Source organism: Lonchura striata, chromosome 19, assembly GCF_050655825.1.
Source record: "Lonchura striata isolate lonStrDom1 chromosome 19, ASM5065582v1, whole genome shotgun sequence".
NCBI classification, from domain to species: Eukaryota; Metazoa; Chordata; class Aves; order Passeriformes; family Estrildidae; genus Lonchura; species Lonchura striata.
This window is the reverse complement of record NC_140721.1, coordinates 5,444,940-5,548,628: the sequence shown is the minus strand read 5'-3', so window position 1 is coordinate 5,548,628 and position 103,689 is coordinate 5,444,940. Positions and strand designations below refer to the sequence as shown.

At 47.7% G+C, this 103,689-nt stretch overlaps 2 protein-coding genes and 2 non-coding genes across 9 annotated transcripts; 1 reads left to right on the top strand and 3 right to left on the bottom strand.

Moving 5' to 3' along the window:
* Positions 1 to 13,221: 13,221 nt before the first annotated feature.
* LRRC75A (leucine rich repeat containing 75A) lies at positions 13,222 to 74,332 on the top strand. 3 transcript variants are annotated; one of them, XM_085557410.1, is made up of 4 exons: positions 13,222 to 13,651; positions 36,179 to 36,307; positions 54,140 to 54,252; positions 56,062 to 65,414. In XM_085557410.1, exons 1-4 carry the CDS (start codon positions 13,388 to 13,390, stop codon positions 56,786 to 56,788), a joined length of 1,233 nt encoding a protein of 410 aa, XP_085413536.1. In that variant the 5' UTR covers positions 13,222 to 13,387; the 3' UTR covers positions 56,789 to 65,414. The 3 variants fall into 3 exon arrangements, with proteins under 3 accessions (XP_085413536.1, XP_031362304.2, XP_085413537.1); XM_031506444.3 differs by lacking the exon at positions 56,062 to 65,414 and adding an exon at positions 71,969 to 74,332 and having other exon boundaries at positions 13,244 to 13,651; XM_085557411.1 differs by lacking the exon at positions 13,222 to 13,651 and adding an exon at positions 14,664 to 23,813.
* Positions 74,333 to 83,139: 8,807 nt separating this feature from the next.
* On the bottom strand, positions 83,140 to 102,936 carry NCBP3 (nuclear cap binding subunit 3). Of its 4 annotated transcripts, none has more exons than XM_085557412.1 (17): positions 102,769 to 102,936; positions 101,131 to 101,196; positions 100,308 to 100,413; positions 99,287 to 99,412; positions 97,227 to 97,355; positions 94,934 to 95,007; positions 93,951 to 94,059; positions 93,139 to 93,238; positions 92,726 to 92,832; positions 91,409 to 91,694; positions 90,586 to 90,743; positions 89,258 to 89,422; positions 85,100 to 88,760; positions 84,476 to 84,499; positions 83,972 to 84,041; positions 83,693 to 83,810; positions 83,140 to 83,293 (listed from the first exon to the last, which is right to left on the bottom strand). In XM_085557412.1, the coding sequence occupies exons 1-13, from the start codon at positions 102,919 to 102,921 to the stop codon at positions 88,525 to 88,527; spliced, it is 1,815 nt and encodes a 604-aa protein (XP_085413538.1). In that variant the 5' UTR covers positions 102,922 to 102,936; the 3' UTR covers positions 83,140 to 83,293; positions 83,693 to 83,810; positions 83,972 to 84,041; positions 84,476 to 84,499; positions 85,100 to 88,524. The 4 variants fall into 4 exon arrangements, with proteins under 4 accessions (XP_085413538.1, XP_085413540.1, XP_085413539.1 ...); XM_085557414.1 differs by having other exon boundaries at positions 83,972 to 84,152; positions 85,399 to 88,760; XM_085557413.1 differs by having other exon boundaries at positions 85,399 to 88,760.
* On the bottom strand, positions 83,365 to 83,438 carry LOC116184321 (small nucleolar RNA SNORD65). The gene has a single exon (XR_004149082.1). It is a non-coding gene; the product is annotated as a small nucleolar RNA SNORD65 (small nucleolar RNA).
* On the bottom strand, positions 84,158 to 84,231 carry LOC116184327 (small nucleolar RNA SNORD49). Its single transcript, XR_004149089.1, has one exon. It is a non-coding gene; the product is annotated as a small nucleolar RNA SNORD49 (small nucleolar RNA).
* Positions 102,937 to 103,689: the final 753 nt, after the last annotated feature.

The window sequence follows — 103,689 nt, the reverse complement described above, 5'->3', positions numbered from 1 at the left end:
AGGCAGGATCCTTTGGGAAGCGCTTCCACCTGGCTGAGAGCCGGGATCCGGGCAGGATCCTTTGGGATTCACTTCCACCTGGCTGAGAGCCGGGATCCGGGCAGATCTGTGCTCAGAGTGCATCAGTGACACCGCCTGGGGTGGATGCGCTGCTGCTGCTGCTGCTACACCAACCTCGAGTCTTTTGCGGCGCTGCAGCTGCAAATTGAGCGAAATTGGAGCTCAGCTTTAGGGCTGCCCCAAAATGAAGCCCAGACTCTCATTCCTGGTGGGGTGGGGTGGGATGGGCAGGGCAGGACACGGCCCTGCTGCCTGCAGGTGTGCAGGGTGGTGGCAGCGCTGTCACTGAGGGGCTGCTCCCCTGCCCTGCCACCTCCCCTGAGCTCTCCCGAGTCCTGATGGAGCCGGGCAGATCTGGGAATATTTCAGCCACCAGATCCGAGCTCCCAGGTGTGGGGAGCATTATTCTTTGGGGGCTGAAAGGGATGGGGACAGGCTGAGTGAGGCTCTGCTGAGTGGGGTGAGCTGCTGCCTTTGAACAGGATAGGGGTTTGAGATCAAAAACTCACTGAAACCAACATTTCTGGGCAGGTTGAATCGCTCTTTTTGTGGTCCATACCCGGCTTTGAGCAGTAGGTGTGGGATGCTCCAAGTGCTCTCCACGGTGTGACCTCAGTGGGGTCAGAAGTTTGTGGCTCTTGAGGACAGCACATCTCTGCCATTTTTTGGCTGGATTTTCCTGAGAGCAACTTGCAGATGTTGATGTTGGGAGCACAGGGCATCCAGAGCTGGCTGGGACAGCCCACAAGAGGCAGAGAGCTCCTGCTGGAGAGATTTCTCTGCTGGGGCCTCATCCTCTGGGGCTTTGAGAAATACTGCCTTCTCCTTCTCCTTCTCCTTCTCCTTCTCCTTCTCCTTCTCCTTCTCCTTCTCCTTCTCCTTCTCCTTCTCCTTCTCCTTCTCCTTCTCCTTCTCCTTCTCCTTCTCCTTCTCCTTCTCCTTCTCCTTCTCCTTCTCCTTTTCTCCTCCCAGCCTCACTCCCTGTGACACAGCCTTGCTGGCAATTTTGCCATCGATTGCAAATCCAGATGTGACCTTGCTGCCAAGAGATTTTGGGAACCATCCCTCCCTGCTGCTCTTTCCCTGCAGGGGGAGGGTGCTCGGGGCCTGGCTCTGCTCATTTCCCAAAATCAGCCACTTCCAGCCTCGAGCCTGGGGCGTTTCAGCTGCTTCAGAGAGCTGCCAGGAAAGCTGCAACCTTCGGCATTCCTGGAAATGGGAAACCCTCCCATGTCCAGCCAGCTCCTCATCCAAAACTCTCCGTGCTCTTAGGAGGGGTTGCTTTTCCTCCTGGAAAGTGGAGGGGTTGGGATTTGTGTGGTTGAACCTCCTGGGAGATGCCAAGAACCTGTTAGAGGGGTTCAATTTAGTTTCTTGGGCTTCCAGAGGTGCTGGGAGCAGAGGGTGACTCATTAATGCATCCCATGTGGGAATGCTGGCATCTGCATCATGCCAGGGTGGAGGCCTGGAAGTGACAGGGGGCTTTTTTGAGGCTGTAAAGTGATTTATTTGTTTTATTTGCAAAGGAAAAAAAAACCCCAAAACTACTTGTTAAAAAGAAAAAAGAAATGTTTATTTGATTTATTTGTAAAGAGATGTAAAGGGAAGGCAAAGTGATTTATTTGCTTCCAAAGCCACAACAGAGAAGAACCCTCTCAGCAAAAACAAAAAGATCATTTAAACCAGGAATCTTCTGTCTCTGGATGGATTTGGGGTCTGTTTGGGGTGTTTGGCTTTGCTTGTCCAGGGATTTGGTATCAGTGGGGTCATCTCCTGTGGCTGGATGGATGGGTGGATGGATGGATGGGGTGGGAATTGCTGCAGCTCAGATGGGACTGGGCAGGCTCACTGGAGTTTTTTTGGGGTGTGTTTTGGGGCTGTCACAGCTTTGACAAATGCTGATATGGAGCACCCAATTCAGGCCACCCTGTTGGAGTGACGACCACACAATTTCCAAGTTTCCATCCTTCCATCCTTTCCAGGCATGGAAGTGGCTCTGTTGGACTTTCCCTCACTGATAAAAACCCCAAAATCATCTCTCACCTTGTGCAAACTTTGTCTGCCTCCATTCTCAGTGCTGAGGGATTTTGGGCTGCTGTGAATTCCTGTTTAAATTCATGAAGCACAACAAAAAAGGGTGGTGAGAGCAACAGCTGCCCATGAAGAATTGCAGCCTCATTTCTGGTCAGGAAATGCTTGGCAGAGTTAGGAATAAAGCAGGCTGGAATCAAGGCATGGCTTGTTTAGGTTTTTCATAAAAACCCCATCAAATCTCCTTTTCTGGCGAAGATTTGAGCTCAGGTGACCGCAGAGAAACCCTGGATTTTGGAGAATACCTCATGCTTCTATCCCAGCCTGCAAAACAGGGATAAAACCTCTCTGTCCTGATGGTTGAGAAGACAGAAAAACCCAGGATGGGATGGGATGGGGTGGGATGGATGTTCCCCCAGGGAAGAGGCTGCAGCAGTTGTGGGTGGCGGCCCCACATCTCTGCATGAGTTTTGTTAAACCAGAGCTGGGGTTTTGGAAGGGTTTCGTGGGGGTGGGAAGCTCTGGGGGCCTCCCTGGGATGGCCAGAGGGGAGGGCAGGGCTCTGCTCCCACCCTGCTGCAATCCCAAATCAGATTCCTGATTCCTGAACCCAAAGCACTCCCGGGTTATTCCAGTGACAGGGAGAACTGCAGGGTTGGATTTGATCTGATTTCTCTTTCTTCTTCTTCTCCTTGGGCCTTTTAAAGCCCCCAGGCCTGGAATTTTCTCTCCCTTCTTGCTCCACCTCTCCAAGTCCATCTGCTCCAGGGATTTCATGGACATGGACACGATTCTGGCAGGGTCCCTGTGCTCCCAGGAGTTTTCCCCTCTGTTTCTGGCCCAGCTGTGCTTGTTGTCCTTCCAGTGCCAGATGTGCAGGGCTGACCAGTCCAAGGACAAATTCTCATTTGATTTCCTGGGATAGGGAAATCCAGATGCAAAATCCCTGCCAGTCATGGAATGTTTTGGGTTGGAAAAGGCCTTAAAGCTCATCTCATCCCACCCCCTGTCACCTTTTCAACTAAACCAGTGTGCTCCAAACCCCATCCAACCCCACCTTGGACCCTTCCAGGGATGGGGAATCCACGGATTCTCTGGGCAGAGTGGGAGGAATCACCCTCAGGGTGATCCAGAGGGACAATTCCCCCATGGAATTCCTCACTCCAGCACTTGGCTCCTGTGTAACCTCACAAACCTGGCTCTGAAATGCCTGGAAATGTGAACACACCTTGGCAAAATTCTTTTGGGGGGGCCACAAAAAACTGAAGTAACTTTGAGGAGAGTTGGCTCTTCTCTTCCAAGGGGTTACGCCAGGTGAGAAGAAGGGGAGAAATTTGGAATATCCAGTGCAATAAATGAACCAGTTGGGCCTTGAGAAGCCTCATCCCTGCCTCAAAATAGCAACACTCCCCCTGCTCTGCACGTTTTAACACCCTCATCTTCTTACTGTGCAAAATAAGCTCTTAGCTGGAGAAGAGAGGGCTTTTATCTAGATTAAGGCTAAGACCAAGCAGGGAAGAGGCCTCTGGGCTGCTCAGGACTGTCACCATCTGCTGCTTGATGAGCTTTCTCTTTGCTGAACTTTTCTGTGGCTTTGGGTTATTTTGTGCTGGAGGAAAAAAAAATAATCCCCGAGAGTCTGGCTGTGCCAGGGAGAGGTTCTCAATGTGGGGAGCTGGTAAAAGAGGCTCTGGGGTGTGGGGAAGCTGTGAAATCATCGTTGTGCTGATGAGAGAGACCCTAAAAATGCTGCTCTGAAAAGGGTTTGGAGCTTCTGCAAAGCCAAAGGTCTGAGCCATGGCTGGATGGTGGCTGAGTTTTTAATGCCAATTTTGCTGAGTGCTGCTGGTTGTTGCCTTTAATTCCCCAAAACTGGAGCCCAGGGACTGCATTTCAGAACGTGGTGCTTCCAATTCCAGGATATTTTCGTGTCCTGAGTACCCCTGGGATGCTGAGCAATGCCACAAAGGGGAAAGGGGAAGTAGATCCACATGTCTCAGCAGTGCTTTTGTATTTTCCTTAAATTTTAGGTCTAAATTTTAGGTCTAAATTTTGGGTTGTGGCTCACCTTCCTAATTCATCTTTTCTTTCTGAATTTTGGATGCTCCAAAGCTCATTTGGATTCTCTCCACCTGCATCCTCTCTCTCCTAATCCCATTATTCTTCTTCCTTAAAATGCTATTTTTTTTCCCTTCTAGTTACCTCCACTGTTTTTTTTTTTTTTTTTTGTGCTGTTATTTTCCTCTTCTACCTCTGCTTGTCACGATGAGAAAAAAACAATCCTGTCTGTGCTGAAAAACTTCAATAATTCAATTGAGAGGAACAGATTTTGCCTTTTGTGGGATCACCTTGTGACGTCCTGTTTCCCTCCCATTCCCCCTGTCTGCATTCCCTCATTTTTTATTCCACCTCTTCTTTTTACAAACACATTTCCCACCTGGGCTGGATTATTTAGGAATGTTTGGAGCTGCCTCCCTCCCCCTCTTGCCAGGAGAGGAGAATTTGCTGCAAAAAGGCTTCGCCCACCCCTCGTTTGGGGCAGGTTCATGAATTTTTCTCCCAGGGAACGTGGAAAAGTCCCACAGGTGGAGCTGAGCAAACTCCAGGGATGGAGAACTCTGGGCTGGAAAAGGGAAAATCCTGGGTTCCATCAACTTTCTGACCAGAGCAGGAAGGGGAGACCTTCAAAGAGGTTAAAATGAGCTCAGATGGATCCTTTGGGGCATTTTGGGAACTGGGGATGTGCTCAGGGATTAGGAGCAGCAGGATGTCAATGCCTGCTGAAATCTTTGATAAAACCCAAAATCAACTTGGCTTTGGGCTGTGCTGGGAGGGGCTGGGCAGCCACTTGGGATTGGGGGCAAATTCCCTGGAAAATTCTCTGCCAGGGAACTCTGAGTGAGCTCACCCCGTCCCTGTGTTTGATTATTCCAGTGGATTCATTAATTTGACACAGGATTTTTGGTTTTTCCTGCTGATTTTACCCCTTGGATGAGGTTTATGGAAAGTTGCCTTGTTGGGTCTGCTTGGAGAGAGGGATCAGCCTGGGACACTCCTGAGAGAGAGGAAAAAGGCAGGAAAAAAAATGAATTATTAAAGAAAAACACAGGGCAATGTTGATTCCAGCTGCCTTCATCCACTCACTGCACCCCAGGAAAATGATAAGGAAGTTTCCCTCTCACAAGCCAATGCAAACATTGATTTATAATGATAATTTTTGAAATACCAACTTTTTTCTTTTTACTCCAGATTGGAAAGAAATGTGATTTAAGCCTCTCTGTGGACAGGAAGTCTTGGATTTTGGTCAGTTTTACCCCATTCTTGAGGGATTTGGACAGAAAACAAGATTTTACTTAAGACTTTATTTAATCTTGGGAAAGGGATCCTGGAAGAGTGACCATGGAAAAGAGATCTTACCAAAGGAATCCTGACAAAGCATTTCCCAGGAGCAGGGCTGGTCCTGGGGGGGTTCCCCTCTCCCAGTGATCCCCTGCTCACATCCCATCATGGATGTGGGGCTGGAGCCTGGCAGGGGAAGCACAAAACTCCAGGAAAAATCCAAGGACACGCTTCCCAAAGCGTTGACTCCCAAATCCTCTCTGCACACTTCCCCACACCAAAGCTCCCTGCCCTAATTCCCTGCCAAAACCTCTCCAGCATCGCTGCTCCCTGCACCCCAAAGGAAATTCCCCAAGGAATTCCCAATCCTGCAAGGGAAGCAAAGGGTGGCGTTTCCAGATGACTCCAGAAAATGCCTGGCAGCTTTAACCTCCTGCTAAACAACTTTAGGTCGGTGTGTAAACAGACTTTGGGTTTTATAAACACGGGATCCAGGCCTTGGAGCAGGGAAAAAGCTGGAGCTGTCCCGCCAGGGGAGGATGGATCGCTTCCGGCAGCCCCAGGGAGTTTTGGTTTCGCTCAGGGTTAAAGGCTCGAGTTTGGCTGGGAATATTTTGCATGGGAAATCGTGGGGGAGAGAGGGGGAGAGCACCTGGATTTGGGAAAAGATGAGGTTGGAGAAGTGTTTCGGGTGGGTTGGATGCCCAAGGGTGGAGAGGCCACGCTGCCCCTGAGGGATCAGCTGGGAAGAACATTTTGGGATCCATCCTCCCACGGGGATCCCTTTTCCAGAATCCCTTTTTCAGGATCCATTTACAGGATTGCTTTTTTCAGGATCCCTTTTCCAGCATCATTTTTCAGAATCGCCTTCCATGATCCCTTTTTTAGGATCCCTTTGCAGGATCCCTTTGCAGGATCCCCTTCCATGATCCTTTTCCATGTTCCCTTTTCCAGGATCCCTTTCCAAGATCCTTTTTCCATGATCTCTTTCCAAGATCCCTTTTCCATGTTCCTTTTTTCATGATCTCTTTTCCATGTTCCCTCTTCCATGATCCCTTTCTATGATCCCTTTCCAAGTTCCTTTTTCCAGGATCCCTTTTCCATGTTCCCTTTTCCATAATCCCTTTTCCATGTTCCCTTTTCCATAATCCCTTTTCCATGATCCCTTTTCCATTATCCCTTTCCAAGATCCCTTTTCCAGGACTACAGGCCAACCCCTCCACAGCCCATCCCTTTGGACTGAGGGAACACTTCTGAAATCTAAAAATATTTTTCTGCTCTTCTGATTGGATTAAACGACTAAACACTCATTAGTGGCAAAATAACCCCAAACAAAGGAACAACCACCACTCCAAAACCTAAACCAAGAAAATCGCCCCATTAACTCTCTGAGAAATTAGCAAAACCTTTGCTGGATTTTCAATTTTTTAAAGTTAAAATCTTCAAGATTGGAGGGACCCTCTTATGCCTGCTGAGGGCAGTGGGGGAGGAGCAGGAGCTGCTGGTGGGGTAAGGGGCTGGTGAAACATTTTAGGAATTAAAGTGGTTTGGCCATGAAAATTCCCGATTTCCATCTGTGGCAGCCAAATTGCTTGGAAGGGGACCTGGGTTTGTTTTGAATGTTAATTCTTTCCTTCTAAAAATGCTTCTACAGGTACAGTCGCTTCAGTGCCATGAAAGGGATGAGGTGCAGCAAATTAATAATTTAGAAGGAAATTTTCCATGTGGTGCTTTGGGGATTTTAGCAGCTCTGTCCCCTCTGTGGTCACTTCTCCTCCCACATGGGGAGCAGTTTATTTTCCTCCTCCCTGGCCCCTCTGTGACCCTGGGCCGTGCTGAAATCAGACGCCAGAGCTCAGGGCAGATTTCAGGACTCTATTGCAGCAATATTTCTCTGGCTGCTTCAGGTTCCCCTTTGCTTTGGGGATATTTTTTCAATTCTTCTTCCTTTTGCAGCTGAGGCCAAAGGCAGGGAATTAATTCAAAGGTGAACACAGGAAGATTTCATCCACTGCCAGGAGGAAACATGAATGCTTCTACTTGAGATTCTTTCATTTCTCCTTCAAAACACCTCTCATGTGATGGTTCTCATCATTTTATTGCCCCCTTTAATCTGGAGTTTAATTCATCTGCAATTTTATCTCACAGCATTTCCACCCTGTCTGTTGTCAGAGCCCAATCAAATCAAGCTTAGCATGAGGATGGCTTTCTGTCCTTTTAAAATCACATTTTTCAATTTGGCCTCCTTCCCCAGAGACTCACTGCTCTGCTCTTCCTGCATTTGCTGGGGTCTTACTGTAGGGTTGATTTTTTAAATTTCTTTTTGGAGGAAGAGATAAAAACCACATTAACTCTGGGATTCCTTTAAATGCCATACTGAAAGTAGTATTTCCCTTAGTCTTTGTCACACAGTGAGCAGCACCAGCCTGGCTCTGATACTGTTAATTAAAATTAATCCCAATTATTCCACCCCAATCAACAGAAATTGGGAATTCCTGGGCTGCCCTTCTAAGCAGGAGGGTTTGGTGAGAAGCAGATTGGCCCCAGCTCAATCTCTGGTTTGAACGAGCTGCCAGAAACTTTCCCCAAACACCTGTGAGGTGAGGAAGAATCCCTGAATTCCAGGGGTTTGTGCTTGGGTTTCTCAGGTGCAGTGTGAGATCTCCCAAACCCAGAACTGATGGTGGGAACCCATAAAATTCCTACTTAGAGAGGGCTCCAAGGGTAGATCCTCTTTGGAATATCCCATACTGGATCATACTCATCTAAAGTGGATTTTCGAGTTCAGGACGGGACTCCTGGGCAAAACCTGGGATCAGGAGGGTGTTTTCTATCTTAGGAAAAGGAAATTAATTCTCCCGTGAGCATCTGGGTGAGCTGCAGGATTTGACAACCCAGGTGGGCTGGCAAGAGATTGGGACCTTCCAGCAAAACCAGGCAGTCCTTCCTGGAAGTGGGAATGAGTTTGATCTGAAAAAAAAACCTGTAATATTTATTACAGGTGTGCCAAGCGGTTTGGTGGGTACCCCCAGCTGGGACTGAAGCAAACCTCTCTGTTTTCAGGGATTTGCTGTCAGAATTCCATCCGGTTATTAGGGATGTTCCCTGGCTCCTGCAAATGCACCAAAAACTTTAATTTCTTTTTGATGTGCAGGTGAGGATGTTCTTAAATCTGAATTTTGTGGCAGAGGGAGAAGCTGTTGGGTCTTGTGATCTCATGAGCTGAAGTTGTTTCCCTTTAAGGATTTCTCTAACTCAATATCGGGTGCCATAAAAAGCATGACAAGGAGTGAATAAAAAACAAGAAACCCCCTTAGACAAACAGCCCTTAATTTGCAGTTGTGGCTCTGGTGGTGAGTTTAGCAGAATATTTCAGTGCTCAGGGACAGAGTGGGACAGCCCTGGCTGCCAGCACGGCAGGATTTCCCAGCACTGCATGGCTTGGAGCACATCTGGAAAATCCTGTGTGTGGCTCTGTGCCTCAGGAGACCCTTGGAAGGTGTAGGAGGGAATAACGCCCTGGGATGGAGATCCTGAGGGATCTGCACATCTCCCACCAGCACTGCTGAGCCTGGGGCTCACCCTGCTGCTGCCCTGGATGCTCCTGCTGCCTCTGCATCCCTCAGGGACAGCAAATCCAGCTCCTCCTGGGGTGTTTGCTCTGCCCTGCTAATGAGCACACACCCCACACTCCTGCCCTTTTCTTTTTTTTTTTTTCCTTTTTTTCCCCCCTGGCTTTGTCCTGCGTGCCATAAACGATCAGGAGCAGTGGGTGAACTCCCTGCCTTGCTGGCAGAAGTGTCAGGAGGGCAAAGGTTGGGCTTTGTTTGTTGACTCAGGGCCGTGGTTGCCATGCAGAACCCCCTCCTTGGCCAGAAGCCTGCCCCTCCTCGGGGGGGGGAGCAGGTTTGTGCCTTCAGGGCGCCCCATTCCGCTGGGGGATGGGGATGGGGGTGCCCCACAAGGGGTGCATGGGGCTGGAGAGGCTCCTGCTGCTGACAGGGCTGAAAATGCACAAAATGCCTTTTTTAAAGCGGTGGAAAGTCGGAGGCGGGCTGGATTTGGTTCTCCATGTGCCTCAGGACCTGAGGGCACTTCTCCCTCCATCCTGGATGGGATGCTCTGGTTTTATGGCCGTGTCCCTCTGGGGGAGCGAGGGGAGCAGGGGACCTCAGGGCTTTCCCTTTCTGCTGCTTCTCCATCCTTGAACCTTTTTGTTGACCTTGCTGGCTTCTTGCTGTACCACAGACTTACAGCTGAGAGGAAAGAACAGGCTCTGGGATGAAACCCGGGGTCAGGCTGAGGAGTTTTAGGGCTGGGAGCTCCTTCCCTGCTGGGGAGGGAGCAGGTGTGTATCAGCAGGACTGCGGCTGTAGCCCCACAAGGATTTTGGGGCACAGTGTCAGGCTCCGGGTCTGAAATGAAGCTCCACCAGTTGGGTTTTTGGACACAGAGCCTTGCAGGGTCCCTTTTTTGCCATCCTGGCTCAGATCCCTGCTGCCAGCAGAGAGGAATGCTCTGTCCAAAGGGAGGGGCAGCTGCAGTGTGCCCGCAGGGCAATGCTGCTGGAGGGTGCCACCACCCCTGCCACTGCTCCTGTTGACTTTGGCTGCCTCTCCCGGCCTCCCCGGGGACATTTACTGCCAGCTGAGGCCTCAGCTGAGCACACACTGAGGTTTCTGCAAACCTGGGATGCCTTGGGAAGGCAGGGATTCATTCAAAGGATCTCCTCCACGGGTCCACCTTGGGCAGCACCAGAGCCCAGCCAGGGCTGCACCCAAGATGAACCAAAATGGTCCCAAAATGCACAACAGCTCCCGGGGGCTCTCACTTTTATAAGTGCTGGTTCATTTGCATATTGGAGTTAATTGTCTAATTGCAGCTTTAGCCCAGGCAGTCCCATTCTGCTTGGTTTTCTCTCTTCAAGCCACCATTTGTTGGAATTCATGAAACAGAAGCCCGAGTCCCTCAGAGAGAGAAAAGAATGCAGGGTTTGAATTAGAACCTCTAGAGAAGCTGAAATACATTAAGCCTCACAGACATGAAGTAGAAGTGCAAGTTTTAGTTTTAAGTAAATAGAAATGTATCTTAAGTGCCTTAAGAGACTGTGTTAGCCAGTAAAAGGCCCTAAAGCCTAGTTTAACTTAGCTCCAGACATAACAAAAACATAGCAGAACATTGCTTGGGTTTCTAGATAGAATAGATAGAACTATTTGTGTAAATAGATAAAATTATATATGCAGATTTTAGGTAAGAAAACAGATGGTATCATTTACAGAAATAGATAATTTTACATTTTGTGTGAGATTTTGTGCGAGAACTGACCCTGCTTTTCGTACATTAGAATTAAGTTTGTATTGGTGTAGAAAGAATGTTTTAGAATCGTGTTTTTAGCTGATTGGATGATTTATTAATAAAACACCCCTGTAATGGGGTGCAGATGATGATGATGAAGGGAAAAAAAAAAAAGAGTGGCTGCTGCTTTTGCTGCTTCTGCTCAAAACATCAGGACTCTATGCCAGAAAGCTTTTAGCACAGACTTTAATAATTACTCTGAACTGATGTATCCATGCAATAAACAACTTTACTGCAACCAACAACTGCTCCTGCCTCTTTGAAAACCCAAGGCCCACAACAACTGTTTATACTTTTTGGGCCTGGAGCTTGGAACAGTTGTCCTTTGTCAAGCTGGAAAAAGAATTATTTTGTCTGCCTACACTGTGCAGGGAACTTGCTAACACCTAATACGAAGCTCAGACCCACACACTAAAGCAGCTCAGAATCTGAAAAATATAAAAGCTAAAACCTGAGGTATCACCCTGTTTCCTCATCTGACTTGACTCGCCATGGCTGAAGTGTGAAATGGAGTTTTTGGCCCCTGGGCTGTGTTTTTGGGGGTAGACACCAGGTTCTGGTGGTGTTTTGGCTCACGTGCAGCGCAACCCTGCAGAGCAGACCAAACCCTGGTGAAGTCACTGGGGCTCTGTGCTGTTCTCGTGGTCTGTGGATCAGAACGAGTCGAGTTTGAGAAACAATTGCAGGGGCCTCCAGCTCTTTGGTGGTGGGTAGAGCTGCCTTTTATCCACCACAGCAACGTGGAATTTGTGTGCTCCTGATGTGCCATTGCACGGGGTGCAGAGAGGCAGAAACTTCTCATGTGGGATTCTTTGTTGAAACAGTTCCAAAGCGTTTCTGTGTTGGAAAACATCCCCTCATTGCTCTGGGATTCTGTTTTAAAAGAGTTGCACAGCGTTTCTGTGCTGGAAAACATCCCCTCACATCAGGAGAGGGTCTGAGGCCACTGCTGGGGCCTCACCACCCCAAAGCTGATCCCTCCCAGGCCCTTCTGGAGCAATCTGTGTCCTGCAGCAGGTGAGCAGAGCCTGGCTGGAGGAGCTGCTCACCAGGAGCTTTATCTGGAAGCTTCAATCCATGCCCTGAGCCCAGACTGGGGAGCTCCTGAGAGATCGGGGTGATGGATCAGGGGTGATGGAACACCAGGAGTGATGGAATAAAGGCTGCGGAGCGGCTGGAAGGAGCAGCAAGGGAGGGGTGGAAGCGCTGGATGGGCATGGGGAGAGGGCACAGGTGGTGATTTCCAGGTGGGCAGCAGGGCTGGAGGCGAGGCAGGGCAGCAGGTGCCCAGGCTCGGCGTGGCAGGACGGAGCGCCAGCATCACCCGCAGGGGACAGGCAGGGGGAACCTCCCCCGCCCTGGGCACATCCCTGCGGGACCGAACGCCATCAGATCCCCTGGGTGATGAGGCTCCGGCGGGAATCCCTCCCCGGGAACCCCGGCGGGGATGCCCCGGGGGGAGGGAGGGACTGCCCCCGCCCCGAGCATCCCCCGCGGGGCGTGCGGAGCCCCCAGCCCGCGGGGAAGGAAGGACGAGCCCCGTCCGGCTGCGGCTTCCTCCGCAAGCCCTGCCTCGGTGCACGGTGCCCGCCCCCGGCCCTCCCCCGGCTCTTCCCCGCTCCGAGCGCCCCGAGCCGAGCCGAGCCGAGCCGCGCCGCCGCCGGGGCAGCCCCCTGAGCGCAACAGTTGCCCCCAAGCCGCGGCCGCCGCCCCTCGCACCCGGGAGACCCCCGGGGGACCCCCCGGCACCGGCAGGAGGCTGCGCGGAGGAGCCGCCGCCGCTTCGCCCAGGCAGCGCCCGGAGCCGCCCGGATCCGGCGGTTCTGCCTCTCCCGGCGATGGAGCGGAGCGGAGGGGCCGAGCCGCGGCTCCTCCCGGCCGGCCGCAGCCGCCCCATCGTCCGCCTGCGGGAGCGGAGCCGCCCCGCCGCCCGGCAGCGAGCCCTCCTCTGCTGAGCCCCTCCCGCATCCCCGACCCTCCGGGCATCCTCGGAGCCTCCCGCGCATCCCAGCCCTCCGTGCATCCCCGGACCCTCCGTGCATCCCCGGACCCCTCCGTGCATCCCCGGACCCTCCGTGCATCCCCGGACCCCTCCGTGCATCCCCGGACCCCTCCGTGCATCCTCGGAGCCTCCCGCGCATCCCAGCCCTCCGTGCATCCCCGGACCCTCCGTGCATCCCCGGACCCCTCCGTGCATCCCCCGGACCCCTCTGCATCCCCGGACCCCTCCGTGCATCCCCGGACCCCTCCGTGCATCCCCGGACCCTCCGTGCATCCCCGGACCCCTCTGCATCCCCGGACCCCTCTGCATCCCCGGACCCCTCCGTGCATCCCCGGACCCCTCTGCACCCCCGGACCCTCCGTGCATCCCCGGACCCCTCCGTGCATCCCCGGACTCTCCGTGCATCCCCGGACCCCTCCGTGCATCCCCGGACCCCTCCGTGCACCCCCGGACCCCTCCGTGCATCCCCGGACCCCTCTGCATCCCCGGACCCCTCCGTGCACCCCCGGACCCCTCTGCATCCCCCACCCCTTTGTGCTGTGCCCCCCCAGCCTCGCCACCCCCTTGCATGCGGCCCCCGGGCTGCGGGAGCCGCTGGCCATGGGCACGAAGCAGACCAAGGGCTGCCAGCCGGGCAGCGCCGGGGAGAGCCCCCCGGGCCACCACCGCAAGAAGGTGTCCCCCAGGGAAAGGGGGGATTTCCTGGCTTCCCTCGTGGCGAAGTCCGGCGAGAAGTTCGGGAAGGGCGCTGGCCCCAGCTTGCCCCCGTACCACCGGCGGATCTGCATGATCCAGGACATGCTGCTGCTGGTCAAGCAGGGCAAGCAGGAGGAGGCCACCGAGCTGCTGAAGAGCCTGCGGCAGGTGAGGATGGGCGGCTTGCTCCGGGGGAAGGGGGCTGCGCTGGGGGAAAAGCTGAAGAGCGACTCGTGCCGCTTTCGGTGGCGAACAGGGGCCACGCTCCGCTTTTGCCTCGCGTGGCGCAATTTTGGGGAAGTGGCCGAGGAGCTGCAGGGTGGTCAGGGTGTGAGAGAGGGGGAAATACCCCCAGGGAGGTGCTTGGCGTTGTCTACACGCTGCCGGGTGTATTTTTCCCCCCTTCCCTTCCTTGCTGGCGCTGGTGGCTCTGGGGTTTGCAGCCTACTCCAAGTGGTTCCCACTCAACTTTCCAAAAGTTTGGCGTTTCAAGCAGCTCCGTAAAAGCGCCGAGGCAATTGGAGTTGGCAGCTTTCGAGAATCAGCTCTTTTCTTGCTGGCTCAGAGATACCCAGAGCTGGCAGCGTTGCTTTTTTATCTTTTTGGCGCACAATCGCCTGGTGGAGTTTTTGCTGGTGTCGACTGGGGCTGGGAGAAACGAGACGCTCTGGGGCAGTGCGGAATTAATCGTAGGGAGCCCGAGACCTTTTGCCTTGAAAAATCTGTTTGAGCTGGGCATTAGCTGGGAAGCAACAGAACGGAAAGTTGCTGTGAGCAAACAGAAAAGCAAATTAGCATTTAATCTTTCCTGCTGATAGGTGCTGATAAAAACACCCGAGTGCTCTGGGCGTTTTCAAGGCTCTGGGGGTGCGCAGGGCTTTGAGGAGCAGCGAGTTTTCCATGCAAACCTAAAGCAGATCCATCTCCCAGCTCGGGTTTTCTCCCTCGGCTGTTCGGTGTAACCAGTTCTGCCAGCCGGGGAAAAGTTGTTCAGATCTCTGCTGGGCATGGGGAGCGGCTCTCTTGCCCTATAGTCTGTCCGTGGGACTGGTCCGGTCCGGTTTTCTTTTGGGATTTTGTGTTTGGGGTTTGTTGCTAACGTGGTTTTTTTTTTTTTTTTTTTTTTTTTTTTTTTTTTTTTTTTGTTGTTGTTGTTGTTGTTGTTGTTGTTTTTTTCTTTTTTTGGTTTTTTTTTTCTTTTCCCTGATAGTATTTCCTTCCCCCCCCATTTTCTTGTCCAGGTAACTTTTCAGTGTTGTTTGGGGCACGTCCCCATTCAGCCCACTTCCATTTCTCCCTCTGCCCTGCAGGTTTAGGGTTATCTTTAGAGCAACCCAGCTGAGAAATCTGAACTGTTCCATGTGATTTGTGGGGTTTTTTTAATAGAAAACTCTCCCCACTTTCCACTTAGGGATAAAATGCTTTTTCTGAGATGAGTGAGCTGCCTCTCTGGGGGTTGGGGGTGGAATTCTTTGGGACAGTGACCTCTCCGTTTGGGATCTGTGGGACGGTGGGGGTTGAGTTGGGCAGCAGATCAGAGCCCAAATGTTGCACCCTCTCAGCCACGCCAAACCTTTATCGTTGTCGCAGCCCATTGGAGCTGGCAGAAGGGCAGGTGCTAATTTTAGAGGGTGTTTATCTCAAACACCTCCCCAAAAAATAAATCTTGGGGCCTGCAAAGTGCCAGGAATCACTCTCACGTTCTCCCTGGCTCCAGACTGGTTTTTCTCAGCGATGCTCAGGTCTGTCCTCACTCTCTGTGCAGAGTGAGGGAGCTGGGATGTATCACCGTGGATGCCCTAATGACAAACCTGACCACGGGGGAACCCCTCATCTGGCTGGAGATTGGGGAGAAAAAGCTACAAATGAATCTTAAACTGCTGGGGGAAGCAAGGAACCTGTTACAGTCAGGTGCATTGCTGGCAGTGAGTGTCTCTGAAGAGCTTGCTCTGATAAAATATATCTTAGAGTGTCAAAATAGAGAACTCTTTGTCCTAGATACTGTAATAGACTCCAAGCAGGTTTTTAATGAGGTGATATTAATCCCTGCCTCCAGGGAGGGAATGTGGGATGCCTCACTGAACAAATCCTGCCTGTTCTGGGGTTTTCCAGCAGCTGGATTTTGGGAGGGGATGTTTTAGGAGGGCACTGGTGGCTCCAAGGGACCACTTGGGTTGTTCCCACTCCAGCAGGAGCCTTCCAGAGCTGAGCTCTTGGAGAGTCTCAGCCTGAAAGGGAGGATTTGGGGAGAAGGATGAGCTTCCCCCTGTGGGAGGGGGTGGATGGATGAGCCTGGTGGGGCAGAGATTTTCCCTGAGCCATTTTTAGGGCGTCCCCTGCAGAGGAACTGTGCTCCATGTAGGGGCTGCTGTAAAACTGGGCATTTTCCAGCAAAACTGGGGTTTTCCCAGCAAACCCAGTGACCTGGTGCCCAGCTCTCAGCAGAGATTTTTTAAATCCCAGGCATTTAGGTCACTGGAGCCTTTCCACTGACTTCAGCAGGCTTTGAAGCCAGCCCAGCGTGCTGCTCAGGGGTGGGTGACAGCATCCCCTGCCTTTGGAGGGGCTCCACAATTTTTTTTTTTTTTTTGGAGCAGGATGAGCACGTGGCCAGAGCACAAAATCTTTTAGGTCAACGTGCCATAACACCCTGTCCTACCCACCCACTGCAGGGCAAGGTTTGGGGGGCTTTTTTTGCTCCAACAAAAAGTGTGTTTGATAATCAGGGCAGGGCTGCAATCCTGTATTTTAAGCCTGCTGGAGTAGGTCCTGCCCTTCCAGTCTCACCACTGGCACCAATGTCCACTGTGGCCTTTGCATTCCACCCATTTATTTAGAGTTTATTTAGAATTTATCCATCCTTCTCCCTCCCCTGAGGTGGGAGCAAGGCTGCTTTCCCTGCAGGCTCCTCTAAGGATTAATTTGTGTTTCTGGGAATGCCTGGAGGTTGCAAACAACTATAAAATACTGAGATACAAACTGATTTTTTTTTTTTTTGCTTGTTTAAAAATACAAGAAGTATGGAGAGCAGACACAGTTTGCTTCCTCAGAGAGGTCAGCAGTGGTCTCTGCTGTGGAGGCAACTTGATCCCACTGCCTGCCCCCAAAATAACACTCCTGTTATTCCTGCTGCCAGCAGCCATTCCAAAGGGTTTGTGCTCCTCTGGCACAGCCAGGCTAATTTAAAATTGAGTTCCTGAGACGTAGAACACTCATTTCTTTTTCCTGCTTTCTGTTCTGGAGCCCAAACCCCACACTGCAAAATTCAAATGCCCCAAATCCCAACAAGTGCTTGCTGCTCTCCTTGGCTGAGGTGTTTTCCCTCATGGTGCTGCAGGGAGGATGCCTTTGGCATAAATCCAGTGGAAAGACACTGAAATAATTAACATTTGATTTAGGCTCGTGTTTGGGGATGCCAAAGGCTTGCTAGTCACCTGGAGGGAGCTGCTGGCCTTCCATGGAAGTCATTCCTGCATGGAATAACTTGGAATTTGCCTGGCATGATGTGAATTCCCAGGTTTACCTGGCAGCATCTTCTGTGCTTTCCAACAAGGAGAGGCTAAAAAATGAATTTATTCAAGGTGTCCAGCACTTGGGAGATGGGAATCCATTCTCAGACCCTCACTCCATCCAGCTGGGAGAATCCCAGCTCCACTATTCCCAGTACCACCAGTTGCAGAGCAGGATAGGTTTGAATGTTACAGAGCGTGGCACTTTTTTAATTTTTACTCTTTTATTTTCTCCCCCATACTCTTGAGTTTCAGTGGTTAAGGCAGCCAGGCGCTGGCCGTATATTAAATTCTGGGAGTGTCTCTCCTGCCGGGGAGAGGATTTGTAAAACAAAGCATGTTTTCCTCCTCCCTGCTGCCAGAGGATCGCTTTTCCCAAGCGACATGGGGAAGCGCTTCCCAGCACATTACGTTGCACTCAAGGAATTTGCCATTGGTTATGGATCGACGTGGAGCTTTGGCTGCTGCTCTGGGCTGGTGGGAGAGGGGAGGAGGAGGAGGAGGAGGAGGAACCCAGCAGATCTGAGCATCATCTGCACAGGGCAGGTGAAGAACAGCTCCAGGAATTAGATGGGGGAAGAAAGCAAAGTGTGGCAGTGAATGCCTGGGTGTGGCCAGAAGCCAAATGCCAAGGTCCAAGGTGTGGCACCACTTGCAAGGTGGATTCTCTGCCGTGCCAGCCTGGGGTGGGCACTGCCAGGGTGTGGAGGGCAGGGGAGAGGGCTCCAGATGGGCAAAAACACCACAAAAAATCCCATGTGAAGGAAGGGCTGGGAGCAAACGTGCTCTGTACCCCCAAACGTGCTCTGTACCCCCAAACCTGCTCTGTGCCCACCAAACATGCTCTGTGCCCACCAAACCTGCTCTGTGCCCACCAAACCTGCTCTGTGCCCACCAAACATGCTCTGTGCCCCCCAAACCTGCTCTGTGCCCACCAAACTTGCTCTGTGCCCACCAAACATGCTCTGTGCCCCCCAAACGTGCTCTGTACCCCCCAAACCTGCTCTGTGCCCACCAAACGTGCTCTGTGCCCACCACATATTGCAAACTGTGGCAGCCCCTCCTGGCTGTGGTCCAGCCTGGGATCCCTGGGGTTTATCCCACAAACATCCCCTGCTGTGGGTGCAGCTGTGCCCCTGCCCCATCCCAGGGGGGATTTTCCAGCCAGAGGTGGTGAGGAATGAGACACGACCTGAGCAGCCTGGGAGCTGTGTGGCACAGGGATTAATTAATTAATTAATTAATATCTTCATTGTAAGAGGGGGCCTGACTGGTGGGAATAGTAAAACACCAAAAAAAAAAAAAAAATTACAAATACTGCTGGAGACAGCTCACTTTGGGCTCCTGTGACTTCCTCCTTGAGACGCGAGAGCAGAGGAAAAAATGAAAATATTTGTGGCTGGACTCTGTGCTTCCTCCTGGCCCTGTGCAGCCCAGCCATGGGGCAGCATTCCCATGGAAGCGTTCCAGGAATGCAGCAGGAGCTCGGCACCGCTGTGCTCGCCCCACAGGTGAACACCTGCTCCCTTCTCCTGCGTGCACCAGAGGTGAGCCAGCCTGGGGTCCCTGGGCTGCTCCCAGCCTGTGGCTGCCAGCAGAGGACAGGGATGAGGAATTTTGCAGGTTTGGGGTGGTTTTTGCTCAAGTGGGAGGTGCTGGGGCTGAGGGAGAGCCCTGCCCTGGCTGCAGCAGGGCCCCCAGGGTGGAAGTTGGGTAACCCTGTTCTGAGTGGGGTGGCTTTGGGATGAACCCGCATTTCCTCTGCCTCAAGCTGCTGCTGAAACCCCACCAGTGCTTCCCACAATGCTTTTTAACCCTGAGGCTGCTGGAGGCATTGACAACAAATATCTCTGATATTCAGGGTGTTTTCTGCCCCAAAAAGAGTTTCTAGTGCTCCCAAACCCTGCCCTGCTGTAAGATTCTCCCTCGCTTTGCCTGTTTCCCGTCCTTCTGCTCCTTTTCCATCCCCTGTGGGATTTGCAGGTGGATGTGTAGGCACAGGATTGGATTTAATGATTTAATGAACCCCCTGGAAGGTGGCTGCTGCTGCTCCTCCTGGGGGAAATGTGGTTTTGGGGGGAGAGGAAGGCTGGGAGAGGTGGGATGTGGTAGAGAGTGAGGGCTGGGCTGGCTTAGGCTGGGCTGGCTTAGGCTGGGCTGGGTTAGGCTGGGCTGGGTTAAGCTGGGCTGGGCTGTGCTGTGGGCACCTGGAACAGGATCAGGTCCTGCCTTTGCCCTCACTGCAGAAGAAACCTCCCAGCTGGCAGAAGTTAATGGTTGTTGTTCCACCTCAGCCCCTGTTCAGCACTTTCTCTGCTTATATAAGAGCAGGAATATGTCTTTTTTTCCCCCCAGGCTCTGCTGTTTTCACACCTGATGTGAAATGCAGCAGCTCAGGGCTGCAGACAGCCTGGCATACACCTTTTTTTCCCCCCCTTTCTTTTCCTTTTTATCTTGCTTCAGACTGTGAAAGCCAGGAGGGTGAGGATGTCTGCTCTCCCTGGCAGCGTGGGTGTGTGGGCACAGCCCTCCCTGCACATCCCAGCGCTGGCAGGGGGCAGGAATGGGGGTAATGCACCTGAAATTCAGTGTATTGGAGCTTCAGTGTTTGATGTGGTGGGGGCTTTGTGGCTGTGGCCTTCTCTTAGCTAAGGGAGGTGGTTATACATTAATAATAATTTCATTCTCCTACAAGCGATGTGGAATTTTTTTAGTATTCAACATCTTCAGGCCCTGGCCAAATGCCTGATATGATTTAATGCCTGATTCTGTTTCTCTTTCTGTGTGTGTGTGTGTGTCTCAGCCTCCTTCTCCTTCAAATTTTGGAGAAAAGATCACTGCATGGTAAATTTAATCTTGCCTGTAAAAGGAAAAGCAAATTGTCCATCCCATTCCTCTCCAGGCCGAAGGTTTTAGCTCCAATTACTCCTGGCTCTGACCTTGCTGCTGGAGAGCAGGAACTGCTTGGAGCTTTCCATCATTCTCAGATCTTTTCAAGACTCTTTATCTTTCAGACTTGGTGTCTTTCAAAGTCAGAGGCGCTTCCTTTGAGCTCTGGAGAGAGCCTGGACACTCAGCAGAGCCCAGGGGAGGGAGCTGCCTTTTCCTCATGCCTTTGGGTATCTCAGTGGATATCTCATTCCTCAGGGCCTCTTTATATCACAATAATCTCCCCAGAGTCCTGGATGTCCTGCTTTGCAGGGCAGGACTCGGGGTTGACATTGGTGGGGGAATTTCTTTACGAGATGTTTCTGCCTTTTCCAGTGGTTCCAAGGTCCTTGCATTTGGAGGAGGTTTCAGCCAGGCCCTGCCTAGGAGCAGTGTTAGCTCCAATTCTAGCAGCAGTTGTGTGGAAATGAAGGTTGGTTAATTAAAGGAGAGGCCAACCAGCCAGCCCAGGGCAGGAGCAGGGATTTTTGGAGGATGGGGATTTGTGTGCTGGGTTTTTCAGCTCCCTGCTTTCTGTTTAGGTACAGAAGGTGAGGAAATGGGTGTTAGGGACAGGAGCTGTGTGGGAATCCAGGGTTCCCTCTGGCTGCCCTGGGACCCTGGCAGGGGTCAGGAACCCCCCTGGACAGAGCCCCCAGAGACACTGGCTGTGATCTCTGCCCATGGAAAAGAGTTTTCAATTTTACAGGATCAATTACCAGCTCTGAGTGCTTGATATAAGCAATAATTAAGTGTGGCACGGGTGCAAATTAAAATTTTAGGATTCTAGATGAGGGGTCCAAAGGGGACAAGATGGAGGAAATTGGGTGTGTCTTGTCCTTTTTTTCCTTCTTCATGCCCTCCATGTCTCACTGTGGTGTTGGCATTTTTCTGTTGGTTCAGGCTGGGGACACACTGTCCAACGTAGGTGACAGATATTGGCACGTTCTTGTAAATCCAGCCCAGGGAGTTTCTGGTATTTAATGTTTGTAACATCCCACTGAGGGCAGAGCCCCACACGCTGCCCTGCAGGACAGAGCTGGGCAGGGCAGCAGAACATGTGAGAGATAAACAGAATAAACAACCTGGAAACCAGCACAGACCAATTATGGCTTCTGCTTTGGCAGCGGGGCTGACAGACAGAGACTTTCTACAATTCAGAATCATCAATAGCTCAGATTCTGACAGAGCTGCAGCTCTGTTTTCTACCCTCCAGCATGCAAAACACACCGAGGTGAGCGAGCTCTGTCTGTCCCTTCTGCCCACCCCAAGGACGAGCTTGGAAAACAAGACTAAAACCTCTTTGAACAGTTCCTGTGCCTTCACTTCTCTTAGTGCAGAGATTCCCTGCGTTTGCCTGGTGGGAGAGCACAGGGCTTTGAGCCAGGAGCCCCAGTCCCATGGCTGGGAAATTCCCAGAGCTTCCCCTTCTCCTGTCCCAGGGGACGAGCCCACTCTGGAGCTGGCAGCAGAATATTCCTGCCTTGTTCTGCAGGGCTGTTCCTTCCCCCCTACCCTTCCCAAGGCCGGGATCTTGGCCCAGCAGTGAAATCCCAGCAGGGGAAAGCAAAGGCTGCTGAGACAGGAGAGCAGACTGTGCTGGGAAAAGGTTGTTTTGGCTGGGGATGTGCTGAGGGATTTTCCTGGGACACCTCTGTCCCCGTTCCCACCCTGCCTGCAGAGCAGTGGTGGGGGCTGCTTTGGGATTTGGGGCATCCCACCCCCAGTGGGAAGTGGGATACAGGAGGTGGGGGGTTTGGACCTCAAAGAACCCCAATTCCCTGCACAAAGATGAACTGAAGCTGCTGCAGCCTCTGCCCCAGGTTTGGTTGGTGTTGAACAAACCCCAGCTCCTGGTTCAGCCCGAGCGCCCTAAAATCAGGGCAGAGGAGCCCAGATATCTGCAGAAACAGGACTCAAACCTTGCCAAACAGCCCCAAAGCCTTGGTTCATCCCAGAACCCCTCCGTTTATTTTATATAGATACAATTCTCCCCTCTCCAGAAAGGATTTGGGGGAAATTTTGCTCCCAAACGTCCCTGTGGGCTTCCTGGGCTTGCAGAGAAACAATTTGGGATGAGAGTATGAATGATCTACACTCATTATTGACATCAAATCATGCAGGATTGGGTTAAATCTTGATTAAGCAGCCTTTTTTTTTTTTTTTTTTTGTGTGTGTGTGGTTAGGATTTTTTTGGGGGGTCATTCTATAAGAAAGAGGATGTTTTCCTGTTTGGTTGTAAAAAGCTGCTTCTGCTTGGTGTAATTGGATACTTCCTTTTCTGAGGAGGGAGCCTGGTGTATCTGGGGACATTTATTTAGGCAGCTGTGTGGCAGGGTGAGGAATTTTGTGTGGTTTTATTCTGGTGGGAAATGGTGAATTTGGGGTTTACAGGATTGATTTGTTGATTGATCCTTTGGTATTTCTGACTCGAGTTACAGGGAAATGAAAGCAAATTTAAAGAGCAGAAAAGTGGTTTTGAATGTTTTTTGATCAGTAAATACACTCAAAATATGCTGGATAAGAAAGCAGACAAAGTAAATGTCTTGAAACAGATTTTGCATTTTAAACTGGTTGATTCATTAAGTGGAGTATTAGTTGTGCATGAATTACACTTCTGGCCACTATAATTACAGATCTTGGTCTCTCAGGTTGAAGTTTTACTTGCAGATTGGAAAATGTGCATTTCTCCTTTGTACTCCTGAGTTTTTCATTGACTTGCTGAAATTCAGTGTTAAACTGGAATAAGTGAATTAAAATCCTTGAAATTGGAACAGATCCTTAAGATCATGGAGTGAAACATTTGAAGTAACTGAAATTAAGATGTTTTCTTTGTCCTTGTGATATAACCAAACTCTCCCCAAAGCTATGTTTGCACTTCACTGTTTTCTGGTTGTTTTTATCACTGACTTCCCTAAAATCATTGGCAGCTGTGTGCTGTCTACCTGGGCTAAGAGGAGCTAAAATTTAAATTTAAAAATTTTAAACATTGTTCAATTTTAAAATTAAAGCCTGACCAGAGGTTGGCATCAAATTGCTGGTTTGAAATCTGGGTGGTTTAAAGTAAACATATTTAATGCTTAAAGCTATTTTATAGAGCAGCATTAATTGAATTTTAATATCACTGAATTGAATCCTTGAGCAGCTCAGTCATTACTTCTTCCTTAGCAAGGTTGGGCATTTCTTGGTGACTTTGATGGGCCCAAATCCTTTATTTTTGGGCTTTCTGGAGAGACTGAGCCAGCTGGGAGGATCCAGTTTGGAGGCACATGCCAAGGTGGATCCTCAAAGGAGCATCCAAATTCCCTGGTGCCAGACAGGGAGGGAAGTTGCTGTGAAAGCCTTCAAGGAATATTTTACCTTCCAACCTTCTTCAAATATCAAATATCACATCCCAGCTCCGCTCTACATCAAAATCTGATGCTGCAAATAGAACCACACAAGCATGGCATAAAACATGGGAAAGGCTTCATGTCTTCATCCCCAAAACTGATTTTGCTTTGTTGATACAAGGCAGGGGTGAGGCTCCCAGCTCCCTGTGGTGCAGAGCACCAGGATGGGAAATGGGAGGATTTTCAGCCACCCTGCAAAAAAATGAGGGTAATTTGCCCGTGCTGATGGTCTCATCCATTCCCTTCCCCATTTTTCTGTGGGTGCTTGAAGAGGGAAGCCTCCTCTGAGCAGTTCCAAAAATTGATGTTCTGTTGTGTGTGTGCCACTCCCAGGCTCTCAGGCTGTTTCACGGGGTCACAGAGTGGTGTCCAGCACAGCTGGGCTGTGTGTGCTGCGTTTGGAGGAGAATTCAGAGCATCAGCAGGACCCTGGTGACTGTTCCTGCTGAGTTTGGGACTCTGCTGTTCATCCCCTGGATTAGAGGTGGAACCCTTCACCAGGTACCCCAAAAACATGGAGTGTCACAGTGTGGGTGATTCAAAGAGGCTGCCAGGGCTTCAGGCTGGCAGAGGGAAGCTTTGGATGGGATGTTGGGAAGGAATTGTTCCCTGTGAGGGTGGGGAGGCCCTGGCACAGGGTACCCAAAGAAGCTGTGGCTGTTCCATCCCTGGAAGTGTCCAAGGCCAGGCTGGAGCTCCCTGGTCTGTGCAAAGTCTTCCTGCCCATGGCAGAGGAGTGGGAATGAGATGAATTTTAACGTCCCCTTCCAACCCAAACTAATCTTTGCACAGATTTGTGGATTTGGGAAGGGGCAACGTGTCTCAGGTGGATGTGCACAACATGTGCTCTCCCACATCTCCTTTTTCAGTATAGAAATCCAGTCTTTTCCATGGCATTCTTCTCTCTTGCCTTGCTGCTTTAGAGCAAAGGTGGCGACAAGCCCAAGAGCTGCCAGGACTCCAGGTTTTCCTGGATTTTAGGATGTGTGCATCCCTGTAAAGGCCCTGGGTGCCTTGTAAACAACAGGGGCCGTGGGTGTGCAGCATCCAGCACGGCCCTGCTCCCACGTGGGGACCAGCTGCTGGTGCTGTACCACTTCCAGGCAGGAATTCCTGGCATTTCTTGGCAGGGGAAAAACGTCCCAAAGCTGACTTTCCAGTCCATGGCACTGGTCATTCAGTGGAAAGGCTGAACTGTAAACCAGGAGCAGTTTTGGTGCTTCTCCTGAGCTCTCCGTGCACAGCTTCATTTTCCCTCTGGTTTCCTTCAGACCCCTTTGGTGTCCAGAGGAGGAGGATGGAGAATCTGGCACGATGCAGTGACAGAGTCAGCCTTACACCAGTTCAAGTTTTGGCTGTGATAAACTTCTCCATCCTTTTTAGATGTAAAGCAGTTTTCGGATGAGATAAACTCCCTGAAACGTGGTGAGGAATCTGCTTGGGGTGCTTTCATCTCTTGTCCATCAGCTGCTGTTCTCCACCAACACAAAAAAAATAAATCAGGCAAACTCCCTTCCTGAAAGAAAATAAATCAGCTAAACTCTTTTGCTGAAATATCTTTTTTGAAAAAAAAAGACCTTTTAGTGTTGCCGCATCGCATAAATCAACTTTATTTTCCACGAGGACTCGTGTTTGCTTGTGTGCCCTCCCTTTGGAAGAGGGCAAAAATATAGGAGCCTGGAATATTCCCAAAGGCAGGAATACAGTGCCATTCCCACAGGCTGAGATCATTCCATTGATTGTAGGAGGATGGGAATGACATTTTGCAAAAATCCTGGTGGGACCCCGTGCTGACCAAGCTCCCACGGATGTTCCAGCTGTGACTGACCCATCTCAGATCCAGCAGGATCTGGCTGTCCCACCAGAGAAATGCTGGAATCATGGTTTGGTGGTGGGTTTGTGGTCAGACTTGAGCTTTTCCACCCTAAATAATTCCAGGATTCTTTACCAGGAAAAAGCTTCTCTGCTCCTCATTTTTCAGAGAAAATGGAGCAGAAGGGCTGAGCATCCCTCTGGCAAAGGGGAAGGGAAGCAGAGAATTCCCAAGAACAGGAGTGAAGTGCACAGAAGTGGCAGGGCCACGAGTGGGGGCTCGGAGCAGCTGCTCCTTATCTCTTCCTGAGCAGGCACATCAGGGAAGATAAAGTAAAAAGGGAAAAGATAACGCAGATTGAGTCAGCCTGGCTCTCAGAGGGAGGTTTTTCCAACCTATTTACTTGTCACTGGTGATTTTAGACAAGCCTGTGGGACTTCAGAGAAAACCAAGGTTTTTTTTCTTCCTGTTTCATGCCTTGCAAAATGGAATCTTTCTTCCAGCCATGAATTTCTGGCATTTCTTGGCATGGGGAAGAAGGTCCCAAGGCGGGTTTGGTGTCACTGTGTGCTAAAAGCCACCCCGTGGCTCACCCACATCTCGTGTGTGTGAGGCTGGAGGTGTCTGATTCACCACCCACCAGTGCCTCCTCCACTTTAGAACCAGCTCAAAGTCTGTATTAGTCATGTTTTAATGATATTGAAATCAGCTGCTCGTGGCTGTTTGAGGAATTCCAGCCCGGGGTTGTGGATGTCTCGCTGGGACTGGAGCAGGGAAGGGGAGGCTCAGCACAATGAGCTCATCCTGGCTTTCCTCTTGCTCAGCTCATCATCCTACATCAGGTTTCAGGGATTATTCAGCCCCGTGGTTGTAGCTGAGAAACGAGATTAAGGATTTGGTGCTGTGTCCTGAAAGTTGCTGGGGCTCTTATTCCCCTGCTAACTTCAGGATGAGCTGCTGGTGTAAAAAATATCTGGCTATTTTGGAGTTGGAAAATCAATGTTCTGTGCTTGCAATGCCAGAATGGGGAGCAGGAGCTGCAAGCCACAGACTTTGTTCTGGCACCTGTGGGAATATCCTGTGGCCACAGCGTTCTGCGGGATCCAGCTGAGTGTTCCCAGGAAGGCTCAGCCATCCCTGGGGAAGCAGGAGGGATTAGCAGGGTGCTCTGTTACCCATGGCATTCCAGGCTTCTCCCTGGGGACACTTGCTGGGCTGGTGTCACATTGTAGGGAATGAAGGGGATATCCCAGGGCGTGCAGACATGGATGCTTTGCTGATATTCCTGCTCTGGAGCTTCTCCCTGCCTTGTTCCTGGCTGTCTTTTGGTCCTCACCCCGACAGTCAGGGCTGGGTAGGAGCCCCAGGTAGAAGGGAGCTCCTGATCCTGCCCTGAGCTCTGCACAGCAGCTGGGACTCAGCTCTGCCATGGATCCTGCAAAGGGAGCTCCAGGCGTGGTTTCCATCACCCAGCTGGTGGCTCCTTCTCCTCCCTGGGGCCACAGATCCATCACAGGCTCCATGTCCCTGGCAGAAGCTCCCTGGGCCAAGGTGTGCTTTGTGTCTCCTGGCATCTCCACTGAGAAATGGATTATCAACAGCAGCAATTTAATGGCCCTGGCTATCAAACAAAGCAGAAGTATTTGGATTTTAACGAGGCGAGGGGGTGGTTGGCACCTTTTATTGCTGAAAACAGGATGTGATGGTGCCTGTCCCAGCAGGAGGGATGTCCCTGCTTCTCCTTGCCTGCTGTGGGGGTCCTGTGGGTTTGGGGGTGCAGTGAGCAGCCCTTTCCCTCACGGGGGACCCAGACCCCACAAACAGGGCACAGCAGAAAAGCTGTTTATTACCTGTGTTTGTTCAGCACCCCCAGTGAAACCTGGGGAGGATTTCCCTTCCCAGCCAAGCTCTCGGGCCAGCTTTGGGTTAATCTGTCACATCTCTGGGGCTCAGGACCAGCAGCCACCACCCTCTGGCCTTTCTGGAGCCTGCTGTGTGGTGAAATAAAGAGAATTTTAGTGGCACTTACTGGAAATGTTTGCTGGCTCTGGAGGGCAGAGCACTCTCCATCAGCCCAGCCTGTGTCCCCTGGGATCTCATTCCCTGATTTTGTGCAAAATGCTTCTCCCACTGCTCACTTGAGCTGCATCTCACTCTGGGGTGTCCCAGTCCTTCCCTGGGAAGGGAACAGGGTGGAGGGAAGAAATTCTGCTTAACAAAAACCTGTACAAAGCACTCTGCTAATCCAGCCCCTCTGGCTCTGTTGGGATTTAAACATGTGCTTGTAGTTAATCAGGTATTTAAGTGGTTTTCTGACTTGGCAAGCCTGAGAGGAGATATCCCAGAGGAGAAGGAGAGCAGAGCCGTGGCCTCCCAGCTGAAAGGCTTTGCCAATGGGGATGCTGAGGGCAGCAGTGCCAGTTTGGGGGTGTGGGTTTAACTTTCTGTGACTCAGTTTCTCCTTTTGTCCAGGGGGACACTCTGCAGGGAGCTGTGAGGCATCCGAGGTGCCCCAAAAGGCAGTGGTTTGGTGAAACAGGACGAGTTGGGGTCTGTGTTTGTCAGTAAATGCACCTGAGCTGGCAGTGCAGGGCACAGGAAAGGTCCTGCCAGGTCCTGCTGAATTCCACAACTGGCACATCCTGGAGAGGAGACACCCAGGGTGAGACCAGAGGGGTTGAAAAAGGATTTTAAGGGAAATCAGCCCCCCTCACTCTTTGAAAAGCTGCCTGGGGAGCTCCCAGCTCTGTGTGGGGCTGCTCAGGAGGGTTTTGAGTGTGAGGAAGATTTTCCCTTGGCTCATGGATTTCACCCCTGAGCAGGAAGGTTTTCCCACCTCAATCTGGTTTTCTTGCTGGGTATTTCTGCTGGGATTGCTCTGGAATTTGTCTCCACATGACCACCCAGCATCACAGCACTGATGATATTATGCAAAGTGTAGATTATTTAACCACACAAGTTTGTTTTTTTTTAAATTTTATTTATTGATTTGACGTTGCTTTAAATCCCATTACAGGAATCTGCTTTATTAATGGACTTTGTCCATGCTTAAGATTAACTGGGGATGCTGGATTTGCAAATGAAAGAATTGCAATTCATGCTACCCATATTAATTACTTGGGTGATGCTGGCTTCCTTGGGGAAACCTTTAATTTTATTCCACTCCTGTTGCTTTGTCTTAATTCAGAAAATGAGGTTGATGCTGTGGGATTGGGTTGGTTTTTTTCCTTTGCTGGAATTCCCTTTTAACAGTTGGGAAGATACTAAGTGGTTTCATGGAATAGGCTGTTCCTGAGGATAAATTTTAATGCAAAAAAGGGTCAGGGAGCTTTTATTTCAATGTTTTGTTCAATCCAACTTCCTCCTCTTTTGCTTTGTGCTAAAATCTCTCTGTATCTTGTCCCTTCTGAATCTTTACTTCACAAAATCTCCTAATTCCTGCAGTGACACTCAGCCAGATTCTTGTGCTGAGTAATTCCACTCTCTTTGCTGGTAAAAACCCAGGGATGTGCCTGGATTTTGGTATGTGCAGGTATTGCTATTGATCCAAACCCATTTTTTTCCTGTGCTCCTCCCACCCAGGCTCCTGCAATGGTGTAAATTAACCCCCAGGAGGAAAAAAAAAAAAAGAAAAAAAAAAAGAAAAAAAAAGGTTTGGCATGATTTTATGGCAGTCAGCTGCAATTTGTTCACTTAAATTATCTTTTTGTCATGCTTGCATTATTCCACAGCAGCCAGTTTGGAGAGTTAATTGAATATTTGTGTCTCTCAAAGATGCCTTCAATTACTTCCATTGAATAACTCTGGGAGAGAGCTGTGATGAGGAATCACTGATGCTTATTTTCTGTATCAGAAATATCTGAGGCTTTATTCCAGCACCTATTAAAGGATGCCAAAACACTCCTAGAGCCTCCCACCCCGAAATTCCACCCTTTTGAAGCAGAGTTTAGCATCCATTGAGCATTAACAATGCATCCCTCCATGGCTAATGCAATAATAATCAGCTCGGGGCTTGGAAGTGGGAGCAGCTTTCAGACAGCAGCTCTTGGGTTGCAGCCTCTCATTGTGTGTGCAGGAGTGGATTGATTTCTGCTGGGTCCAGGAGGCTTCCAGGTGAGGCAGGAACATCATTATTGATGCTGCAGGTTCTGGGGGATGCTGTGGGAGTGTTTCCTAGGGCTGGGATTGAAAACAACACCCCTGGATAGCTGTGGGCAATCCCCACCTCGGGATTTTTGGCTGCATTGATCAATCCCCCAAAAGCATCAGCTTTCTTTCTCTATTGTTGGATTACAGCAGCTCTGCTGGCTGAGGAGGGCAAGGGGGCCATCAACAGCAACATTTTTGGAGTAGATAAAAAAGCAAATGTGTTGTTTCAGCGAGAGTTGCAATTCTTTCTGTTTCTGCCTGCTCCTGGGAACAGCAGGTCAGGATGGGCTCAGAGAGGGTTTTTAATCTGTTGTACATCTGGAGACCCATTCTGGCCTCCTCCTGAAGCCCCTCATGGGGCCACTGCTGGGCCAAGACAATAAATCCTGATTCCTTCCTGAGCAGAGCCTGGTTTCGAATTAATGGCAGAGCCTGGCAGCTCATGCAGGGTTGTGTTAATTGTGCAGGGAGGGTAATTTGGAGAAGGTGCCTGGATTAGAGGAGTGAGAGGTGAGGACTCCCAGTGTCTTATTTGCTCTGGGCCAGGTCAGGCTGAGCTTTCCTGCATCCTCCATCCCATCAGCCAAAGCTCAGCTCTGGCAGGATCCGGTGTCCTGTCCCAGGCAGAATCCCTGGCAGCAGCTGGGGACCATCTGGCCCAGCTGCAGAGCATCTGTTCTGCCATGCAGGGCTTTCCACAGCCAAACCCTGCTCCTTCCCTTGCTGGGATCTGTTCCTTCGAGGGCCTTCACCACCTGTGAGACCCGTGTCCCTTGGTTTAATGGGAGTGGTGACACCAGAGTCACTGGGGAAGGACAGAGGGTGGCAGGATGCACAGGCAACACCAGCCTTGGTGCCTGTTTGATTCATCACCGAGGCTGGGCCATCTGGGTGAGGGTTTTTGGACTCTTTTCCCAGCAGAGATATTTGCAGGGATGTGCAGAGCTGGGGAGTCTGGCTCATGGAATGCTGAGATGAGGAGCAGGCTGCACCAAGTGGGCTCAGTGTTGATCCAACAACTCCCACCAGCTGGAGGGGGTGTGGGGAGCCTGGTCTGTGATTCCAAGCAGGGAATTGTGTGATTGGAATGCTGCTCTTGTCCCAGGAACCGTTCACCTGCTGCAAGCCCAGGCAGCACTGAGAACATCCCTTCTGTGTGAGGGCAAGTGATTCCTCCCCCTCCGACAGTGCCATCCTCTACTTGTGAATCTCTTCCCCTTTCCTGCAAGGATCCCAGTTCTGCTTTTCTCTTTTGTTCCTGTAAATACTTATTTTAGAGTTGTTGGTGGATTTACTGCTTGTGAGGGCAGGGTAGGAGAGCTGCACACACAAATAAAAATCTTTGGTGGCCATCAGGCATCTCCTGTCACCTCCCAAGGACAAGAGTTGTCTGAGCCTCGGGTTACCTCTAAAAAAAAACAAGGGGTGCTGAAGCAAATAATAAAAATCTAACTAATATGGATGGCTGATCAGCTGCAGAACAGATGAGGCTGATTTTGGCTGGGAGATGGGGCAGGAAAACCACGCAGAGCTCCGTGCTCGCTGTGCTGGGAACAAAGGTGAGAGCAGCACGAGGGGGATTTTCCTGCTCCACTTGCCTCAACACTGAATGTCTAGGATCAGCTAATTAGAGGGGCTTTTCTTGGCAGGTAAATGAGAGAGACAAGCTCATCCAGGGACTGAGTCAGCCCAGCTGTCTCCGAGCAGGATGAATCACCATCCTCACATGAACTGACAGCACACTGAGCTTAGGTGGCAGCTCTGGCTCCTTCCCTGACAGGAGATAATAGGTAGCCTGTCCTCCAAGTCCATTTCCCAGCAGAGATCTAGAAGGCTTTTGCAAGTGTAAATAAGTATATTTTTTACAGCTGGGAGCTGGCAGCACAATGTGGTTGAGTTTGAGGCTGATCCTGGGCATCAGCCCCATGCTGGGGCAGGAGTTCTGCAGCCCTGGGAGCTACTGCTCACAGGGCAAAAGGGATGAGAAAACTGATGAAGTTCTGCTCCTGACCTGTGGTTTGGATATTCCAGGCAGCACCTGGGATGCTCCAGGAAGCTCTTTGGGTAGACACAAGAGGATGGAAAAGGCAGATTGGATTAAATTGGTTATATTTTCATTTACTGCTTCACTGCAGAGCTGTGAAGGGGAATCCCAGCAGCCAGACTGGGGTTAACAGGGTGGGTGTTGTGCAGGGTTGATGCATGAACCTTTTTCTTTGGGTTTTAGCCAGGAATGTGTGGGGCTCTGGGTGGAGCTGGCTCCCAGGACCTGAGGGGGTGGGAGAGTGACCCCTCAGTTGTGCTTTGCTCAAATCCTCCTTAGATCTGCAGCTTTTTCTGCCTCTTCCCTTTGCAGGAGGAAAACTTCGTGGTGTCACTCTCCTTGGGAGGGTTCTAAGGAGCCTCTTGTACCTCTGGGCTGTCACCCATCCATCTGGGAGCTGCAGCAATAAGTGACAAGTCCCACCAGGAGCCATCTGCTGCAGGCTCTGCATGGCCAGCAGGATCCTGGCTTGGGGCTGGAGCCCCAGCTGGAGCCCCAACCCCAGGCTTGGGTGGAAAATCAGGATTTGGGCAGCTCCTGCTGCTTTAGGAGGGATGAGTGGATGAGATTTGGTGAGCTCAAGGCAGAGTTGGGTTAAAGGCAGTGGTGGATCAGAATTGTTGGAGTTGTTCAAAGCAAATCCTGGAGTCACCTTACCCAAAGAGAGCTTCCAGGCTTTTCCTGGGATCCCAGTGGATCCATCATCCCAGCCAGATGACATTAAACACCCACAGGCACTCTCCTGAAGAAATCTTAACTGTGATCTGGCCAAATTCCAGTTGGAGTCATTGCCTTTGCCTGGCAGTATGAAATAAAAGAGCATTTTTCTGAAAATCTCTGTTTTCAGTTGTTTATTATCTGGCTGGCAGCATCACATCTCTGCCCATTAATCCATCTCTCCAAGTTCCTCCAATTCCAGCCTCCTGGAGGGAGTTCAAGCTGCCACCATTTATTATTTGAGTCAGTCTGCCAGGGAAATATTGCTCCTTCCCTGAAGCATCGACTCCCTTCTCTCAGTGCCCCCTCCGTGCTTGAATGAGCCATTTGTGGCTCCCAAAATGATATTAACTCTGTGAAACAGAAAATACTCCACATATTTAAATGCTGATTTTACTCCAGGCTGGTGGGTTGGACTTGAAACGTGCAGCAGCAGTTGCTGGTTTCTGTGGAGGTTCCCAGGGCGATTTTTGGGACGCCCCATCCAGGTGTGCTGCCTGCTCTCAAAAGTGCCAATTTGATCATCTCTGTGTGGCTGAGGGCTGATTTGTCCCAATATATGTTGTGACATCATTACCTTTGGGGTGCTTTACTCTTCTCTCAACCACAAATTGATTCCTGCCTTAAAAATCTGGTTTGGGGAAGAGTAGGTTGGATTTTGCTCACAGGACAGGGGTTGAGCAGCAGGATGTGTCCAACATCCAGAGAAGCACGGGGCTGAGTCACATCCCAGCCCTCCCTCCCCACACTAATCCCACCTGCTGGAATCATTTTTCCCAGATAACTTGGAGCAGATGATGGATGGAACACTGAATTAATCCATCCTTCCTTTGTGCCTGACTCTTGTTTACAACGCCAACCTCCCTGCTTGGAAATCCAGGATGCTGCCCTGAATTTAGTGGAGATAAAGGAGTTTTGGAAGAGGTGCTGGCCAAACCAGCATCTCTGGGGATATTTGTGAGCAGCTGTGATGAGTTTTGTTTGTTGTTTTTTTTTTTTTTTGCACAGGAACCTCATTTGGGCAGCAATAATTCCGTGTGTGAGTGAAAACAACAACAGCAGAAGCTGCTTTCTCAATGACTCCTCACAGGGACCTGCTGCATTTTCCCCTAATTACAATTCAATTTGCAGTGATAAATAGTTTAATAAGCAAAAACGGGCTTGGCTGTGGTTGGTTATGGCTCTGTGTGGCTTGGGGGATGCTGGGACTCGTGGAAACACAACTTGGAGCTTCCAAAGGCTGGGAGCTGCAGTTTAGGACAGCAGAAAGGAAGAATTTGTTGTTTTACCTGGCATGAGGGAAAGATAAGTTGGGGATGCAGCTCCCAGATGTTTTGCTTGGGTGATGTTGGCCTGCAGAGTGATGGGTGAGCTCTGAGTTTTGGGGGGAAAAGAGCTGGTTTTGTGGTTTTTGCTGCAAACAACAGGTTGGGCACAGCATCCTTGTGCCTCTCACTGGGCTTGAGGTTTTATTTTCAAAAATAATCGGGTTTTTTTATACCTTTCATGGCTGTGGCTGGGGAATTTCTATTGCTGGCTGCTGGAGGAACACGTTGCATTTTTCTGCTGGGTTTTTGGATATAAATTTCAAATTCACCCCTCAAAGTAGGGTAGGTAGTTGGATTTTTTTTTTGTGTGTGGTTTTTTCTTTTTTAAGACTCATAGCTTTACACTGCTAGATTTGCAGAACACTTCTCCCATGGAGGCTCAGCTGGTTGGTGGAAGGAAGTTTGCCTTCCATTGGAAAAGGATGGATCAATGGTTTGACTTTCAGCTTCCTAAGGCTGGAAACAAATAGGATAAACTGCAGAAAAGTCACAGGTGATTTCTGTTTGAAAATTTCCCCTTTTCCCTGTCACTTCCTGCAGAGATGTTCCCATTTTCCTGTCACACGTGGACACAGCACCCCAGCAGAATTCAGGGGTTTGGATCCACTCCTGAAAACCCCTCAAATCTGTCCTGAGAAAGCCATGCCTGGCTCATAAATCCCATCACTTTAAACCCTTATTTATTTGAAATCTGCACTTGCCATCCAGGTAAAATCCCCTGGGAAAAAGGAACGTGCTGAAAAAAAGTGACTGGAGCCAGATGCTGGGCGTTTTCTGCAAAGCCAGTGATGGGTGATTTGCTGCTGACAGCATGAACTGGTGTTAAGCTATTAAATTGCAGATGAGCTCATCACTTGGCCTGGAACAAGTTTCAGCCTTCAGAGACTTTAAAATATTGTGTGTGGTGGAAAAGAGACAATGCTGGTGTGGCAGAGAGGTCTGGGGAGCAGCTGAGAAAGACATCTGTGCATAAAAAATGTGAGTGCCAGGAGGGAGGAGGGAACGCTCCATGTGGAAAATGTAAAGTTCTCCCAGGAGAGAGGAGGAGAAATTCTCTGATTTATGAGCTGGACATTTTAATTTTAGCTGAAGAGAAAATGGTGAAGAGTTTGGAGATGCTTGAAGGGGCAAGATGCTGAGCCTGGTTTTTATCCTGAGAGGTCCCAGTGAGTTGTCCCAAGTCCCCCAGACTGACTCTCTGGTAGTGCTGGTGTTTGCCATAGATCATGGACCAAATCCAGCTTTTATCTGATGTTTTCTTAATCCTGATGCTGAGCTTCACCAAACTGGGAAGGTGACTTCCACACTGCTGTTTGGTCCTTCTCCCTGGAAGAGTGGGAGTTTCCTTTGAGCACCTCCATCCACAAGTTCTATTTCTTCTTCCTCTTGCAAAGGAGCCCAAGCTCTCTCCATGTTGAGATTCTTTATTTTTTTAAGTACAAAAACAATAATTTGTATAAATTTGTAAATAGTAATTTGTATAATATATATAATTTGCATTATATAATATAATCAGTATGATTTGTAAATAGTAATTAGTCAGAAGGCATGAGACAGACCAGAAATCAGTTTGGCCACTTGATTTTCCCAACTGGGCAGCCTCACACGTGTGTTTTTTAACTGCCTCGGCTCTTTTTTTACTAAATAACCTCTTTGCAGTCAAGGAGTTGGTATTAAGTCAGGCAGTGCTGCAGGGTCGATCCTAAAAATACCAAGGAAACCAGTGGGATAAACACTTGTCACCTCGTTTGTGGCCTGAGCTGTAACTGCTGTTATGTGAGTTCCCTCGGGCTGTTGTGTCTGAAGGCAAAATGAATTTTTTTTTAAGTGTGCATGTTTATTTTCCACCTGTCTGACATCACAGAGCATCCACACCTACAAGCAATGTGCCTTCCCGTGGGGTTTTTGGGGCTGGAGGATCTCTGAGCTCAGGACAATGCTTTAATTTATTGCACGGTGCCAAGGTGTTATTGGCTTGTGTTTGCCAGGAGGAAATTCTTTGTGCTGGGTGCCACCAGCTCCATGGGAAGTAAAAGTTCAAAAGGGAATAAAAAGAGTGTCTGGGTATTATACACACAAATATATTTGAGGTGAAAGGAGTACACTGTGTATAACCCTTCCCCTCCTCACCCCTAGGCACTGATGTATTCCATACAGGGAGTTCTCTGCTAAAATTCCTCAAATTATTCAGTTTAAGAAATACAAACCATAGAAATCAGCCGTGGAGGGGACCTCAGGAGGTCTGGCCCAACCCTGGGGCAGGATCAGCTCCACCTGAGCTGCTCCTGGCACCACCTTGTCCAGCCTTCCACTCCCTCCCAGTCACTCTAATCCAGCATTTTGCTCTTCCCTCTCTCCAATCCATCCTCCTGGTCCCAGTGCTGCAGTTTCAGGCTCGTTCCTCCCTCCCTGTGCACAGCAGCCCCAGAGCTGCTCCAGTGCTGCATGGATTCTCCAGTTGCACTTCTGTGTGAAGTTCCCCGGGGTCATCTTGCATTTCATCCTGCTGCAAGGGTGTCATTAACTCAGTGGGTTTATGAGGCTGATCCTGCAGCCCTAAAGCCTCTTTGCAGAGCAGGGGAAGGCCAGGAGTGCAGCTTCCCTCAGGGTGACACAAGGTGTCCCTTCCTTCCCTTTGTCACCTTTTCACTGCAGGAAAAACAAAAACCCTCCAACAACATTTTTAGTGGGAGCTAAACTGGATCCTTTCATTTTAGGGGGATCATTTCCTCCTTGGCTCCTCCTCCAGTGAGGGCTGACTTTAAGAACCTTTTCTATCCTCCCTAACCTTGCTCCTTTGCCCTGTTTCCTGCAGGATTTGGGGATGGAGTCCACCTCTCTGGATGATGTCCTCTATCGTTACGCCAGCTTCCGAAACCTGGTGGATCCCATCACCCACGACCTCATCATCAGCCTGGCAAGATACATCCACTGCCCCAAACCAGTAGGTGCCACGGTCTCCTCACGCTCTGGGGCTGTGCTGCCTTGGGAAACTGGGAATGTGGAGCTTCTCCCTGAGTGCCAGGGGAAAGTCATCCCAGTTCTGGGTGGCTCTGGACCAAGAGGATCAGGTTTTCCAGCTGAACAAGTGATACTTGGTTAATGTTGGCACTCCTTTTGGGTTGTGTGTGGCAAGGAATCTTCCATGGGTGGATGGAGCTGCAGGCATCACTCTCCTGTATTTGCTGCTAATAACAGGACTTTAATTTCCTGTGCGAGTGTGTGAAGGGATGGAGACATTCACTGCTGCTTCTTGGGGATGTTTTACTCAGTTATTGCCTCCACCACTGTTTGAAAAGGAGGGAAATTGCTTTTTTTTGTTTTCGAAACACAGATTTCTTTCATGTTTTGAGGCAAAGCCACAGAGGTGCTGTTTGGGCTGTGCCTGCCTGTGCTGTGGTGTGAGTCTGACTCTGAAGTTCCATAAAACTCTGCACTCAGTAAAAGGTGTTGGGAAGGGTGGAGGGGACACCAGGGACCCGAATGTCCACCTCCAGAGACCAAGGGTGGCTGTCCCATGTCCTACAGCGTGAGATGGAGATGGAGCTGTACTGTGCAGGGATATCCATGGATCTTTTTGCCTGTGGAGAATAAGATCCTGATCCTTTCCTTCCTCCTCCCCCCCGAGCTGGGAAAGTGGAGGAAGCTGCTCTCGTGCCGGGCGCGTTTCCAGGCGGAGAGGCCCCGTTCCCCTGCTGAGGTTGTCCTTTTCCAGAGCCCTGTGACCAAGCTGGTTTCTCCTCCTGAGGGTGAGCCATGGCAGGAGAGCTCTGTATTCCCCATAAAACCCCCCCGAGGCCACTCCTGAGCCTGGAGCTCCTGCTCTCCCTTGGCCCCTGCAGGTTTCTTTTGGCACCAAAGGCTGTGGAGGAGGCAGTGCCAGGGTAAGCAGGGTAAAGTCCTCACTCCTCTGCTCAGGCCTGTGAAGCACATCTGGACAGCTGTGTCCAGTTCTGTGCTCCTCAGGGCACAGAGAGCTCCTGGAGTGGGGCCAGAGCAGGGGGATGAAGGGGATGAAGGGACTGGAGCATCTCTGACAAGGAAAGGCTGAGAGAGCTGGGGCTGCTCAGCCTGGAGAGGAGATGCTGAGCCCTCATCCCTGGCTGTCCCTGTGTGCAGGGACCCAGCAGTGGGACAAGAGGAACTGGCAGGAACTGATACCCTGGAAGCTCCACCTGAAAATGAGGAAAGATTTCTTCCCAGTGCAGGTGAGAGCTGGAATTGATTGTCCAGAGGGGCTGTGGAGCCTCCCTTCACTGGAGAGATCCCAGAGCTGCCTGGGCACAACCCTGTGCCCTGTGCTGGGATGAAATTTGGGTCTTCCAGCCTGACAGTTCTGAGATTCCGTGGTGGCAAAACCCCAAATGAATCAGCCTGTGCAGCAGTGAGGCTCTTACTCTGCAGGAGATGATTTTTGGATGCCCTTGGTGCTCTGCACATCCTTTGCACAGCTCAAAGCACCACACCAGGGATGGAGGAAGGGATGGATGGATGGATGGATGATGGATGGATGGATGGATGGATGGATGGATGGATGGATGGATGGATGGATGGATGGATGGATGGATGGATGCTGCCTTGGAGAGGGAAGCAGGGGTTGTGCAGGTGACAGAAAACAACTCCAGCAGCAGCAGGGCTGTGCTGCAGCTCCTCGTTGGTGGCTTTGCCTTGCTCAGGTTTGGGTGCCACTGGCTGTGCTTTAAACCCTTTTTCTGTTTTTGCCAGCTGAGTGGAAAGTAACTTCATCCCAGTGTTTCATGGTGGTTTCCTGAGATCCTGATGTTCTGCAAGTCCCCAGAAAGTTGCATGCTTTAGTCACCAGGGTTATTTTCCAGCTCCCAGCCCTCTCTTCCCCCAGACTTACTTCACTTTGACAGAGGCTTGGCACAATGTGTGAGAGCAGAACACTCAGGGCCAGGAGTGCTGCAGTTTTGGCTTTTGCTCTGCATCCTGTGGCATGAATATACATAAATATATAAGCTGAGGCAGCTGGGAGTTTGTCCTTATCCATCCAGAGGTGGATGGAGCTGATCTGGACCCTGGTCCTTGTTAACCTTCTTTTTTAAATATGTCCCTGCTCAGGGTTATGGGGTCCTGCTTCCCTCCTCCCTCCTGGCGAGGCTTTCCCGACTCTGTACATTGCTTTTTTTCACTCAGCTTCTATTTATACCACCCTTAGCTTAAAGGTGAGCCCTTGGTCTCTCCTCTGAGCTAAAATAAAAGTTGAATCATTTTTCCAAGCCCTGGGTAAACACAGCCTGAGTGTGTATGGCCAGGAAAAATTGGCCTGGGCTCCCCAGCATGGCTGTGGAGCTCAGGGGATGCTGATTCCAGCCAGCAAATCCAAACCAAAAGCTGGAACTTGTGCTGGAGGAGGCTGGAGTGCTGTGAAGGAGGAATCTGGGAGGTGGAAATGTTTGGGTGAGTTTTGTGTGGGTGTCCAGGCACTGGTGCATGGCTGGATGGCTGCTCCCAGCCCCTGCTGAGGTCCCAGCCTGGCCTGTGGGTTGGGGTGTGAAAGGAGCCAAGGGAAAACTCCTTTCCAGATCATTTGGAAGTCAAGGGTTTGGTTTTGTCCCATTACAGATGTGTTTAATGCTGTTCAAGGAAACCCAGGTCCTGGAGTGCAGCTCTTGTCACCTTTAGGGTTCCTGAGGCCTCGGAAGGGGCAGATTTGCTGTTCAGGAAAATCAGATTGTGCAGGAAGTTTTCCAGCAAGGAAAGAGGGATCAAAAACATCTGAACAACTCTTGGCCAGTCTTTTATCTCCCTGCCTGGTGGAAAAGGTTCCTTGGAGAGCAGCTCAGCTCCAAAGCCACTTCCCAAAACCCAGCGCCGGGAATCTGTGGGTGCTGCCCTCAGCCTTTGGGGTGATGCCTGCCTGTCCCCTTGCCAGGAAGAGGGGACAGAACACCTCAGCAAAGCCATGTGCTGTGGGATGGAGCCCCAAATCCCCTGCAGCTGCTCCGGCTTGCAGCGAGAAGGAGCTGAAAACACAAACTTTGAGTAAGAAGCGAAGGGCCCCCGTGAAAAATTCACAGCTCTCCGTGCCAGCAGGGATATCTGGCCCTGAACTATTGGAAAATTAAAGCAATTCCTTTTTTTTCCACACACCAAAGCCACGTGTGTGGATGACTGATGGCTGTGATAGGGAGTGAGTCAGGCTTCCCTCCAGCTTGAGGACTTGTTGGATTTGGGATAAGCACTGGGGGAAAGGGGGAAGCGGAGCCTTGGGCAAGGCTGGTCTGGGCTTTGAGCCCTCCTGCTGTTCCACTGCAACCCCTGGGATGTACCTGGAAGCTCCTCCAAGCCCTGAAGGCTGCCCAGAGTGAGATTTTGGCTTTGCTGACCCCTCATCCTGCTGCTTTTTGGCAGAACAGCTCAGCAAAGCCCCATCCCAAAATCCAGCTTTGCCAGGCCATTCTCCTCCTCCCAAGCCTCAGGTGGGAGATGTGATCCTGCTCAAACACAGGGGAGTGGATTTGGGCAAATATCTCAATTTGGGATTGAGATAATCGCCTCTTGCGTGCAACAGGGAACATCATCCTCATCTTCCCCACTAAAATTCAAGATAAATGGGGACAAGGAGAGTTTTTAAAGCTCTTCTAAGCAGCTGGAGAGTGGAAGCAAAGTGGATTTTGCCCTGGGTGGATGGAAGATCTGTTTTCTTGTTATTTGAGCAATTTCTGTGTGGCCACATCCCTGGCTTTGATATATTTTCCTGCCTGAGCTCTAAACTGATCAGGTTTGCAGCATGGGTTTGATTCCATGAATTGTCACCCATGAAAACAAGAAAACATGGAGAGGAAAAGTGGTTGTTGTGACCTGGATGGAATAATTTATTTCTAACCCTCCTTCAGCCTTGTGGGGTAAGGATTTAATTTACAAATGATATTGAGGGTTTTATGCCCTGCATTTTGAAAATGTGTTATTTCTGTCAGGGCTAAAATGAGCATTTTTCTTGTTATTTACCATCCCTCTGTGCTGTGCCACGTGGCTAAAAGAGTATTAATAACCTCAGCTTGTGCAGGATGAAGATAATCAGGGCACCATGACCACCAGCTCAGGGCCTTCACCCCAAATAAATACCCCATATCCAGCTCCTCTGCCACATGTGTTATTATTTGAGCTGGAATTCAAATTATCATTCCAAGTTCCTGACATCAAATTTGGTTTTCAGCCTTCTGAGATGAAATGAGAGGTATGAAGTGGTGACACAGTGAGGGACATTCCAGCTCAGGGTGATCTCATCAAGCCCAGTGAGATTTTTACCTTCCCCTTTTGCTCTGAGGTGTGCAAGGAAAATCCCACGGAGCTCCCAGATTCCAAAGTGCTATGAGAACACTGAGTATTATTTGTTTTCTGCTTTAAGAAACATCATTAAAGGAGCTGATCTGTGAACAAAACCCCTCTAAACCCCCAAAATATTATATAAAAGTGGAGGGGATGATGAGGATTCAGCTTAATTCTGTATTAATGACTCTTTGTGGGGGTTTTTTTTGTTGGTTTTTTTTTTTTTTTTTTTTTTGGCTGGTCTTGCTTCAAGTGTGAAGATCTCTCTTTGTGGGTATTTATGACATCTGCAATACTTGAAGATGTCCTGAAGAAGGAAAAATCTGGAAAGCTCAGACCCCACTGAGGGCAGCTCTGGTTCTTTGCTGACTTGATATCCTGCTATTTGCTCTGCAGAAAGAGAGATGTTCCTCCTTTTGTGTGAGAGCTGAAGCTGAGCTGAGTGCCCGGGAAATGGGAGGAAATTACACTTTGCAGGGGTTTTAAGCATGAAATCTGAAAGGGAATAATGGCAAGGTTTGGATGGGCTGTGATGGTGCCACTCCTGTGAATTTACTGGGTTTTTATGTGAAATAAGACCTGAGCCCTGCCTGATCCTCCTTTTTCCAAGCCCTGTGGGGTGCAAGGAAGTCCCTGGATCCTTGTCCCTCCCAGCCTGAGGAATGTGCTCCCCATTTCCACATGAAACTGGAAATGTGATCAGTTAATCACACTCTGATCATAAAATCATTTAGGCTGGAAGAGATTTCACATCATCAAGTCCAACCATTAACCAGCCCAGCGTGGTCAAGGTGACTTTTATCAAAGTTTTCATCTTTCTGATCCTTTTTTTGGGTTGCTTAAGCCCAAAATCTCAAAGCCAGCTGGCAGAATTGCCAGGCCCCCCTTTTTGCTCAGCTCCCATGATAACAGCACAACCTTTCCCAACCATCTGCAAAGCCCTGGAAATGCCACAGGATGGATTTTTATCATCCTGGAGATGAATTTTTGCAGTGCCTCCCAAATGTCAGGTGCCACATCATGCAGCAAGGGATGTGCTCCTCTTCTCTTTCTTCCCATCTTGGTGACACCAGCTGTGGGTGATGGGCATCATCACAAGGGTTGGATGATTAAAAGGTTAAAAAGAGGATTAAAAAATGAACCAGGAGCTGGGAAAGATATTTCAGTTACCTGTGGGTGAGGCTGTAGTTCTCCAATTTAACTTTCAGTCTTTCCTCAGGACTTCTTCACCCACAGGCTCCCAGAGTGTCCCCAGGGGAAGTGGCAGATGAAGAACCAGCCACCTCATTAAACAGTGACAACACATTTTACACCACGTTTTCTGCTGGTAATTGGCAGGTTTCAGTTCAGCTCATTTGGGTTTTAATCAGAATATCATTTCCCTCAGAGGAAAGGAGGGTATGGATTCCCTGCCCCTGGCAGCAGGGTGATTTGTTCACCTGAGGACAGCAGTGGGGACCTGGCCTGGGGGATGGCTGGAGGGGGGAGCTGGCACTTGGCTGGGGGTTTTGAGATCCATTTCCAGCCCAGCTCACAGCTGTGTGAGTGCCAAGCAGGAAGATGTTCTGCTGGAAATGTGGGTTTGCACAAATGAGTGGTTCAATAAGGAAACTTTGAGGGCTGTCATAAGGAGAGGTTTCCTCTCTGTTGATAAACCTCTGCTGATGGGTGAGGAATTGATTGTGGCCACATCTGAACTGGTTCAGGCATGCTCACCACCTGCCTGGGGGGGGGTGAGAGAAGTTTTAACAAATATTACGACCCAATCTGAGCAGTTTTGGGGCTGCAACCAGCCCGTGTTGCAGCTCTGACCCCTGAAGGCTGGCAGTGCCCGGGGCACAGTGTGATTCTGCTGTTCTCCTGCAGCATCTGGGGCAGGGATGGAGCTGGTGCCATGTCCAGAGGCTCTGCCCCAAATCCTGCCTTTGCCCCGTGCTGCGGGCTTGAAGAAAAATCCAAAAATCCCCCAAATTTCAGCTCCTTTGCTGGGTACCCCAGTCAGGGTTTGCAGGGGGGTTCAGAGGTGCTGGACTTTGCAGGATGAGCTGAAGGCACTGAGGATAAACCTCTGGGACTTCCAGCAGCCCTTTCCTGAATGAGGAATGAAAGCTCACTCAGCATTTCACAGCAGGGAGAAGCAGTGCCTGGATTTGGGAAGGGCTGTGCACTCAAAACACCTCTGGGGCTTGGAAGCACTCCTGTTTCTAGGGCTAATCCTGGAATTTGAGGAGTTCCTGGCATTTTAGCCTGTCTGCAGCATCCCAGCTGCATTGCCAGGTTGTTTTTTGGAGCAAGAAGTTTGTCCCTTTGCTGCTGAGCTCCAAGCTTGCCTTGGCTGCATCCTTTGGTTTGGGTGTTCCACAGGGCAGAGATGCTCCCCAAATCTGGATTTGGGGTGGCTCAGGACATTGTGGGTCTTCTGAACCCCCTGTGGTTCACCCCAGGGGAAGAAGGTGCCCTCCTTTCCCTGGGAAGCACCAGGTGATGGCTCCTTCCAGAGGGGAGGCATCTGTCTCTATTAGAGGGGGAACAAAAATAAAATAAAATAATAAAATAAAATAAAATAAATAAAAGCAAAGGGGTTTTGTAAATAGGGAAGGTGCCAGGAGGCTTCCCAGTGATGGCTCTTCCTCGATGGCAGGGACTGGGAATCCTGGCCAAAGCCCAGCGAGTGATTATCTCCCAGTTTGGGCTATTTGGGATTTCTAAGAGCTTTATCCCACCCTTCCCATCTTCAAAGAGCTTCGCAGTCGTTGGGTCATTTGCTAAATCCTTCTGATTCCTCTATCACTTTCCTTTTTCCCCTTGCCACGCATCCTGCCGGGACAGCCCCAGCACAGCATCCGTGTTCTCACCTCTGCTTGGAGCACTTGGAAGGGACCACGCTGCATCCCGGAGCTGCTGCTGGGAGAGCCTGGATACCCTCGGCTGCTGCTTCCTCACCTCTTTGTCCCTTGAAAAAATTCGGGAAATCCCCAGTTGTGCTGTGCCTGCAGAGCAGAGGTGGTTGTTGAGCCGGAGCTGAGCCCTGAGCCCTTTTCCTGGGATTCCCAGCAGGGATGGGATGTGAGGGGGTCCTGCCACCCCTCCCCAGGCTCCCAGGGCTGAGAACCGCCAGGGAATGACAAAAATATCCCGGGGACACTCCTGCAGCCACGGGCTCTGCTTCCCGTGGGATCCCAGCTGCTCCGGGCTGGGAAAGGCGCTTGTGATGTGCTCAGTTTGGGACAGAAATAACCCAAAAATCCACATCTGCATCCTGGAAGCAGAGCGGGGACAGGGGAGGGTGAGTGGTGCCTGCTGGGATGAGACCTGCGGTTCCAAGGGGGGTTTTCCCTAAGAAATGCCAATTTTCCTCTGAATTTCATCTTTCCTGTGCGTGTTGAGAGGGAAGGCAGTGCCATCTTTCAGGAAAGGGAATGAAATCTTGAAATCAGGACAGAGTGGAACAAACCCCTCTGGAAAGGAGATAGGATCAAGTGAAAATGAAATGGAAAAAACAGAAAAATGTGAAACGGAGTGACTGCAACCAAATACACTGAGAGGAAATGAGGTGCAGTGAAAAGGACCAAAACTTGCTAAAACTATTCCCGTGGAATTCCCTAAAATCAGGGAAAAAAGGTAAACAGAGAGACAGAAGAGAAACAGAAAAAAATGAAATTTCAAAAATAAAACAAACCTGATACAAAGTGAAACAAGAAAAGCAAATGGGATGGCATGAAGCACATAGCAATGCCCAATTAATCCTCATTTAAATCAAGATTTCATTCCCTTTCCTGAGAGTGCCATCATCCCCTGAGCACTCTGCTTCCAGCAGCAGCACCTGGGTGTTCTCCTCTTTTTCTGTTGTGCACCAGCTGCAAGGATTAACCTGTTGTTTGCTGAGGTATTTCCAGAGTAATGAGTAAATCCAGAGTAATCCCTCCTGGATTTTTGGCTGCTCCCTTTGTTTCATGGCAGCTCTATCAGTAGGATACAGATGGATTTAGCATTAAAATTTTGCTGCTCCAGTGACCTTTCCAGTGGCATCCAAGTGGCCTTCCCACCATGGCTCTGTTCGTAGCACTCAAGTGGGTCCAATTTATCAGGAGTGGGGATGCTCCAAGGCCTCCTGGCACACCTCAGGTTTTTAGGCAGGTTTTTAGGGCCTCACAGAGCAGGGAAATGCAGCAAACACCTCCCTGCCATTCCCCACACTGCTCCCATTCCTCCTTTTCTCTGGAAGCTGAGCTGGGTACCCTCCAGCAGCTCTCAGGGAAGAATTTGATTTTTTTTTTTTTTTTTTTTTTCAGTTTTATCTTCCATGTTTCCCTCAGGGCCATCTATCACCTCAGATTTTATTGCCTTCTCTAATTGCTTCTCTGAAGTCCAAGTGCAATATTACTCCAGGATCCTTTGGAACAGCTTCCTGAGCTGCTGCAATCCCCTTCATCTCCTGCTTCTGCCTCTCTTGATAAGCCCTATTGTACATTGCTTTTCATTTTGGTGTGTCAACAGCGAGGCTGAGGCTTTGCACTTTGGCCTTTCAGCAAAGCAGATCGGGGGGGGGGGGGGGGGGGAAATGTGCAAAATTGGGTTCCATTCCTTCCCTTTGTTTCTACAGATTTTGCCTTTCAGTGTCCTGCCACTGCTGCAGCTTCATCAGCGCCTAATTTGGGCTAATTTAGGGTTTAATTGCAGAGTCCTTGGTGCTCTGTGGTTGTCCTAAGGGAGCACCCAGAGTTGGAATTTGAGTTGAACAGGAGCAAATCCTCTCCTGAGAGCTCAGGAATGGCCCTGGCTGGTGCTGGGGGGAGGTGAGCACCCACCCCATCTCTGCAGCCAGGACATGAGTGGGAGCTGTGACAATCCCACTCATCTGGGGTTTCCAGCTCCGGTGGATTTGCCTGGAATCAGAGGATTTTGGGGTGGTTTTTTTTTGCATTATGAAGTTGAAACAAGTGGCACACTCGGTGTTGGGATCATTTGATGAAAGCCAAGGGTTAATGGGACCTCCTGGAGATGGGCCAGGCAGGTCCCCTCAGGTGACAGCCTGGCTGTCCCTGCAAACTCCTCCTGCCCACAACTGGAGCCCAGTCTCATTCTGCACCAGTTGCTGCCTTTCCCCCTCATTGAGTTTTATGCTGCTGTCAAGCAGGACTCCACAAAATATTCATTTTTTTGCCCTGGCACGGAGCCCCTGCCATCTGCTCCAGGACACCTTCAGCTGCCAGAGCATCAGCCTGCTCCAAAAAGGTGGTGAAGGGCCAGAAGTGCTGCTCAGGGTCTGTATTCTCACCCTGCTCTGCAGCTAATTACAACCTTTAATTATTCTTACCATTTTCGGTTCGTTGCGCGGTCCTTACTTGCAGACCTGGGTTTGGAATTTGCTTGGATGTGGTTTTAGGGTTTTCCAGTGGGATGGATGAAGAATCAGCATCTCCAAAATGCTCCTTTGCTGTGCAAAAAGGTTACTGCTGGATGGCAAATTTAGTGGGGTTTCTAACAGGGTGTTATCAAAGTCTAATTTTTGCTTGATAGAAGATTGGTTCTTCTCCTCCTTAAAAAAAAAAAAAAAGAAAAAAAAAGGCCTTTTTCTTTATGCTACTTCAGATTTTACCTCTTTTTCCTCTTTTACCTTCTTTTTTCCTTTTTTACCTTCCCAAAAAGGAAATTTTGGTCAGATTTTAACCACTTTTTCCTCTTTTACCTTCTTTAAGAGGGTATTTTTGGTGGTAAAACCTCTATCCAAGCAAACCAGGAGGAGGAGAGTGAGGTTTCTGCTATGAACAGCATTCCCTATGCAAACAGCATCTGGAGCTGTTTGCTGGGTTTGCATTGTTTCTGTACAGCTTTTATGTCTTTTATTTCTGTTTCTGTGCATCTTTTAACATTCTCTCAGAAGGATTTCCCACAAACTACCAAGATTTCCTGATATTTGGGGTAGTTTGAGATGAAAACCTGAAATAGGTGATGTAGTATCTTGATTCGATGCTGGGCTCTGAATGCATGTAAGCCCTGTGGCTCCACAGTGATCATTGCAAAATATGACCAAAAATAAAAAACCTCATTCTTATTAAAATGGCCTTTATTAAATTGTTTTAGTTCCTCCTCTGATTTGAATTAAACCAGACATAATTTATTTTCAAAAGGTTTTCTGCTGTGAGCTACGGGGTGCTCAAATTGATCAGCCCTAAAGCCACGTTGTCACCTGATTTGGAATTTATTTTTGGGATCTATCACTCCACTATGCCAACATCTGCTTCCCTTTGGAAGCACCTCCCCGGAGAGCTTTCCCAGGGGGATTTTTCATGCCTTGCCCAAGGAACTCGGCCGTGCAGGAGGAAGGATTTGGGATTTAGGATTTGGGATTTGGGGTGGATCCTCCCCTGCACACCTGGATGGGTTGTAGGTAGGAGCAGTCACCAATCCCTGCGTTCACCTCCTGGTTCTTGGGATGTTTTTGGGGGGGAATGGTGGATTTCAATCTTTTCCTGCCTCCTGATCTCACAGGATTTGCTGGAGAAAACTCCATTAGGACTTCCAAAGGGCAATGTGGGACTGGCTGCAGCACAGATGTCTGCAAGCAACAATAGGCTGAGCTCAAGCCCAGGCTCTGAAAGCGGGGAGGGACAAAAAGAAGAAGAAAGGGAAGGGAAAAGGCAAAGCAGAAAATCATTAGATGACTTCAGCCCCTCGTGACAACATCAAAAGGGAAGAGTTGTAAATTCGGATCCCATTAAACGCCGGGGGGGAGCAGGAAAAACCATTTTGGGGCTGCAGCTGCAGGTTTGGGGTGGGCAGAGCTCTGTGCTGGGTTTGTGGGGTTCATCCTCTGTGCACTGGGGGTGCTGGGCACGGTTTTCCCTCCCTGATTCCCTGGGAACAAGGGGTCCCAGGAGTGTTTGGGGGTCTCCATTCCCTCCTCTGGGATCTCCCAGGGTGTGAATCCCTCACACATGGGGCCATTTCCACGTTTCCTCTGTGTTTTGCTCTCATCCTTTCCAAATCCCAACTCCAGTCCCTGGGGATTTGCTCTCTTTGCCTCCTGCTAATTTGGGATAACTGACTGGATACACATTAAAGCCATTGAGGATTTTCTCCCCTGGGGCTTTCCAGGGCATGTCTCACTGTTTTATGCCTTTGTTTAACTGGATAATAATTCCATTTATCATTGTGAACATTTTCTTTTGTCTTTCAACCGCTTGAGGTTTTTTGCTTAATAATCCAAACTATTATCCTGTTGTCCAGCTGATCATCCAAGACAAAAAACCCCAAGGAGGAGGATTTGGAAGGAAATCTCTCATTCTCTTTATTTTTCAGGTGTGAAATAGGTTTTAAGGTTCATTGTCTGCTGAACTGCATGAAAAGCAAAAATCTTGGCTGAGGCATCCCCACAGCAAATATTTCCTGGGCAGGGCATGGGGTTCCCAGGATAAGTGTGGTCTGTGCCTGGGCAGAGCTGCTCATGCCTCACAGCTGCAAATCCTGCAGCATTCAGAAAGGGATGCTGCAAGTGTGAAAAGTCTTCTAAAGGAACTTAAAAAAGGAGTGGGGAAAAAAACCCAATTTTAATGGATTCGGGAAGGCCAGGGAGTTCTCATTTTTAAGATATGCAGGACAGCACTTTTTTTTTTTTCTTTTTTTTTTTTAAAGGTTGATTGTGAGTGACAGAAATGTGGGAACTGTGTAATAACGCCAAAAAAAAAAAAAAAAAAGAAAAAAAAAAAAAGCACACCAATCCTGTTGCTTCCTCACAGCCCCCAGACAATGGCTAATTGTTCTAATTTGGGTCACTCCCCTGCTGTGCTGCAGCAGGAATCCTTCACCAGGGCTCTTTAATCATTCAGGTTGGCCTCTTTTCCACGGTGCAGCCCCCAGGGCTCTGCCCATCCCCAGGGATTCTGCTGCTGGAGGAGGAGCAGGGATTCGTTTTGAAATGAAAACAAATTAATTTGCTGTAACATCTTTATCACCAGGCTTTGTGTCCTCCTCTGAGCTCTCTCCTTTTGGAGCAGCCCTGAAATCCAGTTTGGGGACCCAAATCTTGCCCATGGGGTGATGCAGGGAGGGCAGGCAGTGGCTCCAGGGCTATTTATCTGCATTTTTTTTCTGGTGAAATCCCTCTGCCCTGCAGAAAAGCCAGGGAGGAGCCCAGGGGTGGGGAAAGGTGCTGGGTGATGCCTCAGCCACGGGGTCAGGGCTCCCTGCAGGTTTGGTGGGACACAAATCCCAACTCCCAACCTCTGCCTGCTCCCATTTAGCCCTGATGTGAGAAATGGAACTCGCTTCCAAACGTTTTAAAGGTTTATTAAAACCTTATCAAAAATAATTCAGAAGGCTGAATACAGAAAATATTACAGCACCTGGAGCAGAGGATTTTTCCAGCCATGGAAAATGGAGGTTTCACCTTTTAACCCTTTAGTCCCTCCCAAAGTTTTGCCCATCTCCTCCTTCACTGTCCAGTGGCGGAGATCACTTCATTAAATCTTGATTGGAGTTCAGATGTTGTCACAGTAATGAGTGACCCTCCCAAATGTCCCAAACCCAGGACCCTGATAACAACACAATGGGGGGTAAAAAACAACTATAAATCTATTAAACTTCTCTTAACAATATGTACATGACATTTACCTTTTAATTGTGAGAGTGAACCCTCACATTACTCATCTGTCACACTGGGTTTGACCAATTCCCATTTCTTCACCCAGAGCAGCAGGAGCTGGTGGTCCCCAGCACCCCATCCTTTCTGGGGACACACAGGGCTTGGCTGGTGCCTCCTTTCCTTGTTTTCCTGCTGAAAAATCCCGTTGGAGCAGGGCTGGCTGGGGACTGGGAATCCCATTCCCAGCTGCAATCTCTTAAGGGATCCAATCCCCCCCAAGCTCCAGCTGCTCCCAGCCCTCTCCTTCTGCAGTGGGCTGGAGCAGAGCAGGAATGATGGGGAAGGAGGCCCTTTGCAGGGAAATCCTCTGCTCCCAGCCCTGCCTGCATCCCTCCTGGGCTCCACGACTCATCCAAAGGTCAGGAATTGTGCTGGGGCTCTGCCAGCTTGGAGGGATCCAGTGGAAGCCGAGGCACTGCCCAAATCCTGCTCCCCTGAGCCGAGTCTTGCAAAGCTGGGCTTTGTGAGCTCCCCGAGAGTCATCCTGGAATTGCTCAGCTTCTCCTCGGAGCTTTCCAGCAAGGATGGGAGAGGAAGAGGGAGCTGTGCAGCATTCCTGCTCCTTCCAGGGCCAGGCAGAATTAAGGCAATTAAAAGCAGTTTATTTATATTTATGGAAAGACCTTCAGGTACACTTAGGGCAGATGTAGTCCCCCAGAGGCTACCCAAAATGGATGTGGGGGTCATGGCTTTTCACACTTTTATAATTTTGGTCCATTTGTATATTGGGGGTTAATCTTCCAATTCCAGCTTCAGGTAATGAAGTCATTTACCCCAAGTTTGCTCCCCCCAAATCACTTTTGTTTCCATTTCTCAGGGCCTGAGGCAGTGAGGTGTCCTTGATTCCCAGGCCTGGAAAGGAATTTTTGTGTCTGACCAAAATGGGAGAACAGCAGCTGACACTGAATATGGCATTTAGAGCCATGCACTAAAGAACTGCAGGGATACAAATATATAAAACCATAACAGCTAAAATCCTGAGGGACCCATTTAGGTGCTGCCCACAGCATTTTTGCTGTGTGTCACCCAGAATTCTCTCCCTGCAGGAGCTGTAGAGGTGTAAGATCGTGGCAGCGGGAACAACTTCATGGATATTCCCATCTGGGTGGCTGATGGATCTGTAGGAGCTCAGCTGAGGGCTCCTCACCAGCATTTATCAGCTCAGTGCTCAGGAAAAGCTTTTTTCCTGTCAGCAGCATCAGCTGGAAAGGCTGGACTCTGTATGTGTGTGGTCTGTCCCATCTCCCCAGCTCTGTGATGCAGTTTTCCTCACAGAGTTTGAAAACCAGATAAAAAAAATGCACATTCCCACCCCCTGTGTGCTGTTAGAGGAGCCGCATCTTGTGTGATGCTTTTCCTGTGTGTTATTTCAGGAGAATTTGCTGCTGGGATTGGGCTCTGGTGGTGAGAAAATGCAATTTTTGGGCTCGGCTGTTGTCCTTTCCATGGAAAGGGCACTCGAGGTTTCTCAAAACCCAACCCTGTGGGATTCAGGCCCTGCAGGTTGAGGCTCCCCTGCCCTCTGACCACAAAAAATCAGCTTTATATTGACCTTCCATGAGTGATGCGAGGGAGATGTGACAGAAAGAGCTTTTGGCCTGGATTTTGATGCTGTGGGAAGTGTTTCACCCCTGGCAGCAGCAGGATCTGCCCAGAGGGGTTTGTGGCTTTTTTTCCATCATTCCTGAGGGTGCTGATGGTGCAGGGCAGAGATGTTATCCCCAGGCAGAGGGAGCATCCCACAGGAATTCTCGGCACCATCCCTCCCCCAGGCTAATCCCTGGGGGTCTCCCCATTCCCCAGCGAGGTTCAAACCTTGTCAGCACCAGCTGGGCTGGTTTTTAAGGTGATTTTTAAGGTGATTTTTAAGCTGATTCATTTTCCAAACAAGGGTATGCATCAGCTCCAATTATTTCCTGATAGACTCAGATCAGGAAAAGCTTTTGTTTGGAGCCCTTGGCACAGCACCAGCAGAGTCCCTTCTCCTGCACACGAGTTTTGGGCCTGCTCTGGGGAGGAATTGCAGAGGTTTGGGTAAAAACCTAAAAAATTGAGGTTGCTGAAGCACAGAGTTTGTGTCTCACCCATGGGAATGGGATGTGCAGAAGGAAGGAGCCCATCCTGTGCCCTTGGGGGGGCTCTGAAATGAGAATTTTTTTTTTTTTTTAATCTACAGAGTTGATGTGTGCAGGAATTATGTGCTCTAAATCATTTCTTAAACCCCCCCAAAATAGAAATATCCCAGGACCTGCAGGTCTTGGGAGTTGACCTGCAAGAAAAAGGGCTGAAGGGGTCGGGATGGCCGTGGAAGGATGAACTGGATGTGGAGAAAAGATTAAAATATTCCTTGTCCTGCTCCTGTACCAGCACGGATGGGCTGGGTTTGCTTGAGCTGAACTCCTTTGGGCTGAATTATTCCAGAATTGGTTTGATGGGAAGTTCAGGCCTGAGCTTCCCTTGGCCATCTGGAGGTCTGGGAGCTGCTAGAGGGAAAAAAAAACTCATCAAAAAACCTCAAAGAAAAACCTCATTGGAGAGGCAAGATGGCCATGACACACCTGAACCAGCAAAAATTTGTGGTTTTTTTTTTTTTGGGGGGGGGGGGGGGGTTGGTGTTTTGGTTTTTTTTTACTTTCTCAGCTTTTTCTCCACGTTCCTCTTGTGAATCATTTCACTTCCCCAACAGTTCAGCTGGGATAACGCTGGAGACAGCCTGAATTGTCTTTTTCCAGGCTTATTTTGGAGGAAATTTGCAGCACAAAATGCCAGCACCGTGTCCTTCCCCCTCAGGATTTTAGCACTTTGTTTCCTTTTCAACTCCAATTTTTTTCCAGGGAGGCCTTGGAGCTGGAAATCCCCACTCATCCCTGAGGGTGGACTCTGCTATTTCAGAGGCTGCTGCAATGCTTAAAAATTAAAAAAAAAAAAAAAAAAAAACAAAAAAAACCCAGAAAAACACCATTAATTGAAAGCTGCTGGCACCTGGCAGGTTAAAAATAAATAAATAAATAAATAAAAAATATATATAGGGAGGTGTCAAAATCTGTGGTGTTTTCTTCTCATGTTGGGGCGGGTGCTTCCACAGCCAGGAAGGCGTTGCTGGCAGTGTTGCCTTCCCCAAATGTTTTGAGGCTCTATTTAAGGAACTGCCTGCTTTCCCAGCCTTTCCAGTGGGAAACATGAGGTAAAATCTTGCTTTTCTTCCTTTTCTCAGTGCTCATTGCACAGGCTGAGCCTCTCGGGGTTCATCCTGGTTTTTGCCACAGTGGGAGAGGAGCTGTGGGAATGCCATTTGTGGGGTGAAAACCCTGATTTTGGGTTGGTGAAGGAGGTGTTGAAAAGCAGGGGTTTAAACGTGCTCCTATAAACCCAAATTTCCTGGGAATTGGAGGCTCACGGAGGGGAAGTGGCTCCTGGCTGAAATCCCCTGGCACTGCCTGCCCTCAGTGCAGGTGGAGCTGGGCAAGCACCACCCTGGAATTATCAGGGAAAAATCAGCTGGAAAATCAGTGATTCATGGGAAGCACAGTGATACACCTGGGCAGAAACCCTCCCTGATTTATATCAAGGCTTCCTTTTTAGAGTGGAGTCAAAACCTACAAATCCCAGCTGATATTTCTACCCCAGCCACCTGCAGAGATGTCCTGGCTTTGTGGTTGTTGTGGGGTTTTTTTGTTTGGTTTTTTTGTTTGTTTTGTTTTGTTTTTTTGGTTTTTGTTTTTTTTTTTTTTTTTACCCTGAGAAAACCTGCTGTAATTGTTTCCCTGTCCTCCTCCAAGTGATTTGTCAAAATCCCAATTGCTCCCTGGTAATTCAATATTTATGATGTCTTTATAAGGCCGGTCCCGCTCCGCTGATGCAGAAGTGAGGGGGGGAATAAATTGCATAAATTTCATAAATTAGGGGGCAAAAGCTGAGCTCTCAAGGAGGATGGCAAGGCAGCAATAATTGGCTAGCCAGGCAGAGAAGATGCAGCACCTTCCTCAGGATTTTCCCAGAAAATCCAGAGCCATCCCTGTGGCTGAGCAGCCCAGGCTGACTGTTTATCGTAGGGTTTCCTCTTTAATCCTTCCCTAATGATGCAGCAGGTTGATAAAACCAGGCAGACAGCAGAAATTGTCGCTTTTTTGATCTTTTTTTTTGTCATTATTGATCTTTCAGTCAGGTTCCTCTCTGCCTGTGACCTTTCAGAGAGCAAGAGAGGCGCTGCAGGATGGGTGGTTGGAATTATTGGATGGCAGATCATGTTTATGAAAACCCTGAAACATGATGGAACAGTCTGGATCCTGAGGATTGGGTTTTAGTTTATTTTTAGGACCCAAAATTTCTAGACCCAAATCCTTAGAAACTTTCAGAGTTCACCTTTTCCAAGCCAGTATCCCTTGGGGTAGAAATCCGAGCTAAAATTGAGAAGACACCATGCTTCTTCATGTTTTTATTTATCCTAGCAATTAAATGTTGTGAGATTTTCTCGTTTCAAGACTCCATCAGCTCACCAAGCCTTTGGGAAGCAGTTTTTGGTGGTAGTGAATGGTTAATTGAACCAAATTTAATCAATCTCTGCCAAATTTTAGTGCTGGAAGCTGTTAGAAGCTGTTGCGTCGTGTCGGATGGTTAACGGTGGAATAAAAACGACAAAATAATAAGAGCAACAATAAAATAAGAAGAAGTCCTGAAGAATGTTAGCAATCAGAGAGGTTTTTTTTTTTCCCTTTCTAGGCAGTTTTAACTCCAGGCTTTGCAGCTCCCAGCTGGAGCCACGCTGGGCTCGGAGCACGCCGTGGGTGTGGTGCCAAAGCTGCAGAGCCCTCAGCCCGTGTCCTTGGCGTGTTTTTGCAGGAAGGAGACTCCCTGGGAGCCATGGAGAAGCTCTGCAGGCAGCTCACCTACCACCTGAGCCCCCACTCGCAGTGGAGACGCCAGGGCATCATGAAGAGGAAGCCGCAGTCCTGGTGAGTCCCTGCTGGGTCACTGTCCCCAGGCTGGCCCTGCCATCCCTCAGGGCCACCACGGGGCTGGGGACGGTGGGGAGGGGGTTTTCCATGATGGTTTTGGCAAATGTGGGAGCTGCCCGTTGCTCTCTGCAGCCACAGGAGGAACAAACCCACCGGGATGAAGTGCTCAGAGCTGGGAGGGAGCTGGGGTGTCCCAGTCTCCAGAATCCTCCTTCCTCTCCAAGCTCACCGGCATTTCCCACATTTATGGTTCCTTCGTGCTCCCCCAGAGTTGTTTTCCTCTATTTCCATCTTCCTTTTCCTGTTGCAGAGGAGAGCATCACTTCAGTACCCAAGGAGGAGGAATGGTTTGGAAAACCTGAGCCATCCATCCTCCAAACATCCCTTGTCTCCCAGACTGCTCCAAGAGCTCCTAATTAGCTGGTAATTAATGTACAGGCACGTGTCACCGTGCACACCGTGGCTTGCAGTTTACACAGAAGGAATATTGTTGTTAAAAATAGGGAAAAAATAGCCCAAATCCCCTCCTCAGCAAAGCATTCCCATCTGGTGTCATCCTGGATCCACAGAGCTGAGAAACCTGTGGATGAGGCTGATGGGAATAGAAAGGGCTGCTTGTTTTCCTTATGTTGGGCATTATATATTTATTATTTTTGCTTAAGGAAGCGAGAAATAGAAGCAAAGCTGCAATCTGGGAGAGTCGGGATTTGTATCCAGGTGCTGGCTCATGATCCCAGGAGAGTTTTGGTTGTAATGGAGCTGTAGTGGGAATTAATCCCATGAAAAAAACCTGGGATAGGTAAGGAGAGGGGAGGAACGTGGTCACAGGAGGAAAAAAAGACACAAGGAAATAGAGGATTGCTCTTAAATAGGATTAGGAGCACATCCCCAGGAATCTGGTTTATCATCCTCACAAAGTGCTGTCCTGAGAGAGCAAAACGTGGAGAAATGCATTTCACAAGCAGCGTTGCCCACATTTTCGGTGGGTTTTAAGGCGTGTTGATGGCTAAAATCTGCAGTTTCCAGCAAAGCAGCAGAAGCCGGGGGAGTTTGGCGCTCCCAGGCTGTGTCCTGCGGGCACACGGAGCTGTAATGACCCAGCAGCTCATTATCCTCCGGGGGTTTCCTCTTAATTAGAGTAGGAAACGCTCACCCCTTCTCACCCCATCAGGGCATTGTTCAAATCACGCTGCTGCTGCATCGGGGAGCTCTTCACAGCCCCCCCCCCAAACCGCAGGAAATCCTTGGAAATGAAAAAACTTGGAGCCCTGCTTGGTGCCCCTCTGTCCTTAATTACCAATCGCTGTCCCTAATCCCCAGCCCGGGGTCAGCAGCCTCGTGGCCGAGATTTGCAAAGCTTTATCTGCAGCTTTTCCTTGGAGCAGCGGGGAAATAGCTGAGGTTTTCCAGGGTTTTAGGAGCAGGGATGAGGTTTTGGGATGAGGTTTTGGCTGTCAGAGAGCCCTGACCACATGGAAGTGACCCAGTGCCAACGTGGGCTGCTGGTTGTGCCCCAGCCAGGCTTTGGAGGGTGGGATTTTCCTGGATTTCTGGTTTAGATGCTCTTTTAGGAGGCGGCTGTGAGTTGAACCCTTTGCTGGAAGGTGAAATCAGACTTTGTTTCAGGTCTAAATGCCATAAAACGGATATTTTATGGAGAGCATCCTGCTCTGGACCGGCGTTTCCAAGTGCCCCGTGCTGCTCCCATTCCCAGGTGTTGGCATTGCCCTGGCTCAGCCCTGCTGCCAGGTGCTGCAGGAACTCCCCAATATCTCAGATCCACCTTTTTTCATGTGTGTGTTGCAGGGAAAATCGCTTTCCTTCATCCCACCCCCACGTATCCATGGCAGGTGAGAATGGGAAGCAGAGCAGCAGGCGGAGGAGGATGGGCACAGAGGATGGAGCTGATTTTTGGCCGGGCAGAGGGAGAAGCTTCCTAATCCCAGCTCCTCCCAGGCTGGGTGTGCTCCCTAAATCCAGGCAGATATTCCCAGCCCTGGCACCGCAGCACCCAAATATCTGCCAAATGACCTTATTTTTTTGGCAAGTTGATAAATCTGTCTGGATCTCCCTCGCTGTCTCCACACCTCCCTCGGAATTCATTAAACATCCAGGGATGGAAATCGGGGAAAGCCAACAGCAGCAGGATGAAGGCAGCCTGCTAAAGTCATTTCCCTGCGCCTGGCTCTGCCTGGGGTCACAATTCCAGCCCTGGAATCTCCCCACTCCTGCTGCTGCCAGCATCACAAAGGCAAAAAAAAAAAAAAAAAAAAAAGGAATCAAAGCTCCTGAGAGGGAGGAGGTGTTTCCCAGGGGAAACATCCCTGGGATATCTCAGTCCTCTCCCTGTTGTGGTAGGAATGAGCCAGGAATGCAGCAGGGAGGATGGGGCAGCAGGCACCAGCTGAAGGAATATCAAATATTCACGTCGGAGCTCCAAATTTACATCAGACAAACCTTTTTTTTTTTTTTTTTTTTTTTTAAACACACAATCCTTGTTAGTGACCCTGCACGAAGCAGGGGAAGAATTTAGAGTGAGGCAGCTCAGTTTAAATGGAATTAAATGGGGTCAATCTGGACCTAAATTTGTCGATTTTTTTGCTCTGCTGCTGCTCAGAGAAACCCCCAAGTGTCCACACCAGACTGACCCAATGTGGCATTTTCTGCACTTTCTAATCCCATTTTTTGTTTTACAGCTCGCAGCCCTCCCTCACACAAATCCCCAAATGCTGGCCTCTGGAAAGAGCCAGGAGTTGATTCTTTTCTCACTTCTGAGTTTTCCAGGGGGTTTTCCTGAGATCCAGCCCATTCTTTTCTTTGTACTTGTCCTTTCTGCTGGTGACACCTGGGATTCAGGCAGAATTCCTTTCACCCTCTGATGTGAAATCATTAGATATCACATTGAAAGTAGAAGGAAAATTAATAATTTGGAAATGTGGAGGCCTTGTGAGGCTGTGGCAGATTTAACCCTTGGCTACCTGAAGGTTGGATGTTCTCCACAGCATTTAACATCCACAGGCAGAGACCTGTTAGAACGGGAGGTGTTTGGATTTAATGATGACTTTTCAGAGGCTGAGCAGCCTTATTTTGATGGCAGGAATGATATTTTAGCATCCCACTCCTGATTTCATCCAGGGCACAAAACATTTCTGTCCTGCAGGAATGCTGGGTGCAGGGCTTTCATGTTGGCAGTGCCTGCTTGCATTGCTTTACAAAGAAAAAAAAAAAATAAATCATTTAAACATGAGTTTTCATGGTGGGAGAAGCCCTTTGGAGAACAGAAAGGGAATGTTTGTGGCTGGAAATCCTCCTCTGCTGTGGCAGCTGGTGGGCGAGCGAGAGAAGTCGGAGCTCCTGCAACAAATGGTCCCTTCAGAGCATCCAGCACAAACCCAGGGGGTGGGAGGAGGCTGGAGCAGGGTCTCCTGGGCATTAAAATCCCATTTCTGTGTGTGTGTGTGCTGGAGCTGCTGCAGGAGAGCAGGGAACGTGGGAGCTGGACCTTTGGGATGTGTGTGGGCGATCCCTTCTCCCTGTGCCCATGGGATGCCATTCCATGGACATTCCATGGCTGTCCCAGGGAGCTGAGGATGCTCCAGATGCTCAGAACTCGGGTGGTTTGGGCTGGTGCTGTAGTTTTCCACCTATTGCAGTGGGAAACGGGTGATTCCCAAACCTCTCTGCTCTTCCCAGCGTGGCCCGAGGCTCTGGGGGTGGAGGAAAGCAAAGCTCTGGTTCCTTTTCAGGTTGGGCAGTGGGGTTGGGATGCTCAGCCCGGGCTCAGGGGTGGGTCCTGCATCCCTCGGGAGGAGGTGGGTGAGGCTCAGAGCTGCCCCTGGCCAGGGTGGATCTGCTGATTTTTGCTGGCTCTGCACCCTGTGTGGTCACTGAGCCCAGGATCTTCATCCTCTGGGGAGAAATTCCTGGTTTGGTGGCTCAGTTCATTCCCAGGATGGGCACCAAATTCCAGCTCCTGTCTGGTTGGTGAAAGAGCTGTTCCCACTCTGTGTTCTGCACCACGGAAAGATTTGTGCTTAATTACTCTGTTATTCCTCTTAATTGCCCTGAGAATGCCACCTCTGAGCATGTCCTACCCCACTTTTGTGATTGAGGGGAATTCAGATTTAATCTCTGTTTGCGCCTGAAGTTCAGCATTTAAATCCCAGCCTGGCCAAGGTGGATGAGGCTTTTCTCTGGAAATACTGAATGGCCACCAAAAGGTGTCTGGTGCAAGGTGTCTGGTGTGTGGCTGTCCCTTGTCACCAGCTTGGCTGTGCTGGAGGGAGTCCCCAGGCAGCAGAGCTATTTGGGAGATAAATCCCTTTGGACAACTGGGAATGGGGAGGGGTAACCACAGGCACCGAGTAATCCTCTCTAATAAATGTCTTAATGTGATGGGAAGGCCTGATGTGACACAGAAATGAGCTCAGATTTTTGGGAGAGAGAGTGGAAAACCTTTGGGAGACACCTTTGGTTTGGTGGAGTTCACACAGGGCTCAGCCAGCTTAATAAATTCGGAATATTTTTTGTGCTTTGGCAGAAATGTTTGGGAATTTGTGGTGCTGAAGAGCAGGAGGGGGCTGGTCCCAGCAGGGCTGTGGGATTTGACTTTTCCCCACACAACAAATGAGGAACTTTGATGGGGTTCAGGGCACACAAAGAGGAAAAAAATGAACTTTTTGAGGTACCAGTAAGGAGTTAGGAGAAAAAGTTGGATGTAATTTTATCCCAGAAATGCCCTTTTCATCACCTCTGTCCTGCTCACCTCGCTCTCCCCCATGGCCATGGGGCATTTCCTCCATCTGCCCATTTTGGATTTTTATAGCTACTCAAGATGTGACTTTTCTCTTATGGCTGGGCTGGGGACAAACCCTGATGTGCCCTGTCAGTTGTTCTGTTCCTCACCCTGCTGCCCCTTGAGTTTATTCCCTTTGGCACACGCCTGGCTGCAGGCACAGTCCCTGCTGTGTCTCCTCTCTGATGGCCTGGGTGACTTCCAAGCTGCTCCTTTGCTTTCTGGAAAATCCATTTTCCAAGATATCTGAACGGGAGCAACATTTGGGGCTGGTCCTATGCATGTGCCTGGCTGGGATTTGGGATTTTTTTTTTTGTGGAACCCCAATGGATGGGTTTGAGTGGGGTTGAAAAGGTTAAACCTGGGTTTAAATGTGCCCAAGCTGCTTCCCAGAAAAAAGGGAAAATCCCAGCCCTCTGAAGCTGGGATGCAGCTCCCTGAAGCTCCTTGTTATGTAGAAATTCCAGTGAATCTCTTCTCCAAAAATGCTGTTTAATGTGCAAACATCCCCTCTGGCAGCCCCAGGGTTTTGTGACCATGCAAAAACCGTGGTGGTGAAATGTTTTGTGCTGGTGGGAATGGGGTGTGATGTTGGAAGGGAGAGGAGGAACAGGCCAGCAATCATCCAGCACAGGCTGAGTGGGAAGAAGGGAAGGATTCCATCCAGCTGGAGATGGATTTCTTGAATGAGAGAGGAATAAAAGAAAAAGAGAAAAAAACCTGTGCCATTTTAAAGTCGATAAGGTACAGCACTAAGAGGCTTTGGTGTTAAATATTTCTCTTTTCAGGCCAGTGGGGGTATAAATTCAGGGTGTCGGGATGGACCTGACAGTGCACAGGGATGTCCTGAGCTGCTCCCAGCTCAGCAGCCCGAGTGTGCCAATGTTACAACAGCAAACCAGAGGCTGAAAACCAACCTGAGGAATTCCTTTTCCACCCACTTCTCCCTGCTGGATGATGCTGAAGGGCCCAAAAGCACAGAGAATTCAGAACAGGCATTAAACACCACAGTTCAGGCTCCAGAGGCTTGGAAGGAAAACGCAGTGATGCTTCTGGTTGAGTTTAAAGAGTCAGAGACTTTTGGCACGAGGAAAGCAGGGCTAAGCTGTGAACAGATGAAATCCTGGTGTGGGGGAAAGGTGAAATGCTGCAAATCTGGGGGAGTAAAGATCTGTGAGGGCTGTGGTTGAGAAATAATTCTGCAATGTGTGGCTTGTGGCAATTAAAGGAGCTGCCACCATCGTGGGATCATTAAAAGCTGGAAAAATCTTCTAAGATCAAGTCCACCACTAAGCCAAGAACACATCTCCACATCTTTTAAATGCCTCCAGGTATCCTTTGAAGAACTCTAAAGGATAAAGGGAGTTATTGTTGATGATATTCTGGGAAAATCTGATTTTTCCTGTGCATGTTGCAATTGGAGCTGTCCCTCTGCTTCCTGGAAAAACTGAGCAAACCACACCAAGAAGGTGCTGAAATCACTCCTTGCCACTATTTGGCCACCAGAGCAGCAGGTTTGGGGTGGAAAGGAGTTCTTTTTGTGGGGTAGAGGTTATCCCTGCCCATGGAGAGGCTGCAGCTCCTGGCACACCTTGCCCAGCCAGGAGCTGGCATTAACCTAGACCTGCTTTTGAAGCTGAGCTGTGAATAATTCATGGCCACTGAAATGCCACCCGGCTTGGTGGCACAGGGCTGGCACATCCCAGGGACATCATGTTTTCCACTGGCTCGGTGTGTAAAACGAGCCCTTCCCCTGCTCCTTGTCTGGGTGGCCCCGAATTGACAACAATTGACCCAAACTGCAAACCAAAAAAACCCCCCACTGATGAATCCTGACCCTGACAAAGGCTTGGATTGCTTCTGCTGCTCCTGTCAGCCAGAAATGCTGGGAAATAAAGCAGAAACAACCTGAGGCTGGGTTGAGGTGATTTAGAGCAGCAGGACACCCCTCCCCGCTGACTTTTCCCTCACACTTATAAACTTCAGGTTTTTAAGGCACTACCTGGGATTTAAAATCTCGATTTCAAGCCACCCTCATCCTCCTGCTTCCTCTCTCCTGCTGCAGCTGAATCAAGGAATAACGTGGTGGTTTTCCTCCCCTCCCACCTCCTTGCACTTGGGTGCTTGTGCCTCCTTAAATGTGTTTTTTAGTCCGGTGCTTAATTAGAAAAGGCCTTTGATGGTGAAAAGTGTGGGGGTTTAATTTATTGTTTTTTGGTAATAATTACTCCTCTGCTTCTGGGCAGAGTGGAAATTAGATTTTCCATGGACACATGGCAGGGATTATTTAAATCCATCCCCACCACTCGGGCTGCGGGCCGGGAACCAACCGGTAGAAATTGTTATTAAACGAGGGAATCAGCTGGGAAAATAATTCATGCCCCCAGCTTGGAAGTGGTCCAGACACTCTGGGATGATTTGTTTTGTCACAAACAGACACTGACTCCTTTTTTTTTGGGTGGTGAGGGGCAGTTTGGGGCCTGGATGTTGCTCCATGGGGGGAAGGCATCAGAGCCCATTTAATCCCCAGCCAGCCCAGCCTGGCTGTCACCCCGGGCTGCATTTCCCAATTAAAACCATCAAGCTCCATGATGAAGCTTTGATAGGCACTCTTTACATTTATTTGATTTCCCCAGCCCTTTCAGGCGGTGAATGAAGGTGTTTAGTGAGCTCATCCATCACTTTAACTCGGTGAATTCCCACCTCCCACTGCTGCTGCTGCTGCTCTCTTTGAATGGAAATTTAAAATAACGCTGCAAGTGGGGCTGTGCCATCACAGGGGGTTCTGTCTGTCCCCTGAGAGTCCCCATGGGTGACACAAACCGGGCTCACCCCCTTCCCTCCGACCCTTCATCCTCACACACCCCTTGGCTCCTGGGAGAAGGGATGGAGGGGAAAAAAAACCACCAAAACCCTCTGGAGCATCTGAAGCACAGAAGGTTCTTTTGCATCTCAAAGGGGGATTTTGGCACCTCCAGGAAAAGGTCCAAAGCTTCTGGACTCATTCAAGTTTTTCCAGGCCTTGCCAGCCTGTGTTTTGACACATCCCAGTGTCAAAGGAGCTGATCCCTTTTGTCCAGCCCAGGGTGGCAATATGTTCTTGCAGGTGTTTTACTCTCCCCTTAGCCAGGATTAGCGCCAGGCTGGGGAGCTGGGGAGGGCTTTTTGGGATGAATCCACCCTTGTGTGCTGCAGGTCACTCCTTTCGTGCCCTGGGGAATGAGGATTATCCCTTGGCAGCTCCTGGCCTGGCAGAAATGCCCATCTGGAGCCAGTCCTCTCCTGCATTTTCTGCTTTCCTGGGTCGTGCTGGCCCCTCCAGTGGGGCTCCTTATCCCAAAGATGATGAGCTGGGCAAAAAAAAAAAAAAAAAAAAAGTGTGTTGACACAATAACATGGACATAATATGGACAAATCACTGGGGAAGATTTGTTGTTGGGCTGATCTTTGCAGCAGCATTCCTTGAACAGCCAGCTCAGAGCCCAGTGACACAAACCCTCATCACTGGTGGGTGCAGGGAGCAGAGAAAAAGCCAAATTATTTCCATTTGGAGGGCCTGTGTTGGAGCAGAGAAGTCAAACAGGCAGCCAGGGGAAATCCAGGGAAGGTTTTTTTGTGGTTTTCCTGCTTGTCCAGCAGAATTTGCTGTGCCTGGGGACAGGGGAGCTGGGCAGTGTTTGGCTGCTCAGGGCACAGGGTCACATCCCTGCTCTGCTCTACCAGCCAGCCCCACCTCTGGCCCTGCTCGGCATCTTTGGGGGCAGCTGGAGGCTGCAATCCCCCCATCAGCAGGGAAACAACCTGCCAAAAGCAATGGAAGAGGGAGTTGGCTTTGGGCAGCTCAAGCTGTCCCTGGATTTTTCCTTTTGTTTGGCTTTGCAAGAATGGCTGCAGCCGCTTTCTGCTGCCCCTGGGTTAAAGGAATGGGATTTAAAATGAAATAACTGCAGCAAAAACTGTGCCCAGCAGGAAAAGCAACCCACAGGGTGCCAGAAATTCAGTTTCAACCTCTGCTGCAGTGACAGAGGGGAGAGGGGTGCTACAAAATCCTCTCACTGGAACAGAAGATGAAAAAGCCACCCCAAAAATCCCTTTTTCTTTCGAAGCCAGGGTCAGGTTGTATCCTGTTGTCCCTCACTGAGGCTGCCAAACCCCAGGGACCCCATCCAAGCCCTGGGAGCGCCGTGGGCCCTGCAGGGAGGCAGGGTGGCCACAGGAACAGGGTTTGCTTGGCCAGCTGAACACCTGGGTGTTGAAAACCAGGCGAAACAAAGCTTTTTGGCCTGATAGATGTACAAATTCTGATTAAAAAAAAAAGCTTTTTTGGCTCGATAGATGTGCCAATTCTGGTTAAGAACTGGCCAAATGTCAGGTGAGAAGCTCTTGGCTGCCTCACTGTGTCCACCTCCTCTTCCTTTGGCTGCTGCAGCTCCTCCAGCACAAACCCCTGGATGTCCTTTGGGATGTTCTGGATGTCCTGACCCCCTGGATGTGGTTGGAGGCCACCAGCCCCACATGGGACATCACAGACCCATCCCATGGGTCCCTGTCCCCCCCAGACCAGCCGTGCCCAGGGTCAGGAGCTGGAGTTTTCCCTTGATCCATCCCTGAGCGTGGCAGGAGCCGTGTTGGGCTTCACTTTGGTCCCCAGAGCTGTTGGGATTTTGGTGGGAAGGGCAGGATTTGGCTGGGAATAGGGTCCTGACAAATATTTGGGGGGGAAAAAGGGAAAAAGAGGGGGTGATGGCAGCTCCTGGCTCTTGAAAAAATCCCTTCCCAAGGAGGGAGAGGGAGAAGCAGGACCCTGGGAGCCGGGCTGGTGGCTGCCTCTCGTGCTCTGGCTCTCATCAGAGCACGAGGGGACCTCAGCCTGCCTAAACTCTTCCAAATGTGATCTGTGCTCCAATAAAATAAACATTTTAGGGAAAGCCAAGCCCCAGGCACACATTTTGGCAGCTGATCACTCCCTAATTGCAGGAAGAGCAGTTGAGAGAAGTTTTTTTTTTTTTTCTGTTTTGTTTCTTTTTTTTTTTTTTTTTTTTTTTTTTTTTTTTTTTGTTCTGATGAGAAAACTGGGCTGGAGGATCAGAGTTGAAATTTCTCTCCCCACATCTCCCCACCCCCAAAAATCCTGGGGTTTTCCCCTTTGTATTAATGGAATTCAACTTATTTCAAAGAACAGGAAACACAAAGAGCCTCTGCTAAGTGTGAACCTCAAACCCTCATCAAGGGCCTGGGTACAAGGAGTTCTCCACAAATTATTTTTCCTCTTTTTTCTGTTGTTTGACAACACCAGGGGCAATTTTGAGGGCTAGGAGAGAAGATTTCAAGCCTGGCTGTTCCTGGGTGTTGTCCCCATCCCAAAACTCCTCGGGCTCTGGAGTGGGATGCAGATAATTAACACCAGCCCCAATTTCCATCCACGTGGCCAAACTCAATTTGTGGTGAGGGGGCAGAGCAGGAGCAGCCACACTCTCCCCTCACTTTTGGGGTCACACCCAGCCTGTTAACGGGGTCATTCCTTCCAAAAATCAAACAAAGCACATACAAAACCAAAGGGAAAGGCTTTTTTCCCTAAAATTATGGATTTTAGGGAAACCTCCATCGTGCTTTTCCAGAAAAGTCCTGGAGTCCTGGCCAGCACTGCTGTTCTCCATCACATCCCTCTCCCTTTTCTTTTTCCTCCTCTTCTTTCACTTTTTTTACACATGTTGGCAGCCAGCTGGGTGTTTTTATGAGCAAATTATTAGAGATTTCTTTTCCTGTGGCCTCTTCCCTTCAGACACTGAGGGCTGCAAATGAATTTGAAGGTTCTTTTCCTAACCAGCCCTGCTTCTTCTTTCCCTAGTGGGGAGCTGCTAAATCCAACATGATTTGGGTACTTTTGTATCTACCCAATCATAAAAGTCCATTTACAAGAGTATTTCCAGCCTTTTTTTCCCCTTCTGTGCTAGAATCTGAAGCAAATGCTGTTTGTTTTATGGCAAACTCTCATTTATTGTAACACAAATCCTTATTTAGGGCCAATTCTCTTCCAGGGAGTCATTTTCAGAAGAAAGGAGCCCAACATGTTTTCCTCTGAATTGCTGATTGTTTTTCTCTGGGCATTTGTGCAAATTGCCTCTCCTGCAAAATCCAGGTTCTATTAGCTGCAGCTCTTTATTCCACTGGAGTAGATTTTGTTGGGAAAATTCCAGCAATTTCTGTATAAAACCAGAGGTTTGGGAGCAAATTATATCATTGGGAGGGTGATAGAAATGCATTTTATTTTGAGGAGGATGGGATAGGGAAATGGAGATCTCCAACAGCAGAAGATTTTTTTTTCCCTCACTAAATTAAACAGAGTTATAATTATAGCAAAGCATTTTGATTGCTCCCAAGAGCTTATTTTTAGCATTTTGTTTAGCAGGAAATAAAAGCAAATTGGGGTGTGTGTGTGGAAATGATGGTTCTGACACAGAGCAAGGACCTTTCCCTTCCCTCCCCATCCCAAGCCAGGCTCCTGGAGCAGGAGCTGCATGCAAATTCAATGCAAATGAGATGCAAATGACTGCTAATTGTCCCTGCTGGAGCTATGCTAGGTGAGGAGAACAGAAATGCAATTCCTGAGCAGCTCCTGGCTTCTCCTTGGGTCCCTTTGCTGAATGGCACCATGGGGACCCCGAGGGGCTGGGGGACAGGGTGGCACAGGGGGCGAGGGTGGGTGGCATTTCCATGGGACCAGCTGGGAAAGCCCTCCCAGACAGGGGGTGCAGCATGAGCCCAGCACTGGGGTGACACTGGGAGGTGACACCGCACTGTGGGTGACATCCCGTGGATGTCCCTGCTCTGTGGGGTGACACCGTGGGGTGACACTGCTCTTGGATGACATTGTGAGGTGCCACTGCTCTGTGGGGTGTCCGTGCTCTGTGGGGTGACACCGTGGAGTGGCTCTGCTCTTGGATGACATTGTGAGGTGAGGTGACACTGCTCTGTGGGGTGACACTGTGGGGTGGCTCTGCTCTATGGGGTGACACTGCTCTATGGGGTGACACGGTTTCTGTAGGGTGGCACTGTGAGGTGACACTGTGGGGTGTCCCTGCTCTGTGGGATGACACTGTGGGGTGACACTGCTCTGTGAGGTGTCCCTGCTCTATGGGGTGTCCCTACTCTGTGGGGTGACACCATTCTGTAGGGTAACACTGTGGGGTGACATTGTAAGGTGTCCCTGCTCTTTGGGGTGTCCCTGCTCTTTGAGGTGACACTGTGGGCTGTCTCTGCTCTCGGGGGTGTCCCTGCTCTGTGGGGTGACATTGTGGGGTGACATTGTGTGGTGACACTGCTCTTTGGGGTGTCCCTGCTCTCTGGGGTGTCCCTGCTCTGTGGGGTGACACTGTGGGGTGACATTGTGTGGTGACACTGCTCTTTGGGGTGTCCCTGCTCTCTGGGGTGTCCCTGCTCTCCAGTGTCTGTCCCTTTGTCCCACAGGTGAAGCCTTGGTGCTGCTGGCAGTGGCCAGCCCTCACTCATGGATAAAATTCCTTTTCCCTGCTCTTTGTATCGGGAGTTTTAGGCTCCAATCCTAAATCTGCCCCCCATGGAGGGGCTGGGACGGGGTCCCTGGGGGGTTTCCTCCATCCCCAAGCATTCCATGGATCCATGGATCCAGTCAGAGCTGCCAGCCACAGCTCCTGACTTTCCTCCTCCTGCTGGCCAGGATTTATGGATGGAGGCCTCCAGGAGCCGTGTGAGCCCTGCTGCTGCCCAAAATTCCCTTTTCCCACCAAACAGCCCTGGCATGGAGGTGGGGCAGGCCTGGAGCTTGGTGTGGAGCCAAGGAGAACACAGGGATTTGGGGATTTGGGGATTTGGGAAGCTGTGAAAACACAGAGCAGCCCAGGAGGTCACTGTGGGGATCCTGCAGCCAGAGGGAATTCCAGGGACAATTTTAGCATTCCCTCCAGGTTTGCTCTTAGGATGCTTCAAAATTCCTTTGCTGAATCCAAGGAACAGCCCAAATATTTGGGGATTTTTTTTTTTTTTCCCCACAGAGCATTCCCAGCAGGCACAATCACTTTATAAACATATTAAAGTTGATTTTGATGTCACATTTCAGGGCCAGAATGAAGAGCTGAGCAACCTGCCCTTCCTACCCTCCAAAATCCAACACTTTGCAGGAACAGGCTGGAATTTGGGTAGCACGGGAATGATGTTACAACGGGGGTGTCTGGAGTTTATGACTTGAAAAGTGCAAACCTTGGCAAAACTGGGAAGGCTCTTGGAACAAGAAGAGAGCACAGTAATTAATCCCCACTGGTGCTTTCTTAACAGCAAAGACTTAGGAATTTTTAATGAATTTATTGGTAAGCTCAAAAGGAGCTTTAAAATTCCATATTTTGAAATTTATGTATTTTTAAAATCCTCTTTATCCTGAGAATCTCTGAGGAGGGAAGTCTTTCCAAGCTGTGGGGATCAGAGGCTTTAAACTGTGCTGTTTATAAACCTGTTTTTATAAACCTTTGTGACCACGGAGCTGGAGCAGCTCAGGAGCAACGCCAGCAGTGCCCACACTGGGTGTGTGTAAAATTCAGTGAAAAAAAAAAATAAAATAAAATGAGGATGAGCCCAAAGGAGGAATTTCCTGGCTCTAAATTTTGGAGAATTTGGCAACTCAAATTCTGGTCACTCCATGTGGATGAATTGCAGAATTTTGATCGCTCCTCAAATTCAGTTAGTCCAGAGCAAATTTTTTATTTCTTTATTTTTGAATCCTACCATGACTTTGGGTGTTCTCAGCCACAGCAGTTCCCTGTCCACCTGGGACTCTCTCAAAGTTTCTGATCTCAGGAATATCCCCTGGCTGGAGGTTAATTTGAGCTCCTTTTATCCCCTGAGAATTCAGGCTTTCAGCATCAGGAGGTGTCCTCAGATCCTGCATTAAGAGGAGTGCAAAAAGAGCATTTCATTCTCATTTCTGTTTTATTCATCCTCATTATATGGATATATTTTATATATATATATATATATATATATATATATATATAAAATAATACAGGATATTCAATATACAATATGTTATTATCTAAGTCACATTCCCTCTTTCAGCTAAATAATTGTATTTATTTGTCTTGATTCCTCCTCTGAGGGTGGGGATTCTCAATCCTTTACTCAACTTAAAATTATCACGGAACTTTTAGCATTTGTTTGTGTTCTTTCCTTTCCCAAATATCTACTCCATTGTTTGACTGCCATCATTTGGAGAGGGATTTTGAAAAAGCACTTTAATACTGATCTTTGCTACTACCATTATTTCAGAACAAATCTTTTATCTCCGGATCTTACCTTTTTTTGGTTTTTTTTTGTTGGGTTGGTTTTTTTGGGGTGACTCATTACATCCAATAATGTTTCACTGACATTTTCATAAATAGTTTTCTCACCAGGTGTCTCTACAAATTTCTTGCTGTAATTCCTCACTCTCTGGGGCTGCCTCTTCATTTTCCCTGAGCTGTTTTTTTTTTTTTGCAAGGAATTGGGCTGAACATCCCAATTTTCCTTCAGAACACGACACAAATCACCATTTGTGCAGTGCTCGAGAGCGCTACCGTGAATTTAAACCAGGAGGAAACCCCTTTCTTTGAATTCCCTTTGATCTCAGCATCAATATTCCTGTTTATGACAACATTTTCTGATCTGATTCCATGGCAGAGAGCTTTTAGCTCAGCGTGAGCGTGGATAAATCAGCATCTTGCCAGTGTGTGAGCTTGGGGTAGGGCTCTATTCCCAATCCTGGTGTTATATTGGGCAAAAACCCAGCTGGGGAAAAAAAAAAAAATCAGTGTTTTCCCTATGGAACAGCCTTGTTAAATGTGAGGATGAAACCAAGTGGGTGTAACTGATCCCCCACTAAAGCTCAGAGGGATTTGTTTAATGGTTAAGATTTTCCTCCTGAGATTGTAGCAGGGCTGGGAGCTTTTCCAGCTGTTTGTTAACATAAATACCCTCCTTATTTCCATTTTCTGGCTCGGAATAGGCACGGGACTGGTTGGATGAAATCCTCTTTGGGGTTTGTTTGCCTGGTTCCCCAGGGACAGGAGGGCAAAGCCACCCCCAGGACCAGCCCAGGGGATTCAGGAGATCTTTGTGCCAACTTGTCCAAGAGAATCAATCTGTTCCAGTGGGTGACAGCTAAATCCCTCTCAGGGGGACAAGGATAGACCCCAGGGAGAAATCCCCTTTTCCTGCCTGGCAGAAATCCTGTGCACGCCCTGAGGGGAAAAACAAATGTGCAGCAATACTGAAAGCAGCAGAAAACAAGAAAGAAAAAATAAAAAAAGAGCTGTCCTGAAGCTGTCCCCATTCCCCCTTTGTTATCTCCTAAACTTTGCTTGTTTATAGCCACACCAGACATCCCACAAGAAATTACAGGAAAAAATGGATAAAACCAGGATCAAGCCCTGGCTGTCGTGCTGTGAAATGGTAATCACTGATTCACAGGGGTACTCTGTGCTTTATCTGGGAGTGAGATGCTGCTTTGGTGCTCAAAGACTGCAAGACAAGAGGAATTTGGGGATTTTTTTGCTAGGTAAAACTTTTTACTGAGGCATCACCTTGATCCCACGTGGGGCTGCTCCCAAAAAATGATGTGGCTGCAGATATCCAAGAGAAGCAGCTGCCAACACCAAGTTACAGCTCTGGATTTGGAGTAGCTCTGGATTTAACTGGCACACAACTTACGGGCACGGATTTTTGGGGTAAAGCTCCCATTTTCCCCCTCCTTTGGAATCTCTGGGCAGTCACCCCTCACAGGCAGCTTGGAAAAAACACTCCCAGAGGAGCCAGAGCAGCATCACAGAATTCTCATCACATTCCTTGGGCAGCTTAGGAGACACCTGAGGCCACCAAGCTGGCACAGGAGTCACAGGGCTCCTTCCTCTTCCTCAGGTGTCCAGGATCATTCATTAACAAAACATCCTCAGCACCTGGTTTGCCAGCAGGGCTTTGCTGGAGATAAATTGAGCTGTGAAACTCCAGCCTAGCTCATAAATCTGTGGATTGTGAGAATGAATGTATTTATCTGAGGGTTTCTTGTAGGGCTCATCTCCTCTGTGGTGGGGCTGAGCAGAGAACAGGTCTCACACACTGGCAGTGAGATCAAACCACCCTGGGGGTGTTTGCTTCCATTGCTTCCATCTTGCTTTGCTGAGCTTGGGGTCTCAGCTTCCCACCTGTGCAGCTGAGAGGACAAAAAACGTGTCCCCCTGCTCAAAGAGCTTCCTAGTGGGAAATGTCACACAGCAATTGCTGCCTGTCTAATCAAGGGCTTCCTCACCCTTTTAGAACCAGCAGGGAAGGCTCTGAAAAGCCAGGATAACCTCTTTATCCCAGGGGTGGTGAGAATGAACTTTGCACTCCTGAATGATGGGGTTTGAATGTGGGCTCCTCGTGAAACAGCCTTGAAATGTCTCTGTGACCCCCAGAGCACAAACACCACCAGAGAAGAGCTGTACCCTCTTCCTGCCCCACAGATGGGGCAACTGAGGGGTGTTCTAAAAACTTCTATTCCATTTTCAGTCTCGTGAGAAGGGTGAGACAATACAGGCGTTGCAATTCACGCCATCGCAATCAGAAGCCAACTATTTTAAAAGTACATTATAAGCTTAATTACATTATGATTATAATTACATATAAATATTATAAAATTATTATTACATTATGAGTTTCTTGGCCTAACAGCTTTTTGCTACACCATGCTGTAGATTAAAGCCAATTATCTAAAACTACCCCCCGTGGGTCCCACTACAATGCATTTTTCATAGTTCTATTTCTCCTAGTCTTATTTGCAAGGCCATCCTTCGAAACTTGTTTCTAGTTCCCTTTCTCTCTCAACAATCTCTGCCTATTTTATGTATTTTATGGCATTTCTAAGCCAGCATTTCTTATCTCAAGGTTTGCACACAGATGCACACTATGAGAGCCTTCTCTCAGGCCCTGGGAACTCTCCACAAATCCATTTCCCACAGTCCCCCATCCATCCCAGCTGAAATCCTCCACGAAACCTCTCCACAACTCCTTGTTGGACAATTCCCTTTTCCTGGCCAGGAGATGGGGCAGCTGAGAGTCGTTTTGAAAACTTTTCTTCCATTTTTAGTGTCGTGACATGGGTGAGACAACACAGATGTTACTATTCACGCCATCACAATCAGAAGCTATTTCCTAATTATAATACAGTTATAAATTATAATACATTATATAACTTTCTACAAATCCATTTCCCACAACGCCTGTTCTTGCCCCTTTAGCAGTGCTGCCCCCAAACAGCCACCCCACATTAACCCCATCCTCACCTCCCCCTGAAATATTTTTAGTTTACTTAAGCATTTATATTTTAGCTTGTAGAGTTATGTGTAAAATTTTAACTTTTTAAGTAAGAAATCTCTACTATGAGTTAAAAGCTAAAAGAAGTGTAAATTTCTAAAACTTCCTACATAAATAAACAGTATACTTAGGGATACAGGAAATCTAAGAAAGAACACTCATATATCTCCCCAGTTATCAAATATACACAAATAAGCACCAAAAAACTGAAAACACGTACACAGAAGAGTTCAAAAATTCAGTCATAAAGAAGACTATGATCTTCAGCCCAAAACCACCAAGAGACCACCACATTAAAACCACACATGCCCAGAAAAGCGCAGACGTAATTAGCGTGAAAAGCGAAGGCAAGTAGAACCAAGAGTTAAATATGCATTAAAAAATAGTGCAATGTGCTGCATATAAAACACCTTTAAGAATAAAAGTTTAAGTCAGATCAGAGCTCAAAGCACAAGTCTTAGAGAGGCATCTCACTTGTACCAAGCACTGACAATCCATACCCTCTTCACAACTACCCTAAGCTGTAGAGCCGATTTATTCTGTGTATTCCTTCACCCCCCCCAGCTTGAAGGCCGTGCTGATGGGGAAGCCCCAGGACAACACCGTGGACTTGTCAGGCATCCCCCTGACCCTGAAGGACGTGGAGAGGGTCACGTCCTACCTGGAGCACAGCTCGGAGCACATCGACACGGTGGAGCTGTGCTTCACCGAGCTGACGGACGAGCTGCTGCTGCAGCTGCTGCCCGCGCTCTGCTGCCTGCCCCGCCTCACCACGCTGGCCCTCAACGGCAACCGCCTCACCAAGGCCATCCTCAGGGACCTCACCGAGACCCTCAAGGACCCCAACAAGTTCCCCAGCGTCACCTGGATCGACCTGGGCAACAACGTGGATATCTTCTCGCTGCCCCAACCCTTCTTGGTCAGCCTGAAGAGGCGATGCCCCAAGCAGGGTAATCTGCCCACCATCCTGGAGTTTGGGGAGGGGCAGGTCAGTGATGTGGAGGGGCAGGAGGGGCTGGGGGACAGCCAGGAGGAGCTGAGGGCTGCGCCAGGCCAGGCCGGCAGCACGGACCGCGAGCGCACGGACGCGACAGCCGAGGCTGGCGAGCTACCCGGCCCGGAGCGAGGTGCTGCCACACCACAGACATGATGTCCAGCCCTTGGGTGGGCACCTTGAGCAAGGATGACTTCAAACCTCAGAGCTGGGGGCGTCTGTTCCCACTCCTGGGTGCTCCAAGAGTCCCAGCTGCTGCCTTCCCCCTGTGCCACGAATGTCGGTGATTTTCTTCTCGAAGAACACGTAAAAGCGATCACGTAGAGTGTTTGTATTTTCTAACAGCTGGCCAGGTGTTTTGAAGCATTAGTGGTGTGCTGTGCTTTTGGCTCTCTCAGAAATGCGACTCCGAGGGGCTGCAAGACCTCAGAAGGGCAAGAGAAAGGAGCAGGGAGGTGTCCAGGCTGTGAAGGGAAGGACTCCCCTTCCTCAGTGCTGGATCTCAGCTGCTCCCCACGTGTCATGGACAGACAGCAGCCACCCCAAAGGGACCTGCCTGGGATAAACCTTCAATCCTTCCCACTCCTGACTTCAGAAATCCCTGGTGAGAGGCATGGCTGCTGAGAAACAACATAAACCTGCTCACACACACACCAGGGGTCAAAAACCTGCTCCCACACAAACCAGGGGTGAAAAACCTGCTCCCACACAAACCAGGGGTCAGAAACCTGCTCCCACAAAAACCAGGGGTGGAAAAACCTGCTCCCACAAAAACAGGGGTCAGAAACCTGCTCCCACACAAACCAGGGGTGGAAAAACCTGCTCACACACACACCAGGGATGAAAAACCTGCTCCCACACAAACCAGGGGTCAGAAACCTGCTCACACACAAAGCAGGGGTGAAAAACCTGCTCCCACACAAACCAGGGGTGTTCCTCTCAGTATGGTGAGCCCAGCCCAACTTTGTTTTCCTGGGGCAGGGTTAAATCCCAGCCTGCAGCGTGCCTGGACACCACCCTCACCTCCAGCCTTACCAAAAGCAGGCTGGCAACTGTGCCTGCCCAGGATTTATCCAGTAAAACTCAGTTTCCCACCAAATGTAAAAACTCCTGAGCTTTTAATGGCAGTATCTGATCCATTCTGGGAGGGACATACAAATCCTGGAGTCAGGGCTCAGGAGCATCACTGACAAAAAGAAACCATGGTACTGAAGGGTTAAAAAAGGTAAAGCAAGCCTGGGGTTCATCCCCTCTGTCACTGCCACACAGCCAGCTGGGATTTAAAGCCCCAGAAAACCTTGGGCTCACTTGGCCATGGCTGTTGCCCCCTGGACCAGAAGTGCTTTGTTCCTAAAACGTTCCAGGTTTTTTTCTAAGACAGAGATTTGGGTTTATTTTTGGTGGGGCATGGATCACCCCAGAGCAGCAGTGCTGGAATGTGTACTTGGGCTTTTTGGAACCAGAACTTCACTGGATCCCAAACCTGGGGGAGGGCAGGAAAGGGGGAAACTTCCTCTCCTTGGTGTTCCAAGGAGCAGAGCTGACTCCTCTGCAGAGGGAGCCTCCTTGCCCCAAGCCCTTCCCCTGAGCAGCTCCCAGCAGTGACTCCAGCTTGGCTTTTTTTGGGTGCAAACAGACTTTTGGTCCCATTGCTCTGTCCATTTTTCCAGAGGGGCTTCAGGCTGCCAGTGGTTGTTTGCCCTCCATTTGCAAGAAGGTAATTTAGAAAAAACTCTGCTACTTTTAATACATTTGGCAACAGTCAGTATGATTTGCATGTATCCAAGCCTTTTTTTCCTTTTTTTTTTTTTTTTAATTCTAACTCTTTCCAACAGGCATGAAAAAAAAACAAACTTTCCAGTGAATATGGAATATTTCTGTTTGAAATAAAGGAGCTATCCATAAACAAAATAAATGATAATGTTTAATAAAGACCCAGTGTTGAATTTTTCCTCTGTCCAGGTTGAATGCCCAGGAAAAAGCAGAGGACAAAGTGCTGAGAGCTGCTGGTCTGGCTTCTTCAGGGGGCTGGAGAAACAAAGAGCTCAGTTTATGGGCTGCATTTATCAGGGTGGGCATAAGGTGGACACAGAAGTATCATAAAAGAATATTTTAAATATTGCCAGTGTGTAAAATAATGTGGGAGAAAGGAATGCTGAGAGTGGGGTAGTGCTCCACAGGGTGTTTATCTCCTGAAGGAATAAAGGCTGTTTATTTGCAGCAGGGGCTCTGTGTCAGCAGCAAACTATGGGGGCCAAGGAGTTGGGGGAACATAGAGGGATTTAATCAAGAACAAGATTTCTCTTTGCAGAGAAAAAGAAACTGCAGCAATTTCTTCTTTCTACCCAGGTGCCTCAGTACTGGGCTCTCCTCATGCACAGCTCAAGCCCCTCTGCCTGTTTAAATTATTTCAACCACAAGCTCGGTGCTGCAAGGTTTTGATTCCCTGCTGAGTATTTGCACAGGACCCAGGGCCTGAGGAGCTGCCCGGACCCCCCAATTCACAAATTCACAAACCAGAGGCACTTTGCATTTAGAGCAAGCTCTGCATCCTTTATTCCTGCTCAGCTCCATTCCCTCACAGACAAAAACCACCCAGGAGCTGCTCCTGCCACATTTCCCCTCCAGCTCAGCTTCCACCTGCTGGGAAACACATCAGCCATGGAGAAATAATTTCCATATCTCCAAAGGGAGATCCCACAGCCTTTGCCCTGTGCAGGTGTTGCACTGCTTGAGCCACCTCTGTTCCACTGGTACTGACAAAATCCCTGTGCCCAGTGAGGATTTAGCCTTTCTGAGAAAGAGCTGGAAAGGGATTTTTATCAATATATCCGTGCATGCTGGAGGATGCACCAAATTACTTCCATGGAAAAAGGGAACAACAACAACAAAAAAAAGCAGAGCTGTTGTGGAGAGTTGGTTATAAAAGCTTTGGCTCATCAGTGCCTCCCTCACAGTGTGGATTAGTTCAATTATCCATTTAGTGCACTTCAGGATAATGATGATCCTGTGGGCTCAGCACAGGGTGGGGTTTGGTTGGGGTTTTTTTTTTTCGAAGGCAGAGTGAGATGCTTCCTTTCCCAGCTCATCAACATCAAAACAAGCTCAGGGCTCACTCCACATATAATCAATGTTCCCTGGGCTGCTCTGGGCTGCTGCTTTGGGTCAGAAGCTTTTAACTGGCCTTACATGCAGGATTCAAGGACTGAAAATCACTGCTGTTAGAATATGAAAGCAGGATGAGGTCATTTCTTAACAAGGAGAGGAGGAAAGGGCCACCATAAAATAAATAAAGCATAAAAAGCCTCAGCCTGGCTTGGTTGGTTCTCTCCCCACCAGCACCACAATTCTGCCTGGGCATCAAGCAAACCAGCCTGGGGAGGAGATTTATGGCCTCAGCAACAAAAATGTAATTGGAAATCATTGTGTGCAGATTGAGGAGCCCACAGTGAGGGGAATGGAAACAGCAGGGAGGGAATGAGAGAGGGGTGAGAGAGGGGTGAGGGCCATGGAAGGGCTGATTCCAGAGAGCTCCTGCCAGCTGGGTGATCTGGGAAGGGTTTGCAGAGGGAGACACAAAAATGCTGCTGCGGATGTCCAGAAGCACAAAATACTTGGGCCAAAAGCATTGCTGCTGCTCAGGGGCAGAAGTCAGCAAATGTCAACCCAAAATTGCCCAAACACCAAGCTTTCCCAGAGGAAGAGCCAAAAAGTGACCTAAAGGATTAAGGGGACACCACGGGAGGCAGCAGTGGCTGAGGCTGTCCCAGGCAGTGCCACCACGCTGGGTCATCCCACCAAAACTGCTCCTGGAGAGGGGCAAAAACCCTCCAGGGCTCCACCACCAGCAGGAGGTTGTGAGCTCCTGCTCAGGAGCACTCCTGTCCTGGAAACACAAACACTCCTCTGCTCCATTAGCTGGGATCTGCCATTGCCACGGAAACTAATTGACCTAATTAGCAGAATTCACATAACAAACTTAGGGAAAAGGGGTAAAAACAACTGACCCAACGTCTGCAGTGAAATGTTCCTTGGTGAGCAACAGATGAAATCTCCTCCCAACCTGCCTGGTACAAGGATGGCATCCTGTGATCCCACCTTTCCCTCACTCCAAGGGCAGTGGGGTTTCTGTGCCTGGGGGATGATTTCCACCAGCAGGCTGTACAGAGCAAGAGGAGAGGAGCTTTCCAGCTCTGTGAAATGTCTTTAACAGGAAATTCTGAAGGACAGAGCCATCCCTCACCGTGCTCTGACTGCCTCCAGCCTCACTTCCTAGGGGGGCCCAGCTCCAGGCACATTAACATTGATTAATTACCATGAATAAATGGAAGGATATCCCCAGGCTGGACAAGGCTTGGAACAACCTGGATTAGTGTCCCTGCCCACAGCAGAACGTTGGAATGAAATGGGCTTTATTTCCCCTCTGACCCAAACCATTGTGGGATCTGTTTCTGTAACACGTTAGCACAGGGTTTGTTCTCAAGGTGGAACACAAGAGCTTTGCTCACTGCAGGAATCCTGATCCCAGGCTGGCACTGCAGGAAAGGTATTTAGGAATAAAATGTCATTTTTGATGTGCCAACTCCATCAGCCCATGGCTCAGTTACCCCTGAAGGATGAGGAATTGGAGGGGCTTTATTTGCAGTCCCTTCTGCTGGCAGTCCTGGGTGTGCATTTTTTATCCCACTTTTTTTATCCCCCTATTTTTTATCCCTTCTTATCCCCCCTCTGTAAATCCACAGAGACACAGCTGGTTTTACCTTCAGCTCAGCTGATGGGTTAACATAAAATTGAAGACCTGATTTGATAGAGTCAGAAAAGATGCAACCTGTTCACCACAGCCTTTAATTATGTGTGCAGTTTGCTGAGTTTTCTTAGCTGCTAATAGCTTATTGATCCTGTGGCTTCTGGACCTTCTTTCTTTTTTGCTGTTTTATTAACTCAACCTGAGGAAAAAATAAACCTGTGGGCTGGTTTTCATCCAGGAGGTTGTGATGAGCAATCCCAGCCTTCAGTGAGTGCACGTGGCAGCTCTCAGGGAGCTGTAATTGGAAGGACAAATAGAATGGAGGTTTACAAAAGAGGAGAGAAGTATTAATATATAATTCACTGAAGGTTTGGCCTGGGCATTTATCACTGGATTTTCAAGGTATTCCTAGTTCTCCCTGTCAGCTCTGTCCTTCTCCAGGGAAAACCAGGGTTCCTCTGGCTCTGGGCAAGAACCTGGGGAGGTGCTTTGTGATCAGGATTTTGCAAACAGCACTCACAGCCATCCCAAACACAATCTACATAATTAAAACCTCAAAGCATCTTCCTACAGGCCCAAATTCCTGGCATAGACATCCAGAGACTCAGGGATGGATGGAAATCTATGGGATATTGGGCTACAACAATGTGGAAACCCCAGCTGCATCACCAGGAATGAGCTTCCCTTGGGCAGCTGCTCCTTGTCTGGTAACTCACTCAGGCAAGAGCTGCAATCCCAGCTCTCCTAGAAATGAAAAACAAGGCAGCAAAGAATCAGTCACACTCTGTACCTGCTCCCCCAGGGCTCTGCCTCCTGACCCCACAGGATCCCACTGCTGGGGAGTTCTGCACGTGGAGAGACAGGCAGAAAATCCCAGAGGTGGACAGGCTTCACACTTACAGAATAAAAGGACTCTGCCTGGGCTGCGTGCATTCACACATCACTTACCAAGAGAACTTCACCATTCCTTTTTTGTTGTTATTTCATCTTTACTGTACCCACCTGCTTGCTAGATTATTTCAAAGGCTCAGGATTTTCCTGCAGGCTCAGAGCTCCCCTCCACCACAGGCACAGAAACAGCAGAGCTGGGGGCTGAAATGCAAATATTATCTTTTCTTTCTGTGCCAACCCCCAAAATGGGCTGAACTTCCAGGGCAGGGGCAGCCACCAGCCCAGAGCTGTCACCTCGCCCTGGTGTGACATCCATTCTCCAAACCATTTTGGTGCTGTTGGTGGCTCTTCAGCCCCGTTCTCCTCCCTGAAACCCTTCTTTTGCCTCAGCTCCAGCCTCTGACCTGTTGCCAGGTGACACCACATTGTTGTTGTCATCTCCAAAGACCTTTCTGAGTATAAAAGCAGCACCTTTGAAATCCCTGCCCTTGATGCAGCTCCTGTTTTGCATTTCCAAACAGCCTGGCCCTGACACTGAAGCTTTATTTCACCTCCTGCAAGCACAGAGCATCTTCCTCCAAAGCACAGCAGCAGACAGGCTGGCGGGGAGGTGCCTGCATAGATTAAATTAATCAAATTCAAAGTGCAGCTACCTTGGTGCAGGGGCTTCCATCACTGTGCATTTCAAAGCTCCCACCTCACTCCCAGCTTTGAAACAATTCCCATCATCTTCCCAGCAGGTATCCCTGCATTTCTCTCAGCACAAAGAGTTTATTATTTACTGCCATGGATGAAAGGAATAAAACACCTGATTTGACACAGTTCAGGAAAATTGCTTTATCCAATGGCTGACCAAATCCTCTGCCTGCTCCCAGCAGGGCTCCCAGCTCCAGTTTCTCATCTGGAACGAGGTGATGTGGAACTCTGCAGACTGCTGCAGGATTATCAGATGGAGGCACAGATGTAAAACATTTATATTGGATATTTCAGCTGCTGCTGCTGTTGTGAGCTGCATTAAACAGCTCACAGATCACCTCAGCCCCAGCACTGCACTTGCTGTCTGATAAGGGCTGATAACCAAATGACCATTGGTGCCACTATTATCTCGACTCAGGTGTTTATTAATAAAGTTTCAGCTATCCAGGAAAATTCATTATTTCTTATTATGGCTGATAACTTCAGGCTTAGCTGGAAATTTGTCTTTAATGTGCTGTTAAACCTCAAGCCTATTCCACTGTTCAGCACCCAAAAAACCCAAAGCCAACACTAACAAATCTTTAGGTACAGTTTGCATGTGCATAAAATATACAAAAAAACAAGAAAATCAAGCCTAGACTAACTATCCTACAGTATCTGGGAAAGCACAAACAAGAAAGCAATCAAAAAATCTGGGAAATAAATCAAAATTACAAAGAAAACCAAGGAGAGCCCAGCAGAAAGCCATAGGCAGCTTGAGAAACATCAATCATTATTTGTTCAGAGTTCGTGTTGCAGCTGTGCTGTGCAATGATTTTACCACAAACCGTTACAAACAAAAAAAAACTGTTATGGAAAAAATCCAAGTATTGACTTACAAAAATAACAGGAGCTTAGCAAACAAAAGTCTTAATTATTGGAGATTAAACTTTTAACATCTCTATTTGATTAAAACAGCAGGGATTTGAAATCAGTCTCCACTGAATGATTTTCTCATTTGCATTTTGTTCAGGTTTCAGTTCCACACAGGTGCTGGGCTGGGGGTGTTTATTGACTCAAAATCCACCTGGAGCAGGCACAGCCTGGCAGCTCCTGAGCTGCATGGGAGGGAAAGCTAATGAAGGGCAAATAATCCTTTATTTTTATCAAATAAAAGTAAGTTTTAATTCCTTTGGCTTCTCATCACACTCAGAACAGGAACACTTTGGGGCTGGGACCATGACTGCAAGTTTGCACAGCATCAAAAACTGAGCCTTTGCTGGTCCAACACTAAGAAACATTAATTAACAGCTAATTAAAGAGTGACATTTTCACTGTGTGGGGGATTCTCTACATAGTAATCAAAGTTGCAAATCTTATTAGAAACAGGAAAGGAATCAGCAGTAAAACCGAGTTTCCCCAAAGAAGCATCTTTAAGGCTGCAAAAATCTCTTTTTATCTCAAATGTTCTGAGCTTGGTCACTGCCCCATCTTGTGGGCTCAAGTGTCAGGAGGTAAAGCAGGACAGACGTTATTCTGGATTAGAGCACAGGAGCAGAAAATGCTCAATGTTTTTTCAATAAAAGCCCTCCTTGCACGCCCCTAAATCAACCCCCACCTGTTCAACCCCCAGAACATTCAGCAGTTTTAGGATCAGTTCATTACAGTTGGGCTGAAATTGATTTCAAGCGTAAAATTAAGGCACTAAATGACATGAAGTGACAAAGGGGAATGTTTGTCCTAGCAGAGCATTAAATAATGCATTAACCTTGTCCTTTACAGGAACACATGCAATGTGCTCAAGCTCTGGCAGCAGAAGGTCAGTGGGGCACCAGAACATCCTGAGCCTGAGAAAGGCCAAAGACCCCCTGGTTATTTTGAGTTTTTGCTCTGAGCCGCTCAAGAGCTGCTGCCTGTGGTATCTCAGAAATTGTAACAAAGCATTTGCCATCCTTTAGCTGGGAGGATACAAACCTGTGGCACTTTTCTTGCATGACACCAATGCTATTCCTTGCTGGGAAACAGCAGCTCCTTTGTGCCTCACTTCTCTGAAACGAAGGAGAGCTGGAAAATGAGCAGCTCTTCCTCCTGCTCTGAGGGGAAAAGGAGTGAAGTGTCAATATTTAGGATTTCTTGCACTCTGAAAAGCTCAGATACACAGGATATCCCTTCCTCCCTTCTAATTAAGTAGCTACAGCTCGAAGTGCCTCAGCTGAAACAGCAGCCACCAAGCCAAGAGAGAGCTCCCCTTTACATTGCCATTAATGGCTGGCATGTATTAATTACAGTAATTTATGGCTTTGCATGAGTGATTATTCTCATGCTGATGTAGATATGATTGCTTTACAATATTAATCAAGAAATAAGCATGATAACCAGCATTTATGTGCAGTGTGAAGCTTGTGATTTACAGCAAGGCAGCTCTGCCCCTGTGGATCCCTCTCCTCCTCCCTCACAATTCCAGCCCCTCTCCATCAGCTCCACAGCCACAGCAGAGATTTTGGGGATAATCTCCGTGTTTTCTCTCAAATTGTGATTCGAGACAGCACTGCCATCTCTCTTATTGCTAAAAGCTGGCACTCAGCCATTCTTTGCTTTGCTGCATATTTCTTTCTTTCTGCTTTAATCTTTTCATCTATTTTAGATTTATCCAGGGTTGTTGGCTGCTGTTGAGTGCCAAAGGGATTCCTGCCAACTGTTCTTTTTAAACCTTTAGAAAATCCAAAACAATTGTGTTTTAAAACCAGATTTTTGTCTGCTGTTTATTCCCCAACACTAAGTCTTAAGTGCTCCAAATGTAATCAAAACAGAATGGTTTTATTTCTCTTCCCCTCAAGCACCATAAAATTATCTGTGCTCCCCTGGAAGATCACAGTAAAATGTTGAAGACATTTGTTATGTTTGAAAGGCACCATTTTCTAACAGAAATAACACTTTTCCAATCATTAATCTCAGCAAAAACCCAGTCTGCTAGAGGATCCCTGCTGAGGAACTTTGGTTTTGATTAGATCAATAAACAAGTGATGCTAAAATGAAACTCATGAATATTTATCTCCAACAGATACCAACTGCACCCTCAATAAACCCAGGTAAATTCAGTATTTGAGTTTTCCCAGATCAACTTTGCTCTGTTTTAATGAGAGAATTCTAACACTAGAATGCAAGAATTATAAAACAAGTTGCAGGAAACCTTCCTTAAGCAAATTAAACAGCTCATTAAACAAGCTGCTGATTATTTCTCTTTGCTGAGGGCATGTGGCTGTTGTTACCTCCATGGTCTGCAGATTCACATTTAAAAAAAGGTGGACCCTTGTGCTTTTTAAGTTTTAAACCTGTTTTTATTCCCAGTGCCTATTATAAGAAATGCCAACAGGTTCTAATTCACAGGCTCTTAAAATCAGGCAAAAATAAGTTTTCTTTATTTAAACACTGGGCATAGAATGCAATTTTCAATTTTAATTAAGCAGTGGAGTCACCTGTTCTTCATACTGCTCAATTCCTTTCAGATAAAGAGCAACTGATTAATTCCTAACATGTTTTACCTACTCCATTGCCCAGGCTGAATGTTTTCATTAAGCCCTGGATGTACTGCAGTAACAATTCAAGGGAAAAAAAATCCAGATTAATTCACCTGCATGTTGTATAACCAGGAGATCTCTCTGAGCAACACTGAGCCTGTTTTTCTGAACACCAACTTCAAGAGAAATTCCTGAACTTCTACATTTTATGCAGCCTACACCTCAGGTAGCACAGCCACCTGGTGCTTTTGGAGGGACAGGGACACAGCCCTGTGATGCCACAGGAACAGCACCAACTCACAGCACCTTTCAGTCAGAAAATCAAAATTAAAAAGCAATTCAGAGCTTCACCTGAACTCCACAGGGAAGGCAAAACCAATCCCAAGCTCTCCCACTTGGAGCTGTGCAGTGAACACAGGCTCTTGAGGAATTAGTTGAGAATTGAATTTTGCAAAAAGCACACCCTAAAATTTTCCACTGCTGACACCACGCGGGCAGAAGGCTCAGCACCATCAGTATGGATGTTTAGGAGCACTTTAGTGTTACATCCTGCCAGTTCTACTGACATAATTGAACTAATTGGGAGTTTTGGCCTCAAATGCTGGGTTTTAACTTTTAAGCATCTCCAAGTTCCCAAGATTCACCCTAACCCTTGACGTTTGCTTCTGCAGTAGAATTTAAATTCAAGTTTGAGATCAAAATGACAAACAGCAAGCCTGCAAACAAGCTACAGATGCAGTTGCATTTGCTGCTCTGGCTGTCAAGAGTATTGAAGGGCTGGTCTCTGCAGTAATTACACTCTTGGTGTCTTGTTTGAACTCTACCACACTAAACCCCACTGACAGTGAACACACCAATCTAGGTACATCTTCATCTTACAGCAAATTAATGCAGTCAAGTGACAAAACAGTGGGTTTTAAAAAATTGTTTTAATGTACACGTAATAATAAACACTTTAACTGTTACCACTTTGTAACAGGCAGAAAATGTGTCTACACAAAATCCTCAAGCCCAGGTGTTTTGTTGGAGTCCTTCTGCCTCAGAGATGTTTCCAGCAGCACCACCTGGAACACAGGAGCAGGGTCAGGTAACCAGCCTTAATCATCATTAATGGGTTTGTTAATCAGTCAGATATCATCAGAAGACCTTTTGCTCACCACCAGTCAATCTGCCGGTAATTCCAGCAAATTTGGGTTAGTTTCATCACATGATATCACAGGGAAAGTAACACATTTGTGGCAGAAGAAGACTTTTATCTCTGTCTACAGTGCAGGAACAGCTGCCCTCAACATTTACTGCCTGCGCTTTAGTCCAAGTATTTTTTTTTTTTTTTTTGCCTAGAACTTAATTCATTATACATCTTGAGCAGAATTTCTGCTCTAAATGTGTAACTAAGTCTCTTTTTGAGACTGCAGCCAAAAGCCACCACGTTCAGCTCAGAGGACAATAAATATTAAACTCACCCAGCAGATTCTCGTACTCTGCTGTGTCAGAGCCCTCCACAGGACTTGGGAAGAGATGTCCCATCAGTGGGTGGACATCAACCACCAGCACGTGGCAGCACAGACCTGCAGGCTCTACCTAAATGCATCAGAAAATACACATCAGGCTTACAATTCTAAGGAGCACAGACCAAGTAAAAAATCCACATCTCAAGCTCCTTATATCCTATAAACTTAATTCTCAATTTGCATTTCACCTGGCACAGAGTTCTTTGTAGTGCACTGAAAGCCATCACTCACCTTCACATCAGGGCCACCTCCCCAGCTGTTCCCAGTCCTGCTGTGTCACATCCAGGTGGGAAGCCTGGCTCTGCAGAGGAAGTGGGACAGAGGGACAAAGTGAGATGTTTTTTTTCCTGGACAGCAAGCTGCCTGCTGGGTTTTACAGGATGGATTTGGAGGTTTAGGCTCCTGTGTATAGCTGCATTTCAGACCAGAACAAGGGTATCGTCAGTTCTCGCATCTGACGGCACTTCCTATTCAGGTTTATCATCATTAACAGCTGTTAATTAACTCCTCTAAGTAATTACTCAAAACACCAGCGTTCATCTCAAACAGTTGTACAATCTCCCCCCATGTATGATGTATTAGCTTTCAACTCACGCATACACAAAATCAGTTTTATTAAGTTTTTATTTAACTTAAGATGTAATTTTTACATATTATTTTTGACTTGTAAAGGCCTGGAACCCCTTTTAACAACTTATCACACCTTAATAAAAAGAAAAGTAAAATTCAACTTACTCTTTACTTCAAGACATCTTTCTGCTGTGGGAGTAAAAGTAAGAAAAGTGTTAGCAGAATACTTTTGAACAAAACCAGACCCTCATGACCAACTCTGCTTGTGCTTCCACCCGTGTTTAAGTTGATATGAATCACTGAAATATTTATAGCAAACAGCTACTAGTAGTCAGTAATCCTCTCTAAATAATTCTTAATGAGAAAATTTAGAACTATGTAAACTCATAGTGCAAGAATAAATTTAGAACTATGTAAACTTAAGTAGTGTACGAAAAAATTTAGAAGTAGGTAAACTAGTGTAAGAAGATACTGCAGATCGCAGGATTACATTTACCAACAGAGCAATTTTCAAACTGAAATCGCATCTACTCCAATGCTGTGGGTGTAATTTTTAATTACACAAGAAGGGTCTAGCATATCGAAAAATAATAAAAAGAAGGGATTTAATTACTGATTTTTATGGCTGCAGCGCCACAGAAATCGACGGGCGGCGCTGGGTGCCGAGCACCCTGCAGAGCAGCGCTGCCGGCACGGCCCTCACGGAGCCGCGGGCAGGGCCGTGACCGCCAGCCTCGGCAGCGATGCCCTCACACACCGCCCCGGCCCGGCCGAGCCCTCCCGACTTACCGGGGAGCGTTCCCGGCCCTGGCGGGGTCCTGGCGGGGTCGCGGTGCCGGTGCCGCCTCCATGGTGGCCTGAGGGACAAGGGCCGTGAGGCGCCACGCGCCCTCCCCCCCCGCCCCTCCAATGGTGCGGCCCGGCCCGCGCGGCCCAGGCAGGCCCGGCGGCCGCTACCACTGCCGAGCGGGGGGAGCTCGCTCAGCGGTACGGGCGCTGCTTTGCTCGGTACGCCAGGCCTGCGCCGCCACGCTGCCCGCCCTGCAGGCCCCGAGCCCGGCCCTGAGCCCGGCACCGCCTGCTCCCACCCAGCCGCTCCAAGCGCACGGCGCGAAAAGGAGCGAATCCTCTGCGCGGCCGCTTATAAAGCCTTGGGCCGTACCACCCCGCGGCGGGGGCGGGCTGTGCCACTGCTCCACAGGGGGTGCGCCGCCGCTCCCATTTCCTCCCGTGTGGGCCGTGAGGGAACGGGGCGGGCGGAGCCGCGGGCACCGCTCAAACCCCAAAAATCACAAAACAACCCCAAAAACCCCCCAGGTTTAGGCACCACCTCAGGGCAGGGACAGGCGAGAGCCTCGGGCAGCTCCCTCGTGTCGGCCCCAAGAACACTGGAGGGGTCGAGCGATTTCAGGCCACTTTCATTTAGAACAGAACAGCTGTTTTTAAATAAAAGTTCCGTTCTTTTCACATTATGTCATGTTGAACTGAAAATAGGGGTGTTTTGGTTTGCTCTTCCCTCTGTTAAGTGCATCAGCCATCGTTTTAAAAACACAAAGTCACCTTTGCTTTAAAATTTCACCCTCGACACCAAGTGTTCAGTCAGCCTGAAGAATTATCAAAAATCCACATTTTCCAAACAGCAAAAACTCCCTAGAAGAAGGATTAGTGTGGTGCTGTAACAAATCACCTAAAATACATATCCCCCAGCACGAGCCAAAGCCAACATTCTCATTTTTTGCAATTTTCAACATAGAACACATTTTAGCGAAATACACAGGTCCTGTCTATCAAACATCAATTTCTGCATCAAATTATTGTAGGTGATGATAGCTGGGAGGTGAGTGAAAAATCACATTAGCTAAGGATTGAACAAAAAGAGAAGGGAACTTGGAATAAAATTCTCTTTGCAATCTCTCAATCAAATAATTTTCAGATGGAAATTAAAACGTTGAGGGAAAAGCATTGACTTAAAATTTAGAGTTCATTTTTAATTACCAAATCCCAGCACTTCTGGTTCAGGCAACTACGGAAGCCCAAAGCTGGAAAGAATTCCTGATACCAGCACTCTCCAGGGTTTCTCTGTACATTGTAAAAAAGCAAAACCAAGGAACACTCAGTTACAAAACCCTCTCTACAAGTCCTTTAAACAATAAACCTCAATTTTTGTGGCACCTAAGCTCCTGTGGGCTCAGTATCACACAAACCTCCCCACCAAAACCATAAAACCACAGTCTTGGCCAGCGTGGGGGAACTTTTAAAGCATATTTCTGACAACCTGGAAGGCAGAAGCAGATTTAAGGGTCACAGACCTGTGTTTGATTTCACACATCTTTCAGATCAGCTAGAGATCCTCTATTCCCATCAGTTTATCCTTTGCCAGGTTTAAATTAGGAATATTGACATAGAAACACCAGCTTTGGTGGATGAGATGGCTGATTCCTTTCAGGAAATAAAAAAGGTCCCAGTGGATTCAAAGCAGTGACACAACACAAAGGTTTACTGGCAAAAAGATACCAGTGAAATAAATTTTATCAGGATCTGGAGAGATGGGAGTGATTCTCTGGGAAAGCTTGGGGAGAGGGTATCAGTGAAAGCACACGTTTAAAATGAGTTATTACAGTGATCAGACATTGCAGGCGTTTCTCTCAACAGTACTTTTATGAGACATTTATATATTCAATAATTAAATATAAAATCAAGGATGAGTGTCACAAAACAAGGAAAGAGTAAGGCTTGAAGCCTGGTCAGCCCCCAGACTGCCCCTTCAGTCACTGTGCCTGTCATTTGACATGTTGCTATCCTCAAACATCATAAAGCATAAGAAAAGTTAATTTTGCAGATTCCTTGCTGAAATCTCAAACCTACTTCAACTTAGTACAAAAACAGGTGGGGGGGGCAAAAAAAAAAAAAAAAAAAAAAAAAGGAAAATTGCTTGTTAAAAAGCAGAAATGGGAAGAGGAGTTCACAGATATTTAGGACTGACCAAGAACCAAGGAACAGGGACAATGCAAACAGATTTCAGATTATTACAATGGTTTTGCTACCTGTTGTTTACCTGAATGTGATGTGCTGCATTATTCCTCACTCAGAATTACTGGCAACATGAAAAAAAAAAATAGCAGATGCACACTGATCAAACCCTTGTCCTACCCAGGGAGGGATGAAAATGTGCAGGTAAAAAAGCTGAGTGGAACAAGTCACCCATGCCCACATCCACATGTACTATACAGGAAAAACATCCAAAATATTGACAGGAGACAGTGATCCTAAAATTTTCCTTTTCTCTTTCACTTCTACATGGATAGAACAGCACAGAGGAAAACACCACTAGAGCTTTCACCGTGGCCAATGGGAAGATTCTCACAAATATAAAAATGCTTTCCAGCTGTTGGATTTCTTCAGGACATAATCCAGGTGGGATGATGGGAACATAATCTCTCCTCGTGGAACAACAGCAAAAAAACAACCCCCAAACCCTCAGGGGTTTTTACACAATTGTCAAACATTCAACCTTGCAGTCCTGAACATCTTAATCCCTGCTACAGCAGAACGTGGCATCACCAAAATAAATGAGCAGGGCTCCTTGGATTCTGGTGGTGCCACTGGAATACCTACATGGAATTTAACTGTAATAAAATGTGTAACTTGGATTTACATTCAGTGTGTTGGAAAGAAGAGAATGTGAAAACCAATCCCTTCATGCTTTATCCTTGCTGGCTGCCCACCCAGGAAGATTTATTGTTATTACTTCAAGAGGAAAGGAAAGGTGCTGGTAAGAGCCAGAAGGGCAAGGCAATGATCTGGATCATGAAATAAATGCCCTGTTCTTTGGATGAAGTATGTAAAACATTTTGTTAAAAGCCTCCATGATGAAAACATTGAGAACAGAAAAGGTCTCCTTAAAAATACAGAGCATTTCTGCCTCATCTTTTAAGTTCAAAGCTGGGGAGAGAAAATGTTTTGCTACAATTCACTACAGATTTGCTGTCATAAACAGAGATGACAATGCCCCACAGAGCACAGGGCCAGCCACAGACTCCAGATAATTGTCTTTGCTTTAAATTTCAAGTGGTTTATGCCTCTCTTGTTGTAGAAAAAGAACAGAGACACTTCTGGAACCTTCACTGCAGAGTCTTTGCCAGTGTCCAGCTTTTGGGCAAAGGGGATCCTGCCAGGCTGCAGTCAGCACCTGGAGGGTCAGGCTGTGAACCCAGTCATGATTCAGAGTCTGAGCCAGAGCTGCTTTCCCGGCTGATCTCGATTTGTAGGGAGGGTAAATGATCCAAGCGACTCTTTTTTTGCCTGGACTGTTCTTTTTCCTTAATGAGAGCACCCCAAACCCTCTGCAGCTCAGAGTCATCTTCCTCTGGAGATGCCACAGAGTTTTCAGCTTTCTCTGGAGTCTTTTCCTGTGTCTTCGGCGCAGACCCCAATCTGGTCCATAAATTACCTAAGCAAATGAAAAACAAACATTTTTTAAAAAGCCAAAAGAGACAAGACTGAGAGGAAAAAGTCAAGAAACCAATTAAACTCACTGCAACTCTTCAAACCCTTCCTATTCCTCCCACTTTAATATTTGGCATGGAACTGATTATGCTTGGTAGAGTAATTGAAATTAAGCTGCAGGAGGCTCAGGGCAGCCATTTGCAGAGGATGTTTAATGCACACCTGATGTGCCCCTGCATTCCTGACATTTGTTTTGGAGCCCACAGTTTGAAAGCAGTCCTTGATCTTCAGCCCACCTCAATAAAAATACTGCTCCCAAAACCCCCCAGCTCCTCCCTACACATACTTAGATTTCAAAGCTCTGAACAAACATTTGTGAATTTTTCCTGAATTTCATTCAACTTCACCCCTTCATGGCTTTCTGCTGGAATTTTTTGGAATTTCTCTTGGACTCCAAAACCAAAAGGAAGTGCAGCAGGACATTTTCTGCACACAACTAACCTGATTTCTTCTCTCTGGTGTCAGAGTAGAGGCCTTTCACATCTTGTTTGGGGACTCCCAGCCTGCTGTGCACATCTGAGATTGGTTCTCGACGAGGAGCACAGGTACTGCTTGGAGCTTTGATTTCTGGAGAGTGTGGCCTTTTTCCCAGTCTCTGCCTTACATCTGCAGATATTTTCAGTGATTAAAACGACAAAAAAAAAAAAAAAAAAAAAAAATCCTGTGGCATTTACTCTGCCAGCTCAGTTTATGCTCATTCACTATCGAAATTAGACAGATTCTGGTTTTTATCTTTTCTTTAGCCTGTTCATATAAGTCTTTCATACTCAGATTTCCTGGAAATTTCTGCAGTACAATTTAGCCAGATTTCATTTCAGTTTTGGCAATAAATTTGACATTTCATGTTTTCAAGTGGTGCTCTGTCCAAAAGATAAAAACCTAAGTTGTCCCATGGCCTGCTGCTTTTCTGGTGTAGCAGCAGAATGTGTAAATATCCATCAGGAGGTAGAATTCCATGAAAACTGGTCTGCCTTCAACAATTATTTTCAGATAACAGATCCCTTGATTTAGAGTTCTACAACCGCTTGGTATTTGGCAGAATAAAATAAAAAGAATACTAGAAATATTGATACCTAACCCTTGATGTGGATTTTGTATTCTGAAGTTTGCCTGGCTTAGCTGGATGCTCCCAATCTTACAGGAGGTCCAAACAAAAATATGAATGCAAAGGGAATTTCAGGATCATGTGTTAACTTGTCAGAGGCCCAAAATGGGCAGGAGGGGTAAAATATACAAACATAATTTTGACTTTTTATTGATACAATAAGGTATTTTTCCCTTATCAGTCAGATAATATTACATATGTCAGAAGCAGCTGAAATTATACATCTTTAAGTCAAATAGGTAAGTTATTTATGCTCAGAAATAAATCCTTACAAATGCAAAACCACCCATCTTCATGTAATACATATTTTTAATGTGTATTTATGTGTATTTTTAAATAAAGTCAGTGTTTCACATTTGATTTTGTGCATGACCTTCCCTGTGTGCTGCTTCTCAGCTGCAGAGAATCTCTGCCTCAAGGAAGGAGCAAATCAAAAGGGACAAAATGGGGGGAAATTGGCACAGGCAAAGAAAATGGATAGAAATCAGCATCACTAAAAAAGCTTTCACTAAAGCATACTTGATTTTTTCCCCAAAGCAATTCCCACCTCAATCTCTAAATGAGGACAAACTTTGTGAATACAGAGTTTATCTGCAGTGGAGCACAGGGGTGAAATAAATATATTTTAGTGACAATTCTGCCCAGAAATGAGTGATAGAATTACCTGATTTGACAGTGCTGTTTGGCTGCCGTGGCCCAGAGTTGTTCTGACGTTTCTCTTCCAACAGGAGCCTCACATCTGCAACTTTCTCCAAGGATCCTTTGCTGCCAATCCTGTTTTTGATGTTGCTGGTGGCTATGCTATCTGCTCGCATGGAATTCCTAAAAAACAAATCATAGACTTGATGTCCCCTAAATAAAATTCAATCTAGTATAGTTAAGTCTTCTTATATGGAAAATGACATCATATAAATAGTAATATCAGAATTTCTCTGCTGAGAAAAAGAAGTAAAAGCAATGCTTAGAAGCTGTTCAAGCCAGAATCCTAAACATAACAATAATTCCATTAATACCTCAGTATCCATTTCATTGCATCTAAAAGTTGTTGACATTATAATGAGTATAACCACCCTACTGAAGGGACACATGTTATTTTATTCATCTACAATACACACAGCTTTGGTTAGTAAGCCCATAATGAACATAAATTCCTTTTTGTCATCAACAATTGAGGGTTATTTTTTTTCTGAGATAAAGAGCAAGGGGCAAAGAGAAAACAGAGGAGTAATTTTTCCCTGTTAATGATGGTTGTTTCCATAAATTTCTCTTGATTTTACTTCAAATTTCATTATTAATAAGCAAGGATAGAGAGATCTGCAGAAAAAGCTGCTTAATTAAAAGCATAGTCTCTGTATTTCTTGTTAGAATATCTACTACAAAATTATATTAAGAACTGAAAAACAGTTTCAAGTTTCAAGCTTCGACAGCTCTGTACTAAAATTGGAAAAACTCATCAGCGCTACTTTTAAGGACTAAGAAACTTTTACCTAATATTTTTCAGTTGTGACTCCACCTCATCTGCATACATGGTCATCTTCATGCTTTTTTTGGGCGAGGGGGTGGAAATCATTTTCAGCTCCAGGTCATAGTCCATCTCATCCGAGTCGGAGGCGCTGGCGCTGGATCTCCTGGCGGCGCTGCGCTCCCGCGCCTGCCTGAAAGCCTGCAGCTCATCCCGGTACTCCACCACCACCCTGTCATCCTCATCCATATCCTGATCCTCCTCCTCCTCCTCTTCCTCCTCGATGGGCTCTTCGGGAACATTTACCAAGCCTGCAGCAAAACAAACTCCTTCTGATCAAGTGAATTTTAGAATGTACTTGACAAGCAAACCTGAAGGAAAATCACCTCACTGTAATTAATGATCTCCTAAGGTGAGTCTGAAGTTCCTTTAATTCTCTCTTCTTAAAGAGAGAGAATATTTTGCAGAATATTTTAACTGGAATCAATAAATGGCACAAAACTGTCACAGGACAAAATGTCCCTGGTGTTCACACCCTCAGAGGCCTGGCCAAGCACAAAGCTGGACACAGTAATTGAAGTACAACTGCCTCTTGTAGAAGGTGCAGTTCTTCCTTCTTGAGCTAAGCACAACTCCCAGGATCTTACAGGGTTTAATGTACCAGCTGCTGGCTCTGCAAAAAACCTTTCAAGTCCTGCAAGCAGCAATGCCAAAAAGAACACAGGTATCATCATTATGAATTCATCACAGACACTGATTTAAATAGAAACAATTTCAATTTAGTCATCACCAGCACTCAGACATCTCTTCAGACAGCACTACACGACCAACATGGAAAATCTTCCATGAGTTTTGTCACACCCTTGGCTGTATTTTTAACAGGCCAATCACACTGCACTTGTCTCATGTCAGATTTTTATACCCATTGTTTTTCTACCTTAGGCAGCAGATTAAGATATTCCAGCCTAATTAATAGAATTTTCTCATCTCTACTGTTCTACATTTAGAGATTGGGAGAATTGACTTAGCAAGTATGACAAATTGCCAAGAAGGCTGAAGAAGTCATTCATCCCTTCTTTTAGCCTTTGATGCCATAGTCCCCGTGCCCTAAATTTTATAAAAGAAAAATGTCACATAAAAAGCAGCAGCTATTTTGGGAAGCAATGAGCAGAATGAGGCTTCTGCCCCTGGAATTTCCTGTAAACTCTTCAAATGGGATTCAGATTTATTTTTTTAAGAAGACTTCTACACATCCCATGGGATTGGTGATACACTGCTCCAGATCCTGCCCAGCCCTCCATGTCCCAGTGTCCCCCCAGGGCTGTCCCAGTGCCACCAGTACCTGAGTGCCGATGTTTATAGGGAGGAGTCAAGCCCACATCGTCCCCAATCAGCGTCCTCTTCTTGATCACATCCCGGTGGATCCGACGGGAATGGTACCTCCTCTTCCTGAAAACCAGAGACAGGGTGACATTCCTGTCACAGGAATTATGGCTCATTCATGGCCCCTAAATCCTGGATGAGGGATGTGCAATTATCATCTCCAGCAGCAGACACGTGTTTATGTCAGAGCTGGTCTGAACATAAACTTTATTTTCATGAGAAAATTCTCTCATTATTCACACTCACATTGCAAAAACATTATTTACACTGAAGCATCTACATAAACTAAATAGAAAATCCACAACTTAAAACAGTTTTAGATTAGCTTGTCCAATTACCTGCAGTGTTCCAATTCCTCTGTCCAACACTCACCAAGAATTGCTAAGAATTCCTTTCATGCCTCCATAATTTGGATTGCCATATTTCATGTAATACTGGCTTCTCCTTGCAGCTCCCAGCTCCTTTTTGTCATCTGCAAAAAGCATAAGTTATAAGAATTTTTCCCTCTTAGAATATAACTTACAGCACAGCATAAAAATAAATAATCATCCAAAGACAGAATGTGAGACTGAGTGTGCCTTAAAATCAGAATTACTTCGCCCTCCTCCATGAAGGATTCAATTTTGCTTACACCTCTGGAATTTCTCCTACCACCACAGCTTTATTTGTGTCTAGAAACTTAATTCCAGGGAGACTGGGTTTCTACAGATCAGCTTAACAGGGCATTACATCCCCCTGTCACTGCTGGAGTTTCCACTCACCTTCCTCATCACCTTTCTTTTCTTAATGGATGTACCACTTCCTGCATGGTCCAGAATTTATATGGATTTTCATTTCATTCATAAATAAAATTAATATTTGACAAAATTTTTTACTAATCCCTCATTGGCATCTCAAGTTGTATCCATAATTATAAAACGTGGAATTTATTTCTGGAAAAAGGCATCGTTCCTATTCCATGGAATTGGGAAGAATGCCCTGAGGTACAATAATTTTCATACAACTTGAACTGGATATAATTCACACAAGAAATGTAGATTTATGGCAAAATCCTAACAATTAGCAAAAAAAAAAAAAAAAATCACACTTTTAAATAAGAAGTAGGCACTTTGAGTCATGAATTAGCAACAAATAAAACTAGAACAAGCAGTGAATTGAGGGTGCTTGTTAAGGTGGTCATTTACCTTTAGTAGCAAATCTCATGAATAGCTTGTTTCCTTTAGCCAGTTTATTGGCAGGGCGAAGGTCATTACGCAGGAGAGAATCCTCTTCTACTTGGGAGAGGGCATCCAACTTTGGGGGCAAAAAAGGTATTTTGGACTCAAAAACCAAATGACTGTTGAACAAAAATTGGTTGCTTACAGAGAAGCAATCAAGTGATTATGAAGAAAGTCACTTTTCAAATGATGTTCAAATGAACTCTGCTTTATTTTCTTGACAAGCTGATATTAATTTTTAATGTAAATTGTCCTGAAAATTTAAAATAGATACTTATCTTGCTCCATAATATTAACTCAGGTTATTAAATCCAGTAATTGTCAAATGACTCTATATTACTGACTGAAATGCAGAAAACAAATAGAAAAACTTGGGCACTGAAAAAAATTAATTTTTCTTCTTGTTTCATATCTACATGATATTATTAACAGGTTCTCATGCCCTTGCACAATGATTAAAACCCCTTCTTTTTCATTTATAGCTGCTTTATAGAAATTCCAATTCAGATTTCCACGATGTAGGAGTGTTCACTGAGCCAATCCTAAAGGAAATCCTAATTACACCTATTATACACTGAGGCAGTGAGGATTAAATTGCTGCCAGGACATCACTGTGTGTGCTGATTCCCACAGATCCATGGGCAGCCTAAATCCCATTGGGCTCTAAGCACTTTCCCTGCTGAAAGGTCACTGCCTTCCATTATTGTTCTTTCATTGCCTCCTCTCAGCAGAAAAGAGAAGCCAGGTTCACTCTTAAACTCTCCAAAATCTATTTTCACAAAGCACTTTACATTGGGATTACCACCACCTGCACTCTCTCTCACTCCCCACCTCATTTATTTTGATAATTAAATTGTGAATTGCAAATAGAAACCTAAAATGCTGTGAAACTTCACACCAGCCAGAGCAGAACTTCCACAGCAGAGTTTCCACTTCCCCTCTGTACTGACCTCAACATCACTGGGATTGTCATCCTCAACCTCTCCTTCTTCTGTCTCATCATCAGAGCTTTCCTCCTGTTTCTCTAAGGAAAATAATTGGGGAAAGAAAAAACAAAACAAAACCAAGCTCCATTTTAGTGTGTCAGCTTCATTTGATTTATGATTACCTACATTGTCTGAAATCAGCCTGAAGGTGTTTTCCTTCCTCCTGAGCAGCCTAGGGAATAATCAAAGCAGTGAATGCCTATGGAAAAGTGGAGCACAGTGAAATTCAGAGCTCTGTGCCTGCAGCAGCACATGTGCATCATTAATTTAATTCTTTGAAAGCAAATGCAACTGCACTGCCTGTCAGGATTTAGTGTGTTCAAATTCAGAGATCAGCAACACCAAGGCACTAAAGGCACATAAAAGCCTTTCCCTCCATCTCCTTTTCAAATGCCTGCAAATATCCAATACTAACAGTGTAAAACAGGTTATTAATCAAAAGCTTAGAGAGAGAGAATAGTAAAAAGGAAAAAATCCAACCACAGTGACTTAATTTTGCTGTGAAATAACTAAACAATAAGTGCATGCTTCCAGAACTGCTAAAATTGTGAGCTGCTTTGATTTCTCAGTTCTTTTTAGCTCAGTGTAAGACAATTAATTCTGTCTTTTTTTTTCCAAAGCCCCCAAGAAATAAAATATTGTAAAAAAGTAATGACTGTGGACAGCTAAGAAGTGTGATGTGCCAACATCATTTGCAAAGATCTCAAAGTACTTCACAGACCTAAGATTGAGAAATTCTCTCTTTTATATTTCGGAGTTCCTTATCTTAAATCTCATCCAACAATAGATTTAAAAATTTAAAATAGAGAGTGGCAGCTGTTCAAAAGATCCTGAAAATATTCCTGAGTGAAAACAAAGCATGATTAACCAAACTGAAACCAAGGAGAGAATTTAAGTAAACAAATTACTCAAATTCAAACCAGAATAATTAAGTTCCATCAGGGAGAGTACTCAGGCATTTTTCTGCCTCACAAATTAGAAGTTTCTCATAGCACAGACCAATCTCTTGCTTCCCTAAATGCTACAACAGCCCTGAAATTCCCATCTAGAAAAAGGAATGTAACCAAGCCAGATGACTCCAGGGTATCTGTATGGATCTCACACCTTAAGATGTAATTGAACAGTCTGTACTTTCTCTAATATCTCACTTTTCCAGAGGAACAGGAGTAATTCAGATTACAGTTCTTATTTTCAGATGGGGTGCAATGATAATAATAATATGCAATTCATAGCAAGCAGGATTAAATAGGTATGTTTATGCTCCATTTAAGCAATGTCCCTAATCTCCAAAAATTTCCTAACAAGTCTCACTTGAAGCTTTATCAACATTAGGCCAAAATTAAAGTCATGTGGATGGTTGAGGAGCCACTGCTTTGTGGAGAAAAGGAGCAGGAAAAGGGGGTGAATTAGAAGAATCCATAAGTTTAACAAAGCCTGAAACACCAAATTTCCCAGAAAGGCTTTTGGAAGAACTGCAGATACCTAACAGAGAGATTGGCTACAGCATTTTTAAGCAAAACCTATGGAAAAGTTAATAAATATATCATTTTTTTGCTCTGTATCGTGATAGAGCACCTCCAACCACAGCACTCACAGCAGCCTAAGAGCAAAACTGTCCTCAGGTAGCAAAATTCTGATTTTAAACTTCCCCACATAAAAGGAAAATAAATTTACAACCAAGGCAGTCAGGTACCAGAGTGATCACGACACTAACACGTACTTTTGCTGCTCTGCTCTTTTATAACCAACCTTTTAATAACTTCTTTCTTAAAAGGATAACAGCCAAATTTAGAGCTGATACACACCCTGGTGAAGTGATGCACTGTCACGCTGCTGCGAGGGACACACTTGAAGGATGGTGGTGCATCAAAAAGGGAGTTCGAGGTAGCATTTCAAAAATAGACCATTTTGTCACACCTGTTTTTTGCCCACTTTGCCTGCTTTTGCAGGCACAGCACACAGAGCTATTTCTGTGCACATGGCCCACTATAAATACCAGCTCCAGTATCAGCCTCATCTAACACGTTTAGTATCGACTGAATGACTGCTTTTGGTCTGGCTCCAACCCACCTTTTAAGAAGCAGCTTCTTCAAAAGGTTTCCAAGATGAAAGCCTTTTTTAAAGTGGCAGAATACATTTACCTGCAACTATATGATAGAAGCTCCTTCAGTAATTTAGGTTATGCAATACCCCAGCAGAAGTTTAAGGTTTCATTGATTTAATGAGATGATGGCTGTATTTGCATATCTCAATCTACCTTTCTTGGTTTTTTCAGCTGTCTTCTCCTTATTGTTTTCTCTGCTCTTTGTTTTCTCCTGATCAGGCAGGGAACTCATATTTATTAGAGCCCGTGTTGCTGTCACTTCATCAAGCCAGACCACATTACCTGGGACAAACAGAAACACAAAACCCAAATGTAGTTGGTGTCATCAAGCAGTCACATCTCCCCTGCCTTGCTGGAAGGAAATCAATGACAAAAATTCAGAAATGACAGAAAAAGCCATCAGATCTCTTGCAGGGAAGGTCATATTCTTTAACACACCAGGTAAGCCGAAGGACACATAGTTTTCAGCTTATTACAGAACACAAGAGCTGATCAAACCCCCAAAATCACTGAAATACACTGAAATACTTAGATTTGAGAGGCTTCCTGAAAACAGCAAATCAGGGCACTGGACTGGGGTCAGTGGATCCATGCGTTCCCACACAAATGTGATTAAGGGTGCAGCAGGGGGCAGGAATGAAGCCTGGATCTTTTTCCCCTTTGGCAACTTAACAGAACCTTGGACTTTACTGCAGAATTCTGTTAATCTTTTCCAAAAAGCAGGAAAATAGGGGCAAACAAGAGACTGCTCCAGCACTTTGCACAGATTATAGAGTACAGAGGTTCACAACATCATTCAGGATGAGCCTTAAGCATTAGCAGATGGTACTAAAATATAACTTGTTAGGCCAATTAAAAGCATTTCATAGATGTTGAAATTGAAAGAGCTAAAACTGCTTAGAAACAGGATTTGAACAAAAGCTTTCTGCACTTGGTAAAAATACAGCAACAAATGTCTCTGTTCTGCTGTTAACAGATATTAAAAAGACTGTACAGTGACCCAAAATAAAGAGAATTTCTCTTAAATTACTCAGACAAGAATTACAAGGTGAAGAACACCCAGGTATTAACTTCATTGATTGGTTAATAAATCTACATTTTTTGTCAGTCTGCCTCATCTTCCCACCTCCAAATTTCCAAAACCTTCATCATTTCATGTTCATCAATTTGAAACACATAACACTAAATCCACCTTTGCACACCTTAAGATGTAATTCAGTTGAGAACATTGAAGTTTTTGCCACAATGCAAATCCATGCTGAAAAGAAAAAGCTTTTTCTTGATATTTTCACCAAGTGTAGCTGACATGGTAACTCAGACACAGCATAAAAATTCACCATTAAAAAAGATGTGTAATAACCACGGAAGGGTATTGTTACAAGCCTGAAGCCTTAATTTTCACATGAATTTACTCATGTAGCATTTAAGAAAACAGACAATCTTAGAAATGAAGAGTTAAGCTGTGCATTTTCAAGCCCATGCATCAGCACAGGTCCATCCAGCAGCTCTGTAATGTAATTATCCACCCAGGGCTCATTGGGTTTCACATTTTCTATCAGCTTGTGCCAGTACTTTAAGCTGTCATATACCGTGACTTCAAGGTCACCATCTATTTTGCCTTGCACTGGAGAAGAATTTCTTCAGGGCCACTCCAGAGAATGAAGGTATTGATTCTCAGATTTTAGCCATGCTTGTCAGTAAGTTTCCAGCTGTTTGGAAAACCTGCACTGGCTCCTATTTCTTTTTCTATTCTTTCAGGCACAAGGTTTGCAGCCATATGACCATCTCAGAGTATTCCAGTTCCATTTTCTGTAGCAAAAATCTCTTCTAGAGGCTTCAGTGGCAGTGAGGAAAGCTCAACTTGCCACCACCTTTGATCTTGCTGATCTCAACCCCCAAAACAGCCCTCACCATGTGTACCCACATTCCTTTTCCAATCTATGGAAATCACACCCAGCTGCCACCTCCTTCCACCCACCCATTTCTCCTGGAGCATGCACTACACAAATATGGCAACAAATCTCCTCCTCCTCCACCCAAAACCATCCCAACCTGCCCAACTGCACAGTTCAATCACCCTCTCTCAGATATATTATTTATGTCAAGATGGAGGCAGCACATAATTTTAGACATTTTTCTTTTTCCCCTTAGAGATACAGCTGTGACCAGGTTTAAATAAAAGAGTAAGAATTACAAATACTCTGTTTACTTACATGAGGTGTCATCCAGCCACTCGATATGAGCAGGAGGATATTCTTTGAAATAGGCAAAGATGTCCTGGGTGCTCATCTCATCCACTCCACAAATGTAAATGGTGTCCAGTCTTACTTTAGGAATTGCTATAAAGAAGAAAAGACACAAAACTGGTACTTATTCTAAGCTTTCCGATTATTAGCGTATGAGTTTATAAAGCAAATACTTTAAATAACCTAAAGAAGAACTAATTGAAGAGAAGCATGGCATAGACCATAACTTGGTTTATTCTTCCACAATGCAAAACTTTCAATAAGTTAAGAACTAAAAGGGTTACAAGCACTGGTAGATACAGAGATTGCACAGCAACCAAACAGCTTGAAAAACATTTTATTTCCTCTTTGATCACTGCCAAAGTGCTATCATTAAGTACTAAAGAGCCAGAACAAAATAAGGCCCTGCACAAAGCACTTCCACTTTTATCACCTGATGGGGAGCTGTTCCAGGCCACAGCTTAGCAGGTCCAAGCTGCCAGCTGGAAAAAAAGCCTTGAGAACTAACTGGGTGCCAAAAGCACCAATCTGTTGTGCACACATCTCCTGGCTTCTGTTCCAGCTTGCCATCAGTGCAGCTTCACTGTGTGTACAGCACAGAGTCTGATCTCCTTGTGCACAGGACACAGAGTCCTCCACGTGTACCCACACAGTGCTCCAGGGTTTTTACAGAGCATTTAAAGATTCTTAAAGCAGCACTGATCCAGAAGGTGAATCCTGGGAATTGAGCAATAGTAAATAAGACACACAAAAATGTCATCTTTGTGCTGGGGCTGGTAAAACAAGGAGTGAAATTGAAAGTGTCAAACAGGTTAAAAAACAACGATGTGCAAACGAGAAGGTGGAAAAACCTCAAAGTGATTCCTTTCAGCAGTAATCTGGCAAAACCTCTGGGAATGTAGGAAATATTGCAGGATAAATCAAGTCAAGACACTGTGAGGGGGTGACTAAAGGGATCTTTGCTCCTGACTGCTGGATGAACTTGTACCTTTCTTCATCATGTCCCGGTCCAGGGCCACGTTCCTCTGGGCCAGATTCACCTCAGCCCGAAAATGGAAGCGTTTGGCTCTTTGCTCCTTCTTCTCAATTGCTTCCTGCAAAATGCAAAGCAGTGCACTCAAACAAGGTCAATAAACTGCACTGAGGACACTTAAAATCTACCAGACAGCCAACAATTTATATTAACAATTCTGTTAATTCTGGAGAGACCTGTAGGTTTCAGAATGTAGAAGTAATTCACAAAAATATTTCTGTGTCACACAACAGTTTTTGTGTAGGTCCAGCAATGGGAATCAGGATGCATGGGAAACAAGGTGGCTTGAAAAACACAGACTCCATTATGGAACAGGAACATTATCTAGTCCTTGCTAACAAATATTAAATAAAACCCCTCTTCTAAAAGAAGCCTTTCTACCACAGGCAAAATTCATCTTTGAAGATTATATGATTTTTTCCCCTTGTTTTTTTAATATATACTAAAGTGTGAATTTGGTTCTCTGAGCATGAATTTAACACCAGAGAACTTTTTAGACTGGCAACTCAGGCTCCTCTTATGTAGCTCACAAATAACAGCCTGCCTGGAACTTGTGCAATTTTGGGAACTGGGAGCTGAGAAGCTCCTTGTTCTCCAAATTTTATTAGGAAGCACTATAGGTTTCTGTATCTTTGGAATATGCAGTGATTCATGCAGCTGAATGACCTCAACACCAGGCTAAGCCTTCGTCCATGTTGGGAAAGAAAGAAATGAAATGGTTCCATCTCTCCAGTGGCAAAAATGACAAAATGTTGAAGAGCCATAGCACAAAAATTACCTTGGAGGTCACATCTATGCCAGTGATGAAACTTCCAGCTTTGTTTTCATATCTCCTACTGGTGTCCTGAAACAGAGCAAAATGGTGATGAAATCTCAATGAGCACTGAAAGCAACACACTTGTTACACGGAAAAATCCACCTGAGCATTCCTACAAGAAACAGAATCTCTTTTCCTTGATCCAAGCTACATCCCTGGACAGAGAGGCACCCTCACGTCAGTGAAAGTAAAAGCACATGAACTGAACCAAACTTCCCTCACTGTAAGGATTCTTTCCTTTGACAGAATTTAGTTTCTATGTCAGCTGCTGCCAAGCTTTTACTCTCTCAGTAATACAGAAAAAGTCATCAAACATCTTTCCTGAGTAAGACTTCCACAATTTTGGGTTTGGGTATAATTTCCTTGTAACACATGAGCAGATTTAACAGTGATACCTGATTATTGAAATGTCAGTTTGCAGTTTTTAATCTCATAAAGTGAGAACAACAAGCCACATCCACAATGAAACAAGTAGCATTTTATTCCTATCATTATTTCAACCCCAAGTTCCAAATCGCGAGGTGAAATACTTCAGTTTTGAAACTGAGAGGGGGTAAAAATGGAGAATGAGAGGGGGAAAAATTACAAGTTTCCTCTCTGTCAGTCAGGACTGGTGAATTTAGAGAGGGACTAAACCCCACAGCCCCTGGACCAATGACCCAATTCTGTGCCCTCCATTGTTTGCATTTGTAAAATGGCACCTCTTCATTCTGACATTCTCAACTGTCAGAAGTTTAGAGCTGGAAGAACACCTCCTGCTTTCTTTAGGAGCAAAAGAGTTCTTTACACTTGTGCTGCAATAATTACTTTGGCTAAAGGACCATTTCTAGAAGTAGGTTAGTCTCAGTTTAGAAAGACCGAAGAACACACACAATCCAACCGCTTTTCTTAGTAACAGCACCGAAAGTTGCACTAATGCTGCCAAATGGCCAGAGTTACTAGGAAAGGAAAAGCAAAGTAAACATGATTTTAAACGTTGAAACCCCACAGTGTCTGAGGTTGACTCACGGAGCACAAGGAAGTACAGCACGATGCTGTCTTTCAGGCCACATGTTGTGTAAAAGCACAAGCACGTTGGTAGACAAGCTAATTAAAGATTAGCTTCCAAAACAATTTTCACCCAAGTTTTGAGAGCAAAAGATTACTTAGGATTTTAAAACTCTGACCCATTTCTAGTTGTTAAACCTAATCCTACTAAAACTTGTAGAGAAACAATCAACGAGTGAAAAAGGGCAGAAAAACATCGTGAAGGAAACGCGCTCATCAGAGCCCACCCTCCCAGCTCTGCTATCCGCCGTCAGCCCCTGTTCCCTGCTCCAGGTATTCCTGAGATCCCGGCATCAAACATTCCCTGTACCCCCTCCACCCACAGCTTCCTCCACACCCCAACACTGCACCCCAAATCCTCTTCTCCACCGCTTCCTTTATTCCGCCCGTCCCCAGGCACATCCCGCCCGCTTCCTCAGGACTCGCCCCCGAGCCCCCTCCTATTCCCTGCTATTCCCAAGAATCCCCCCAAAAGCCCGCACAGAGCGCTCAGGCACCCCGGATCCAGCCGCCGGAGCCAGCCCCTCCTCGCCCACACCCCTCGGGCCTCACCGGGATGAGCTCCCGCAGCGAGCGCCTCACAGGGATGGTCTCCAGCTCTCCCTCCTCCACCTCCATGGGCTCGGGCTCGGCGCCGCGCGGCTCCGCCGTGGCGCTGCTCGCCTCCGCCTTCACCGAGATCCGCAGGCCCCGCACGGCCGCCATGGCTCCGCCAGGCCCGCCCAGCGCGGCCAGCGAGACGAGCGCGGGGCGGCACGGAGCGGCGGGGCGGCTCCGAGCGCGGAGAGCGGCCGGGAGCGCCGGGCGGGCGGAGCGCCGCGATCCGAGCGCCGCCCGCAGCGCGGCGGGGCCGGCCTCCCCCGAGAGCGAGCGGGCCCTGAGAGCCAGCGGGACCCCCGGGTGCACCCCGAGCCCGGTGCGCCCCGAATGCAACGCGCCCCGAGCCCGGTGCGCCCCGAATGCAGCGCACCCCGAGACCCGGTGCACCCCGAATCCAGCGCACCCCGAGCCCGGTGCGCCCCGAATCTAACGCACCCCGAGACCCGGTGCACCCCGAATCCAACGCGCCCCGAGCCCGGTGCGCCCCGAATCCAACGCATCCCGAGACTCAGCTCACCCCGAATCCAACGCATCCCGAGCCCGGTGCGCCCCGAATCCAACGCGCCCCCGAGACCCGGTGCACCCCGAATCCAACGCATCCCGAGCCCGGTGCACCCCGAATCCAACGCGCCCCCAAGACCCGGCGCACCCCGAGCCCGGTGCACCCCGAATCCAACGCGCCCCCAAGACCCAGCGCACCCCGAGCCCGCTGCGCCCCCTAAGCCCAACGCACCCGGAGCCCAGCGCGACGCGAATCCAACGCACCCCGAGACTCAGCGCACCCCGAGACTCAGCGCACCCTGAGACTCAGCGCACCCCGAGACTCAGTGCACCCCGAGTCCAGCGCACCCCGAGACTCAGCGCACCCCGAGA

Coding starts and splice junctions, on each gene's coding strand:
- LRRC75A (XM_085557410.1), top strand. CDS start 13,388: ATGGGCACGAAGCAGACCAAGGGCTGCCAGCCGGGCAGCGCCGGGGAG. Junction 36,308..54,139: donor ACATCCACTGCCCCAAACCA/GTAGGTGCCACG, acceptor GTGTTTTTGCAG/GAAGGAGACTCCCTGGGAGC. Junction 54,253..56,061: donor AAGAGGAAGCCGCAGTCCTG/GTGAGTCCCTGC, acceptor TGTGTGTTGCAG/GGAAAATCGCTTTCCTTCAT.
- NCBP3 (XM_085557412.1), bottom strand. CDS start 102,921: ATGGCGGCCGTGCGGGGCCTGCGGATCTCGGTGAAGGCGGAGGCGAGC. Junction 91,695..92,725: donor CTATAAACATCGGCACTCAG/GTACTGGTGGCA, acceptor GTTTTGCTGCAG/GCTTGGTAAATGTTCCCGAA. Junction 88,761..89,257: donor CACCAGAGAGAAGAAATCAG/GTTAGTTGTGTG, acceptor TCATTTGCTTAG/GTAATTTATGGACCAGATTG.